At 44.1% G+C, this 144,179-nt stretch overlaps 1 protein-coding gene across 1 annotated transcript; it reads right to left on the bottom strand.

Moving 5' to 3' along the window:
• Window positions 1-23,356: 23,356 nt before the first annotated feature.
• Window positions 23,357-108,366, bottom strand: cip2a (cellular inhibitor of PP2A). Its single transcript, XM_070892984.1, has 22 exons — window positions 108,266-108,366; window positions 103,605-103,708; window positions 100,157-100,304; window positions 95,949-96,058; window positions 94,687-94,781; window positions 88,318-88,414; window positions 83,815-83,937; window positions 82,094-82,239; window positions 75,991-76,066; window positions 71,147-71,374; window positions 67,239-67,398; window positions 65,951-66,092; window positions 63,449-63,548; window positions 59,342-59,460; window positions 54,049-54,229; window positions 53,446-53,520; window positions 43,689-43,799; window positions 40,827-41,023; window positions 40,181-40,294; window positions 39,949-40,031; window positions 36,604-36,743; window positions 23,357-24,496 (listed from the first exon to the last, which is right to left on the bottom strand). The coding sequence occupies exons 2-22, from the start codon at window positions 103,704-103,706 to the stop codon at window positions 24,326-24,328; spliced, it is 2,718 nt and encodes a 905-aa protein (XP_070749085.1). The 5' UTR covers window positions 103,707-103,708; window positions 108,266-108,366; the 3' UTR covers window positions 23,357-24,325.
• Window positions 108,367-144,179: the final 35,813 nt, after the last annotated feature.

Here is a 144,179-nt window from a genome sequence, read left to right as displayed (position 1 = left end):
ATGTGGTGTATTTGGATTTCCAGAAGACATTCGATAAAGTGCCACATAAAATGTTGCTGCACAAGGTAAAAGCTCATGGGGTTGGGGTTAATATATTAGCATGGATAACTCAGACCTCAAACACTAGGGTTTAGAAATTGCATAGTGGCCCATTTGGGGCGATAGCTTTTGCAGGAGTGCAAAAGTATCGACGGGCACTACTCAATTCCAGCGGACACGAACATCCGGTTTAACGCTCCAGGATGGAAGTGGAGTGCTAATCAAGTGCTACCACTTCCCTTGGAGCGCCAAACGAGGCAAGAGGGATCATAGTGACAAAGCACTGCACAATGTCCCCTTAAAGGGAAGGGCCATTGCTGAGGGCACTGTAATGAACCAAATCAACTGCTCAGTACCTGCAATCTGCGATGATCAGGCCACTCTAACAGAGTGTAGGGCTGATCAATCACGCCAGTAGAAAAATTAAAAATCGAGCAGAGAGGGATGAGAATTTTCTTTTTGGCCTACCTGACCACCAATCCCTTTAAGTACCGCTCTCCAAGCAGCCGGCCGACCTCACAACGCTTCCTGCAGCTGCCGCTATTGATGCCCGGCGATGCTGCAGGGGGTGGAAGCAAATTTAGGATCCGGGGTGGTAACGGGGTGCTGCGCATCGGATGACGTCATGATCTCCGGAGCGCAGGAGATTGTGGTGTTAATTTGCAAGAGAAGTTTGCGGGCATTGGTACTTTTGACACGTCCAGTCGGAAAGCCGTTAGTGCCCCATTATCGCCCCACCCTGAGATGCTAACGGGAGGTGCAAAGGAGGCCAATTTCTACCCCCAGGGATCAGCCTCGTGACTCCTCTCTGCACTACCTCCAGTGTTTGAATGTGATTCACTGGACAGAACTAGTGACAGTGCTCAAAGAGTGGTTTAACCAGAGCACTAGACAGTTTGAGTGTGACTTCCTGTGACTTCTATTATACTGTTTTGGCTATTTAGTTTAGCATTCTATTTACTTTGATTGCTGTTCTGCATTGGTGGGATATGTTACACAGTAAATCTCTAAGAATCCCAGGTCCAATTTGACACCATGTTTAGCTATTTCAACATCATTCATGGAGTACATGACTCACCCTCTTTTCCTCTTTTAGAGTATTAATATAGCTGTCCTCAAAAAGGCAGTCACCTAAGCTGTGCGTGTCCAGCCATTTACCACTTTTTATTCCAGAATCTTTAGTTTTTTCTTTTTATTTAAATTCCCTAGTCATTGTGTTTCTTTAGTTTTGCAGACATACTGCATGTGTGAATTCTATGAAGTTTTCTAAAATGTACTCTGTTCAAATTTCAGACTCAGCACCACATGAGGAAAGCCAAAGACACCGATATTTTGGAATAATTATTGCAATACTTGCACTGTTCGTAATGATTACTGCTTGTATCGGTTATGTCTTGCATAGAGTCAGACTAGATACTGCAAGCTCAAAGTAAGGTGCGACAGCAGTCCTTTATTACAGATCTCAGAATGCCTCTCCAGCCTGTGAGGCCTCCTTATATACAGGTACTCCCAAGGGATTGTGGGATCTCTTGGGACTGCAGGGGATAAGCCCTCTGGTGGTTAGACATGGTATTTACAGGTTTACATACATAACAGTATCAGTGTACAAAAGGCAGAATTTTCACAAAAAAACCCATATTAGTAGCTAAATGGAGTTAAAGACATAATACCAATATCATTAGTGCACCTATCCTGCTAAACATGCCTGCTATATTATTGGGGCTGAAATTGCAGTCAGAGGCTTCCCGTATCTACAAGTTCTCATTGCTATTAATGAGAAAAAAAAACAAACACACCGAACACATAATAAAAAATAAAAAACACACCTCACATAATTAAAATTAAAGTTAATAAATATCTTAGGAAAAAAAATTCAGAGTTTTAAAAATTTTTTTTTAATTATGGTTAAAATTAAATGTAATGTAGTGGGCAGGGTTTTTAAAAATGTGTTTTTTTAAATTTAATTTTATTATATTTTTGTATGTTTTTAAACTCTTACTCTGTAAAACTAGGCTATACGCTTGCTTTTATCAGGCGCAAGAATTTTGAGGACATTTGCTGGGCAAGATATTGTTAAATCCCACAATCTTGCCTTTGCAAATGTCCTCGCACCTGATATACTGAGATCTGTCAAGTGCATGTGCATTGTGTACTGAAAACCGGCTTTTGCGATGCTTTCCCGGGTCCGTAAACACTCAGTACGGACCCGGGGAGGCCAGGATTTCCACGCCATCAATGATTAGTCATGGCCTTTTTTTAAACATACTATGTACATGGACGTACATTAAAAAGGGAAAAAGTCAAAGAATATTCCTAAAAATTAAAGAGAGATTAATAAATATATATAGGGCTCAATTTTCCCTGGTGATTTGCGCATTTCCAATGCTTGGACCATTCCGGAGGCTACTTGCTATACTCCCCTGAGATTGTCGGTCAGTTCACTGTTGTGTGCTGCATGCTGCTTAACATAGACATCATGAAGCAGCAGCAGCTGGTAGTAGAAGACCCACCTGAGGTGAGAGTGGTTGATGATAATGATGAGGAAGACGCAGATGACAATGAGGAGGAGGACAAGGACGAGGAAGCCATGTAACTACCTGAACACTGAGCACGATGGTGGAGGAGAGTGGGCCATCATGCCCCTTTAACGATTGCTCGAGCCTTGCGCCAGCAGCTCATCCATGAACGCTTTGCTGCCTGAAGGCTCAGTGGCAACTATTTCACATGGACCATGTTTACTGTTTGGAACTGTTCCATAATGTTGTGTTGTGTTAATGGAACAAATGATGGAAATAATTCTTGTTTACTTCAAAAGTTGTGTTAATAATGGAACAAATAATGGAAATGATTCAGTTATAATTTAAAATATATTTTATTCAAAAGTTTAACAAATATTTGATTGTACTTAACTTTAATAAACATATTCTTGTATCAAATTTTAAAGTTTTCACTTAAGATCACTTAAAAACTTTAAGTTTACTTACTAACTTTTAAACTTGTAAAATGACATAACTTACAAAAAACTTTAGATTTAAGAACAGTTACAACAGTAACAATAATAACAACAACAACTGCAGCAAATAAAGGCTGCACCCATCTCTCCTCCACCTTATTCGAAGACCGCCCGCCACGCTTGTTCTTGGTGACTCCACCACCCCTGCCTGCAGGCGGTAGCACAGTGTTTCTCGGGTTGGTACCAAGCTTATTCTTTCTAACATCTTGGGTAATATGCACCTGTTGATGGGGGGGTGGGGGGGTGGGGGCAGGTGGCAATTTGAAGGCCCGGCTTAGGGCTCTTCAGAGGCTGGTCTGGGCATTGGAGTAGGAGTGGCAGCTGATTCTGTCAATGGGCGCGGGGTCTTGGCGTGTTTTGGAGCTAACTCCAAAATTCTCTCCCTCATGTGCCCGACAGTGTCTCAACTACCTCCAACATTCCCTCCCTTATGTTCGCCGCCAGTGTCTCACCTACCTGTGACATGCCCTCCCTCATGTTGAGCAACAATGTGTCAACTACCTGCGACAGTCCCTTCCTCATGTTCACTGACAGCGCATCAGCTACCTACGACATTCCCTCCCTCATGTGCACCAATATGGTTTCAGTTTCAGAGAGTGTTGTTACTTCTCCCGACAGTCCCGATACCTCATCACCCATCCCACTGATGGTGTCCAGGAGTGATCGGGTAAGGTCAATCCTCTCCGCACTCATTGCCATCATCTGAACCTCGTCTGTTAGGTCCTGCACCTCAGGAGAGCGCAGTTGAGCTCTCCTTCCCCTCCTCACTCTGGGTGTGGCTCACAGCATCCCAGTGAGACCCGTAGCCTCAGATAGTGGCACCCTGGGTGTGCCTTGCTGCATCCCACTGGGACCCGCAGCCTCGGACTGTGGGGCCCTGGGTGTGGCTCGCTGCATCCCACTGGGACCCGCAGCCTCGGACTGTGGGGCCCTGGGTGTGGCTCGCTGCATCCCACTGGGACCCGCAGCCTCGGACTGTGGGGCCCTGGGTGTGCCTTGCTGCATCCCACTGGGATCCGCAGCCTCGGACGGTGGGAAACCATGGAATGTCCCAATAACACTCAAACCACAACTCAGGGAAGGGGCTAGCATCCCAATGGGCGGCACCTGAACCTCCTCCAAAGTGAGTACAACAGTGGGGACTTCATCCATCCCCTTTCCCCCACCCCCCATTCTCTTGGTCTGGAAGGTGGGATTGGAAGATGTTCTCTTCAAGCTCGTCCTCGTCTGAATCTTCTTCTGCATCGTCAGGGTTGGCCTCAAGTTCTGCAAAATATAACAGAACAGACAAATAATTAGCAGCAGAGGAGGGGGCAGGGTGGGTGGCATGAGTAGGCTCACACATAGCAGGTAGAAGGCTGATTTGCAGGACCATGATGAATGATAGCACATTGCATCAACCAAAGCATAGCTGATGGAAACATCCGCATGAACCGAAGCATGGCTAGCCCTCGCAGTATTTAACATTTAGCAAAGCCAGACTGTGGAATTTGCAGGACTTACCATCTCCCTCAAGTGTGGGTCCAGCTTGTGCAGTGGTGGTTGCTTTTCTCCAGGCAGGATCTATCAAAGCAGCGACCTTCTCTTCCAAGGGTGTCAGTAGGTGCAAATTTGCCCGGCCTCCTCCTGTTCGAGTTCTTTCTCGTTTGTTGTGTGTCACTTTCCTCTGCAAAGATGAAAATATAACTTTTGCGAGAGGGTGTGGGTTGGGGATTAAAGCCAGGGAAAATGACCGCGTTGGGAAGCCAGCTCAAACACGCTGACCTCTACATTTCACTTGAGGAGAGGCTGGTTGATAATTAACATCATAATAGGCAGTCCCTTGAAATTGAGGAAGACTTGCTTCCACTCTATACAGTCCAATATGGGAATTACAGTCTCTGTCACAGGTGGGACAGACAGTGGTTTAAGGAAAGTGTAGGTGGGGAGTCTGGTTTGCCGTATGCTCCTTCTGCTGTCTGCGCTTGTTTTCTGCATGCTCTCGGCAACGAGACTCGAGGTGCTCAGCCCCCTCCAGGATGCTCTTCCTCCACTTAGGGCGGTCTTTAGCCAGGGATTCCCAGGTGTGGGTGGGATGTTGCACTTTATCAAGGAGGCTTTGAGGGTGTCCTTGAAATGTTTCCTTTGCCCACCTGGGGATCGCCTGCCGTGCAGGAGTTCCGAGTAGAGCTCTTGGTTTGGGAGTCTCGTGTCGGGCATGCGGACAATGTGGCCCACCCAATGGAGCTGGTTGAGTGTGGTCAATACTTCAATGCTGGGGATGTTGGCCTGATGGAGGACACGGACGTTGGTGCATTTGTCCTCCCAGGGGCTTTGCAGGATCTTGCGGAGACATCGTTGGTGGTATTTCTCCAGTGATTTGAGGTGAGTACTGCATATGGTCCATGTCTCTGAGCCATACAGGAGGGCGGGTATCACTACAGCCCTGTAGACCAGAAGCTTGGTGCCAGATTTGAGGGCCTGATCTTCTAACACTCTCTTCCTCAGCCGACCAAAGACTGCGCTGGTGCACTGGAGGCAGTATTGGACCTCGTCGTCGATGTCTGCCCTTACTGTTAGTAGGCTACCGAGGTATGGAAAGTGGTCCATGTTGTCCAAGGCCACACCGTGGATTTTGATGACTGGGGGGGCAGTGCTGTGTGGCGGGGTCAGGTTGGTGGAGAACCTTTGTCTTACGGATGTTTAGTGTAAGGCCTATGCTTTCGTATACCTCGGGGAAGATGTTGACGATGTGCGCAGATGCAAGCATCGTCCGCATACTGTATTTCGACGACAGAGGATGGGATGGTCTTGAATCTAGCCTGGACAGGTTCCCGCTGGTTCTGTAGTTTAGTTCCAGTCCAGCGGGGAGCTTGTTGAGCGTGAGATGGAGCATTGTAGCGAGGAAGATCGAAAAGAGGATTGGCGCGATGATGCAGCCCTACTTGATCCCAGTCCGGATTTGGATTGGGTCTGTGGTGGATCCATTGGTCAGGATTACGGCTTGCATGTTGTCATACAGCAGGCAGAGGATGGTAACAAACTTTTTGGGGGAGCCGAAATGGAGGAGGACGCTCCATAGTCCCTCGCGGTTAACAGTGTCAAAGGCCTTTGTGTTATGTATGTAATAACGCAATAGACTGAATACTGTAAACTAACACAGGTACAAACCTGGCTCTGCTTTATTCGGGCCCAAAGTGATTACATTACATGATGGCTTGCCTTTTATACCTGGGCTGCACACACGTGCGTACAGCCCAATGACCTCCGACAGTCGCACAACCTGGTGGCTAATAACCCCGAGCATACATACATGACAATATCCCCTTTTAAGATATTAGTAACAGTCTTTTTACAAATTGAGATGCTCCGGGGCTTTCCGCTCCTGAGTTGATCGTCTCAGTTCAACTCCAGCCTTGGGCAAGTGTTTTGAGTCTGTTATGACTGGGGGCTGGGTAGCCGATCTGATGGGAGTGGCAATGACCATATCAGGGATTGAAAGTCCAGATTCATTTATGACATCGGAGTCCTCTGATGACTGAGGGTAGGTTGGTTGGTCACTGATTGTGTCTTCCTCAGACTGTTCCCATTCATCCATGTGCCACAGCTTTATCAACATCTGATCAACATGTTTCCTGCATGTCTGCCCATTCTTGAGGTTGATGATAAACACTTTGTTACCCTCCTTGGCCGTAACAGTACCGGCGATCCATTTGGGACCTTGACCATAATTTAGTACATGTACAGGATCGTTAACAGAAATGTCCCGTGACACAGCAGCACGATCATGATATCACTGCTGACTTTAACGTCTGTATTCAACATGATCGTTCAAGTCAGGGTGGACAAGAGAGAGCTTGGTCTTGAGACCTCTCTTCATCAATAGTTCAGCAGGGGGACCCCGGTAAGCGTGTGGGATCTTGTCCTGTAACTAAGCAATATGCATGACAGGCCAATTCCATCGGTACCGGCACACCGTTAATGATTAATGTGAAACTTATCAGTTGGCTCTTTGTTAGGAACGAATACAGTCCATACACTTCCTTCTCTGGTATCTCGAATTGCATACCCGGATCTGCGCTATACTGGTCATCATCCTCCACTTGGTGTGTCGCAGCACGCTTGTTCTGTTGCGGACACATGCGCTGGAGATGCCCCAGTCTCGAACAGCCTTTACAAATCTACTGTTTAAACCGACACTGATGAGGCCGATGATTGACCCCACAACGCCAACACGGTGAAATTGGATTCATTCCTGTTGGCAACTTTGGGCAGCCACAGGTTTCACATATGCAGTCGAGTAGGCCCTGCCATATGCACCTTTGCCAAACATGATACAATCTTGTTTACAGTACTTGCCAAGTTCCGATTTTCCGATGCTATCTGCTTTAAGTTTTTGTCCATCGTCATGCATGCCTGGGCAATTGTGATGGCCTTGCTCAAATCCAGCGTCTCCGCCACCAGTAGCTTACGCAGGATCAGCTCATGGTTAATGCCGATTACAAAGAAGTTCTGCGGCATGTCTCCCAACGTGTTTTCGAACTTACACGGTCCAGCTAGACGTCTTAGGTCGGCAATGAATTCCGGCACATCTTGGCCCTCAGAACGAACGTGCTAGTAGAATCGATATCGTAAGATGATGATGTCTTCTTCTGATTTGAGATGGTCACGTACCAGAGCGCACAATTCCTCATAGTCCTTGTCCGTTGGACTTGCAGGGGAGAGAAGATTCTTTGAGTCCATAGATTTTCAGACCGCAAACCGTGAGGAAGACCGCCCTCTGCCTAACTGCGTCAGTGGGTTCCTCCATTTTGTTGGCCACGAAGTACTGGTCCAGGCGAGCTACAAAATCTGCCCAGTTCTCTCCAGAATTCCAATTGTGCTCATTTTTGCATGCAAAGGTTCGTAAGTTACCTCGTCGCCAAATGTTATGTATGTAATAACTCGATAGACTGAATACTGTAAACTAACATGGGTACGAACCTGGCTCTGCTTTATTCAGGCCCAAAGTGATTACATTACATGATGGCTTGCTTTTTATACCTGGGCTGCACACGCGTGACCTCCGACAGTGGCGCCATGTGGTGGCTAGTAACCCCAAGCATACATACATGACACTTTGAGAGATCAAAGGTGGCCATGTACAAGGGTTGGTGCTGTTCCCTGCATTTCTCTTGCAGTTGTCGCGCTGTGAAGATCATGTCCATTGTACCCCGTAGTGGACGGAATCCACACTGTGATTCTGGGAGGAACTCCTCAGCCACAGCAGAAAATGGTTGAGGAGAATTCTAGTGATGACTTTCCCAGTGGCCAACAGCAGGGAGATTCCTCTGTAGTTACCACAGTTGGACTTGTCCCCCTTTTTACAGATGATTATGATAACGGCATCGCTGAGATCTCCAGGCATGCACTCCTCCTTCCAGATGAGAGAGATGAGGTCACGCATTCGCAACAATAGTGCCTCTCCACCATGCTTTAGTGCCTCAGCGGGGATTCCATCCGCTCCCGATGCATTATTGTTCTTGAGCTGATGGATGGCCTTTTCTACCTCATGCAGGTCTGTGGTTTTGCTGAGATGGTGGCGGGTAGCATGCTGCAAGATGGTGTCGAGGACACTTGTGTCAAAGGCAGAGTCTCGGTTAAGGAGATCTTCAAAGTGCTCCTTCCAGCGAGCCCTGACTGCTTCGGTGTCCTTGATGAAGGTCTCCCCATTCTTAGCCAGCAATGGGTTGGGGCCTTGGGCCATAGGTGGACTTGACTCCGGTGAAGAATCCTCGCACGGCATGGCTGAATCTCCTGTGCTTTCTCCATCCACCATCTATTCTTTAGGTCACGGGTTTTTTGTTGGACCGCGGCCTTCAGCCGTCTGTGAAGCTGCTTTGCTGCTCCAGAATTGGGTTGTTGCTTTAGGTTCAGAAATGCCTTGTGCTCACAGTTTATTAGCTCCTGGATCTCCTGGTCATTCTCATCAAACCAGCCTGCTGTTTCCGAGTTGAGTGAATGAGCATCTCTTTGCAGGCACTGGTTATGGTGGCCTGGAGGGCCGACCAAATGCTACAGGCACTCTACGTCTCGGGGTCATCAAGAGTCACCAGGTTGGCAGTGAGGCGCTGACTGCATAAGGCTCTGTTAACTGGGTCTTTGAGTGCCCTGGCATTGATTATTCAGCGGCATTGCTTCTGTTGCCGTCATCGGTTTGGGGCTATATTAATGTTGATGACGGAACGGATTAGGCAGTGGTCCATCCAGCAGTCATCGGCTCCTGTCATGGCAGTGATGCGCACATCCTTGCGACCCTTCGCTCGAACGATGACGTAGTCGAGCAGGTACCAGTGCTTCGAGTGAGGGTGTTGCCACGATGACTTGTATTTGTCCCTCTGGTGGAACAAGGTATTGATGATGACAAGGTTGTGTTCTAGGCATTTTGTCAGGAGCAGGGTACCGCTGGAGTTTGGTTTTCCCTACCCCCGTTCTGCCGATCACGCCTCCCCAGAGGTCTGTGTCCTTACTGACTCTGGCGCTGAAGTCGCCAAGAATCAGTTTGTCATCCATAGGGACGCAGGACAGGGATTGTTTGAGGCTGGAGTAGAATACCTCTTTGCCCTCATCTGTTGCGTCGAGTGTTGGGGCGTACGCATTGATAACTGTGGCGCCCGCACTGATAACTGTGGCGCACTGGTTCCGGGATAGGGTGAGTCGGAGAGTCATGATACGTTCGCTAATCTGGATCCAAGATGGCAAATAGGATAGCAGCTCCCTCAGGAGCTCTCCCAGAACAAACTTTAAACTGTCCATCTGCTGCCATCCTTCACCTCTCTCTCCTTCAGTCTCCATCCCCCCCCCCCCCCCCGCAACTGTTTATGCCCCCCTGGCCCTAACAGTGGGTGCACTTCGACAGAGCCCCAAAGTATTTTCCCACCTCTAAAAACCGTGCTGCAAGGGCCCACTGCTCATTCCCCATCCCTCAATCATGACTTACCTTCCAGATCGACCTCCCTGCTGCCAAGTTCCTCGAACTGGATTCTCTCGTCTCGCTCCCCACTGGCCGATTCGCTGCTCCAACCGATTCCCAGCGATCGCAACAGCGGTGAGCATCTGAACAGCTCCAACTACAGGTTTGGGCCATGCCTTCCTCTTACCGGCTAAGTCTTGGCCTTCCTTCCTCCAGCGACGTTCTGGCCTCCCCCCGGTCATTGGCCCGACTCAATGGTGGAGTCTCTGTCAAGCACGTGGTGTGCACAATGACTGTGGCCACTATGACCTGTCCTCCTTCCACAAAGTGGACCTCTGACCATCCCAATGCCTGCCCTCAGCCACGCCTCGGTTTTCTCACCACCTCACCGAAGGACGCTGCTCAGTGCCAAACTTACGACTCGCATCCTGCAGTAGGTAACTAGGCTCATATCATAGCAATGCCTGGTCTCCAGTCGTCTTGGACCCCCTTGCCACTAGACCTTGCACTGCCAAGCCCGTGTGGTAGCCGGTGTGCAATGGCCACCCCACGTTAAAAAAACTCACGCACAGACATCTTCCATCCTTCAAAATGAAGTTCAGGACCTGGAACATAGAAATATAGAAAATAGGTGCAGGAGTCGGCCATTTGGCCCTTTGAGCCTGAACCACCATTCAATAAGATCATGGCTGATCATTCATCTCAGTACCCCTTTCCTGCTTTCTCTCCATACCCCTTGATCCCTTTAGCCGTAAGGGTCATATCGAACTCCCTCTTGAATATATCCAATGAACTGGCATCAACAACTCTCTACGGTAGGGAATTCCACAGGTTAACAACTCTCTGAGTGAAGCAGTTTCTCCTCATCTCAGTCCTAAATGGCTTATCCCTTATCCTTAGACTGTGTCCCCTGGTACTGGACTTCCCAACATCGGGAACATTCTTCCAGCATCTAACCTGTCCAGTCCCGTCAGAATTTTATATGTTTCTATGAGATCCCCTCTCATCCTTCTAAACTCCAGTGAATACAAGCCCAGTCGATCCAGTCTCTCCTCATATGTCAGTCCTGCCACCCCGGGAATCAGTCTGGTGAACCTTCGCTGCACTCCCTCAATAGCAAGAACGTCCTTCCTTAGATTAGGAAACCAAAACTGAACACAATATTCCAGGTGAGGCCTCACCAAGGCCCTGTACAACTGCAGTAAGACCTCCCTGCTGCTATACTCAAATCCCCTAGCTATGAAGGCCAACATACCATTTGCCTTCTTCACCGCCTGCTGCACCTGCATGCCAACTTTCAATGACTGATGAAGCATGACACCCAGGTCTCATTGCACCTCCCCTTTTCCTAATCTGCCGCCATTCAGATAATATTCTGCCTTTGTGTTTTTGCCACCAAATTGGATAACCTCACATTTATCCACATTATACTGCATCTGCCATGCATTTGCCCACTCACCTAACCTGTCCAAGTCACCCTGTAGCCTCTTAGCGTCCTCCTCACAGCTCACACCGCCACCCAGCTTAATGTCATCTGCAAACTTGGAGATATTACACTCAATTCCTTCATCTAAATCATTGATGTATATTGTAAATAGCTGGGGTCCCAGCACTGAGCCCTGCGGCACCCCACTAGTCACGGCCTGCCATTCTGAATAGGACCCGTTTATTCCGACTTTCTGCTTCCTGTCTGCCAACCAGTTCTCTATCCACGTGAGTACATTACCCCCAATACCATGTGCTTTGATTTTGCACACCAATTTCTTGTGTGGGACCTTGTCAAAAGCCTTTTGAAAGTCCAAATACACCACATCCACTGGCTCTCCCTTGTCCACTCTACTAGTTACATCCTCAAAAAATTCTAGAAGATTTGTCAAGCATGATTTCCCTTTCAAAAATCCATGCTGACTTGGACCGATCCTGTCACTGCTTTCCAAATGCGCTGCTATTTCATCTTTAGTAATTGATTCCAACATTTTCCCCACTACTGATGTCAGGCTAACCAGTCTATAATTACCCGTTTTCTCTCGCCCTCCGTTTTTTAAAAAGTGGTGTTACATTAGCAAACCCTCCAGTCCATAGGAACTGATCCAGAGTCGATAGACTGTTGGAAAATGATCACCAATGCATCCACTATTTCTAGGGCCACTTCCTTAAGTACTCTGGGATGCAGACCATCAGCCCCCGGGGATTTATCGGCCTTCAATCCCATCAATTTCCCTAACACAATTTTACGCCTAATAAGGATTTCCTTCAGTTCCTCCTTCTCACTAGACCCTCCGTCCCCTAGAATTTCCAGAAGGTTATTTGTGTCTTCCTTCATGAAGACATTTCTTTGTTCCCCATTATAAATTCACCTGAATCTGACTGAAAGGGACCTACGTTTGTCCTCACTAATCTTTTTCTCTTTACATATCTATAGAAGCTTTTGCAGTCAGTTTTTATGTTCCCAGCAAGCTTCCCCTCATACTCTATTTTCCCACTCCTAATTAAACCCTTTGTCCTCTTCTGCTGAATTCTAAATTTCTCCCAGTCCTCAGATTTGCTGCTTTTTCTGGCCAATTTATATGCCTCTTCCTTGGATCTAACACTATCCTTAATTTCCCTTGTTAGCCACGGTTGAGCCATCTTCCACATTTTATTTTTACTCCAGACAGGGATGTATAGTTGTTGAAGTTCATCCATGTGATCTTTAATTGTTTGCCATTGCCTATCCACTGCCAACCCTTTAAGTATCATTCACCAGTCTATTCTAGCCAATTCACGTCTCATACCATCGAAGTTACCTTTCCTTAAGTTCAGGACCCTAGTCTCTGAATTAACTGTGTCACTCTCCATCTTCATAAAGAATTCTACCATATTATGGTCACTCTTTCCCCAAGGGACCTCGCACAAGATTGCTAATTAGTCCTTTCTCATTCCACATCACCCAGTCTAGGATGGCCAGCTCCCTAGTTGGTTCTTCAACATATTAGTCTAGAAAACCATCCTTAATACACTCCAGGAAATCCTCCTCCACCGCATTGCTACCAGTTTGGTTAGCCCAATCTATATGTAGATTAAAGTCGCCCATGATAACTGCTGTACCTTTATTGCACGCACCCCAATTTCTTGTTTGATGCTGTCCCCAACCTCACTACTACTGTTTGATGGTCTGTACACAACTCCCACTAGCGTTTTCTGCCCTTTGGTATTCCGTAGCTCCACCCATACCGATTCCACATCATCCAAGCTAATGTCCTTCCTTACTATTGCGTTAATTTCCTCTTTAACCATCAACGCTACCCCACCTCCTTTTCCTTTCTGTCTATCCTTTCTGAACATCAGGACCCTTGTAGGATTGCAAAATTCATGGGCAATCCCCCCCAGTGTTTGGATTCATTGGAAAATAAATTTAATTTGGAACTATCAACCAGAAAATTTGGGATCCTGAAGTGCACATGGAAGAAACTACAAGTTTTAATCCAATTTGGTATTTTTACAAGGCAGATTGGGTCCGTGTGGAAAGGGCTGAGTACTAAAGGATAACTATCCTTCAAAGAAACCAGTTTTGAGTATTGGAGCTGTCTGGGCTATTGAAGCTAAACAAATTGTCTGGGGAAATTGTGTAAACTCGAAAACCCTTCTCCCCGGGAGACATTAACATAGCAACAATCAACCCAGAGATAACCAGCCATCACTCTGAGCAGGAAACCCACCAGCGCATACATAATGATAATGGTCCATCCAGCACACATGGAAAACCCAGGCCTAGGCTGACATTGCAAATACCAAAGCTAATTTTTCTCGATCAAGAAACAAATTCAAAAGATCGACACATCTGAGACAGGTTACCATTAATGGGCCCGCCAAAATATGACGAGGAGATATCAAGCCTGCCAAAAATTAAACAAAGAATCGGGACTGATTTGGGGCGAAGATTAGAACGGCTCCCAAAGTATAACTGGGGTCCTGTTTCAACGAGGAATATGCATAGTATCATAGAGCATCAAGAAGGGAGAAAGGAGAGACACCACCACAGCAGTTTTAACAAGTCTCTCTAGCCTCGACGACACTCCTGGGCCACACTGCCCTGCTATTGATAAAGAAGGAAGAACATCACCATGGCAGAGAAAGCAGTCCCCAGTAACTTCGGACATTGCCATTGCGGCAGCAACCGACCACAGCCAATGTGGTAACAACCGACCACAGCCAATGTGGTAACATCGAAAACACTGCGATCGACCAATTCCAAAAACAAGACTCCTCAAGAAGAAACCGAAGTTTTGAAAGTTTCCACTCTACAATGTAGTCCTAGCTATCAACAGGTGAAACATTATCTAAAGAGACTTTTGAAACCTATTGCTGACGGAAGGAAGTGGGTACTCACCCCATAAGTCCAATACGCACCCTACCGCATCAGCGGACGCCACCCAACTAAAGACTACGCAATAAGAAGTCTTCCACGACGTTCGGGGTACGGCAAGCAGAACCTACAGTGTCCAGCGAACCCCGAAATCGTGAACCACCGACAGCTGACCATAAAGGATTGGCGAGCATAATCCCTGTCTGCCCTGGAGTTTAACCTAGTCAGAGCTAGGCATTGGGAGGTGGGTGGTGTAATATTTTCTGTAACCCCTTTGAATGTGTGATGAAGTGTTCTTTATTCGAGTGATTACAAGCTGCGACATTGTACTTTCTTGTCCTTAATAAAATCAAAGTTCTTTGCACCAAAACCAGTTGTATCTTGCACTTTCTCACATCGCCAAATAAATCCAAAGTCTAGAACCCAGGGAGTGGGAGCGATTCGAACCGCTCAGAAGGTCAGAAGTGAACCTGACCCCCGAGACCACCCCCTACACCCTCATATGACAGACCGGAATGCCACATCGCCATCATTGCCCGGGAACTTAGGTGCTTCGATGGCGACATCACCGCCCTAAGCGAGACCCGGCGGGCAAGGGAAGGACAGCTCAAAAAACAAGGTGGAGGTTACACCTTCTTCTGGAAAGGCAAACCAGGAAAAGAACATCGCCATCAAGAATAAGCTGGTCGACCACCTCAGAGACTCCCCCTGCTAATTAACATTATAACAGTGACTACACTTCAAAAATTCATCATAGGCAGTCCCTCGGAATTGAGGAAGACTTGCTTCCACTCTTAGAGTCCTTAGGTGGGTGAACAGTCCAATACGAGAGCCACAGTCCCTGCCACAGGTGGGACAAACAGTCGTTGAGGGTGAGGGAGGGTGGGACAGGTTTGCCGTGCATTCCTTCCGCTACCTGCACTTGTTTTCTGCATGCACTCGGCAATGAGACTCAAGGCGCTCAGCGCCTTCCCGGATGCACTTCCTCCACTTAGGTGCTCTTTGGCCAGGGACTCCCAGGTGTCGGTGGGGATGCCGCACTTTATCAGGGAGGCTTTGAGGTTGTCCTTGTAACGTTTCCTCTGCCCACGCTTGGCTCATTTACCATGAAGGAGTTCCGAGTAGAGCGCTTGCTTTGCGAGACTTTCTTTATCACGTCAGGATGTGTAGCACATTGACTGCCTTAGATAAGGACTCGGATGAGGAGCAACATGGCTAGCAGCAGCACCAGCAACCTGCTGGTCAGAGAACTGTTCTTCTTAGGCAGTCACTCGGAGTTCAGGATGACTTGCTACCACACTAAAAATTAGTTCTCATGTGGCTGATGAGTCCTGTGCGGGATCTACAGTCTCTGTCACAGGTGGGGCAGACGGCGGTTGAAGGGGTGGGGTGCTTGGGTTACCGTGCACTCCTTCCGCTGTTTGTGCTTGGCTTCAGCTTGTTCTTGGCATAGACTCTAGGTGTTCGGTGCCTTCCCGGATGCTTTTCCTCCACTTTGTGCGGTCTTGGGCCAGGGATTCCCAGGTGTCGGTGGGGATGTTGCACTTTTTCAAGGAGGCTTTGAGGGTGTCCTTGAAGCGTTTCCTCTACCCACCTGGAGCTCGCTTGCCATGTTGGAGCTCCGAGTAGAGTGCTTGTTTTGGGAGTCTCGTATTGGCATGTGGACAATGTGGCCCGCCCAACGGAGTTGATCGAATGTGGTCAGTGCTTCGATGCTGAGGATGGTGGCCTCAACGAGAACGCTGATATTGGTGCGCCTATATTGCCAATGGATTTGCAGGATCTTGCGGAGGCAGCATTGGTGGTACTTCTCCAGTGCTTTGAGGTGCCTGCTGTACATAGTCCATGGCTCTGAGGCATATAGGAGGGCGGGTATCACTAGTGCTCTGTAGACCATGAGATTGGTGCCAGGTTTGAGGTCCTGGTCTTCAACACACTCTTCCTCAGGTGACCGAAGGCTGCACTGGTACCCTGAAGGCGGTGTTGGACTTAGTCATTGACACAGACCCAATTCACGTTCGGACCGAGGTCAAGCAAGGGTGTCATTGCACCAACGCTCTTTTTGATCTTCCTTGCTGCAATGCTCCATCACACCTTCAGTTAGCTTTCCTCTGGAGTGGAGCTAACCTACAGAACAAACGGGAAACTGTTCAACCTCCATCGCCTCCAGACCAGATCCAATGACGTCCCATCCTCGGTCATTGAATTACAGTACGCAAATGACGCCTGTGTCTGCGCACACTCGGAAGCTAAACTCCAAGCCATCGTCAACACCTTCGCCGAAGCATACGAGAGCATGGACCTTACACTAAACATCCATAAGACAAAGGTCCTCTACCAACCTGCCCCCGCCGCACAGCACTGCTCCCCAATTATCAAAATCGACGACGAGGCCTTGGACAACGTGAACCATTTTCCATACCTTGGGAGCCTACTGTCAACAAGGGCAGACATAAAACTGTATCTGTACAGGAGGGCAACAGCAGAGGGATGCACTACCCATGAAACAGGGTCTACAGGCAGAGGCTCAGTTTCCTTGACATGTCTGAATAGCAGTGTCTCAGGTGGTGGCTGACATCTGCAGGCTCCTAGAAGACCTACCTGCTATGCCTGGTGGCCACGCTTCACCTGTGGCTGTCAAAGTCACCACCTCCCAACATTTTTGCCTTGGATCCTTCCAGGGCTCTGCTTGAGACATTTTTAGAATCTTCCAGTTGAGGGACCCACAAATGCATAAGACAGGTGACAGCATAAGATAGCTTGTTTGCCAGGGCCGGCAATTATGTCAACTTCACCTTCACTGACACCAGTGAGAATGATCAGGTGCTCGGTTTGCAGCTCTGGCTGGCTTCCCATAGGTACAGGGTCTGATCAACTGCACACACGTGGCAATCAGGCCACCCTGAGATCACCCAGGAGTATTCGTCAACTGCAAGGGCTTCCACTCCATCAAAATGCAGCTGTGGTGTGCAACTACAGAAAGATATTACTGCAGGTGTGTGCAAGGTTCCAAGGGAGCTGCCATGATGCTTTTGTCCTGCAGCAGGCCAAGCTCCCTGATGTTTTCGGACCTGGAAGCACACTTAAGGGGTAGCTGCTAGGAGACAAGTGATACCCAATTCAAACTTGGCTGATAACACCTTGTGAAACTCGACCAATGAAGCGCAACAGCGCTACAATGAATGTCATATGATCACCAGATGTATGATTGGACAAGCCATCAGCATGCCGAAGATGCGTTTAATGCCTAGACAGATCTGGAGCTGCCCTTCGGTACACACTAGCAAGGGACTCCAGAATAGTCATGTTTTGCTGCACTTTGCACAACATTACACAGCAATGAGGTTAGGAAGTGTAGGAGGAACAAGACAAAGAGGTCAAGATCCTCCTTTGACAATTCAGAGGGGAAGGAGACTGAGGAGCAGGGTGATGAGGGCAATGCACCACCAGCTGCTTACATTGTTGCCCAGGATGGCCTTATTAATGTAAGGCTCACTTAGGTTGCATCAGTGAATCCATGTTGCAAGCACATACAACAGCCCTATCTAAGAAAGGAGGGAGACAGAAAGCAGGAAACTATAGACCAGTTGGCCTAACATCTGTCATTAGGAAAATGTTGGAGTCCATTATTAAGGAAATCATAATGCAGTCAAGCAGAGTCAGCATGGTTTTATGAAAGGGAAATCATGTTTGACAAATTTGCTGGAGTTCTTTGAGGATGTAATGAGTAGGTGGACAAAGGGGAAAAAAGTAGATGATGTGTATTTGGATTTCGAGAAGGCATTCGATAAGGTGCCACATAAAAGGTTGCTGCACAATATAAGAGCTCACGGGGTTGAGGGCAATATATTAGCACGACTTGAGGATTAGCTAACTAACAGTAAACAGAGTCGAGATAAATGGGTCATTATCAGGTAGGCGAACTGTAACTAGTGGGGTGCCACAGGGATCAGTGCTGGGGCCTCAACTATTTACAATCTATGTTAATGACTTGGATGAAGGGACAGAGTGTAATGCAGCCAAATTTGCTGATGATACAAAGATAGGTGGGAAAGCAAGTTGTGAGGAGGATGCAAAGAATCTGCAAAGCCTATAGGTAGGCTAAGTGAGTGGGAAAAAATTTGGCAGATGGAGTATATTGTGGAAAAATGTGAGGTTATCCACTTTGGTAGGAAAAATAAAGCAGCAAATTATTATTTAAATGGGGAGAGATTACAAAATGCTGCAGTGCAGAGGGATCTGGGGATCCTTGTACATGAAACTTGAAATGTTAACATGTTGGTACAGCAAGTAATTAGGAAAGCAAATGGAATGTTGGCCTTTATTGCCAAGGGGAGTATAAAATAAGGTAGGCGTGCTACAACTGTGCTGGGCATTGGTAAGACCACATCTGGAATACTGGGTACTGGATTTATCTCCTTATTTAAGGAGGGATATACTTGCATTGGAGGCAGTTCAGAGAAAGTTCAGGAAGTTGATTCCTGAGATGAAGGGGTTGTTATATGAAGCAAGGTCGAGCAGGTTAGGCCTATACTCATTGGAGTTTAGAAGAATGAGAGGTGATCTTATTGAAACATATAAGATTCTGAGGGGGCTTGACAGGGTAGATGCAGAGTTGATGTTCCCTCTCGTGGGGGGGTCGCCTATTTAAAATGGAAAGGAGGAAGAATTTCTTCTCTCAGAAGATTGAGAATTTTTGGAGTTCTCTACCCCAGAGAGCTGTGGAGACTGGGTCATTGAATATATTTAAGATGGAGATAGACAGATTTTTGAAAAATAAGGGAGTCAAAAGTTATGGGGAGAGGGACAGGAAGTGGAGTGGAGGCCAAGATCAGATCAGCCATGATCTTATTTGAATGGTGGAGCAGGCTCAAATGGACCAGATGGCCTATTCCTGCTTCTATTTCTTGTTATGTTCTAAACAAGTTAAAAAGCAACTTGCTACCCAGCACCCAAGAATGGACAAGACTGAAAAGTGGTGCAAAAGAATATTTATATGATCTAAAATACAAAAACTGAACATTTTCTCATACACCCAGTGCAACTACAAAGCCTTACTCTTACTTTTCCTACATGGTGCAACCCGTGGCTGCAGCAGAGATAGAGGCAGGCTGCTCAGATCCCTGCTGAGATGCTCTTGACCAACATTCTCTGGGTTTTGGAGTCCGAGGGCCCCGCCAAAGACTGCTCCACCCCCACCTGTGCAGGGGCAGACTCTGCCATTGAGAGACGAGGCAGCATGTGGGCTACTGACTGGGGGGAGTGGGGGGAAAGAGAGGCAACGTGTGAGAAGTGGAAGCGCTTTGAGTAGAGTCCACACTTCCATTTCACCATCATCCCTCTCATGCCCAGTCCCATTTCACTGCTACCATTGTGCTGGAGAGCATTTTGGAGCAGATCAGTAAGGCCAAGGTATTAGTCCTCCTATTTAAGGTGGCAATCATGTTGGCATCCAGTCTACACAATCATGGTCAAAGCGTGCATAGAATCATTTGTTTGGAACGTTTGATGGTCCATGGTGACATCATGCTCGAGGTGGATTCCTCCATTCTCCGGGCAATTGTCGTGAGTGGGATTGGAAGGCCCATCAGTGCATCACACATTATCTGCTGCTGTTCAAATGATTCTCCTTTTCATCGACAGCCCCCGGATACAGCAACCGTGTCCAGTTGAACAGAGCTTGGAGGGCTGTGTCCTCTGATGCAGACTCTCCACTACTGTCGCTGCCACCACCATCTGCTCTTGCTCACTTGTAAAGTGAGTCACCAGGTGAAAACCCAACATGACATATCTCTCTAGGTTCCACCAAAGTGCGAGTATCAGAGCTGGTGCACAGTATGCACGAGTCCTGTAACAGTGCACCCTCAGAATTCAGCTCCGCTGAGGAATCGCTGTCCATGACTTCCAGCAACTTCTGCTGCACGTGTGAAGGCCTTGTCCAACATATTACTGAAAAGTTAAGAATATTGTAACTTACCATTATGAAGATGATCATGTTGAAATGAAGTCAACATGACTGAGTATTGTATGACATGTGGGTGGCCGATATTAATTGCATCACCAGGTAGCTGGAAGCTCTCCGTCTCATATGGTCAGGCCCGCCGAAACTCAACTGATCTCCAGTGCCTCCTCCGCTGCAGTTGTTAGTTGTGAGATGGCTAGAAGGCCACCTCCTGTTCTCTCCTTCGTGTTCTGTGCTCCTCTTGCAATGAGGAAAAGAGTAGACCTATGAGTGAATATAATGGCGTGTATTCAGCCGATGGATGGAGTTTGGAGTTCATTTGTTGAGGGAGAATATCAGAGAGAGGCATAAAATTGGAGAGAGATGAGGGTGAATGGATAAATGGGGATGAGAGGATGTGCCCAGGGAAGGATTGGAGCACCTTCAAGGTAAGTGGGTGAGTGGAGGAATATGATGGAGTATGCTTGAGAAGGCAGACCAAGGGGGTTGGGATGATGCACACAGCTGAATCTGCAACTGTACTCATTTTTCCTGACCAGCTCAGGTCATTAAATCGCTCCCTGCACTGTATCAAGGAGCATAGCACCACGCTCCTACTGCTCAACCACCAACCACGACTCCCTTGTTTCTGCCGCAGGTTTCTTCCTCCCATTTCTGGGGAATAGTGTGAACATCCGGCTCCTCACAGCTCCAACAGCACATCAAGGGAGCTATCAGTGAACTGGGACGCAGCCTTGAACATCACGACTCCATTCTTTAACTTCCTCTTCTCTTGTTTCCATTTCCAACTCCTCCAAATTTCACTCTTTAGATCGGCCCTTAAATACTGGAGTTGAGATCGCATCATGTGAGTCCACATCACACACGCTGCCACTGGACAGCAAACTTGAAAGTAAAATGATTACAAGGTGGCAGAGTTAAAAAGCCACTGACTGACATGCTGCATACTTCTGGGTTTCCCATGTGAGCTGTGAGGAGGACGCTAAAAGGCTGCAGGATGACTTGGACAGGTTAGGTGAGTGGGCAAACACGTGGCAGATGCAATATAATGTGGATAAATGTGAGATTATCCACTTTGATGGCAAAACCACAATGGCAGATTATCTGAATGGTAACAGATTAGGAAAAGGTCAGGTGCAACGAGACCTGGGTGTCATGGTACATCAGTCATTGAAAGCTGGCATGCAGGTACAGCAGGCGGTGAAGAAGGCAAATGGTATGTTGGCCTTCATAGCTAGGAGATTTGAGTATAGGAGCAGGGGGGATCTCATAGAAACATAACATTCTGACAGGACTGGACAGGTTAGATGCAGGAGGAATGTTCCCGACGTTGGGAAAGTCCAGAACCAGGGGACATAGTCTAATGATAAAGGACAAGCCATTTATAGGACTGAGATGAGGAGAAACTTCTTCACTCATGAGAGTTGTTAACCTGTGGAATTCTCTACTGCAGAGAGTTGTTGATGCCAGTTCATTGGATATATTCAAGAGTGAGTTAGATGTGACCCTTACGGCTAAAGGGATCAAGGTGTATGGAGAGAAAGCAGGAAAGGGTTACTGTCCACAAAAATCAGGACAAATCCAATCTGGCCAATTACCACCCAGTCTACTCTCAATCATCAGCAGTGATGGAAGATGTCGTCGACAGTGCCATCAAGCGGCACTTACTCACCAATAACCTGCGCACTGATGCTCAGTTTGGGTTCCGCCAGGACCACTCGGCTCCAGACCTCATTACAGCCTTGGTCCAAACATGGACAAAACAGCTTAACTCCAGAGGTGAGGCGAGAGTAACCTTCGATATCAAGACAGCACTTGACAGAGTGTGGCATCAAGGAGCCCTAGTAAAATCGAAGTCAATGGGAATCAGGAGGAAAACTCTCCACTGGCTGGAGTCATACCTAGAACAAAGGAAGATGGTTGAGGTTGTTCAAGTTCAATCATCCCAGCTGCCTTGTCAATGACCTTCCCTCCATCATAAGGTCAGAAGTGGGGATGTTCGCTGATGACTGCACAGTGTTCAGTTCCATTCGCAACATCTCAGAAAATGAAGCAGCCCATGCCTGCATGCAGCAAAACTTGGATGACATTCAGACTTGGGATGATAAGTGGAAATAACATTCATGTCACACAAATGTCAGGCAATGACCACCTCCAACAAGCAAGAGTCTAACCACCGCCCCATGATATTCAACGGCATTACCATCACTAAATCTCCCACCATCAACATCCTGGGGGGGTCACCATTGACCAGAAACTTAACTCGACCAGCCACATAAATACTGTGGCAACAACAGCAGGTCAGAAGCTGGGTATTCTGCAGCGAGTGTCTCATCTCCTGACTCCCCAAACCTTTTTCACCATCTACAAGGCACAAGTCAGGATTGAGATGGGATACTCTCCACTTGCCTGGATGAATGCAGCTCCAACAACACTCAAGCTTGACACCCTCCAGGACAAAGCTTGATTTTCACCCCATCTACCACCTTAAACATTCACTCCCTGCATCACCGACGCAACGTGACTGCAGTGTGTACCACTACAAGATGCGTGGCAGCAACTTGCCATGGCTTCTTTGGCAGCACCTCCCAACCCATGACCTCTACCACCTAGAAGGACAAGAGCAGCAGGCGCATGGGAACACCATCACCTGCAAGTCCAACACCATCCTGGACTTGGAAATATATTGCCATTCCAACATAGTCGCTGGATCAGAATCTTGGAACTCCCTCCCTAACAGTACTGTGGGACTACCTACACTACACAGACTTCAATGGTTCAAGAAAATGGCTCACCACTACGTTCTCAAGGGCAATTAGGGATGGGTAGTAAGTGCCACATCCCAGGAACAAATAAAAAAAAAAGTTGGTGCCACTCGCAGAAGCTTGAACAATACATTAGCAGCTTTACTTGGATTAGCCCAAATTTCACCAAAGATTTAAACACTGGCGTTATGTGTAAAAACAAAATATTCCTCTATTTTATGTGCAGTGTAAACCATAGTTTGCATTCAATGTTAAGCACATTTTTAATTTAAAAAAAAGTTTATTTCCTCAGTGGGAAGAAGGGAGAAAAAGTAAGGATGTACCGCAATTATTGTTTGGTAGTACACCACCAATTGAGAGAGACAGTACATATAAAGAAGACACCATAGATTCAAGACAGCATCAAAATTGATTGCAAAAGGTAAACAGGAATCAAACAAGTGACAGAAATAATTGACCATGCACACTTCTATGTATTTTTAGTAGAATACTGTTGGCTTCTTTAAAGCCAAAATCTGTATGCTGATTTTTCAATTTTTAGAGCAGTGCTTTTTTTCAATTTGGTCAGAGACATTTATAAAAACATTGAAAAGCATATAAAATTTGCATACATTTTTAATTGCACATAGGCTGATGAATAGCACGATTAAGATAATTTTACTCATTATAAATAATGCGATAAAGTAGATCGCTTCTAGAATAATTGCAGCTCTGATGTACTGGGTATCAGGATCCAGGATGGTACTCTTTAAAGACAGAAATACATCTAGTATTAATATAATTGGAGAATTCTAGTATTGTACTTTATCACTGAGGCAGAGTTGCTCAAGTATAAAACAGCCATCTCCCAATTCTAAAGTGACATCTACTCCATATATACAGTACTAGCCAAGTAGTACATGGTTTGACCTGAACTATCTATGCAGTTAGTCAATTTATGGTTAAAGGCAGTAATGTGCTACACGTTGAGTCTGAATGTGGTTTTGAATCACTACACTAAATTTAAGGACTGCAATGCCACTAAGTTCTTGCTAGTAGTGGTGTTCAAAACAGTATAATTTAGCACTACAGCAACATCAAACACTCACTTCTGAAGCAAACATTTTTTAAATACTTCTAATATTTAATGGTTACAAATTTTTAGTTAAAAATAATTTGTAGCTTTAATCCCATAGGGCGAATATCTAATCCATCAGCTGCGAGGAGTACAAGCCAATATCTGAGTCAATCCCTATTTCTCTCAATATTAAAATCACAAGGAGAAGCAAGGCTACAGGCTGAGATTTACAGTATTTGATTGAGGTTTGCTACTACTCAGACTGTGAATCATTGCTATCATCTGAGAGTGCTTGTTGAGTTCATCCTGTTGGGCTTGGACAAGGGCTTCTTTTTGCTGCAATCGTGCCTCTAACTGGGACTTCTGTACTTCTAGGGATGACAACTGCAGGGCAAGAGACAAATTAAATATACATATTAGGCAGGACTGTGAAACAAAGAATGTATTAATGTAAAACAAAACTAATTTCTAAATATTTCTTCCAGAATACAAATATTTCCATAATCCTATATTTAGAAAACATAAATAACCAAAATGGTACATAATGCCAGAGAATAGCTCCAAGTAAACAGAATTTGAAAATCCCAAAATACTTTTATCTAAACCTACTGCATCCATTTTTTAAAAACTGAACTATTTTCATCAAGTCCCTAGGGTAGAGTTTCTGATTTGGGCACAATCTGCAATCCGGGCATAAATTGCGCTAGTTTGCAGAAGTGATTTTTTTGTTCAAGTTTCCACTCAAACTCATTTGTATATCGGCAAATGTAAAATCTGCCATAAACCATCACAATCGGGCAGCATCAAAAAATATTCCTTGATATATTTTTTTTAAAGAGTGGTAACCTAGTGCAGTTTTATTAATACAGCTGAAAACCGGTTTCACAAAAAATAAGCATTTTTAATCAGTGCCTAATCCACCAGTGTAAGTAATCTGATTTAACATAACTGAAAATGACAATTAAAAAAAATTATACGGAACCATTTACTAGGTTCATTGGTGTACACGAGTCAGTTTCTTAAATATTACAAAATTGTATTTACTAAGAGCTATTAAGTGCCCTTGTTACTAAAAAACCTCAATTTTAAGAGCCTTCTCAAAGGCCCGCAAATAGGCGCAATTAGCAGAAACTCACAATGGTGATTAATTTGACCTGTGGACGTGGTCAGTTTTGTGAGTAGGGCAATGTTTTTTTTTAAAACTAGCGTAGAAAGATCGCAGAAACTCGATTTGCGCTGGACGCAATTTGCTCTTGAAATTCCTCAATCTATTGCGCTGATTTGGTCATTCTCAGGCGAATTGCACTGAAAAAACAGCACAACCTAACAAACTCCAGGCCAATATTTTTATTCAGATTTCAGCCCAAATCAGTCATGTGTTCCAGAATGCCACATCAAATTAAAACATTACAACAGAATGAAACATTACAACTAAAATAATGCAAGAAATTGCATAAAGTAACTTTCACAGAAGAACTCCTGTGTGTATGCAATATGTGAAAAAATGTTTTTTTTTAAATAAAGTTTAACAGAAACGAAGTGAAATTACAGTTTCAGACAACTCAATTCATTCATATGTAAATTATGGGAGTAATTAGTTCATTTTTTCTTTATTCAAAAAGAGCAAACTGACAGTTAAAAAGTCCTACTAAAAACCTGATGGGTGAACACTAGTACACTTACTTCCCACTATGATTTCAGCAAATTCCAAATATATACTGCTCGTTAGGTTCACCAAAAGAAATGAACCTTGGTGCTCATAAGGAAAAGTTTGACTACCTGGCAGTTTGGACACAGTCAATTAAATGTAAAGCTTCTTATACTTTGGATTAATCCTGAACTCAAGAAAATTCCCTATTGAATGAGCAATGAATTTCTCCATTTCCCACATCAGCCATATTTTGGCTTCTGAGTGTGAATGCCAATTTATGTATAATTATGGACAGCTTCTACCCGTGAATGTACTCCTACTTGGAAAGGGACTCCTATCCAAAACAGCAGAAAGACTTATCAAATTACTTGTCGAGGAGGAGCGGAAGGTCGGAGGGAAGCCTATAAAGGCCCAGCAGTCGGAGCGACGGGAGTTCGTCAAGGAGGTGCGGGAAGTCGGAGGGAGGCCTATAAAGGCCCAGCAGTTGGAGCGGCGGGAATACGTCAAGGAGGAGCCAGTTGGTGCAGGTGCAGGGAGAGAAGGCGAAAAAGTAGAAAGAAATCAAAGGGTGATGTCACAGCCAAGGGGATAAGTGATTGGCGAGTAGTTTTTCTTTTTCTTTTCCTTTATCAGTAGGTAACCTTTATCATTGTTGGTGCCAAATTAAGTTAATCTAGGGGTTAAGTCATGGGAGGAGAGCTCGGACACGTGTCATGCTCCTCCTGTGCTATGTGGGAGCTCAGGGATGCTTCCAATGTCCCTGACGACTACATGTGCGGGAAGTGCATCTTGCTGCAGCTCCTGACAGACCGCATTACGGCACTGGAGCTGCGGGTGGATTCACTCTGGAGCATTCGCGATGCTGAGGATGCCGTGAATAGCATGTTTAGGGAGTTGGTCATACCGCAGATAAAGGTTACACAGACAGTTAGGGAATGGGTGACCAACAGGAAGAGCAGTGGAAGGTAGTGCAAAGGTCCCCTGCGGTCACCCCCTCCAAAACAGATCTACCTTTTTGGGTACTGTTTTGGGGGGGGTGGGGGGGGGGGGGGGGGAGGGGGGAAATGACTCATCAGGGGAGGGCAGCAGCAGCCAAGTCCATGGCACCGTGGGTGGCTCTCTTGCACAGGAGGGCAGGAAAAAGAGTGGGAGAGCTATAGTGGTAGGGGGTTCGAGTGTAAGGGGAATAGATAAGACGTTTCTACAGCCGCAGTCAAGACTCCACGATGGTATGTTGCCTCCCTGGTGCAAGGGTCAAGGATGTCTTGGAGCGGCTGCAGGACATTTTGGAGGGGGAGGATGAACAGCCCGTTGTCGTGGTGCATATAGATACCAACGATATAGGTAAAAAAACAGGATGAGGTCCGACAAGCTGAATTTAGGGAGCTAGGAGTTAAATTAAAAAGTAGGACCTCAAAAAGGTAGTAATCTCAGGATTGCTACTAGTGCCACGTGCTAGTCAGATTAGGAATCGCAGGATAGCTCAGATGAATACGTGGCTTGAGGAGTGGTACAGAAGGGAGGGATTCAAATTCCTGGGACATTGGAACCAGTTCTGGGGGAGGTGGGACCAGTACAAACCGGACGGTCTGCACCTGGGCAGGACCGGAACCAATGTCCTAGGGGGAGCGTTTGCTAGCGCTGTTGGGGAGGGGTTAAACTAACATGGCAGAAGGATGGGAATCTATGCAGGGAGACAGAGGGAAGTAGAATGGGGGCAGGAGCAAAAGATAGAAAGAAGAAAAGTAAAAGTGGAGGGCAGAAAAACCCAAGGCAAAAATCAAAAAGGGCCACAATGTAGCAAAATTCTAAAGAGGCAAAGTGTGTTAAAAAGGCAAGCCTGAAGGCTCTGTGCATCAATGCGAGGAGTATTCGGAATAAGGTGGACGAATTAACTGCACAGGCAGAAATTAATGAATAAGATATAATTGGCATCATGGAGACATGGCTCCAGGGTGACCAAGGCTGGGAACTCAACATCCAGGGATATTCAACATTCAGGAAGGATAGACAGAAAGGAAAAGGAGGTGGGGTAGCGTTGCTGGTTAAAGAGGAAATTAACGCAATAGTAAGGAAGGACATTAGCTTGGATGATGTGGAATCTGTATGGGTAGAGCTGCGGAATACCAAAGGGCAGAAAACGCTAGTGGGAGTTGTGTACAGACCACCAAGCAGTAGTAGTGAGGTTGGGGACAGCATCAAACAAGAATTTAGGGATGCATGCAATAAAGGTACAGCAGTTATCATGGGCGACTTCAATCTACATATAGATTGGGTTAACCAAACTGGTAGCAATACGGTGGAGGAGGATTTCCTGGAGTATATTAGGGATGGTTTTCCAGACCAATATGTCGAGGAACCAACTAGAGGGCTGGCCATCCTCGACTGGGCGATGAGAAAGGACTAATTAGCAATCTTGTTGTGCGAGGCCCCTTGGGGAAGAGTGACCATAATATGGTAGAATTCTTTATTAAGATGGAGAATGACAGTGTTAATTCAGAGACTAGGGTCCTGAACTTAAGGAAAGGTAACTTCGATGGTATGAGATGTGAATTGGCTAGAATAGACTGACAAATGATACTTAAAGGGTTGACAGTGAACAGGCAACGGCAAACATGTAAAGATCACATGGATAAACTTCAACAATTGTACATCCCTGTCTGGAGTAAAAATAAAATGGGGAAGGTGGCTCAACCATGGCTAACAAGAGAAATTAAGGATAGTGCTAAATCCAAAGAAGAGGCATATAAATTAGCCAGAAAAGGCAGCAAACCTAAGGACTGGGAGAAATGTAGAATTCAGCAGAGGAGAACAAAGGAGGGGGAAAATAGAGTATGAGTGGAAGCTTGCTGGGAACATAAAAACTGACTGCAAAAGTTTCTATAGTTATGTGAAGAGAAAAAGATTAGTGAAGACAAACATAGGTCCCTTGCAGTCAGATTCAGGTGAATTTATAACTGGGAACAAAGAAATGGCAGAGCAGTTGAAAAAATGCTTTGGTTCTGTCTTCACGAAGGAAGACACAAATAACCTTCCGGAAATACTAGGGGACCGAGGGTCTAGCGAGAAGGAGGAACTGAAGGAAATCGTGTTAGGGAAATTGATGGCTGATAAATCCCTGGGGCCTGATAGTCTGCATGCCAGAGTACTTAAGGAAGTGGTCCAAGAAATAGTGGATGCATTGGTGATCTTCAACAGTCTTTCGACTCTGGATCAGTTCCTATGGACTGGAGGGTAGCTAATGTAACACCATTTTTTAAAAAAGGAGAGAGAAAACAATTAATTATAGACCGGTTAGCCTGATATCAGTAGTGGGGAAAATGTTGGAATCAATTATTAAAGATGAAATAGCAGTGCATTTGGAAAGCAGTGACAGGATCGGTCCAAGTCAGTATGCATTTATGAAAGGGAAATCATGCTCGACAAATCTTCTGAAATTTTTTGAGGATGTAACTAGTAGAGTGGACAAGGGAGAACCAGTGGATGTGGTGTATTTGGACTTTCAAAAGACTTTTGACAAGGTCCCACACAAGGGATTGGCGTGCAAAATTAAAGCACATGGTATTGGGGGTAATGTACAGACGTGGATAGAAAACTAGTTGGCAGACAGGAAGCAGAGAGTCGGGATAAACGGGTCTTATTCAGAATGGCAGGCAGTGACTAGTGGGGTGCCACAGGGCTCAGTGCTGGGACCCCAGCTATTTACAATATACATCAATGATTTAGATGAAGGAACTGAGTGCAATATCTCCAAGTTTGCAGATGACACTAAGCTGGGTGGCGGTGTGAGCTGTGAGGAGGACGCTAAGAGGCTGCAGGGTGACTTGGACAGGTTAGGTGAGTGGGCAAATTCATGGCAGATGCAGTATAATGTGGATAAATGTGAGGTTTTCCACTTTGGGGGCAAAAACACGAAGGCAGAATATTATCTGAATGGCAGCAGATTAGGAAAAGGGGAGGTGCAACGAGACCTGGGTGTCATGGTACAACAGTCATTGAAAGTGGGCATGCAGGTACAGCAGGCGGTGAAGGCAGCAAATGGTATGTTGGCCTTCATAGCTAGGGGATTTGAGTATAGGAGCAGGGAGGTCTTACTGCAGTTGTACAGGGCCTTGGTGAGGCCTCACCTGGAATATTGTGTTCAGTTTTGGTCTCCTAATCTGAGGAAGGACGTTCTTGTTATTGAGGGAGTGCAGCGAAGGTTCACCAGACTGATTCCCGGGATGGCAGGACTGACATATGAGGAGAGACTGGATCGACTGGGCCTGTATTCACTGGAGTTTAGAAGGATGAGAGGGGATCTCATAGAAACCTCTAAAATTCTGACGGGACTGGACAGGTTTGATGCAGGAAGAATGTTCCTGATATTGGGGAATTCCAGAACCAGGGGACGCAGTCTTAAGGATAAGGGGTAAGCCATTTAGGACTGAGTTGAGGAGAAACATCTTCACTCAAGTGCAATCAAGCAGACGCAACATGGATTCATGAAGGGGAAATCATGTTTAACTAATTTACTGGAATTCTTTGAGGATATAACGAGCATGGTGGATAGAGGTGTACCGATGGATGTGGTGTATTTAGATTTCCAAAAGGCATTCGATAAGGTGCCACACAAAAGGTTACTGCAGAAGATAAAGGTACGTGGAGTCAGAGGAAATGTATTAGCATGGATAGAGAATTGGCTGGCTAACAGAAAGCAGAGAGTCAGGATAAATGGGTCCTTTTCGGGTTGGAAATCGGTGGTTATTGGTGTGCCACAGGGATCGGTGCTGGGACCATAACTGTTTACAATATACATAGATGACTTGGAGGAGGGGACAGAGTGTAGTGTAGCAAAATTTGCAGATGACGCAAGGATTAGTGGGAAAGCGGGTAGTGCAGAGGACACAGAGAGGCTGCAAAGAGATTTAGATAGGTTAAGCGAATGGGCTAAGGTTTGGCAGATGGAATACAATGTCGGAAAGTGTGAGGTCAAGTGGGAAAAAAAAAAACAGTAAAATGGAATATTATTTGAATGGGGAGAAATTGCAACATGCTGCGGTGCAGAGGGACCTGGGGGTCCTTGTGCATGAATCCCAAAAAGTTAGTTTGCAGGTGCAGCAGGTAATCAGGAAGGCGAATGGAATGTTGGCCTTCATTGCAAGAGGGATGGAGTACAAAAGCAGGGATGTCCTGCTGCAACTGTATAGGGTATTGGTGACGCTGCACCTGGAGTACTGCGTGCAGTTTTGGTCACCTTACTCAAGGAAGGATATACTAGCTTTGGAGGGGGTACAGAGACGATTCACTAGGCTGATTCCAGAGATGAGGGGGTTACCTTATGATGATAGATTGAGTAGACTGGGTCTTTACTCGTTGGAGTTCAGAAGGATGATCTTATAGAAACATTTAAAATAATGAAAGGGATAGACAAGATAGAGGCAGAGAGGTTGTTTCCACTGGTTGGGGAGACTAGAACTAGAGGGCACAGCCTCAAAATATGGGGGAGCCAATTTAAAACTGAGTTGAGAAGGAATTTCTTCTCCCAGAGGGTTGTGAATCTGTGGAATTCTCTGCCCAAGGAAGCAGTTGAGGCTAGCTCATTGAATGTATTCAAGTCACAGATAGATAGATTTTTAACCAATAAGGGAATTAAGGGTTACGGAGAGCGGGCGGGTAAGTGGAGCTGAGTCCACAGCCAGATCAGCCATGATCTTGTTGAATGGTGGAGCAGGCTCGAGGGGCTAGATGGCCTACTGCTGTTCCGAATTCTTATGTTCTTATGTTATGTTCTCAGAGTTGTTAACCTGTGCAATTCCCTACCGCAGAGAGTTGTTGATGCAGCTCATTGGATAGATTCAAGAGGGAGTTAGATATGGCCCTTACAGCTAAGGGGATCAAGGGGTATGGAGAAAAAGCAGGGAAGGGGTACTGAGGTGAATGATCAGCCATGATGTTATAGAAACATAGAAAATAGGTGCAGGAGTAGGCCATTCGGCCCTTCGAGCCTGCACTGCCATTCAATGAGTTCATGGCTGAACATGCAACTTCAGTACCCCATTCCTGCTTTCTCGCCATACCCCTTGATCCCCCTAGTAGAAAGGACTTCATCTAACTCCCTTTTGAATATATTTAGTGAATTGGCCTCAACAACTTTCTGTGGTAGAGAATTCCACAGGTTCACCACTCTCTGGGTGAAGAACTTTCTCCTCATCTCGGTCCTAAATGGCTTACACCTTATCCTTAGACTGTGACCCCTGGTTCTGGACTTCCCCAACATTGGGAACATTCTTCCTGCATCTAACCTGTCTAAACCCGTCAGAATTATAAACGTTTCTATGAGGTCCCCTCTCATTCTTCTGAACTCCAGTGAACACAAGCCCAGTTGATCCAGTCTTTCTTGATATGTCAGTCCCACCATCCCTCGAATCAGTCTGGTGAACCTTCGCTGCACTCCCTCAATAGCAAGAATGTCCTTCCTCAAGTTCGGAGACCAAAACTGTACACAATACTCCAGGTGTGGCCTCACCAAGGCCCTGTACAATTCTAGCAACACCTCCCTGCCCTTGTACTCAAATCCCCTCACTATGAAGGCCAACATGCCATTTGCTTTCTTAACTGCCTGCTGTGCCTGCATGCCAACCTTCAATGACTGATGTACCATGACACCCAGGTCTCGTTGCACCTCCCCTTTTCCCAATCTGTCACCATTCAGATAATAGTCTGTCTCTGTTTTTACCACCAAAGTGGATAACCTCACATTTATCCACATTATATTTCGTCTGCCATGCATTTGCCCACTCACCTAACCTATCCAAGTCACTCTGCAGCCTCATAACATCCTCCTCGCAGCTCATACTGCCACCCAACTTAGTGTCATCCGCAAATTTGGAGATACTACATTTAATCCCCTCGTCTAAATCATTAATGTACAGTGTAAACAGCTGGGGCCCCAGCATAGAACCTTGCGGTACCCCACTAGTCACTGCCTGCCATTCTGAAAAGTACCCATTTACTCCTACTCTTTGCTTCCTGTCTGACAACCAGTTCTCAATCCACGTCAGCACACTACCCCCAATCCTATGTGCTTTAACTTTGCACATTAATCTCGTGTGGGATCTTGTCGAAAGCCTTCTGAAAGTCCAAATATACCACATCAACTGGTTCTCCCTTGTCCACTCTACTGGAAATATCCTCAAAAAATTCCAGAAGATTTATCAAGCATGATTTCCCTTTCACAAATCCATGCTGACTTAGACCTATCATGTCACCTCTTTCCAAATGCGTTGCTATGACATCCTTAACAATTGATTCCATCATTTTACCCACTACTGAGGTCAGGCTGACCGGTCTATCATTCCCTGTTTTCTCTCTCCCTCCTTTTTTAACAAGTGGGGTTACATTGGCTACCCTCCACTCCATAGGAACTGATCCAGAGTCAATGGAATGTTGGAAAATGACTGTCAATGCATCCGCTATTTCCAAGGCCACCTCCTTAAGTACTCTGGGATGCAGTCCTTCAGGCCCTGGGGATTTATCGGCCTTCAATCCCATCAATTTCCCCAACACAATTTCCCGACTAATAAAGATTTCCCTCAGTTCCTCCTCCTTACTAGACCCTCTGACCCCTTTTATATCCGGAAGGTTGTTTGTGTCCTCCTTAGTGAATACCGAACCAAAGTACTTGTTCAATTGGTCTGCCATTTCTTTGTTCCCAGTTATGACTTCCCCTGATTCTGACTGCAGGGGACCTACGTTTGTCTTTACTAACCTTTTTCTCTTTACATATCTATAGAAACTTTTGCAATCCTTCTTAATGTTCCCTGCAAGCTTCTTCTCGTACTCCATTTTCCCTGCCCAAATCAAACCCTTTGTCCTCCTCTGCTGAGTTCTAAATTTCTCCCAGTCCCCGGGTTCGCTGCTATTTCTGGCCAATTTGTATGCCACTTCCTTGGCTTTAATACTATCCCTGATTTCCCTTGATAGCCACGGTTGAGCCACCTTCCCTTTTTTATTTTTTACGCCAGACAGGAATGTACAATTGTTGTAATTCATCCATGCGGTCTCTAAATGTCTGCCATTGCCCATCCACAGTCAACCCCTTAAGTATCATTCGCCAATCTATCCTAGCCAATTCAAGCCTCATACCTTCAAAGTTACCCTTCTTTAAGTTCTGGACCATGGTCTCTGAATTAACTGTTTCATTCTCCATCCTAATGCAGAAATCCACCATATTATGGTCACTCTTCCCCAAGGGGACTCGCACAACGAGATTGCTAATTAATCCTCTCTCATTACACAACACCCAGTCTAAGATGGCCTCCCCCCTAGTTGGCTCCTCGACATATTGGTCTAGAAAACCATCCCTTATGCACTCCAGGAAATCCTCCTCCACCGTATTGCTTCCAGTTTGGCTAGTCCAATCTATGTGCATATTAAAGTCACCCATTATAACTGCTGCACCTTTATTGCATGCACCCCGAATTTCCTGTTTGATGCCCTCCCCATCACTACTACTGTTTGGAGGTCTGTACACAACTCCCACGAACGTTTTTTGCCCTTTGGTGTTCTGCAGCTCTACCCATATAGATTCCACATCATCCAAGCTAATGTCTTTCCTAACTATTGCATTAATCTCTTCTTTAACCAGCAATGCTACCCCACCTCCTTTTCCTTTTATTCTATCCTTCCTGAATGTTGAATACCCCTGGATGTTGAGTTCCCAGCCCTGATCATCCTGGAGCCATGTTTCCGTAATCCCAATTACATCATATTTGTTAACATTTATTTGCACAGTTAATTCATCCACCTTATTACGGATACTCCTTACATTAAAACACAAAGCCTTCAGGCTTGTTTTTTTAACACCCTTTGTCCTTTTATAATTTTGCTGTACAGTGGCCCTTTTTGTTCTTTTTCTTGGGTTTCTCTGCCCTCCACTTTTTCTCATCTCCTTTCTGTCTTTTGCTTTTGTCTTCTTTTTGTTTCCCTTTGTCTCCTTGCATTGGTTCCCATCCCCCTGCCATATTAGTTTAACTCCTCCCCAACAGCACGAGCAAACACTCCCCCTGGGACATTGGTTCCGGTCCTGCCCAGGTGCAGACTGTCCGGTTTGTACTGGTTCCACCTCCCCCAGAACCGGTTCCAATGCCCCAGGAATTTGAATCCCTTCCTGCTGCACCACTGCTCAAGCCACGTATTCATCTGCGCTATCCTGCGATTCCTACTCTGACTAGCACGTGGCTCTGGTAGCAATCCAGAGATTACTACTTTTGAGGTCCTACTTTTTAAATTTAGCTCCTCGCTCCTTAAATTCGTTTCGTAGGACCTCATCCCATTTTTTACCTATGTCGTTGGTACCAATGTGCACCACAACAACTAGCTGTTCTCCCTCCCTTTTTAGAATATCCTGCACCCACTCCGAGACATCCTTGACCCTTGCACCAGGGAGGCAACATACCATCCTGGAGTCTTGGTTGCGGCCGCAGAAATGCCTATCTATTCCCCTCACAATTGAATCCCCTATCACTATCGCTCTCCCACTCTTTTTCCTGCCCTCCTGTGCAACAGAGCCAGCCATGGTGCCATGAACTTGGCTGCTGCTGCCCTCCTCTGATGAGTCATCCCCCTCAACAGCACTCAAAGCAGTGTATCTGTTTTGCAGGGGGATGACCACAGGGGACCCCTGCACTACCTTCCTTGCACTGCTTTTCCTGCTGGTCTTCCATTCCCTAGCTGGCTGTGGATCCTGCTCCTGCGGTAAGACCAACTCGCTACACGTGCTACTCACGTCGTTCTCAGCATCGTGGATGCTCCAGAGTGAATCCACCCTCAGCTCCAATTCCGCAACGCGGACCGTCAGGAGCTGGAGGCGGATACACTTCCTGCAGATGTAGTCGTCAGGGACACCGGAAGCGTCCCTGAGTTCCCACATGGTACAGGAGGAGCATATCACGTGACCGAGCTCCCCTGCCATGACTTAACCCTTAGATACACTTAAATTGGCAACAACAATGTTAAAAGTTACTGAGTGATATAGAAGAGAAAAAAGAAAAACTACTCACCAATCCAGCCAATCACTTACCCCCTTGGCTGTGACGCCACCTTTCTGTTTCTTTCTACTTCTTTTTTGCCTTTTCCCTGTAGCTGCACCGGTACGCCTCTCCACGCACCTCCTCGACGCTGCTCCCGACTCAGCGACGCACCTCCACACGCTGCTCCCGACTGCCGCCGCGTTGGGCCTTTAGTCGGCCTCTCGCCGACCCTGGAACTCACGCCTCTCCATGCACCTCCTCGACGCTGCTCCAGATTCAGCGACGCACCTCCACACGCTGCTCGCTCCTCCACCATTATTGAATGGTGGTGCAGGCTCGAAGGGCCGAATGACCTACTCCTGCATCTATTTTCTAGATTTCTATCTTTCTACTCTGCTGGGTTCAAAGCAGAGGGTTAGGAAGCTGTCTTTCCTTTTGGATATATCCCAGTCTAGAGGGAAAGGGCAGCTTTTGTACCCACTGTTCTATGCAGTTGCTTCATTTCCCGAATTAGATTTGTATTACAAATGTCGAGTCTGCCCTATTTCCCAATTAGATTTATTTTACAAATGTCGTGTCTGCCTTCGATATTCTCTCAAGTTAGAATCAGTCACTGGTCTCTCTTGTAATTGGACCTGCATCCCTTGTGATCAGAAGTTTACTTTTGCTATCCAATATCTAGTAATACAATAGTATAACTCAAGGGAGGGGGTAGCAATGAAGTAGATATCAAGATTCTCACATATACCTTCACATGTGCTTCTGCAATCTTCTGAAAGGCAGACTTATTAACAATTTAATTAAACAATTTAAAATACATAATTTACCTTAATGCTGAGCTCTTTCCTTGCAAACTCAGTCTTGCTAAGCTCCTTTCGGAGAACGTCAATAGTTTCTTCCAAGTCCTCTTTCTCCTTCTCTGTCGTTTTTGATTTTTCTTGCTCTGCCTGAAGCTTTTGTTCCAAACCTGTCAACCATGTACAGAAAAAAAAAATTTAGTTAGTGGTTTGTGTGTGAAAACTGCAGATATCGGGGCAGAATTTTCTGCTGGGAATCTCCCCCCCACCCCCAGCTTCTATCATGTTCCAACATGGGACAGGGGATGTACAAGATGTCCACCCAAATGTAGATGGGCATATTATATCATGTAAATTACATCATACAACGTATTTCCCGTCATTTGCATCCTTGTGTCACCAAGAAAAGACTCGCAGAGACTACTGCCCACACTACAATGCATCAGGTACCCAAGGCTTCCTGCAGCAATTCTCTGCCTGCTCGGACAGGTTTTTCAAAAGTCCACCTAAAATATGCGTAACAGCATATCAGAAAATTGGCTAAGATCGGGTTGGGGTGGACAAAATCCCCGGCCAACCAAGATCAGGGTTCTGACAAAGTCGAAAGTAATCGGCTTGGAATATAAAATCAGGGCAAAGTACTTTGCTTTACAATACCACACAAACTGCTGTACTACTGCTCTATGTCATCCACAAAATGAATTCTGCAATTGTTGTAACTGATGTAGCTGCTACAATTTATTTGTTTTGAAGCAAGGAAGCAAGGAAAATCCACACCAAAAAAGTAGCACAATTCAAAACTCAATTAAATACTGTTGAGAGTAGGAGGTTTTGTCATCACTAATCTTTCCTACCATTCCCTCTCCCTTTAAGTTCAGAATAGCACCACACACAAATTTCGGAATCCGGAGAACAGTTGTCAGACTTATACCATGTTGTAACTGGCCACTGGAAAATATACTGGGGAAGAACATCACTGATTATGGCCTCAATTTTGGCTAGGAGTTGCTCCATTTTTTTTTGGAGTAACTTGCTTTTTCTGGCATAACTTAAAAATCCCCATTTTCCACAATCAATTTGCACCAGTGTAACTGAGTTGGTTACGATTTTCTTTAAGTTTATTTTTTTTCTCAAAAGAGGGCATTACCAGCCACCTACACCAGTTCTGCCCATTTAGGCAACTTTGGCCAGCTAATCTACTCCAAATCTACTTAGGCCAGCGTATGTGGCCACTTCAGAAAACCCTTGCGGAGAGTTAAAGAAATTGGCACAGGTAGCTACATCGGAGGCCATTCGGCCTGGGCTAGGGGCGGGAAGCGGAGAGGACCTGCCTGCACCTAAACCACCAAGCCTTACAAACCACTAAACCTTGCAAACAAAAAGTTATAAGAATTCAATAAGAAATAAAAAATTGAACTAAGTCCTAACTTCATCTTCAAACTCGGCCCAGGAAGGCAGGGGACTAGCTGGTGTGGGAGGTCACTTGGCCAGGGCTAGGGGCGGGCGGGAAGGAGAACTGATAGAAATCATCCTGGCAGGCCACTCGGCCAGGGCTAGGAGCGGGAGTGATTCCAGTGGCTGGCATTGGGTCCCACAGAGCGGCTGCAGCAAGACATGGAGAGGCTGGGGGCGAGGTAGCTACTGTGCATGTGCAGACGTCCCGGCATAGTTTTTGGCACAACCCCCGACTCGACAGGCCACGCTGCGCGCCCACAAGGAAGAGGCTGGACAACGTCCAAAGTGGAAAGGAAATTTTTCGGTGCACTTCTGAACGGAAAAGAGCGGCGCAATTCCGGTAAGTGCGCCGAAAAACGGGCTGGGCCAAAATTGAGACCAATATAACTGCCTCTTACTCCACACAAGATTAGCTATTTACAGCACAGAAAACCATATGAACGAAAGTGTCGTCACTTCATGGCATAGTATATAGGTATACTTCACTCTTCTGTTCAAACAACAACATTTTCATCCCCAAGGATCTATCCTTGGCCCCCTCCTATTTCTCATGTTGCCCCTTGGCGACATCATCCGAAAACACAGCGTCAGTTTCCACATGTACACTGATGACACCCACTACCTCATTACCACTTCTCGCGACCCCTCCATAGTCTCTAAATTGTCAGACTGCTTGTCCAACATCCAATTCTGGATGAGCAGAAATTTTCTCCAATTGAATATTGGGGAAACCCAAGCCATTGTTTTCAGTCCCCGCCACAAACTCTGTTCCCTAGCCACTGACTTCATCCCTCTCCCCAACATTTGGCTGAGGCTGAACCACACTGTTCACAACCTTGGTGTCATATTTGAGCCTGAAATGAGCCTTTAACCACATATCCACTGCACTCCTAAAGACCACCTATTTCCACCTCCATAACCTCATCCGTCTCCGCCCTTGCCTCAGCTCATCCGCTGCTGAAGCCCTCATCTATGCCTTTGTTACCTTTAGACTTGACTATTCCAACGCACTCCTGGCTGGTCTCCCACATTCTACCCGACATAAACTAGAGGTGGTCCAAAACTCATCTGCCCATGTCCTAACTCGCACCAATTCACACTCACTCATCACCCCTGTGCTCTCTCTCCAGTTAAGCAACGCCTCGATTTCAAAATTGTCATCCTTATTTTCAAATACCTCCATGGCCTCGCCCCTCCCTATCTGTGATCTCCTCCAACCCCACAACCACCCCCGCCCCCAAGATGTCTGCGCTTCTCTAATTTTGCCCTCGAGCATCCCTGATAATCGCTTAACCATTAGCGGCCATGCCTTCGATTGCCTAGGCTCCAAGCTCTGGAACTCCCTGCCTAAACCTCTCCATCTCTACCTCAATTTCCTCCTTCCAGACATTCCGTAAAACAAACCTCTTTGACCAAGCTTTTAGGCACCTGCGCTAATTTCTACTTATGTAGTTCGGTATCAAATTTTTCCTCTCATAATACTCCTGTAAAGCGCCATGGGAAATTTCACTACATTAAAGGCGCTATATAAATGCAAGTTCTTGCTGTGTGGATTGGAAGTAGAGGGTACAAAATATATCCAGTCTTACTATCTATATATAGTCCATTTTCTACAAGGCTAGAAACCCACCAGCGAAGATAATAGGAACAATTCCTCAGCCCATGTGGGGGTGGGGTAAGAGAGGTAGAAAGCGGAAAGTAAAGCTTCTAGTTGGCTTATTTCAGCGAATGAAACAAAACCATAAGTCTAAAATGCCACATCCCATCATTCTATGCCACCATATTTCTCATTTCCAATTTAAAAAAAAGAAAAAATAATATTTTAAGGTTTTAGCTCTCATGTGCTAGTGTTCAAATTGCTTTTTAATAAATGCTAAAGCAGGCAACGGCAAATAAGTGAGTCATAACTCAAAGACATACCCAATAATGTATTGTTCTTTTCCTGTAACTGAATGCACAAATCATTTTTTTGCCCTTCCAACTCTGCCAACTGTGCAAGGCATCTAAGATTCAAAAAAGGAAAAATCAAAGACAAGATATTTTGCGGTTTTAAAATAAAAAATTCCACTTGACAGATATGACTTCAAGCCATTGTGACTGAATTAGGATTTACAAATACCACATCTAATCATTGATCAGAAGATTGACTTACCTATCATTCTGTTGCTTAAGGGAGTCAATTTGCTTTTTGAACAATTCACCTTGTTTGCTTAAGGAGTTGTGCTCAATCTGAAGTTCTTTAAATTGCTTTTCGACAGTCTCAAGACTAAAAAGAAAGTTTATGTAAACATACAAATCTGGAACTGAATTTATGGATTGTAAATTCAAGGAGTTATTCAGTGAAAAATAAAATTTATGTAACTTATTAAAAAATTACATTAATACAATTATACTTGTGTGGGATGCTATAACTTTTGTGGTTTATTAGGCCCTCCCCCCATGAGGTACATTCTCTCCTTGCGTTTTCTTCCTCTCCTGCAATCCCCTCAATGCCCCAATTCATCCTTTCTGGCATGCTACTCCATGTACCCATTAATGCCACTTTGAAATAGGGTCCTAGAGTTGGACGACGGTGATTTGGGATAAATCCCCCTCCCATTTTCAATCCTTCTAGTCAAGTGCTTGGCCTCCACATGCAAGCATAGCATTGCTGTAACTACTACTCTATGCCATTCACAAAAATAAGTCTTTAATTGTTTTACATGTACCCTGATGCTGCTGCTACAATTTATTTTTTATTGAAAATGACAGCAAGGAAAATCCACACCAAAAAATTAGCAGAAAACACCAAACCTTACTTATGAGCAAGACTTTTCGAAGTAACTTTTAAGGATTCATGTTCTTCAGCAATGGCCTGTAATTTACAATTGTGCTGATAAAGCTCTTCAATATCCATCTTGGCACGGTCAGATTCCAGCAGTTGGGTCTTTAGCACTCCATCAAGTTCTTCATTTTTCCTCTCTGCATCCATCAGAAGTGAAGCCAACTGTCGTGCCTACAATTCAAAAAATGCCTAATTTATAAAATGCAACAATGCAGAATAAATGAACAAAATATTGCAGCTACATTACTACACAAATTTTGAAAACTTATTTGAAAATCCGATGCACGAGACATTGGTCCAGAATTTGCAGTTGCAATGCCAGCGCTTGCCGTCCTTTGTGTAAAACTGACAGCCACTTCTGGCATCCGCACATGCGCAGCTAAACGCGGAAATCCGGAAGTTGCCGTCAGTGATGCCCTAGTCTTCCACAAAGTGCGCTGTTGCAGTCTTCACAGATGCAAGCAACACTGTGATTTGATGTGAACTTCAACGTTTTACGCACTATACTTGCTGTAAAAACCATTGAAAAAGTTACGCCTTGTTGAATGAGGTACATGTAACTGAGTTTTTAAACAGCGTACTAAGTCATAATTACTGAACAATCTCTCTGGCCCTAAAAAACTACATTTTAAGAAGTGCGGAGTGTCATTTCTTCCATTCCATGATAAAAATGCCATAGATTTTTAAAATAATAAAAATTAATGATTTTTATTGTTTATATTTCAGCTAAAAGTAGGGAAGTCCTACCAATGGCGTCAGATTGAAACTGGTGTCGGAATAGGAGAAATCGACGCCACAAAGCCCGCTAAATCTTTTTGGGCAGCTTTCTTCGAGGTCAATGGCGAGTGCTGTCCCTTCGCTGCTGACCGCAAAATCCGGACCATAAAGAATGGTCAGGGAATACATCTGTTCCCCACTATCCACTAGATGTCATTGATGCACAAGTGCCTCAGTGACAAATGATGTTAGGTAGGCTATCAAACATTACTACAACAGTAGCTCTGGAGTCTATGATGGTGGTAAACAGGTAAGACTTCGCAAGCATCAGTGTACAATTAAAAGTTGACTCTATACTTGTAGGTGGTAGCTCTGAGGAGTAGCATGCAACGAATGAAGGGGATATTTTAATCCATTCTGTAAAACTGTTTATAAATAGCCAACCTTGGCATTCTGGTATGTCTAACAGATGAAGAAGTTACACATTCCAATATTGCCAATTAAAACGGGTACCAGCTTAAACTGGCTTAACCAAAACTCCAGACCAATAGACCGATTAAAATGCTAGTGTTTGTATAGTTAAAGTTAATTACTGGAACAGTGAACAACCATTGATGTTAAAGATCTGTCTCCTGATCAGAATTTCAACAGCAGCAAAATGTAAGAGAATGTTTTGATTTACTGTGGTTTTTAACATTCTTCCCAGCCAAACTGAATGGTTAACTCAAACAATTCTCTCACAAACACTATACAATTTTCTGTTTAATCACACACTAAAGTACTCACAAAAATATTTAACCATAATTTATTTTTGTCCCTCGTTTCCATAGAATTAAGAACAATTGTAGCTGCAAAATAGATTTTCATACTTTTGGCACTTCACATTTGATAACAGCCATTTTTACCTTACCCATAATAGACATTAGTATGGTGAAACCATCAAACTGTACCTTGCTCTGCTACATTTTTCAAATTCATACAGCTAGAACAGGGGTAGACAATTATTTGGGCTGGAGGGCCACTAAACAAGTTTTGGTGAGTTGTTGAGGGGCGCCCACTAATGTCCCCCCCCACCCCCCCCAAGCGCAATGGCTGCACGATCGCACAACAATCACATAGTCCCGATCCCCAGCTCCTGCCGCTGGTAGAGATATTGCGCACGCGTGGCTGCGTAGTGGCCGGCCGCGCAACAAATTTAAAGGGACTGTGCGCAAAAAAAAAGCAACATTTCATAAGCAAACATTGCATAAATATAAATCAGACAGTAGTCAGATGCTATCTTAAATACAGAACATATTAGATACTGCTTAGAAATGAATCAAAGATAAAAGTTTGAAAACGTTATAGTATCTTATGGTATCTGGTCTCTGTAAATCAGTGATGTGAAATAGAACTGTACCCTCTTTAGAGACTGTGTCAGCATCAATTCCCCACCTCAGTCATCCTTATGTCCCTCTGCAAAGATTACTAAATCTGACCCAATTGGTGCCAGATGAAAACTCCCCTGCCATCGTAATCTGGATATCGGGAGAGGAAAGATGCAACACCAGTCACTTTCTTTGGTAAAGGTGTTGTGGAGATGCACAGCCATGACTCCACTCTAAAATGGATAGGGCATATTAGAGTGCGCAGTGCATTCTGGGTACGGATGTCTGCCCTTGGGGCCTAGAATCACGGAACGGATCCTTTTAAGGTCGGGTCAGGGAGAATTGCTTTTGCAAATTATTAATTTGTATGAAGTATTATGATGATTTTTCCTTGGCTGCAGTTTTGAGTCTTTCTCTGACCCATGAGAAGTGAAAGTGGATAGACGAATGAATGTGCAGCTCGAGCTTCGGCTCGCGTTCTGTTTCTGTCCCATCCAGTGGACCGGATAGAATGACTTAGCGGGCCGGAAATGGCCCGCGGGCCGTATTTTTCCCACCACTGAATTGGAAACTTACAACCTAGGGAGTTCGCCTATCCCTGACAATTCAAAGTCAATTTTTCCCTAAAGAAATTGAATTATCTTATTTGAATTATGCAATGTAAATAACTCAGAAAATCAAAAGGTCATTTGAATTAAATGACTGAATTAAGATACTGTAGAGTTATTTATCTCATGATTTATTCAATATACCTCTGCTTCTGCATGGGCTCTTTGACAGCGGTACTGAGCAATCAAACGATCAGCCTGTGCTAGGGCCAGTGCCTTGGCTTCCAATAAGTCCTGTAAACGGTTTTCTTTGGACTAAACATAAAAAAAGTTATTCTTTAATTACAGTAATGTTCAACACTAATGTTAATATCAAAGCACATTTCAAAAAAAAGTATATGGTATTGTAAAATGTGGAAAGCTAATGCTCAGCATCATGAAGCAAGCCGCAGAGGGAGGTGCGTGAAGGAATGAAGGAATAAATGAGGGAGAGCCACCTCTACATGAACCTCGACAATTCCTAGTAACATGACAGCCACAGGAGACATTAGTGGCATCCTTCCATGCACCCGCCCTCTTATGTGCAAAAGCACCAGACTAAGCAAAATAAATAAATTACAGAAAAAAGCGAGAGCAGCCTTATCCAAAACTATAAACAAAGTTTGCCACGCCACACCAAAACAGCAAACTCAAACATAGGAAAGAAGTTTCACCACTATATTTCATATCTCTGAGCTGTGTAGATTCCAACTACGGAGGATGTGGTTTTAGATTTGAAACGTGTACGTAATAGAGGAAGGTAAAAAAAATATAATTTTAGGCTTGTGTGGAAAAAAAAACTTTCCTGCAAGAGACTTTATCATTTTATCTATCTAGCGACTTTATACAAATTGGTTGTTGGACTAAAAACAGTCCAAGCCAACACTTTAATAATCATTAATGCTTTCTAAATGATTTAGTAACAGAAAGCAATGACTTTCTCATCTTCCTTCTCTCTCTCTTCAAGTCTATCTGCATTGGTATCTTCTACCCAAGACCATTTCTTTATTATGGAGTTTCTTTCCAATTAAGTTACTAACTTTTCTTTTTCTGCACAATCCTTCTTCGTTTCCCCCAATCTTTTCTGAAATTGACTGCGACTGAAAATTTTGGTATACACCCCTACAGCTGTTTTGTAGAAACAGTTCCCTTGAGTTTGGATTGTTGAGGGGGTGATCTAATCGAGGTACAATCCTCACCACTTACATCGTCCTTGTTTATCCCGGACAGTAGTACATATGCAGAATAAACTCTCAAGAATAATTGTTACATTAATTAGCTACTTTTAAAAATGTCACCAGAAAATGCATCCATGCTACAATGGCAAGAGTACAGCAATAATAAATCATGGCAAACTAAAAATTGATGTTGTAGTAGCTGTGCACATCATCTGGTCTCCACTCTTCAGTTAACAGGCATTAAACAGTTAGAAAACAGCAGTTTTAAATCAAGATAATGAAAGAAAGATTCTCTTTTCCCTCACTTCTCCAAACCAATGTAACTATAAAATCTAATAGTATCATAGTCAATAGTAGCTCTGTCTAGGCCCCAAGCTCTAGAATGCCTTCTCTAAATCTCTTCGCCTCTCTATCCTCCTTTAAAACGCTCCTTAAAACCTACCGCTTTGACCAAGCTTTTGATCACTTGTCCTAATATCTCATGTGGCTCGGTGTTAAATTTTGTCTGATAACGTTTTTGTGAAGCGCATTAGGACGTTAAAGGCATTATATAAATGCAAGATGTTCAAAAATGTATTGAGATACACAAAAAGCATGTTTACAAGAAAGGAAAGACTTTTACGAGCAAAGATTACTATTCCATACAGTTTTTCCACACAATTAAAAAGCTCTTTACAACTTGTATGCAATTTGTTTTTCACACTCGTGAAAGAACACTAAATCATCAGACTAACAACAGGCAATACTCAAATACCACAGAAAGCATAGGAGTGCAGAAAGTGCAGAGGTGAAATTAAAAAGGAAATTAGGAAAGCAAAGAGAGCATGAAAAAGGTAGTCAAGTAAAATCAAGGAAAACCCAAAGATTTTATAAATACATATACATAAACTGTATAAAGAGCAAGAGGATAACCAAGGAAAAAGTAGAGCTTATTAAAGACCAAAAAGGTAACCAGTGTGTGGAGGCAGAAGACGTGGGTATGATTCTTAATAAATACTTTGCGTTTGTCTTCACAATGCAGACACTTTGTTAAGAAGGAGGTGAAATATTAGATGAGATAAACATAGTGAGAGGGGAAATATTAAGGGGTTCAGCTACTTTGAAAGTAGATAAATCGCCAGGCCCAGATGAAATGTATCCCAGGCTGTTATGAGAAGGGAGGAAATAGCAGAGGCTCTGACCATCATGCTTCCATCCTCTCTGGCTACAGGCGTGGTGCTAGAGGACTGGTAATGTTGTATCGTTGTTCAAAAAGGGAGAAAGGGATAGACAGAGTAATTACAGGCCAGTCAGTCTAACTTCGGTGTTGGGAAAATTATTGGAAAAAATTCTGAGGGACAGTATATTAATCGTCACTTAGAAAGGCCCAGATTAATCTAGGACAGTCAGCATGGATTTGTTAAGGAACGGTTGTGTCCAATTTTTTGATTGAATTTTTTGAGAAGATAACAAGGAGGGTTGATGAGGGTAGTGCATTTGATGTAGTCTACATGGATTTTAGTAAGATTTTTGACAAGGTCCTACATGGAAGACTGGTCAGAAAAGTAAAAGCCGTGGGATCGAAGGGAAAGTGGCAAGTTGGTTCCAAAATTGGTTCAATGCAGGAAGCAAAGGGTAATGGTCGACTGGTGTTTTTGTGACTTAAAGGCTGTTTCCAGTGGGGTTCCACAGAACTCAGTCCTAGGCCCCTTGCTTTTTGTGCTATACATCAATGATTTTTTTGTGCTATACATCAATGATTTAGATTTCAATGTAGGGGGTATGATTAAGAAGTCCAAAGATGATACAGTGGTTGATGGTGAGGAGAAAAGCTGTAGACTGCAGTAAGGCATCGATGGACTGGTCAGGTGGGTAGAAAAGTGGCAAATGGAATTCAATCCAGAGAAGTGAGGGGTAATGCATTTGTGGAGGTCTAACAAGGCAAGGGAATACACAATAAATGGTAGGATACTGAGAAGTGTAGAGGAACAGAGGGATCTTGGGAGTGCTTGTCCACAGATCCTTGAAGGTAGCAGGGCACGTAGATAAGGTGGGTAAGATATTAGCTGAGACACAGAATATACGAGCAGGGAGGTTATGCTTGAACTGTATAAAACACTAGAAAGGCCACAGCTAGAGTACTGCATACAGTTCTGGTCATTACATTACAGAAAAAATGTGATTGCACTAGAGGGTAGAGAGGAGATTTACGAGGATGTTGTCAGGACTGGAGAATTTTAGCTATGAGGAAAGATTGGATAGGCTAGGGTTGTTTTCTTTGGAACAGAGGAGAGATTTAATTGAGGTGTATAAAATTATGAGGTGCCTCGATAGAGTTGATAGGAAGGACCTATTTCCCTTAGTAGAGAGGTCAATAACCAAGGAGCATAGATTTAATTAATTAGTAGAAGGATTAGGGGGAAGTTGGAGTATTTTTTTCAGCCAGAAGATGGTGGGGGTTTGGAATTCACTGCCTGAACAGGTGAGAGACACAGAAACCCTCATCGCATTTAAAAAGGACTTGGATATGCACTTGAAGTGCCGTAAACTACAAAGCTATGGATTAGGGTGTATGGCTCTTTTCCGGCCGCCATGGATACAATGGGCCGATTGGCCTCCTACTGTGCCGTAAACTTGTATGATTCTAAGCTATATGGGCAGTGAGGTAGATTGTTTGGTAAATTTTAAAATGCTCCATCATCACATTAAGAACATAGAAACATAGAAACATAGAAAATAGGTGCAGGAGCAGGCCATTCAGCCCTTCTAGCCTGCACCGCCATTCAATGAGTTCATGGCTGAACATGAAACTTCAGTACCCACTTCCTGCTTTCTCGCCATAACCCTTGATCCCCCGAGTAGTAAGGACTTCATCTAACTCCCTTTTGAATATATTTAGTGAATTGGCCTCAACTACTTTCTGTGGTAGAGAATTCCACAGGTTCACCACTCTCTGGGTGAAGAAGTTTCTCCTCATCTCGGTCCTAAATGGCTTACCCCTTATCCTCAGACTGTGACCCCTGGTTCTGGACTTCCCCAACAGTGGGAACATTCTTCCTGCATCTAACCTGTCTAAACCCGTCAGAATTTTAAACGTTTCTATGAGGTCCCCTCTCATTCTTCTGAACTCCAGTGAATACAAGCCCAGTTGATCCAGTCTTTCTTGATAGGTCAGTCCCACCATCCCGGGAATCAGTCTGGTGAATCTTCGCTGCACTCCCTCAATAGCAAGAATGTCCTTCCTCAAGTTAGGAGACCAAAACTGTACACAATACTCCAGGTGTGGCCTCACCAAGGCCCTGTACAACTGTAGCAACACCTCCCTGCCCCTGTATTCAAATCCCCTCGCTATGAAGGCCAACATGCCATTTGCTTTCTTAACCGCCTGCTGTACCTGCATGCTAACCTTCAATGACTGATGTATCATGACACCCAGGTCTCGTTGCACCTTCCCTTTTCCTAATCTGTCACCATTCAGATAATAGTCTGTCTCTCTGTTTTTACCACCAAAGTGGATAACCTCACATTTATCCACATTATACTTCATCTGCCATGCATTTGCCCACTCACCTAACCTATCCAAGTCACTCTGCAGCCTAATAGCATCCTCCTCGCAGCTCACACTGCCACCCAACTTAGTGTCATCCGCAAATTTGGAGATACTGCATTTAATCCCCTCGTCTAAATCATTAATGTACAATGTAAACAGCTGGGGCCCCAGCACAGAACCTTGTGGCACCCCACTAGTCACTGCCTGCCATTCTGAAAAGTACCCGTTTACTCCTACTCTTTGCTTCCTGTCTGACAACCAGTTCTCAATCCACGTCAGCACACTACCCCCAATCCCATGTGCTTTAACTTTGCACATTAATCTCTTGTGTGGGACCTTGTCGAAAGCCTTCTGAAAGTCCAAATATACCACATCAACTGGTTCTCCTTTGTCCACTTTACTGGAAACATCCTCAAAAAATTCCAGAAGATTTGTCAAGCATGATTTCCCTTTCACAAATCCATGCTGACTTGGACCTATCATGTCACCATTTTCCAGATGCACTGCTATGACATCCTTAATAATTGATTCCATCATTTTACCCACTACTGAGGTCAGACTGACCGGTCTATAATTCCATGTTTTCTCTCTCCCTCCTTTTTTAAAAAGTGGGGTTACATTGGCTACCCTCCACTCCATAGGAACTGATTCAGAGTCAATGCATCCGCTATTTCCAAGGCCACCTCCTTAAGTACTCTGGGATGCAGTCCATCAGGCCCTGGGGATTTATCGGCCTTCAATCCCATCAATTTCCCCAACACAATTTCCCGACTAATTAAGATTTCCCTCAGTTCCCCCTCCTTACTAGACCCTCTGACCCCTTTTATATCCGGAAGGTTGTTTGTATCCTCCTTAGTGAATACCGAACCAAAGTACTTGTTCAATTGGTCTGCCATTTCTTTGTTCCCCGTTATGACTTCCCCTGATTCTGACTGCAGGGGACCTACGTTTGTCTTTACTAACCTTTTTCTCTTTACATACCTATAGAAACTTTTGCAATCCACCTTAATGTTCCCTGCAAGCTTCTTCTCGTACTCCATTTTCCCTGCCCTAATCAAACCCTTTGTCCTCCTCTGCTGAGTTCTAAATTTCTCCCAGTCCCCAGGTTCGCTGCTATTTCTGGCCAATTTGTATGACACTTCCTTGGCTTTAATACTATCCCTGATTTCCCTTGATAGCCACGGTTGAGCCACCTTCCCTTTTTTATTTTTACGCCAGACAGGAATGTACAATTGTTGTAATTCAGCCATGCGGTCTCTAAATGTCTGCCATTGCCCATCCATAGTCAACCCCCTAAGTATCATTCGCCAATCTATCCTAGCCAATTCATGCCTCATACCTTCAAAGTTACACTTCTTTAAGTTCTGGACCATGGTCTCTGAATTTACTGTTTCATTCTCCATCCTAATGCAGAAATCCACCATATTATGGTCACTCTTCCCCAAGGGGCCTCGCACAATGAGATTGCTAATTAATCCTCTCTCATTACACAACACCCAGTCTAAGATGGCCTCCCCCCTAGTTGGTTCCTCAACATATTGGTCTAGAAAACCATCCCTTATGCACTCCAGGAAATCCTCCTCCACCATATTGCTTCCAGTTTGGCTAGCCCCATCTATGTGCATATTAAAGTCACCCATTATAACTGCTACACCTTTATTGCATGCACCCCTAATTTCCTGTTTGATGCCCTCCCCAACATCCCTATTACTGTTTGGAGGTCTGTACACAACTCCTACTAACGTTTTTTGCCCTTTGGTGTTCTGCAGCTCTACCCATATAGATTCCACATCATCCAAGCTAATGTCTTTCCTAACTATTGCATTAATCTCCTCTTTAACCAACAATGCTACCCCACCTCCCTTTCCTTTTATTCTATCCTTCCTGAATGTTGAATACCCCTGAATGTTGAGTTCCCAGCCCTGATCATCCTGGAGCCACGTCTCCGTAATCCCAATCACATCATATTTATTAACATCTATTTGCACAATTAATTCATCCACCTTATTACGGATACTCCTTGCATTAAGACACAAAGCCTTCAGGCTTGTTTTTTTAAACACCTTTTGTCCTTTTAGAATTTTGCTGTACAGTGGCCCTTTTTGTTCTTTGCCTTGGGTTTCTCCGCCCTCCACTTTTCCTCATCTCCTTTCTGTCTTTTGCTTTTGCCTCCTTTTTGTTTCCCTCTGTCTCCCTGCATTGGTTCCCATCCCCCTGCCATATTAGTTTAAATCCTCCCCAACAGCACTAGCAAACACTCCCCCTAGGACATTGGTTCCGGTCCTGCCCAGGTGCAGACCGTCCGGTTTGTACTGGTCCCACCTCCCCCAGAACCGGTCCCAATGCCCCAGGAATTTGAATCCCTCCCTGCTGCACCACTGCTCAAGCCACGTATTCATCTGCGCTATCCTGCGATTCCTACTCTGACTAGCACGTGGCACTGGTAGCAATCCCGAGATTACTACTTTTGAGGTCCTACTTTTTAATTTAGCTCCTAGCTCCTTAAATTCGTTTCGTAGGACCTCATCCCTTTTTTTTACCTATGTCGTTGGTACCACTGTGCACCACGACAACTGGCTGTTCTCCCTCCCTTTTCAGAATGTCCTGCACCCGCTCCGAGACATCCTTGACCCTTGCACCAGGGAGGCAACATACCATCCTGGAGTCTCGGTCGCGGCCGCAGAAACGCCTATCTATTCCCCTCACCATTGAATCCCCTATCACTATTGCTGTCCCACTCTTTTTCTTGCCCTCCTGTGCAGCAGAGCCAGCCACGGTGCCATGAACTTGGCTGCTGCTGCAGTATTGTGTACAGTTTTGGTCTCCTAACTTGAGGAAGGACATTCTTGCTATTGAGGGAGTGCAGCGAAGGTTCACCAGACTGATTCCCGGGATGGCGGGACTGACCTATCAAGAAAGATTGGATCAATTGGGCTTGTATTCACTGGAGTTCAGAAGAATGAGAGGGGACCTCATAGAAACGTTTAAAATTCTGACGGGTTTAGACAGGTTAGATGCAGAAAGAATGTTCCCAATGTTGGGGAAGTCCATAACCAGGGGTCACAGTCTGAGGATAAGGGGTAAGCCATTTAGGACCGAGATGAGGAGAAACTTCTTCACCCAGAGAGTGGTGAACCTGTGGAATTCTCTACCACAGAAAGTAGTTGAGGCCAATTCACTAAATATATTCAAAAGGGAGTTAGATGAAGTCCTTACTACTCGGGGGATCAAGGGTTATGGCGAGAAAGCAGGAAGGGGGTACTGAAGTTTCATGTTCAGCCATGAACTCATTGAATGGCGGTGCAGGCTAGAAGGGCTGAATGGCCTGCTCCTGCACCTATTTTCTATGTTTCTATGTTTCTAAAACAGTGTATCTGTTTTGCAGGGGGATGACCACAGGGGACCCCTGCACTACCTTCCTTGCACTACTCTTCCTGCTGGTCTTCCATTCCCTAGCTGGCTGTGGACCCTTTCCCTGCGGTAAGACCAACTCACTACATGTGATACTCACGTCATTCTCAGCATCGTGGATGCTCCAGAGCGAATCCACCCTCAGCTCCAACTCCGCAACGCGGTCAGTCAGGAGCTTGAGGTGGACACACTTCCCGCACACGTAGTCGTCAGTGACCTGCCTGGGCTCGAAGGTGCTCCGGAATCATCTTCAGTAATTCTCCGGTCCTCCTGGAGCGTGGCGTGGCGCAGCGTAGTCTCCCTGTGGCGATGCAAGTCGATCGCAGTCTGCAGGGGGGCGGGGCTAGGGATCATGCCTTCTCGTCAGTGCTGGCAGCATTGCGCAGGCGCGTTGGAGCATGCGCGCCTGCGCAATGGCTCAGGGGAGCGTGGGTACTGGGGCGGGGGGGAATGGAAGGGAGCGTGGCTACCGGAGAGGGGAGGGAAGAGGGAGGGAGGGGTGAGGGGGGGGGGAAAGAGCGTGGCTACCGGGATGGAGGGGGAGCGTGGCTACCGGGATGGGGAGGGGGGCCGTGGCAACAGGGATGGGGGAGCGTGGGTTGGGGGCACTTGAAATGATCGAAGGGCCAGAGGAGAGAGCAGGGGTGCCTCCTTCCAGCCTCGCGCCCCCCCTCCCCGCTTCACACCCCCCCCCCCCACACACACACCACCGCCCACCCCCCCCACACACACACCACCGCCCACCCCCCCACACACCCCCTCCCACCCTCCCACCCACCCCCCCCCCCACACACACACACCCACCCTCCCACACACCCACCCCCCCTCCACCCCTCACTATCAGATAGAGAGATAGAGATAGAGATAGAGAGAGAGAGAGAGAGAGAGAGAGAGAGAGAGAGAGAGAAAGAGAGACTACAGAGAGAGACACCTTCCCTTCACATAAGGGTAGGACTTCTATTTTTTATTGATTGATTGCTTATTACTTTGGTCTTGGTGCTTTAGGTGCAGGGTTTCTTCTATTTTTTATTAATTAATTGCTTATTACTTTTTGTGCTTTGTTTAGTGCTTGGTGCTTTAAATGTACTGCTTTGTTTAGTGCTTAGTGCTTTAAATGTTCTTTGCTTCTTTAATGTTGTTGTTAAGGTGTTTATGGAAAATCCTCTAACTTCCCTCCCCCCTGCCCCCCTGTTGTGATGTTGATGTGTCCTTTGTGTTTAATGCTTCCCACCCCCCATCTCTGGCTGTGCCTGAACTAAACTTAACTCTAGGTAAGGTTTTTCAGAACTTACAAAAGTGGACACTTACTCCATTCTAAGTTAGTTTGTAGTAAGTTTTCACTGCCGAAACTTGCAAAACAGGCCTGAGTGGCTGGACACACCCCCTTTTGGAAAAAAAATACCTTACCTAAAGCCAACCTAAACTAACTCACTAGAACTGGAGCAAACTAATATCCGAGAATTGCAATTTCTAACATACTCCAAACTAAACTAGTTGCTTCAAAAAACTAGGAGCAACTCCACCCGAAACTTGGGCCCCTAATCACTAAACATTCTGCAAAAGACACATCACATTATTTACACTCAGCTGCAAAAGAAATCTCACTGAAACCAATTGAGAGAAAATCTTAAAACGTGCCCAAGATTTCTTTATCACTTCTGCATTTTAAAAACAGCATCAATGATGTAATAGGGTATGATATCTATTTATATAAACTTTGTGGTATTTGGAATATTGGTTTTACCAATTTTTCCCCAATTTTACTTTAAAAAAAATTTTACAATAATTTTCAAGAAGCACTTACTGCAAGAGATGAAAGCTTCTGCTCATATACATCCATCACATCTGAAAGCCTCACATCCTTGACTTGTTCCTTCAGCTGTGAAAAGATAAAATCATGTTGTTAAATGTATTTTTAAAAGAGCTAAATAAAAACAAATCCAATTCATGAAAACTAAAAACATTTTACATATATTCTTTACTTAACATAATACAGCAGACAACAAAACTGTCCCTTGGACACAAACTTATGACCACATGGCAGATAAAAGTACCTAAACACTTTTGCCAGCCAGCTTTCAAGATGTACAATTTCAGGAAACTGTTACAATTAAAATAAACCCCCACTTTTCCCACACAAGTCTGACAGCTAAGCTTCTTAAATGAAACTCAGTAATCAATATAAATATAGCATTTTATACTGCTCCACTTTCCTCAATTAAATGATTAACTGATAACTTAATTCAAACAGATTAATAAGATACATTGTGGCTCAATAATATTCGTAGAGCCTCCTAAAAAAAGGGTCAATATCAACCAGAAATAGGAGTGCAATATTAAATACATACTATAATATATAATCATATAAACAAATAACCTGTAAACTCAACCAACATGCAGTACAAACCTCCATTCCTAATTGCAATTTATCAATCAACTCATGAATATTGGATCTGGTAGCACTGGCTGTACTTGAACAGTTTGATGTTACAAGGCTTGTTGAATGCTGCTGGACTGGAATTTTTTTCATTACATGGTCACTGTTCTGTTGTTTACAGGCATTATTGGCAGCAATGCTTTCTCCAAGCCTGAAAAGAACAAAGAAGCATTAAGATAAAAGTTCCCCCCCCCCCTCTGCCCTATGTTCAGGACAGTACATACCCAAGCAGAATGAGAATATATTAGAGAATTGACACCACATAATTATTTGTGAAATTAATATGATTTGCTACATAAAAGTATCAACACCTAAAATCTACTAAAAGTGTTATTCATTCATGGGATGTGGGCGTCAATGGCAAGGCCAATCTTTTGGAATGCTTATGATCTATGGGGATTGTGGTGGGCTTGTGATTCAAAAATCAGAATGGATACTGGAGGGGCTCAATTTAAAATGTCCATTTGATGTTACTGCAACATAGTGCACACACTTTGTAGCTAAATTACATTTTCTGCATGTAATTTGTGCATTACAAGATGAATCAGAATTTTGTCCATATGTTTTGTAATACAATGCAGTTCTTATAAATTACTCAAAAATTAAGCTACCAGTTACTCATTTGATAGTAAGAAGACAGCAACACCAACAGCAAAAGTTACAGATCGTCAAAATCATCATAATCTTCTTAGGCAGTCCCCCGGAGTCGAGGATGACCTTCTTCCACACTAAAATGAGTTCCAAGATGACTGATGACTGAGACCAATACGGGATCTACAGTCTCTGTCACAGGTGGGGCAGACAGTGGTTGGAGGGACGGGTGGGTGGAGTGCTTGATTTGTCGTACGCTCCTTCCACTTTTTGTGCTTAGCTTCCACGTGCTCCCGGCAAAGAGACTCGAAGTGTTCGGTGCCTTCTTGGATGCTCCTCTTCCACTTTGAGCGGTCTTGGGCCAAGGATTCCCAAGAGTCTGTGGGGATGTTGCATTTTTTTCAAGGAGGCTTTAAGGATGTCCTTCAAGCGTTTTCTCAGCCCTCCTGGGGCTCGCCTGCCGGGATGTAGCTCGAAGTAGAGTGCTTGTTTCTGGAGTCTAGCATTGGGCATGCGGACAATGTGGCTCGCCCATCGGAGTTGATCGAGCGTGGTCAATGCCGCGATGCTGGGGATGTTGGCCTGAGAGAGAACGCTGACGTTGGTGCAGCTATCCTGCCAATGAATTTGCAGGATTTTACAAAGGCAACATTGGGGTACTTCCCCAGTGCTTTGAGGTGCCTACTGTACATAGTCCCATGTCTCTGAAGCATATAGGAAGGCGGGTACCACTACTGCTCTGTAGACCATGAGCTTGGTGCCGGGTTTGAGATCTTGGTCTTTGAACACTCTTCTCCTCAGGCGGCCAAAGGCTGCACTGGCACACTGAAGGCGGTGTTGGACTTCATCAATGTCTGCCCTTGTAGAAAGTAGGCTCCAAAGTAGTATGGGAAGTGGTTCACATTGTGGATCTTGATAACCGGGGAGCAGTACTGTGTGGCGGAGGCAGGTTGGTAGAGGACCTTTGTCTCACTGATGTCTAATGTGAGGCCCAGACTCGAGCACGCTTCAATGAAGGCGTCAATGATGGTTTGGAGTTCGGACTCCAAGGTGTGCACAAACGCAAGAGTCATCTGCATATTGTAATTCAATGACAGAGGTTGGAGCAACCTTGGATCTGGACTGGAGACATCGGACGTTGAACAATTTCCCGCTTGGCCTGTAGGTTAACTCCACTACAGCGGGAAACTTGTAATGGGCGAGATGAAGCATTGCAGCGAGGAAGATTGAGAAGAGCATTAGTGCGATGACACAGCCTTGCTTGACCCTGGTCTGCACTTGTATTGGTGGATTCATTGGTTAGAATCACGGCTTGCATGTCATTGCAAAGCAGATGGAGGATGGTGACAAATCTTTGTGTGCCCCTTAGTGGGCGGAATCTGCATTGCGACTCTGGGAGGAGCTCTTCAGCCACTGGGAGAAAACGATTGAGGAGGATTCTTGCGATGATTTGCCCTGCCGCAGACAGCAGGGAAACTCCTCTATAATTACCGCAGTCGGACTTGTCCTCTTTCTTGAAGATGGTCACGATTACGGCGTCTCAGATCCCCTGGCGTGCTTTCCTCCTTCCGGATCAGAGAGATGAGGTCATGGATTCGCGCCAAGAGTACTTCTCCACCATGCTTCAGTACTTTGGCAGGCATTCCATCTGTTTCTGAGGCCTTGTTGTTTTTCAGTTGTCGGCTGGTCTTTTCAATCTCATGCCAGGCTGGGATTGTGCCGAGGTGGTGACAGGTAGCATGCTGTGGGATGGAGTCAAGGACACTCGCTTCAAAGACAGAGCCTTGGTTGAAAAGATCCTCAAAGTGCTCCTTCCAGCGGGCACTGACTGCCTCTCTGTCCTTGATGAACACCTCTCATTCTTGGCTCTCAGTGGAATAGGACCTCGAGTGCTTGGGCTGTAAGGGATCTTGACTGCGCAAAAATATCCACGCATGTCGTGATTGTCGGCTAGATACTGGATCTCCTGCGCTTTTTCGACCCACCATTTGTTCTTTAGGTCACGTGTTTTTCGTTGGACCTCAGCCTTCAGTTGTCTGCAGGTGTGCTTTCTTTCACTCGAGTTGTGGAGTTGTTTCCAATTCAGAAATGCCTTGCGTTTGTGGTTTATTAACTCCTGGATCTCCTGGTTGTTAAGGGTTGACGGTGGATAAGCGATGGCAAACATTTAAATATCACATTTAAACATTTAAAGCAAACATTTAAAGTTCAGCAATTGTACATCCCTGTCTGGAGTAAAAATAAAAACAGGGAAAGTGGCTCAACCATGGCTAACAAGGGAAATTAAGGATAGTGTTAAATCCAAGGAAGAGGCATATAATTTGGCTAGAAAAAGTAGCAAACCTGCGGACTGGGAGAAATTTAGAATTCAACAGAGGAAGACTAAGGGTTTAATTAAGAGGGGGAAAATAGAGTACGAGAGGAAGCTTGCCGGGAACATAAAAACTGACTGCAAAAGCCTCTATAAATATGTGAAGAGAAAAAGATTAGTGAAGACAAACGTAGGTCCCTTGCAGTCGGATTCAGGTGAATTTATAATGGGGAACAAAGAAATGGCAGACCAATTGAACAAATACTTTGGTTCTATCTTCACGAAGGAAGACACAAATAACCTTCCGATTGTACTAGGGGACAGTAGGTCTAGTAAGAAGGAGGAACTGAAGGATTGTGTTAGGGAAATTGATGGGATTGAAGGCCGATAAATCCCCGGGGCCTGAAAGTCTGCATCCCAGAGTACTTGAGGAAGTGGCCCTAGAAATAGTGGATGCATTGGTGATCATTTTCCAACAGTCTATCGACTCTAGATCAGTTCCTATGGACTGGAGGGTAGCTAATGTCGCACCACTGTTTAAAAAAGGAAGGAGAGAGAAAACGGGTAATTATAGACCGGTTAGCCTGACATCAGTAATGGGGAATATGTTGGAATCAATCACCAAGGATGAAATAGCAGTGCATTTGGAAAGCAGTGACAGGATTGGTCCAAGTCAGCATGGATTTATGAAAGGGAAATCATGCTTGACAAATCTTCTGGAATTTTTTGAGGATGTAACTAGTAGAGTGGACAAGGGAGAACCAGTGGATGTGGTGTATTTGGACTTTCAAAAGGCTTTTGACAAGGTCCCACACAAGAGATTGGTGTGCAAAATCAAAGCGCATGGTATTGGGAGTAATGTACTGACATGGATAGAGAACGGGTTGGCAGACAGGAAGCAGAGTCGGGGTAAACGGGTCCTTTTCAGAATGGCAGACAGTGACTAGTGGAGTGCTGCAGGGTTCAGTGCTGGGACCCCAGCTATTTACAATATACATTAACGATTTAGATGAAGGAATTGAGTGCAATATCTCCAAGTTTGCGGATTACACTAAACTGGGTGGCGGTGTGAGCTGTGAGGAGGAAGCCAAAAGGCTGCAGGGTTACTTGGACAGGTTAGGTGAGTGGGCAAATGCATGGCAGATGCAGTATAATGTGGATAAATGTGAGGTTATCCATTTTGGGGGCAAAAACACGAAGGCAGAATATTATCTGGATGGCGGCAGATTAGGAAAAGGGGAGGTGCAACGAGACCTGGGTGTCATGGCTCATCAGTCACTGAAAGTGGGCATGCAGGTACAGCAGGCGGTGAAGGCGGCAAATGGTATGTTGGCCTTCATAGCTAGGGAATTTGAATATAGGAGCAGGGAGGTCTTACTGCAGTTGTAAGGGCCTTAGTGAGGCCTCACCTGGAATATTGTGTACAGTTTTGGTCTCTTAATCCGAGGAAGGATGTTCTTGTTATTGAGGGAGTGCAGCGAAGGTTCACCAGACTGATTCCAGGGATGGCTGGACTGTTATATGAGGAGAGACTGGATCAACTGGGCCTTTATTCATTGGAGTTTAGAAGGATGAGAGGGGATCTCATATAAACGTATAAGATTCTGACGGGATTGGACAGGTTAGATGCAGGAAGAATGTTCCCGATGTTGGGGAAGTCCAGAACCAGGGGACATAGTCTTAGGATAAGGGGTAGGCCATTTAGGACTGAGATGAGGAGAAACTTCTTCACTCAGAGTTGTTAACCTATGGAATTCCCTGCCACAGAGAGTTGTTGATGCCAGTTCATTGGATATATTCAAGAGGGAGTTAGATATGGCCCTTACGGCTAAGGGGATCAAGGGGTATGGAGAGAAAGCAGGAAAGGGGTACTGAGGGAATGATCAGCCATGATCTTATTGAATGGCGGTGCAGGCTCGAAGGGCTGAATGGCCTATTCCTGCACCTATTTTCTATTTTTCTAATCGAACCAGTCTTGATGTTTTCTGGTAGAGTAACCAAAAGTCTCTTCACAGGTGCTAATTATGGTGGACTTGAGGGCAGACCATGCACTATGGGCACTCTGCGGCTCCAGTTCATTGGAGGTCATCAAGCTGTCTGTGAGGCATTGGCTGAGTAGGGCTTTCTTTGCCTGGTCTTTGAGTGCTTCTGCGTTGATCTTTTTGCGGCAGTATTTCTGTTGCCCCCGCCATTTTGAGGCTACGTTGATGGAGATACCAGAGCGGATTAGCCAGTGGACAGATCGTCAACATATAAGCATGATAAGTACATCATTCCTCTGTCCACTATTTTAGCTGAGCTGTTATTCTGCACAATGCAATTAATAACAGAAAAAGCAAACAAGTCACTTTTAACACTTACATTATAGCTGGAAAATCAGGCAAAGGTGCCGCCTCAAACAGAATCTTTAATGAAAACATTACATGTTCTCTGTGTTCCGATGTCAAAGCAAATGACAAAGGTGAAGTGAGTCGATGGTCCTAGGGGAAATATTAAAAATCTGTAAAAAAACAATAAACCCAGTACTTTGCAACATAATTTAATTGTATATATTTTAATTCATCCTTTCCCTCCAGAAGGGAGCCAGAGAAGGAGATGGCGGAGATTCAAGATGATGAAAACTAAACATAATAGACAATTTATGCAGACTTTCTTTCCAAAGTGATCAACATGTGAAATAGGTTACCGCAGCAGATTTCTGGGACGAGAGGGCTATCCTATGAGGATAGATTGAGTAGAATGGGCCTATATTATCTGGAGTTTAAAACATAAAAAAATAGGAGCAGGAGTAGACCATCTGGCCCCTGTGCCTGCTCCGCCATTTAATGATCATAGCTGATCTGATCATGGACTCAGCTCCACTTCCCTGCCCGCACCCCATAACCCTTTATTCCCTTATCGCTCAAAAATCTGTCTATCTCCACCTTAAATATATTCAATGACACAGCCTCCACAGCTCTCGGGGGCAGAGAATTGCATAGATTTACAACCCTCAGAGAAGAAATTTCTCCTCATCTCAGTTTTAAACGGGCGGCCCCTTAATCTGAGACTATGTTCCCTAGTTTTAGTTTCCCCTATGACTGGAAATATCCTCTCTGCATCCACCTTGTCTAGCCCCCTCATTATCGTATATGTTTCAGTAAGATCACCTCATTCTTCTGAACTCCAGTGAGTATAGGCCCATCCCACTCAACCTATCTTCATAAGTCAATCCCCTCATCTCCAGAATCAACCGAGTGAACCTTCGCTCAACAGCATCCAATGCAAGTATATCCTTCCTTAAATACGGAGACCAAAACTGTATGCAGTACTCTAGGTGTGGCCTCACCAATACCTTGTACAGTTGTAGCAGGATTTCTCTGCTCTTATACTCTATATCCCTTGCAATAAAAGGCCAACATTCCATTTGCTTTCTTGATTATTTGCTGTACCTGCATACTAACTTTGTGTTTCAGTCCCTCTGTACTGCAGCACTTTGCAATTTTTCTCCATTTAAATTATAATTTGCTTTTCTATTTTTCCTGCCAAAGTGGATAACCTCACATTTTCCCACATTATTCTCCATCTGCCAAATTTTTGCCCATTCATTTAGCCTGTCTATATTCCTTTGCAGATTTTTTGTGTCCTCACAATTTGTTAGAAGAAGGAGGTGATCTCATTGAAACATAAAAGATTCTTAGAGGGCTTGACAAGATAGATGCAGAGAGGCTGTTTCCTCTGGCTGGAGAGTCTAGAACTCGGGGTCATAGTCTCAGGATAAAGGGTCGGTCATTTAGGACTGAGATGAGAAGAAATTTCTTCACTCAGAGGGTTGTAAATCTTTGGAATTCTCTACCCAGAGGGCTATGGATGCTCAGTCAATTAGTATATAGAAATATAGAAAATAGGTGCAGGAGTAGGCCATTCAGCCCTTCGAGCCTGCACTGCCATTCAATGAGTTCATGGCTGAACATGCAACTCCAGTACCCCATTCCTGCTTTCTCGCCATACCCCTTGATCCCCCTAGTAGTGACTACATCTAACTCCTTTTTGAATATATTTAGTGAATTGGCCTCAACAACAACTCTCTGGGTGAAGAAGTTTCTCCTCATCTCGGTCCTAAATGGCTGACCCCTTATCCTTATCCTGTGACCCCTGGTTCTGGACATCCCCAACATTGGGAACATTCTTCCTGCAAGTAACCTGTCTAAACCCGTCAGAATTTTAAACGTTTCTATGAGATCCCCTCTCATTCTTCTGAACTCCAGTGAATACAAGCCCAGTTGATCCAGTCTTTCTTGATAGGTCAGTCCCACCATCCCGGGAATCAGTCTGGTGAACCTTCGCTGTACTCCCTCAATAGCAAGAATGTCCTTCCTCAAGTTAGGAGACCAAAACTGTACACAATACTCCAGGTGTGGCCTCACCAAGGCCCTGTACAACTGTAGTAACACCTCCCTGCCTCTGTACTCAAATTCCCTCGCTATGAAGGCCAACATGCCATTTGCTTTCTTAAGCGCCTGCTGTACCTGCATGCCAATCTTCAATGACTGATGTACCATGACACCCAGGTCTCGTTGCACCTCCCCTTTTCCTAATCGGTCACCATTCAGATAATAGTCTGTCTCTCTGTTTTTACCACCAAAGTGGATAACCTCACATTTATCCACATTATACTTCATCTGCCATGCATTTGCCCACTCACCTAACCTATCCAAGTCACTCTGCAGCCTCATAGCATCCTCCTCGCAGCTCACACTGCCACCCAACTTATTGTCATCCGCAAATTTGGAGATACTACATTTAATCCCCTCGTCTAAATCATTAATGTACAGTGTAAACAGCTGGGGCCCCAGCACAGAACCTTGCGGTACCCCACTAGTCACTGCCTGCCATTCTGAAAAGTCCCCATTTACTCCTACTCTTTGCTTCCTGTCTGACAACCAGTTCTCAATCCCATGTGCTTTAACTTTACACATTAATCTCTTGTGTGGGACCTTGTCGAAAGCCTTCTGAAAGTCCAAATACACCACATCAACTGGTTCGCCCTTGTCCACTCTACTGGAAACATCCTCAAAAAATTCCAGAAGATTTGTCAAGCATGATTTCACAAATCCATGCTGACTTGGACCTATCATGTCACCTCTTTCCAAATGCGCTGCTATGACATCCTTAATAATTGATTCCATCATTTTACCCACGATTGATGTCAGGCTGACCGGTCTATAGTTCCCTGTTTTCTCTCTCCCTCCTTTTTTAAAAAGTGGGGTTACATTGGCTACCCTCCACTCCATAGGAACTGATCCAGAGTCTATGGAATGTTGGAAAATGACTGTCAATGCATCCGCTATTTCCAAGGCCACCTCCTTAAGTACTCTGGGATGCAGACCATCAGGCCCTGGGGATTTATCGGCCTTCAATCCCATCAATTTCCCCAACACAATTTCCCGACTAATAAGGATTTCCCTCAGTTCCTCCTTCTTACTAAACCCTCTGGCCCCTTTTATATCCGGTTTGTGTCCTCCTTAGTGAATACCGAACCAAAGTACTTGTTCAATTGGTCTGCCATTTCTTTGTTCCCCGTTATGACTTCCCCTGATTCTGACTGCAGGGAACCTACGTTTGTCTTTACTAACCTTTTACTCTTTACATATCTATATTCAAGACTGAGATCGATAGATTTTGGGCAGTGAAGGGAATCAAGGGATATGGTGATAGGGCAGGAAAGTGAGTTGAGGTCAAAGTTCAGCCATGATCTTATTGAATGATTGAGCAGGCTCACAGGGCTATAGGGCTAGCCTGCTCCTATTTCTTATGTTCGCACACCCACTAAACGTGCCAGAAAGAGTTAGGGCTTGTCCATTAAAATACAAGTGAATTTTTAATAGCATAAGTCTTAATTACTGCCAAACCACCTCTCTGGCCCTGAATATTTACTTTTACAAAAGTGTGGAGTCTCATTCCTGCAGATTTTAATTATTGTTGGTGATTTTTTAAAAAATTATTTAATAAAAAACTTTTTCTTGCCTCTTCATCCCATCTTGCTTTCTGTCTGTTTATTTTGCTTCATGTACATGATTTTACTTTGAATTAAATATTATAACTTACACTTCCTGGTTTAGACTCGACGCTGACTGGTTAAGGAGATATGCTGATGCTTTCCCCATTCACACTGGTCACAATCCTCTGTAGAGGACACTGCACTGTATCGGACTACCGATGGTCGTAAGCTGCTTCACAAAAGCCCACAAACAAGTGTGTGGGCAGTTGTAAGCACAATGAACGGCAAGCACTGTTCGTTCTCCGCTGACTACAAAATCCAGGCCAATATCTTTTCCCCGTGCTACCTAATCTCAACATTTTTCTACACAGCTCAAGAATCAACATGTTAAAAGCAATACCTTATTTTTATTTCTAGTTTTGGTTAATAAAGTAATAGGAAAAAGACATCTCAAAAAAGTTGGTTTCAAAACCAGTTGTAAATTTTACCTGCAAAATCTTATAAAAGCTTGCTTCCATGTTTGGCACCAACTGTTTGAGTCTGTTCATAAGGCTAAGAGTCTTCAAGACAATATCTGCACCTATTTTACTGTCAACATGCAACATGAGGAGATAAAACACAAGTTTAGAAAGGTGCCAATTACAAGCTAATTTTAGACTTGATGCTTATTATAATTTGGCCTCTCCTTGATAAGCATTATCAGCCCTCCATGAAGCAATTTAGAAAGAATCTAGAAATTTGAGCTTCACAAATGCAATTCCCCTACCTATAACAAAATGAAACTCGTCAGCAGCAGTTCACATCTCTATCAGCTTAAAAGAAAGCATGCATATTGAGCAACAACCCTCTTACTACAGAAGCATTAGCAGATAACATAAGAATACGTTTAATAGTTCTAGCAATTTATTTTTAGAACTTAATTATCTAACAACTTCCATTGCATAAAATAATACAGCACAGAAGGAAGCCATTCGGCCCACCATGCCCGTGCCAGATCTTTGGTAGAGCTATCCAATTAATCCGACTCCCCTGCTCTTTTCCCATAGCCCTGTAAATTTTTCCCCTTCAAGTATATATCCAATCCTCTTTTGAATGTTACTATTGAATCTGCTTCTACCACCTTTTTTAGGCAGTGCATTCCAGATCACAACAACTTGCTGTGTAAAAATATGTTTCTGAATTTTGCCTCTAGTTCTTCTGCAAATCACTTTAAATCTGTGTCCTCTAGTTATCAACCCTTCTGCCACTGGAAACAGTTTCTCCTTATTTATTCTATTAAAATAATTCCTGACTTTGAATATCTCTTAACTCTCCTCTGGGCCATCTCTGCTCTAGGGAGAACATTTACATAGCACTTAAGTAAAAAAAAGTATCCCAAAGGTGCTTCATAGAATAAACTCAGGGAAAATGGATGGTGAGTTAGAGAAACAAATATAAAGAGTGAAGACCAAAAGCTTGGCTGAAGACATGGTTTTGAAGAAGCTTTTAAAAGAAGTGAGGAGGAAGAAGGTTTAGGCAGGGAATTCCAAATATTAGGAACCAGGTAGCTGAAGGCCATCAATGATGAAATGGGTTCTGTGGATTTGTGGGCAGGAGGGGGATATAAGAGTGGCCAGAACAAGTGCAATACTGTTTTAATGGGAAATATAGGGTTGGAAAAGTTTGTGGAGATAGAGTGTGGTAAAGTCATGAGGCAATGCAGTGAGGATGAGGATTTTACATTTAACCACTGCACTCTCTTCCATTTACATACATATCATTCCCACTTACATGGGTGGTGTTTTTGGACTGATACAGGAGACATGGACAGCAGTGTAGGAAATGGTGCGTCTATCCTCCCAGTGGATGGCGGGGGCAGCGTTGGTGGTACTTCTCCAGCGCTTTGAGATGTCTGGTGTATATGGTCCACATCTCAGCCATACAAGAGGGCAGGTTTCACTGTTGCCCTGTAGACCATAAGCTTGGTGCCAGATTTGAGATCCTGGTCTCCAAACACTCTCTTCCTCAGGCGACTGAAGGTTGTGCTGGCACACTGGAGGCAATGTTGGACCTCTTCATCGATGTCTGCCTTTGCTGATAGTAGGCTCCCAAGGACTGGGATGGGGGGGGAGGGGGGGTGCAGTGCTGTGTGGCGGGGTCAGGTTGGTAGAGGACCTTTGTCTTATGGATGTTACCAACATCAATGTTCTCGCTCAGGCCAACATCCAAGCACTGACCATGCTCGACCGGCTCCATTGGGCGGGCCACATCGTCTGCATGCCCGGCACAAGACTCCCTGAGCATGCGCTCTACTCGGAACTCCTACATGGCAAACGAGCTCCAGATGGGTAGAGGAAACATTTCAAGGACAACCTCAAAGCCTCCTTGATAAAGTGCAACATCCCCACCGGCGCCTGGGAATCCCTGGCCCAAGACCACCCAAAGAGGAGGAAGAGCATTTGAAAGGGCGCTGAGCACTTGTCGCCGAGAGCATGCAGAAATCAAGCACAGACAGCGGAAGGAACGTGCTGCAAACCAGCCTCCCCACCTACCCTTTCCTTCAACCACTGTCCGCCCCACCCGAGAGAGACTATAATTCCCGCATTGGACTGTACAACCACTTGAGAACTCACTTTCAGAGTGGAAGCAAGTCTTTCTCGATTTCGAAAGACTGCCTATGATGATGATGATGTAGAAAATGGAATATCTTTCCACTTTGTATCAGAATCAAGCACTCCTGTGATCATCAGGCCTCACTCCAATCACTTCTGCAAATTTGCTCAATTAGTGCCAGTTAGTGAAGCTCTGATCAATTATGACATGAACCCATAGCAACTGTACATCAGATAGACTGCCCAAAACAATTTCTCAGTAAAGTGGTGATTATCTCAGCATTAGGTCATTGAAGAACTTGTTCCTCAAGTATTTATTCAAAAAAATAATTTCCATTTCATATTTTTAAAATTTTGCCTTATTTTTCTTTAACTTTGCACGACAATTCCATAGCTTACCATAGCTCCACATCTGCTATATTGCTCCTGTAGCCAATTTCCATCCTATTATATGTGAACTGATATTCCAGAATTGAGACACAGTTTCTGGCAGTGAGAACCTTAGCAACCTGCGACTTCATTGTATCATCTCCACAAAGCAGTAAGATAAAGTTAAGGAAAAAGACAAAGCTTTTGTTCATGTCCTCTTTCATCAGCATCACATTCTCCAATCTTAATAGCCTGAGATTGGTTCTCATGCCATTAGGTTGTCCTATAGTCAGGTAAAAATATGGAATTGTAAGGACCTAAAAATATTGCCAATTCTTAGTATTTATCCAAATTATACCATAGTTTTAGCGCCAGGGAATGATGTTGTCACTCAACCTCAAACTAAACTTGATTACTCTCCACACAAGGTGCTTCACCAGCTCTTAGCGAAGTGCTAGAAGGAACAGCTTGATGACATGGACAACTGATTATTAAGTTTGACTGTTATTCCAAGTCAAAGGGAGTCACAATAACACAACATAACTGCTACAAAGGAGTCAAAAAAACAATGAATTTGTGGTTGGAGGCTTCCCGCGGGAAAATGCCTTCGATCCGCAAATAAAATGCCCGCGTACCTGGTGGTCTGGAGACTTGCTATCCTGGGCCTCTCCACGGGTAGAGGCCCAGAGAGGCCCATGTAGTTCACAAGTACCCCCATGGATCACGTGGGCCAGCCCAACCAATAAAAGAAGGGAATCCCCATTCATGGTTATGGGGATTTCATATGTACGGAACCCCCATAAACATGAATGGAAAAAGCCCAAAAAATACATCTACACTTCAAATAAATAAAAACATATTTAAAATGAAAGTAGCATTTAATTAAATATTTAAAACAAAAATTTAACTTTTTGAAAAATAAATGTACATGTTTTAACGGGGCTAAAAATAAACTTACTTTATGACACAGGATTTTTAATGTATACATGATTGATAAAATATTGTTAGGCTTTTTTAAACTCTGGTAAAAGCAGGCCATACACATGCTTTTAACAGGGGTAAGAATTTCAGATATTCGCAGGGCAGAAGTTGGGCAAATAGCTCAACTCTCCGCCCGCGGATGCCCTTTTCCCGGGATGCGTTGGATCCGTCAACAGTTTGAACTATAATATAAATTCAATTAACAAGGGAAAATTTCAATTACCAGAAATGAATATAACAAATGATTAGAAATAGTTTGGAATTTTAAATTCCCCCACTACTTGTATTTATTTAACTGCTTATACTTTAGACAGCTGTATTTAATCAAAAAGGATATCTAATAGGACATCAAGAGCCTTTGCAATTCGATCATATTTCTTTTTCACCAGTGTGTCCTCTTGAGCATGGTCTGGAGTCTGTAACTGCTCCAAGATAACTGGAAAAAGCAGCTCCATAAATGGCTCAACTGTAGTCCAAAGGGTACAGTCTATTGTTTCCTGGACAGTGTTACAGAAAATAAGGTTTAGTCACAGAATAAAACCAAGTCTGGGATAAATTATTTTATTACATTTCTCATTATCCCAGGATCATTCTGGAAGACATAGATAATCCCTGGTTTATTTTCTCCACTACCAACCGTCTCCTTAAATCCCTCGCCCCTACCCCCTCCAGCCTCACCTCCAACAAGTGCAAGGAGCTCACTAAGATTGAAGCCATTTGTTTAACTGCATCTGTTGCATCTTCTCTTCCCCATCAAGTCAAATTTGCCAAAAAAGTTAAAGAATAAAAAGTATGAGTGGATGAGCAGAATTAAAGTGTTGAAATTAGAATTAAATTGAATTTAAGTAATTATTTTACTAGTTTAGGATTATTACAGTAATAAAGGCATTCAATATTTAACAGCATTATTTTATTACATTAGCATTCGTTTCATCATTAAAGTATGCAAGCTGAAAATATAAACAATCATCTTGTCCAGTGAAACATTTTGTTTCTTATTGCTGCTGACAGCGCAAGAGTTTTTAAAAAAAATGTATACTATAGAATGATACAGCACAGAAGTAGGTCATTTGGCCCATTGTGGCTGTGCCGGCTCTCAAAGAACTATCCAATTCATCCCATTCTCTCACTCATCCCCATAGCCCTGCAATTTTTTTCCTTTTCTAGTATTCATTTCCCATTTTAAAGTTACTATTGAATCTGCTTCCACCACCTCTTTCAGGCAGTGCATTCCAGATCACAACTCAGAACAATTTCTTCTCCTCTCCCCAATAGTTCTCGAGATGGAGGGGGTGAGGCCATGGAGGGATTTGAACACAATTTTTAATTTGAGGTGTTGGTGGACAAGCACAGGGGTAATGGGACTAGAGGCAAGTTAGGATATGTGCAGCAGAGTCTATAGCAGTTATGGGATCTTGCTGGACGATATATACGCTGGGTGTGATACAGATCAGTAAAGGGATAGTGCTGCTCGGTCAGAATCTACTTTCTACAGGCTTATTCTAATTTTTTTAGCCAAATGTTCTTCCTCCCCCCACTTCAATTCCAGCTACAACATTTGAACAGTCAATACTGAGTTAAGTTCAGCAGTTACTTAGACCATTAAAAGAACTAGAAATGATCTGAGGTCTGACACATAGACACAATGACCAACGTCTACACTGCTGACTAACAGAGATAGGGGATTTCTCAGAATTATTTTTGTCAAGTTAACGCTGATTTCACAAGAGCTGTTTGGAAAATTATTTGGGGAAAGTAAAAGCACCCAGCAACTAGTTTCATGATTACAAGTCAAAACCCACTAACAATAATTTTTCTCTGAAATTACTCCTGTTCCCCGGCATAACTCCAGCAGGAGGTGGAAAATCGGGCAGGATGCCATTCAGTCAGCTTCTTGTCAACCAGGATTTGTTTTGTCAGAAATTACAATGGATGTTCAATATGATCCCCAAGGTACGGATGGGTGCATTGAAATTATAACAGAAACCTGCATTTATAGAGCACCTTTAACGTAGTAAAACGTCCTAAGGCGCTTCACCGGAACGTCACCTGACAAAATGGGGTGCCACATAAGATATTAGAACAGGTGACTAAAAGCTTGGTCAAAGACAATATTTATCTCTCAACCAACATCACTAAAAACAGATTATCTTGTCATAATCTCATTGATGTTTTTGGGACTTTGCTGAGCACAATTTGGCTGTCATGTTTCCTACATTACAAGAGTGACTGCACTTCAATCTTATTGGCTGTAAAGCACTGGGACTTCCTGAGGTCGTGAAAGGCGTTATATAAATGCAAGTCTTGCAGCACTGAACTTTTTTTCCTTGGGACCAGATTGAAGACATGAGCAATATCAGTCAATCAACAACCCACACATATTTTGTTTCCTTGCTAGCAGGACGCAATGGAATTAATAGATATTTTCCAAACATTAGACATGCTTCGTAACAACGGAAAATTTCATACAATAATCCAGAAAAATGGGAAGTGGATGGGAAACACGATGTGCACATGCCTACATTTAAAAAGGGATGACTAAAGTGTGACTCTTCAAAACTACACGCATACTTGAAAGTCTGTGCCGTAAATTTCTAGGATTCTCATCATCATAGGCAGTCCCTCAGAATCGAGGAAGACTTGCTTCCACTCTTAAAATGAGTCCTTAGGTGCCTGAACAGTCCAATACGAGAACCACAATCCCCGTCACAGGTGGGACAGATAGTCGTTGAGAGAAAGGGTGGGTGGAACAGGTTTGCCACACGCTCTTTCCGCTTTCTGCGCTTGGTTTCTGCATGCTCTTGGCATTGAGACTCGAGGTGCTCAGTGCCCTCCCGGATGCACTTCCTCCACTTAGGGCGGTCTTTGGCCAGGATCTCCCAGGTGTCAGTGGGGATGTTGCATTTTATCAGGGAGGCTTTGAGGGTGTCCTCGTAACATTTCCGCTGCCTACCTTTGGCTTGTTTGCCATGAAGGAGTTCCGAGTAGAGCGCTTGCTTTGGGAGTCTCGGATCTGGCATGCGGACAAGGTGGCCTGCCCAGCGGAGCTGATCAAGTGTGGTCAGTGCTTCAATGTTGAGGATGTTGGCCTGGTCGAGGACGCTAATGTTGGTGCGTCTGTCCTCCCAGGGGATTTGTAGTATCTTGCAGAGACATCGTTGTTGGTATTTCTCCAGCGACTTGAGGTGTCTCCTGTACATGGTCCATGTCTCTGAGCCATACAGGAGGGCGGGTATTACTACACCCTGTAGACCATGAGCTTGGTGACAGATTTGAGGACCTGGTCTTCGAACACTCTTCCTCAGGCGGCCGAAGGCTGCACTGGAGGCGCTGTTGAAGCTCGTCGTCAATGTCCGCTCTTGTTGATAAGAGGCTCCTGAGGTATGGGAAATGGTCCACATTGTCCAGGGCCGCGCCGTGGATCTTGATGACTGGGGGGCAGTGCTGTGCGGCGAGGACAGGCTGGTGGAGGACCTTTGTCTTATGGATGTTTAGCATAAGGCCCTTGTTTTCGTATGCCTCAGTAAATACGTCGACTATGTCCTGGAGTTCAGCCTCCGTATGTGCGCAGACGCAGGCGTCATCAATGTACTGTAGCTCCACGGCAGAGGTTGGGGTGGTCTTGGACCTGGCCTGGAGATGGCGAAGGCTGAACAGGTTCCCACTGGCTCTGTAGTTTAGTTCCACTCCAGCGGGGAGCTTGTTGACTGTGAGGTGAAGAATTGCAGCGAGGAAGGTTGAGAAGAGGGTTAGGGCAATGGAGCAGCCCTGTTTGATCCCAGTCCTATGATAACGGCAACAGCACTAGCCTCATGCTATCAACACTGATAATTCACTAGCTCAGCGTCAAATGGGCTCATTTAACTAGCCAGACACTGTTTACAGCAGATTTAGAGGTCCATATGTCAAAGTAAAGTTGGATGTTTGTTCTTGTTTTCCTCTCCCCCTACAGTTTACTTTTAAACGTTAGGAAAGAATGCTTGTTGAACTTTCCTAATCTACTCTGTTGTAACTTGTTGGAAGTATAGATTTGGTCCAGTACTGAAGTGGGGCCTTATAATGTGTGATTGCTAAACTTTATTCTGCAGAACTACAACTTCTAGACAGAGTGCATGCCTAAGTCACACTGCTCTAACTGGCCAATACAGCTAAAGGTGTGATATTTTACAGGCATCTTAAATGCATTTAAATAGCTCTTCCTTCCCCCTTCAATTATTCATTTTGGAGTACTGAAAAACTGTGTACCTCAAACAGCTCCTTTAGAAGAACCAAAGCCAGCAATGAACACCTCTCGGGGTTCTCTAGTGGTTGGCTTGACCAGTGGATAAGAGTAACAATTGGCTCTGAAGGTTTAACTTGTGATTTGAGCCTAGCTGCTGTAACTCGTTGCTCAGAGGAAGTTCCAAACATGGCATGACACAATATTCTCCTGAGATTGCTCACTGAACAGAAAGCAACAAGTAATTCAAGAATCTGTGGGGGAGAAAAACATAAATTTTAATACAGGCTTGAATCATGAGATAATGATTTAGTGTAGTGCCAGTCTAACTTTAGCCTCCATTTTTCTGTATCCATCAGTACACTATTAGAAAAACAACTTGTATTTATATAGCGCCTTTAACGTAGTAAAACATCCCAAGGCACTTCACAGGATTATAACAAGACGAAACAAATAAATCTGACACCGAGCCACATAAGAGATTATGGCAGATTACCAAAACCTTGGTCAAAGAGGTAGGTTTTAAGGAGTGTCTTCTTAAGAGATAGAGAGGCGGTGCGGTTTAGGGAGGAAGTTCCAGAGCTTGTGGCCTACCTAGGAGCTGAAGGCACGGCCAACAACAGTTATAATCAGGAGGGTAAAATTTGAGGAGCTTAGACATCTTGGGAGATTGAGGCTGAAGGAGATTGCAGATATAGGGAGGGGTGAGGTCATGGAGGGATTTGTAAACAAGGATGAGAATTTTGAAATTGAGGCATTGCTTAACCAGGAGCCAGGGGCAATGGATGAGTGGGACTTGGTGCGAGTTAGGACACAGACTGTCGAATTTTGGATGATCTCAAGTTTACATAGGGTAGAATGTGGGAGGAGTGCTTTGGAGTAGTCAAGTCTAGAGAGTTAACAAAGGCATGGATGAGGGTTTCAGCAGCAAATAAACTGAGGCAGGGCGGTGATGGGCAATATTACGGAGGTGTAAACAGGTGGTTTTAGTTATGTCGTGGATGTGGCGGGAAGCTAATTTCAGCGTCAAGTATGACACCTAAGTTGCGAACAGTCTGGTTCAGCCTCAGACAGATGCTAGGGAGATGAATGGAGTCGGTGGCTAGGGAACGCAGTTTGTGGTGGGGACCAAAGACAATGGCTTCGGTCCTCCCAATATTTAATTGGAGAAAATTTCTGATCATCCAGTACTGCATGTTAGACAAGCAGTCTGACAATTTAGAGACCATGGAGGGGTCGAGGGAAGTGGTGGTGAGGTAGAGCTGGGTGTCGTCAACGTACATCTGGAAACTGACGGCATGTTTTCAGATGATGTCGCCAAGGGGCAACATATAGATGAAAAATAGGAGGGGGCCAAGGATAGATCCTTGGGGGACACCAGAGGTAACGATGTGGGAGTGGGAAGAGAAGCCATTGCAAGTGATTTTCTGGCAATGATTGGATAGATAAGAGTGGAACCAGTGCAGTCCCACCCAGGTGGACGGTGGTAGAGAGATATTGGAGGAGAATGGAGTGGTCAACTGTGTCAAAGGCTGCAGACAAGTTAAGAAAGACAAGGAGGGATAGTTTAACTTTGTCACAGTCACAGTCACAAAGGTACTGTGGCAGGAGCTGAAACCAGATCGAAGGGATTCAAATATGGAGTTATGGGAAAGCTGGGCACAGATTTGGGAGGTGACAACACGTTCAAGGACTTGAGAAGAAAGGGAGGTTGGAGTTGGGGCAGTAGCATGCAGGCACAGTGGGGTTCAGGGTTGTTTTTATTTTGAGGAGAGGGGTGGTGACGGCAGATCACTGAAGACCATCAAACGGTTTATGGCTGCCTTCCATTACAGCTGTGCTTCAAGTTTTAAATTTGATTGATTATAGCAGAAAATGGTCAATATTTTCTCTACTACACCTTCTGTTAATGCTGTTACTTGGGCCTGCAGCTTACTGAAATATCAAATTGGTTCCACTCATACTAAAACAAGTAAAAGGAATTGTTTCACTCCATTTGTTGTAAGTTCTGAATATAAAAGAGATGCAAGAGAGAAGTTTCATCAAAATCTTTTAAATATCAGGTTCAAGAGATAAACCCTCCACTAGGGGTTCAATTTTCCCCAGTGATTTGCGCCATTTTTTGGGCATGCGCTGCTTTTTTTGGCCCAAGTTTAAAAAATACAAGTTTCCTCAATCAATGTGCGCCAGCATAATTTAGTTAGGATTTTTTATTTTTTATTTTGTGAGTCATAGGGGGCATAACCTGCCACCCACACCAATTCTGGCCATTTAGACAAGTTCGGCCAGCTCCGATTTACTCCAATTCTTCTTAGGCCGGTGTATGTAGCCTCAGTAGAAAAACCTTCTGGTGAGTTAAGAAAATCGGCGCAGGTAAGTTAATCAGTGCAGCAGATGCCCAAACAGCAGCAGTAGGATAGGCAAGAGAGGGTGGGGGTGGGGGGGGAGCCTTTCAGGCATAGTTACGAGCGGGGACCAGGAGGGAAGAGGCCGTTCGGCCAGGGATAGGTGCGGGGATCGGCACTGGGAAGCCATTTGGCCAGGGATAGGTGCAGGGACCGTGAGGCCATTCGGCCTGGGATAGGAGTGGGGATTGGCATCGGGAGGCCATTCAGCCAGGAATAGGTGCGGGGACCAGGAGACCATTCGGCCGGGGTAGGAGCAGGGACTGGGAAGGGGACTTTAATAATTTAATGGGGATAAGTTGCTGCAATGTTTAATGTGCTTGGTAAATTGCTGCAATGTGTAATGCGCTTGTGCAGGTTGCTGTGAGCTGGATGTTTCACTTTCCAGCCTCAGCCTGCATTGTATCCCTGGTTACCATGGCAACCCAATCTTTTTGGCGCAGATCTTGGGCTCCACCCCCCAAAACTAAACAGGCTAGGCGCTGCCAAAATGAAGAATTCAAATGGGGACACTTGGATGATTTTTTTTATTGGCGTACTTGGGCCCCCAAAAAACGGACATAACCCTTCAAGTACACCAAAAAACAGCTTTGGGGAAAATTGAGCCCTAGGTTTATTGCTGAAATTTGGAACTTGCTTCCCAAAAGGCTACGGATGTTGGATTATTAAAAATTTTCAAGACTGAAATCGATACATTTTTGTTGGACAAGATATTAAGGGATATCAAGTAAAGAGTAACTGGAGTTTCGGTACGGATCAGCCATGATCTTTATAGAATGGAGGCCAGGCTTGAGGGGCTGAATGACCTGCATCTGTTCCTACCTCAGTGTAACAATATTTTTGAAATAAAAGAACACAATGAGAAAAATGCATAAAAATTAAAGCATGCTCATAAACCAACTTTTATAGACGGACAGGACACCCATTTTGAGCAACAATTCACCATAGCCGATTCAAAAATAACAGTAGTTCAGTTATGGTAGCGGTTGGTCACTTTGACCCCCTCTCCGAGTTTAATCGGCAAAATCCAGTGAAAGCTCACTGGCTTCTTCTGGGACAAAGGAAGCACTATGCCTGTCCTGCTGTTACAAATCACCTGTATCCAGGTTGCAAATTTCGACCTACAAATCCTGTACATAGTGGATCCTACCAAATGGTGTGACCTGGTGACGTTCTTGCCACCAGATGCAGGCTGAACTATGACAGGCAGCTCTTTTTCATAAAGTTACATAGAATACTTGGGTCCTTGCAGCAGCTGCCTGTCTTTTATCAGGACCTGATCAGAGTCTGGAATATGGCTGCCTCTGGCAGGAGCTCTTCAGTCAGAGGTAGCGGCCATTCTGATGGAGCCGCTGCTTCGAAATCCATATTTCCGCATGGTCGGATTTGGTGACACGTGGCTGAAAGAGAGGAAGGCCCTGGCTATGAAGGAAAGCAGAGTCAGGGACGCACTGAATGGTGGTGGAACAGGCTGGATTTCGCCAGGACTATTAGCAGCCAAGTGTACTGGCGCAACATCAAGCCTGCGGCCAACCAGGCGCAGAATATCACACTTGGTCCCGACTCCAAGTGTCCCGAGGAGGATCAAGGGTGTGGAGCAATTCCGTTGCGAGAAATTATCAGTATGAGGCCCTGAAACCGCCCTCAGAAACCTCTGTCTCATAACTTGAGCAGTCTCTCTAAAATTCCATCCATGTCATACCACACTTCATGGAGGGATTTTCTGTATAGACTACTCCTGACCACACTCCACTTCCTTGCTCCTGTCTACTGCCCGGGCATGTCCTGGTGTTCCATCCTGCCGTCAGACAAAAGTCCCCCAATGTAAAGCTCTCTCTGTGAGGATCCTTCCCTACACAACTGGGAATCTGGAGTAGAGAGTATTGCATATCACAATCAATGGTAGTGCAGAGGAAGTGGAGGATAAGAAATAACCTGGTTACAGAGAAATAGAAGATTGCTGAGGTAGTGTGGGAATGGCTATGAAGATTTGAAAGAGGTGATTGGGACCATGAAGTCAATCTATAGGAGCTACTGAAGCTTGGAAGAATTAAGGCAACAGAAGTGCAGATAAGAACACAGATTGCAGCATTCTGGATAGGCTGCAGATTGTGCAGGCTGGGTAGGAGAGCATTAGAGAAGTTGAACCTCGAGATGAAACACCTTCAGCATAACAGCACTACATGTAGAGAGAAAATCACAAGATGGAAAGGGAAAAAGTAAGATCATATACATTCCTTCCTTTGAGTAGGATAGAAAATGTCTTCAAGATTTGAGCAAGTTGTTCAGTTAAGTTATGTAAATTACACCATGCTGTAACAAGACTAATATGAGCAAAACCACTTTCAAAGATAATATTCCAGAGGACACTGCAACCCTAGACTTCAAAACTCTTGCTAAATTAAATAAAAATGAAACATTTATGGTTATATTTGTGATTTACCCAAGAATTAAATATCACATACCTTGGCTGCCGAATCAGAGTCCTTACCACTCAGAAGACCGAGTACTTGACACAGGCATGATTTAAAGTGTTCATACCTAAAATGAGAGAAAAAAGCTTGAACAGTCACTTTTTCAACATCCACCATTTCTTAAATTGTTGCTACCAACATGTACATCAAAAGTCTTCATAACTTCTCTTTTTTTTTATTGCTTTGAATTATGATGACAATACAATCACTAGGAGGTTTAACAAATTGAAATGTAGGAAAGCAGTAATTACAGGCACATACACCCAACAGAATAAACTTTTACTTATTTCATTGTAGATTTGAGCAAAGAGGGTCATGTTATTTTAGGAAGTAGTGAATCCCTCTTGTTCAAAGTTAATTTTATATTTAAATAGGAAAGTCTTGTCCTAACTTCAGCTATACCTCTTTTAGCTAGTAGGGCAATTAAGCAGGTGTTTGGTGTTGGTGCCACCTTCAAAGAACTTACATAGAGAAACCAAAATTCTCATCAATTTTTCAAAAAAAGCCTACCCAAACGACTACATTTATCACTTTTTAAAAAGAGTAAAGTATAGTTAGGGGAAATTCAAGTCTAAACTTCAGATCAGCATATCTAATTTTAGATTTCCAAAAGGAAAACCAAGTTTAGAAAGAAAGAATTTGCATTTATATAGCACCTTTCACAACCTCAGGACGATCAAAAGAATTTTACAGCCAATGATGTACCTCTGATGTGTAGTCGCTATTGTAATGCAGGAAACAAGGCATAAGAACATAAGAACATAAGAACATAAGAATTAGGAACAGGAGTAGGCCATCTAGCCCCTCGAGCCTGCTCCGCCATTCAAAAAGATCATGGCTAATCTAGCCGTGGACTCAGCTCCACTTACCCGCCCGTTCCCCATAACCCTTAATTCCCTTATTGGTTAAAAATCTATCTGTGATTTGAATACATTCAATGAGCTAGCCTCAACTGCTTCCTTGGGCAGAGAATTCCACAGATTCACAACCCTCTGGGAGAAGAAATTCCTTCTCAACTCGGTTTTAAATTGGCTCCCCCGTATTTTGAGGCTGTGCCCCCTAGTTCTAGTCTCCCCGACCAGTGGAAACAATCTCTGCCTCCATCTTGTCTATCCCTTTCATTATTTTAAATGTTTCTATAAGATCACCCCCTCATCCTTCTGAACTCCAACGAGTAAAGACCCAGTCTACTCAATCTATCATCATAAGGTAACCCCCCTCATCCCCGGAATCAGCCTAGTGAATCATCTCTGTACCCCCTCCAAGGCTAGTATATCCTTCCTTAAGTAAGGTGACCAAAACTGCACGCAGTACTCCAGGTGCGGCCTCACCAATACTCTGTACAGTTGCAGCAGGACCTCCCTGCTTTTGTACTCCATCCCTCTCACAATGAAGGCCAAAATTCCATTTGCCTTCCTGATTACCTGCTGCACCTGCGAACTAACTTTTTGGGGCCTCGTGGCCTAATGGTTAAGGCGTCTGACTACGGTTATAACCACGCAGTTAGCAGAAGATTGCAGTTTCGAGTCCTGCCACGGTCCATTAGCTCGCTGCCTGAAATTTTATCCAAAAGAGTTTCATGCACAAGGACCCCCAGGTCCCGCTGCACCGCAGCATGTTGTAATTTCTCCCCATTCAAATAATATTCCCTTTTACTGTTTTTTTTTTCCCTCCCCGCCAAGGTGGATGACCTCACATTTTCCAACATTGTATTCCATCTGCCAAACCTTAGCCCATTCGCTTAACCTATCTAAATCTCTTTGCAGCCTTTCTGTGTCCTCTACACAACCCGCTTTCCCACTAATCTTTGTGTCATCTGTAAATTTTGTTACACTACACTCTGTCCCCTCTTCCAGGTCATCTATGTAGGCAGCCAGTTTGCACACAGCAGGTCCCACAAACAGCATTGAGATAATGACCAGATAATCTGTCTTTGTGATGTTGGTTGAGGGATAAACATTGGCCAGGACACCGGGGAGAACACCTCTGCTCTTATTTCAATAGTGCCATGGGATCTTTTACATCCACCTGAGAGGGCAGACAAGGCCTAGGTTTAACTATCTAGATTATGTGATCAAAGTCTCTGGAGTGCTACCTTCTGACTCAGAGGCGAGAGTGCTACCACTAAGCCAAGGTTATTTAGGTTCCACAATAGTTTTTTCTTAATATTTTGACAGTTCCACAGTAAATACTAATATTGTAAAATGCAAATTTAAACATAATTAAGCCTCCCAATTAATTTGCATAATTGCAATCAAATACAAAATTGCATATATATAGCGCTTTCCACATCACCAGGACATACAATCATAGAAAATCACAGCATCGTGTCTGTGCTGGCCAACAAAGAACTATCTTGGATATGCACTTGAAGTGCCGTAAACTACAAGTACTTTTTAAATGCTGAGGGTTTCTGCCGCTACCATCCTTTCAGGCAGTAAGTTCCAGACCACCACCACCCACTGCATGAAAACAAATTTTCCTCAAATCCCCTCTAAACCTCCTACCAATTACTTTAAATCTATAACCCCTGGTTATTGAATCCTCTGCTAAGGGAAATAGGTCCTTCCTATTCTCTGGTTGGCAACCAGTAACTAGTGGGGTGCCGCAGGGATCAATGCGGGACCCCAACTATTTACAATCTATATTAGTGACTTGGAAGAAGGGACTGAGTGTAACATAGCCAAGTTTGCTGACAATACAAAGATGGGAGGAAAAGCAATGTGTGAGGACACAAAAAATCTGCAAAAGGACATAGACAGGCTAAGTGAATGGGCAAAAATTTGGCAGATGGAGTATAATGTTGGAAAGTGTGAGGTCATGCACTTTGGCAGAAAAAAAATCAAAGAGCAAGTTATTATTTAAATAGAGAAAGATTGCAAAGTGCCACAGTACAGCGGGACCTGGGGGTACTTGAGCATGAAACACAAAAGGATAGTATGCAGGTACAGCAAGGGATCAGGAAGGCCAATGGTATCGGCCTTTATTGCAAAGGGGATGGAGTATAAAAGCAGGGAAGTCTTGCTACAGCTATACAGGGTATTGGTGAGGCCATACCTGGAATACTGCGTGCAGTTTTGGTTTCCATTTTTACGAAAGGATATACTTACTTTGGAGGCAGTTCAGAGAAGGTTCACTGGGTTGATTCGGGCGATGAGGGGGTTGACTTATAAGGAAAGGTTGAATAGATTGGGCCTCTACTCATTGGAATTCAGAAGAATGAGAGGTGATCTTATCGAAACGTATAAGATTATGAGGGGGCTTGACAAGGTGGATGTTTCCACTGATAGGGAAGACTAGAACTCGAGGGCACGATCTTAGAATAAGGGGCCACCCATTTAAAAACAGAGATGAGGAGAAATTTGAGATGAGGGTTGCAAATCTATGGAATTCGCTGCCTCAGAGAGCTGTGGATGCTGGGACATTGAATAAATTTAAGACAGAAATAACAGTTTCTTAAATGATAAGGGAATAAGGGGTTATGGGGAGCGGGCGGGGAAATGGAGCCGAGTCCATGATCAGATCAGCCATGATCATATTGAATGGCGAGGGGCCGTATGGCCTACTCCTGCTCCTATTTCTTATGTTCTTATCCACTCTATCTAGGCCCCTCATAATTTTATACACCTCAATTAGGTTTCCCCTTAGCCTCCTCTGTTCCAAAGAATACAACCCCAGCCTGTCCAATCTTTCCTCATAGCTAAAATTCTCCAGTCCTGGCAACATCCTCATGAATCTCCTCTGTACCCTTTCTAGTGTAATCACAGTGTGACCACTCTAAAACTAGTGTTTTATCAAGTTCAAGCATAATCTGCCTGCTCTTATATTTTATGCCTCGGCTAATAGTCAGGTATCCTGTATGCCTTCTTAACCAGCTTATCTACCTGTCCTATCTTCAGGGATCTATGGATATAAACTCTAAAGTCCCTCTGTTCCTCTACATACCTCAGTGTCCTACCATTTATTGTGTATTCCCTTGCCTTGATCGCCCTCCCCAAATGTATTACCTCACACTTCTCTGGATTGAATTCCATCTGCCCACCTGACCAGTCCATTGATATCTTCCTGCAGTCTACAGCTTTCTTCATTATCAACCACGTGACCAATTTTTGTATCTTCTGCAAACTTCTTAATCATACACCCTACATTCAAGTCTAAATCATTGATATATATACACACCACAAAAAGCAAGGGACCTAGTACTGAGCCCTGCGGAATCCCACTGGAAACAGCCTTCAAGTCACAAAAATACCCGTCGACGATTACCTTTTGCTTCCTGCCTCAGCCAATTTTGGATCCAACTTGCCATTTTGCCTTTGATTCCATGGGCTTTTACTTTCGTGGCCAGTCTGCCACGTGGAACCTTGTCAAAAGCCTTGCTAAAATCCATATACACTACATCAAACGCACTACCCTCATCGACCCTCCTTGCTACCTCCTCAAAAAGTTCAATCAAGTTAGTCAGACACGACCTTCCCTTCACTGACCTCAATTAATCCGTATCTTTCTAAATAAAGATTTATCCTGTCCCTCAGAATTTTTTCCAATCATTTTTCCACCACCGAGGTTAGGATGATTGGCCTGTAATTACTCGGTCTATCACTTTCTTGCTTTTTAAACAATGGTACAACTTTAGCAGTCCTCTTGCACTACATCTGTAACCAGAAAGGATTAGAAAATAATGGTCAGAGTCTCTGCTATTTCCTCTCTTGCTTCTCTTAACAGCCTGGGATACATTTCATCCAGGCCTGGGGATTTATGTACTTTCAAAGATGCTAAACCCCTTCCTCTCTCACAATGTTTATTTCATCTACTATTTCACAATCTGCAAGACATCAAAGCTGACAATGCAGTCGCCCTCAGTACAGCATCGGAATATCAGTCTAGCTTATGCACTCAATTCTGGAGTAAGATTCAAACCTTAAACCTTCTGATTCTGAGGGAATAAAGATATAAAAGCTGAAAAGACTACCAACTGGGTAGTGCTGTACACAGTGATCAAGCAGCTCTGGATCTATCTGAAGTGCTCCTCTTCAGTATTCCTACATTACAACAATGACTACGTTTCAAAAAGTACTTCATTGGCTGTAAGGTGCATTGGGACGTCCAGTGGTCGTAAAAGGCACTATATAAATGCCAAGTTCTATTTTTAAGTTTGCGGGTGACACCAAATTGGGGGGGGAACGGGTGGAGGGGGGGGGGGGGGGAGGCGGGGGGAAAGATAGTCAACACTCAAGAGGATTACAACAAATTACAAGAAGACATTAATAAACTTGCAGGCTGGGCATATAATTGGCAAATGAATTTCAATACAGATAAATGTGAGGTAATATATTTTGGTAAGAAAAATATGGAGGTCATGTGTTACTTGGAAAATAAGAATCCAAATGAAGTAGAAGAACAAACAGATCTCCAAATACAAATACACAAATCACAAAGTAGCAATGTAGGTTAATAAGGCCATAAAATAGCATGGTTTATTTTTAGAGGGATAGAATTGAAAAGTAGAAAAGTTATGCTAAACTTGTATCGAACCTTGGTTAGACCACACTTGCATTACTGTGTGCAATTCTGGTCACATTATAAACAGGATATAGAGGCACTGGAGAGGGTGCAAAAAGTTTCACAGGGATGGAACCAGAAATGCAAGGTTAAACCCATCAGGAAAGGGTGGAAAGGCTGGGTCTCTTTTCTTGGGTGACCAAATAGAGGTCTTTAAAATTATGAAAAGCTTTGATAGAGTAGACACAGAGAATGTTTCAACTTGTGGAGAAGAGGAAAACTAGAGACCATCAATACAAGATAGTCACCAAGAAATCGGAAGAAATCTGAAATAGCTGATCTATATGAATTTAAAAAAAAAAATTTTAAGCTTGTGGCACATTTTTACTATTTTGCATAAAAAGATTAGGTTGGCATTTTGAACAGACAGTACCCTCCCTAGACTTTCCTTCCAGCTTAGGAATTGTAGACCTGCAGCTATTATGAGAAATGTAGATCCACAGCTAATGGTTCAAAAAAAAACAGTATGGAGCTTCCTGACCAGAAGTTCACACGTGCAATTCTCCTACAACAAAGCCAGCAAATACTTCACCTTTGGAGGAAATCTGCAATCTTAGGATTCTTAATGAGATCCACCAGCAGATCTACAGTATATTTTCTGGTCAGTGTCCCATCTCCATTGACAAGAATATTAAATATAAGCTGAAAGGTCTGATGGATATTCCTGGCATGAAACAGCTGTGTTTAAAAACAAAGAGAACATTTAAGGGAGAACATCAAAATGAGAGAATGAACACCTTGGTATCTCAGTCCATTGACAAACACTTTACCTACAATAATTTGAATAGGTCACATTGCTTCTAACACGCAACACCTCTCAAAGCATTTGGGGTAGTTCTGTAAACTAGCAGGTCAATCGGGATTTACCTCCACTACAATGCTTTTAATCCAGCCCCCCTCCCCACAACCCCCCCTCCACCCCCCACCCACACCCCCCTCCCACACCCCCCTCCACCCCACCCATACCCCCCTCCACCCCACCCATACCCCCCTCCACCCCCCACCCCACCCATCAGCCAGATGTTTACCATTCACAGAAACCCATCACCACATTCAGTAGGCTCCAAACAGCTACTAAGAAACTCGCGCAGGTAGAATTTTGTTGCGCAATACGGTGCACAAGCACTCATTATAGGAGCATTTTCCACTTGCCCATGTCCAGACAGCTTAAGTGCAGATTAGCAATGCTAAGGCCTATGGATCCAGGTGTGCACAGTGTTCTGCTCGAGTTTAACCAGCAACTACAAGCCTACCCATCTCCCTCCATATAAACTCTCCTACCCAGAAAGTTCTGACGAAGGGTCATTGTTTCTCTCTCCACAGATACTGCCTGACCTGCTGAGTATTTACAGCATTTTCTGCTTTTATTCCAATTAACATTCACCTATGCTCACTGACCTACATTGGCTCCCAGACCACCAACATCTGAATTAAAAAATTCTCATCCTTGTGTTCAAACCCCTTACATGGCCTAGCCCCTTCCTATCTCTAACTTCCTCCGGCCTTATAAACCTCCAGGAACTCTGCGGTCATTCAACTCTAGCCTCCTGTGCTTCCCACACTTACTTTGCTTGACTATGCCTTCAACCATCTAAGCCTTAAAGCTCTGGAATTAACTCCCTAAAATTCTCCGCCTCTCTTCTCCTTTAAGCCGCTCCTTAAAACCTGCCACTTTGACCAAGATCTGTCCTCATGTCTCAGTCAGTGTCTATTTTCTTCTGATTACCTTCCTGTGACGTGCCTTGGGATGTTTTACTACCTTAAAAGGCGCTATATAAATGTAGGTTTATATTTTCCTCATTTAATTTACGCAATTATACTTTCAAAAAGGCACACAAAAAATGTCCATGCCCACTGTAAGTGGAACTGAAAGAGATACTAATTGATCACCAGAACAGCTGAAATACATGATACCTTACTTCTGCTAAGCCAGTATGATTGAGCAGTAAAGATGAACAAGGATCGAGAAAAGAAAATGACCAAATCCAAGTTCAGTTTTAAAAAACAAAGCTGATGCTTTCAAAAAGGACTGAGTAGACCTACAGTTCATCTTTGATCTTGACATTTAATATGTTCATGAACTCATCCACCAAAAAATGCAAACAAGCCTAAGAAAATATATAGTCATGCAATATTACTCAATTAGTCCCTAAAATGTTATGCATCAACAGTTAGCAGTACAATGTATAGTAGTATAGACTTTTATGACAAAAGTTCAAGAACTAGATCAATAAAAGTAATTTCAGATCTTACCTTCTCTCCTACCTCTTCATTGAGTGTTAGGCTTGCCAGTATAGAAAGTGCAAAAACCACCACAGTCAAACTACTGTGAGCTAAGAATTTAATAAGAGACCGATAAAATCCCTTTATGTAGTTCTGTGGAAATGACAACATAAAAGTGAGAAAATTCAACTAAATATTTATTCAGTTGCTAATCAAGCACCACAAAATCTATTACTGCAGTCTACTCTTAACATAATTCAAACTAAAAACTTCCAGTTATTTCAAACTGAAAATGCAAAAGCATTCCTTGATTCAAATTCCCTCCCCAAATGGGTTTGGTAAAATCTGCTGCTTACTTCAAATTTAACAGTGATAAATATCAGGCCTCTAGGTATGGCAGCCCTCCCCACTAAGTGTACTGAACCACTGAGTGGAGACTGTAATTTCGGGAGCAAGATCAAGCACATGGCTAGTCAAAGTACAAAAGCTCTGCCATTCAAGACAAATAAAAGATCAAATATATGGAAGAACATCCTGGGGAAATGAAAGGCATAGCACAGAAAGTGAACATCATACCACAATCCTCTCAACTTATTGGAAAATGCACACGAACATAAGAAACAGGAGGAGTAGGCCATTTGGCCCCTTCAGCCAGCTCCGCCATTCAATAAGATCATGACTGATCTGATCATGGGCTCAGCTCCACTTCCCTGCCCACTCCCCATAACCCTTATCGCTCAAAAATCTGTCTGTCTCCGCCTGAAATATATTCAATGACCCAGCCTTCACAGCTCTCTGGGGTAGAGAATTGCATAGATTTACAACCCTCAGAAGAAATTCCGAGACTATGCCCCCTAGTTTGAGATTCCCCCACGAGTGGAAATAACCTCTCTGCATCTACCTTGTCGAGCCCCCTCATTATCTTATGTCTCAATAAGATCACCTCTCATTCTTCTTCTGAACTCCAATGAGTACAGGCCCAACCTGCTCAACCTTTCTTCATAAGTCAACCCCTTCATCTCAGGAATCAACCGAGTAAACCTTCTCTGAACTGCCTCCAATGCAAGTATATCCCTGCTAAAATAAGGAAACCAAAACTGCACGCAGTACTCTAGATGTGGCCTCACCAGTACCCTGTAACATTGTAGCAGGACTTCTCTGCTTTTATACTCCTCCCCCCTTGTAATAAAGGCCAACATTCCATTTGCCTTCTTGATTACGTGCTGTACCTGCATACTAGCTTTTTGTGTTTCATGCACAAGGGCCTCCAGCATTTTGTAATTTTTCTCCATTTAAATAATTTGCTTTTTTATTTTTTTTGCCCAAGTGGATAACCTCACACTTCCCTACATTATACTTCATGTGCCAAATTTTTGCCCACTCACTTAGCCTGTCTATATCCCTTTGCAGAGTTTTTGTGCCCTCCTCACAATTTGCTTTCCCATCCATCTTTGCATAATCAGCAAACTTGGCTGCATTATGTAGAAACATACAAAATAGGTGCAGGAGTAGGTCATTCGGCCCTTCGAGCCTGCACCACCATTCAATATGATCATGGCTGATCATGCAACTTCAGTACACCATTCCTGCTTTCTCTCCATACCCCTTGATCCCTTTAGCCATAAGGGCTACAACTCCCTTTTGAATATATCTAATGAACTGGCCTCAACAACTTTCTGTGGTAGAGAATTCCACATGCTCACAACTCTGAGTGAAGAAGTTTCTCCTCATCTCAGTCCTAAATAGCTTACCCTTTATCCTTAGACTGTGACCCCTGGTTCTGGAATTCCCCAACATCGGGAACATTCTTCCTGCATCTAACCAGTCCAATCCCGTCAGAATTTTATATGTTTCTATGAGATCCCCGCACATTCTTCTAAATTCCATTGAATATAAGCCGAATCGATCCAGTCTTTCTTCATACGTCATTCCTGTCATCCCGGGAATCAGTCTGGTGAACCTTCACTGCACTCCCTCAATAGCAAGAATGTCCTTCCTCAGATTAGGGGACCAAAACTGTACACAATATTCCAAGTGTGGCCTCACCAAGGCCCTGTACAACTGCAGTAAGACCTCCCGGCTCCTATATTCAAATCCTCTCGCTATGAAGGCCAACATGCCATTTGCCTTCTTCACCGCCTGCTGTACATCTATGCCAACTTTCAATGACACCTACGTCTCATTGTACCTGTCCTTTTACTAATCTGTCACCACTCAGATAATAATCTGCCTTCCTGCTTTTACCACCAAAGTGGATAACCTCACATTTATCTACATTATACTGCATCTGCCGTGTATTTGCCCACTCACCTAACCTGCCCAAGTCACCCTGCAGCCTCTTAGCATCCTCCTCACAGCTCACACTGCCACCCATCTGCAAACTTGGAGATATTACATTCAATTCCTTTGTCTAAATCATTAATGTATATTGCAAATAGCTGCACTGAGCCCTGCAGCACCCCACTACTCACTGCCCGCCATTCTGAAAAGGATCAGTTTATCCCGACTCTCTGCTTCCTGTCTGCCAACCAGTTCTCTATCCACGTCAGTACATTACCCCCAATACCATGTGCTTTAATTTTGCACACCAATCTCTTGTGTGGGACCTTGTCAAAAGCCGTTTGAAAGCCCAAATACACCACACCCACTGGTTCTCCCTTGTCCACTCTACTCGTTACATCCTTAAAAAATTCTAGAAGATTCGTCAAACATGATTTCCCTTTCATAAATCCATGCTGACTTGGACCGATCCCGTCACTGCTTTCCAAATGCACTGCTATTTCATCTTTAACAATTGATTCCAACATTTTCCCCACTACTGATGTCAAGCTAACCAGTCTATAATTACCAGTTTTCTCTCTCCCTCCTTTCTTAAAAAGTGGTGTTACATTAGCTACCCTCCAGTCCATAGGAACTGATCCAGAGTCAATAGACTGTTGGAAAATGATCACCAATGCATCCACTATTTCTAGGGCCACTTCCTTAAGTACTCTGGGATGCAGACTAACAGCCTTCAATCCCATCAATTTCCCCAATAAGAATTTCCTTCAGTTCCTCCTTTTCACTGGACCCTCGGTCCCCTAGTATTTCCGGAAGGTTATTTGTGTCTTCCTTCGTGAAGACAGAACCAAAGTATTTATTCAACTGGTCCGCCATTTCTTTGTTCCCCATTATAAATTCACCTGAATCTGACTGCAAGGGACCTACATTTGTCTTCACTAATCTTTTTCTCTTCACATATCTATAGAAGTTTTTGCAGTCAATTTTATGTTCCCAGCAAGCTTCCTCTCATACTCCATTTTCCCCCTCCTAATTAAACCCTTTGTCCTCCTCTGCTGAATTCTAAAATTCTCCCAGTCCTCAGGTGTGCTGCTTTTTCTGGCCAATTTATATGTCTCTTCCTTGGATTTAACACTATCCTTAATTTCCTTTGTTAGCCACGGTTGAGCCACCTTCTCTGTTTTATTTTTACTCCAGACAGGGATGTACAATTGTTGAAGTTCATCCATGTGATCTTTAAATGTTTGCTATTGCCTATCCACCATCAACTCTTTAAGTATCGTTCGCCAGTCTATCCTAGCCAATTCACATCTCATACCATCGAAGTTACCTTTCCTTAGGTTCAGGACCCCAGTCTCTGAATTAACTGCATCACTCTCCGTCTTAATAAAAAATTCTACCATATTATGGTCACTCTTCCCCAAGGGGCCTCGCACAAGAAGATTGCTAATTAGTCCTTTCTAATTACACATTACCCTGTCTAGGATGGCCAGCCCTCTAGTTGGTTCCTCGACATATTGGTCTAGAAAACCATCCCGAATATACTCCAGGAAATCCTCCTCCACCACATTGCTACCAGTTTGGTTAGCCCAATCAATATGTAGATTAAAGTCGCCCATGATAACTGCTGTACCTTTATTGCACGCATCCCTAATTTCTTGTTTGATGCTGTCCCCAACCTCTACTACTGTTTGGTGGTCTGTACACAATAACTATTAGCATTTTCTGCCCTTTGGTATTCCATAGCTCCACTCATCATCCAAGCTAATGTCCTTCCTTACTATTGCGTTAATTTCCTCTTTAACCAGCAACGCCACCTCACCCCTCACCTCTTTTTCCTTTCTGTCTATCCTTCCTGAATGTTGAATACCCCTGGATGTTGAGTTCCCAGCCTTGGTCACCCTGGAGCCATGTCTCCGTGATGTCAATTACATCATATCCGTTAACAGCTATCAGCGCCGTTAATTTGTCCACCTTATTACGAATACTCCTTGCATTAAGGCACGTTCTGATTACATGCATTTCAATTGTTGGTTTGGTGTTCAACGGCTAAAAAAAAAATTAGTGTCCCTGTACTGTTTCATTAAAATTACTCAATTCAAAGTACTGGATAATTTGATTCTTTTTGAGCAGAGCAGAACTTACTATTAATAGGAATAGATTCTACAATCAGATTCTACTCCAGTCATAATTTCAGTTAAGTATATTCCAAACAGAAAAAATATTACATTAATGTAGAAATAAATTTCTTACCAAAGACTTTAGATAGACTTGAACAGAAAGGTTGTGACGACACAGGTTTGCCATCAACCCTAGACATGGCATAGTTAGCTCATCTTCTGGAGTTTGACTATATTAGAACAGAATTTATAAATTTACATTAATTAGTTCATCTGGAATTAATCCATTAAAGATATTAAAGTGGCATCTTTCTATCTGCAATAAGGTGCTTAATATGAAGCCTGCAAATAAAATCAATGTCAACAACAATGTAAATAACACAACAGGCTGCAGCAGCAGCAACTGGGGGGGGTGCGGGGGGCGGGTGGGGAGGAGAAAAGAGAAAGCCTGAACTGCGGCAACTCAGACCTAGAGGAGCAAATACTTCACCTTATAAGCCCGCAGGTGGCCATCCCCGTGGCTGTGGGGACTGCCGAGCCCACTGCGGTCATCATTGGTAAATGAAACCCTTCCTCTCATCCCACCTTCCACTTCAAGCAGAAGGCCTCATCATTTAGCTGCTCCACATTCTGACCATCTTTCTTCCTGCATGCCTGTTCCCCTGACCTCAGCTTAACGCCACTCTTGTGCCATTTAGACACTGCCCCAGCCCAGCCTGTGCCTGAGCACCCCCCCACCCTAGTCTGCAGGGAGAAGAAATGGGGGAGGAGGATGATGATGCAAGCACCGCGTCACTGCTTCTCACACTCGCACGCACCAGCTCAGATAATGGGAGTATGCGGTCGTTACAGTTGAGCTTAGGAGAGGAGCCTACACTGGGTGATGCAACGGGGCCCAGCGGGCTGCAACATGGTCAAGGGGTAAGGCAAGCACAGGAGCCAGCTCCCCGGAGGGTGAGTTTGCACGTGAGTTCTGCTCTATAGGATATCATTGGAGAAGCATTTGAACAAAGGGTGATGGGCCTTGCACTCAGACATGATAGAAGCAAGGATAAGGGTGCCAAAGAGCCTGTCACAAGTGGTAAGAAGCGTGGAGGAATCCACCTCCCGCATTGTTAACAGCTCTGCGCACACCATGGAACCCATCATTGCCAGTGTGCAGACGATAATGGACTCCCAGACAGACCCAGACCTCATTGAGATGTCTCATGGGCGATGTGGCAGCTTCTATTTAGGCACAGGCAGAAGCAATGCAACATCTTGCTGCTGCAATAGTCAATGGCTGCTCGCATGGATGCTCAGACTGCTCTCGTTCAGTCTCAGCATGATGCCTCGCAACATCTTGGTGATGTCATGCAGTCTGAACTGCATGCCACGTAAGCCCCGAGTGCTGCCATCACCGCTGGGTCCATCACGGATCACACGGCGCCACAGCAAACCAGCAATCTGTGCTCCATCAGATTGCTGCGGACACTGAGGTGCTGCCTCGGGGGAGTGGCACTGGCTCAGTGGAGCGGCACTGGCTCAGTGCAGCAGGAACCTGCTGTCCTCTCAGGACGACAGCATTTCTGATCCCACCACTGCCACTCCGTCATTGCAACTATCCACGGTTGTCGGCCAGCCAGAGGTGCTTCAGTCTGCAGCCAGGCCTTCCAGGTCCAAAGCTGGTCAAGGGCGTCCTAGAAGGCCATCTGTAGTCACTGGCCCGGAAAAACAGCAGCCTTCCACCAGCCTTGCTGCAGCCATAGAGGAGACACTTGGGCATAGTAGGTTTACATAAAATGGTATATAAGATGTACAAGGGTGAATTATATAAGTTATGTTAATGTAGTGCTTTTTACACAGAAATATTGATTTTCATCTTTACTGTTTGGTCTTGTATCTCATTTCATTGTTGGGCATGTGGTCAGGATGGAAAGGCTCATTGATGTGTTTATGGGGAGGCACAATGGAAGTGTTAAACGGTGAGGATCTTATTAGAACCGAGATCTTATGAATTGTCTCGGACCTCCCTTGCAGTATCGGAACGCTGTTGGTGCTTCCTGCCTGCTGGCTGTGCCTCCTCCTGATCCTGCAGCTCCTCCTCCTCCTCCTCCTCGTCCTGAAGTGCAACGGCTATGTCTTCAGCCAATGGCTGTGCCCTCATGATTGTCAGGTTGTGAAGCTTGCAGCAGACGACGACAAATAGGGGCACCCGGTCAGGCGAGTACTGCAGGACTTCTCCTGAGCGGTCAAGGCAGCGGAACCATTGCTTCAGCACTCCGATGGTCTGCTCAATGATGCTCCTGGGGGTGGAATGATTGCCATTGTAAGAGTGCTGGGCAGGGGTGGTGGTGTTGCAGGGGGGTGTCATGAACCAGGTGCATAGCCCTTGTCTCCGAGGTGCCAGCCAGAGCTGAAACAGAGCTGACGCAGGATGAAGGCATTGTGGCTGCTACCAGAATAGCAGGTATTAACAGCCTTTATTGTGCATGTATGGTCACACACCAACTGGACAGTGAGCGAGTGGTATCCTTTTTGGTTTCAAAAGATTTCAGGATTGCGGTGCGGAGCCCTCAAGGCAGTGTGTGTGCAGTCTATGGCACCCTGCACCATGGGGAAGCCAGCTGCTTCTGTCTAGTTATGGGAAGAGAGATGTATTCCATCCTCCTTCTGTACAGAGCATCTGTGACATCACAAATAGTGCAATGGCAGCAAACTGTGATATCCTGGTGATGTCTGCTGTGGCTCCCTGGAAAGATCCATTGGCATAGAACTGGAGGGCGATGGTGCCCTTCACCGCCACAGAGAGAGCAACTCAAACTTGGAGGCTTGTAAGAAAGGTACAGCAATAATCATTGGTGATTATAATCTTCATATTGATTGGGCAAATCAAATTGGCAAAGATAGCCTTGAGGAAGAGTTCATGGAGTGTATTCGGGATGGTTTCTTAGAACAACATGTTGTGGAAACAACCAGGGAGCAGACTATTTTAGATCTGGTAATATGTAATGAGACTGGAGTGATTAATGATCTCATAATAAAGGATCCTCTTGGGAAGAGTGATCGTAGCATGGTAGAATTTCAAATTCAGTTTGAGGGTGAGAAAGCTAGGTCTCAAAGTAGTGTCCTGAATGTAAATAAAGGCAATTACAAAGGTATGAAGGCAGAATAGGCTAAAGTGAACTGGGAAAATATATTAAAGGGTAAGACGGTAATAAGCAGTGGCAGACATTTAAGGAGATATTTCATAACTCTCAGCAAAGATATATTCTAGTGAGAAAGAAAGACTTTAAGAGAAGGATGAACCATCCGTGGTTAGCCATGGAAGTAAAGGATGGCATCAAAATGAAACCAAAGGCATACAATGTTGCGAAGAATAGTGGAAGGCCAGAGGATTGGGAAATTTTTTGAAACCAGCAAAGTAAGACTAAAAAAAATGAGAGAAGATAGTTTGAGAGAGTAAACTAGCAAGAAATATAAAAACAGACAGCAAGAGCTTCCTCAGGTAAATAAAAAGGAAGAGAATAGCTAAAGAAAATGTTGGTCCCTTAGAGGATGAGACTGAGGAATTAATAATGGGAAACAGGGAAATAGCAGACTCTGAACAAATATTTTGTATCGGTCTTCATGGTAGAAGACATTAAAAGCACCCAATAATTGATAATCAAGGGCTATTGGGAGGGGGGAAAACTTAAAACAATCATCACTAAAGAAAAAGTACTAGGCAAACTAATAGGACTAAAGGTGGACAAGTCCCTTGGACCTAATGGCCTGCATCCTTGGGTCTTAAAAGAAGTGGCTGCAGAGGTTGTAATCTACCAAAATTGCCTGGATTCTGGAGTGGTCCCAGTGGATTGGAAAACTGCAAATGCAACACCCCTATTTAAGAAAGGAGAGAGACAGAAAGCAGAAAGCTATAGGCCAGTGAGTCCAACATCTGTCATTGGGAAATTGCTGACGTCCATTATTAAAAGAAGTAGTAGCAGAACATTAAGAATAGCATAATACAATCAAGCAGAGTCAGCATGGTTTTATGAAAGGGAAATCATGTTCAACAAACTTGCTAGAGTTCTTTGAGGATGTAACAAGCAGGGTGGATAAAGGGGAACCAGTAGATGTCGGGTATTTAAATTTTCAGAAGGCATTCGATAAGGTGCCACATAAAAGGTTACTGCACATGCTAAGAGCTCACAGGGTTGGGGGTAACATATTAGCATGGATAGAAGATTGGCTAACTAATAGAAAACAGAGAGTCGGGATAAATGGATCATTTTCAGGTTGGCAAACTGTAATTAGTGGAGTGCCACAATGATCAGTGCTGGGGCCTCAACTATTTACAGTCTATATTAATGACTTGGATGAAGGAACAGAATATAATGTAGCCAAATTTGCTAATGATACAAAGATAGTTGGGAAAGCAAGTTATGAGGAGGACGCAAAACATCTGTAAAGGGATATAGATAGACTAAGTGAATGGGCAAAAATTTGAGAGATGGAGTATAATGTAGAAAAATGTGAGGTTATCCACTTCGGTAGGAAAAACATTTTTTTTTATTTAAATGGGGAGAGATTACAAAATGTACAGAGGGATCTGGGGGTCCTTGTACATGAAACACAAAAAGTTAGCTTGCAGGTACAGCAAGTAATTAGGAAGGCAGATGGAATGTTGGCCTTTATTACAAGGGGGATGGAGTATAAAAGTACGGAAGTCCTGCTACAACTGTACAGGGCGTTGGTGAGACCACACCTGGAGTACTGTGTACAGTTTTGGTCTCCTTATTTAAGGAGGGATATACTTGCATCAGAGGCAGTTCAGAGAAGGGGCGCAAGGTTGATTCCGGCGATGAAGGAATTGTCTTATGAAGAAAGATTGAGCAGGCTGGGCCTATACTCATTGGAGTTTAGAAGAATGAGAGGTGATCTTAATGAAACGTATAAGATTCAGAGAGGAAGTTTCCCCTTGTGGGGGAATTTAGAACTAGAGGGCATAGTTTCAGATTAAGGGGTCACCCATTTAAAACAGAAATGAGGAGGAATATCTTCCCTCAGAGGATCGTGAATCTTTCGAATTTTCTACTCCAGAGCGCTGTGGAGACAGGGTCATTGAATATATTTAAGGTGGAGATAGACAGATTATTGAATGATAAAGGAGTTAAGGGTTATGCGGGCAGGGAAGTGGAGTTGAGGCCAAGATCAGATCAACCAGGAACTTATTGAATGGCGGAGCAGGCTCGAGGAGCCAAATGGTCTACTCCTGCTCCTATTTCTTATGCTCTTATGTTCATGTTTATGCTCAAGGTCTGGCTGCAGCAGACAGCACAGCTCCGTCACTATGTCTTTTGTAAATCGCAGCCTTCAGACACACTGCTCCTCAAGTGAAGTGAACATATGAGAACTGTTTCTGAAACACCCTGGGTGCATACGGACTTTTATTGGCACGTCTGTGTAAGCGTCTTCCTCTGCCCACATCCTCATGGTTCTGCTGTTGCTGACTCTCTGCATCCTTCTGCTGCGCCTCTGCTCTTGTTCCCTTTCCATCTGCTTGTGTCTGTCCCTCTGCCTGAACATCGGTGCATGGGTCTCTCCATGAGCATCTCCCACAGGGAGCCTTTCTCTTTCCCCCTCCTGATGCCTCTGCCTGGCTAAATCACGGTACCGTTGTCTTCTGCGAACCATCCTCTGGTGAAGTTGAAGGAGGCGGTACACTGCCAACACTGAGCCCATGATTAGCAAAGAATGCTATTGTCTCCAAATGGAGCTGACTAAAGCAGGTGGAATAATGGAAGCCAAAGTGGGGGGGCAGGATAATTTAACCTTCCGGGGTGGTCACGAAGCAATGCACACAGTGATGACCTAATCATCGCCGTGCGCAGAGGAGTGTCACAAGCGAAGCCGAAGCAGTGCGCAAAACCGTCTCGCCATCGGTGAAGAGGTGGGCAATTCAGCACGAGTCAATGTGGCCGCCATGCCTGCGCACTAACTCATTACCGCTCCGTTAGTGCCAGGCAGAGGCGCTAACTGGTCACGCGCAAGGGGGCAATTTCGGCCCCAAGATTTTCTCAGCAACTTTGACCAGAGTCGTCTTAGTGCTTTAGGTAGATTGGAAATCAGATTAGAAGAAATTGAACAGAATTCGTGAAGGAGGTGAGGATGTAGTTGTGCAACTATAACATATTAAAAGATGTTAAAAAGGCTCAGTTGAAGGTTGATGGAGGATTTCAAGAAGGATGATAATAATTTTGAAAGGGTTGAAGACAATGATGTGACAGGGAGAGGTTGATTATACCAGCCAAGCAAGGCAAGTTGGACAGACAGCAGTTTGGCTGTTGAGGGGAAGGGAGGTGGGGTGGGGGTGGGTCGATTGCGAAGAGGGGGACTGAGAAACCAGGTAACGGGTATCAAGGGGCCAGTTATATGGAAGTAATTGGAAATGGCAAGTAAGAATTTCAATAAGGTGGCAATATCAAAGCTGCATAATTCATGAGAGTTGTTCAAAGCAATAAAGTTATTACAAACTTACATATGTTTCGCCAGAAATGCAATCAGTTGATCAATATTCGCACTACAATAAAAAACTCTAGCATTGTAAGTCGTTTTCTGTAGAAGCTGCAGGCTCTGTTGGAAAACAAAGTTGGAAAACAAAATTTTGTTAAAATTCAAAACTGTGCAATCAATACAGACCTTAAAAGTAATTAAATATAAATCGTTAGCGTTGAAAGTAACTATTTGAACATTTTAAGAGCAAGAAATATGAGGTCACAGATCTGTTTGCTCGAAAACGCTTCATTATATTTACCTGACTCTTGTTTTCAGAAATATTCTTTAACAGCTAATAAATAAACTTCTCAACTGGTGAAGTAACACCTTTGTTAAGCAGGTTGATTTTTTTTTTAAATCAGAAAATCCAAAACTCTACTCTGCTTTACACTAATTTAATAGAACAAAAGGATACAACAATAGTTATGCTGGTTTGACGTCCTGTTTAACCCTTAAATACCATAGTTGAAAAACAGATTTTGGTCTGATATAGAAGGTAGTTTTACAAATTCTCCTCCAAATTGCTTATAATTAAACAGTTAGGGCTGGAAATTCAGCGATTTTGCGACCGGGTTTTTGGTGTTATTTCCAATTTTTTTGGCTGTAAACCCGGTCGGCGGAAAATTCACTGACATTTTGCGGCAACTGTTTTCAAATACTGCTGGAAGCCGCCGTGCAAGACTCAAAATTTCGGTTTTACCAAAAATTTGGCTCAGCGCACACCCGTATTTTGCACGAAAAATACCAACAGGGAAAAACCTGTCATAGCAGGCCTGCCAGCAGTGGTAAGTATGAAGACCTGCAAAAAGGTAAGTTAAAGTTTTTATTTTTTAATTCTTTTGCAACGATTCAAGATAAGTGTCTTGTGAATGTTTTGTGAATTTTTTGTTTGTTTGTTTTTGTTTTTTCCAATTTATTTTATTTTTTTTTTTAAAAAGGTGTTTTTCCACCCTCCCGAGGCCCAACTAGCAGCGGTATCGGCCACAGACTAAAGTTGGCGACGATTGCGGTTTGCACCACGAATCCTCGTACAACGCCGACTTTTACCACTGCGCAAATTCAAGCTTGAATTTCAGGCCAGATAGCAAAAATGGTCATTTTGGCAAAGGAATACTGTTGTCGTTGAGAACCGAATTTCCAGCCTTTATTTTTTTTAATCCACCCTGGAATCCTCTCCTCTCCTCTCCTCTCGGCACATAACTCCAAAACTACAAAGGTAGATTGTCAATTATATTGGATTCATACCTGCAGTACAACCTGCTCATTGGGAGTTGTACTGTTATGTTGAACCACTGCTGCAAGTGCACTGATAAGGTTGTATGTGTGCAAAGCCTCCCTGCTCTCACTGTCTGATGCTGAAATAGAAACAAAAGAAAACATTGAAAAAAGGGAACTGATCTAAAAGGTACAACAAGGAGAAATAGTCCCATGTCAAAAATATCCACACCTGCAATTATCTGCACAATGAGATAGTTCATAGCTTAGTTCAGTTTAGTTCATATTAAATTGGAAGGAAAAGTCTCATTTGATATTTGCACTGTGACTGGCGTTAAACTGAAAGTCACAAAAACAACTCTGTATTCAGAAATTTTAAAGAATATTCAAAAAGTCAGGGAGTGATCATTTTTAATTTAAGAACTCGCTCCAGAAACACAGAAATGTCTTATATCTTTGGGTTTTCTACTCTACAGCATTCGCAATTTAGATTATTCACATAGGTGTCCCAACTCCCTACAACTTCAAAAGTATCTCCAGTAGTCTTGATAGCCGAGTAGTTCTAAATAACCTATTCAGGATAAAACACACCACAACTTTTTAATTGCTTTAACTGCTATAAGTAATCCTATACCTCCAAGATTCTTCTATAAGCAGTAGGGTATCACATACTCAGATCTTGTTTTCAGTTTAAAGGGTTAACCAAATTTATTAAACAAACCAAGAACAACCAACTACATAATAGCAATACAATACATATATATTTGCAGCAAAATAATAAATATTTTATAACTATTCAAAGGAAAAACAATGAAAGGTAGCAATGCTACTGTTGCAATCAATATGCTATTCTTTTGTAGAATATTTAGTTTCTAATATTTCTTAGCACTGTGGGAGTTTATCTGAAATAAATCTTTTGCAAGTTCCAAATGGTGTCTGAATTTTCCGTGACAGTGGCGGGCGCGAGCGGGTCGGCTGGGAAAGTTGTTTTTTTTTTGGACAGTGGGTCAGAAACCCGCTGTCAACTCACTCCCATGCGCCTTTCCCACAGGCACATCGGTCAGCGTGGAGCTGACCCAACCTGCAGTGGCGGGGGACCCAATTGAAATCATTATGAAGTACTGTACAGGCATTCAAGAGCCTTTTCCCCCTACTTTTTAAATTTCCCTGCATGGCCACAAGATTCAGAGGTCGGAAACCATGTCTGTCAACCTGAAGCGTGAGTTCCATGGCCATTGCTCCAGCTAATTACTTGACAGCATGGAAAGCAAACCAAAATAAAAACATGTTGATTACATCAGCTAAGAGATTGATGGAGATTCTGTACTATTTGAAAAGCTACTGGTAAATGTTAATTTTTCGCTGGCCATTCTCAGCTGTTGCGTTGCAACTGAACAGTAATTGCAGTGAATTGATCTGCACTATAAAAAATGACATATACCATTTAAATAAATTTGTTTGGTGTTTCTGGTCAGATTTTTCTCAGTATATTGAGATTGTCCAGTTACACATTAAGTCAAGTCATCAACCGTAGCAATTTTATGCTCATCACTCATTACACACCCATCTCCCCATCTCTCCTTTCCTGTTCAGTTTTGTGGCATATAAAATGTGAAGCGCTATTAAGTTTTATCTCTATTTCTTGGCTAAGAAATGGGGCACGGCTTATATAATTGATGATTGAATATCTTAAGTGGAACATTTGTTAAGGTCAATGATTCTAAATTAGAAATGGCTACAAACAAGAACAGGAAGTGAACATATTGGACAGCATTATCCAACATCAGGAAAATTGGATCTTTTTAACTTTTCACTTTTTGTATTGAAAAACAAACAGATAGAAGTATGTTATTTATAACATGAATTTAAAAGAAAATTGTGCTGCTGACTAAGGATAGAGTATTTTTGGTTTTAGACACCAGATAATCAAGCTCCCAACAGACTGTCTTTTAAGACAATCAGATGGAATGGGCTTAATAGGCCCCATTATGGCAAGTTTATTCTGTACAGCGAGATGGGGACCCGCCATGGACACCGGCCGCCAAGGTAAGGAAAATTCCAGTCAACGTCTCTTAACTCAACTGGCTCCTTAAATACCACCGGGCTTGTTGTATTGAATAACTGCCTAACACATTCAAAAAATAACCAGCTACCATCCACATAACTGAACAAACCTAAGTTTATATATAAATGATTTCGATGAGGGAACCAAATGTAATATTTCCAAGTTTGCTGACGACACAAAACTAGGTGGGATTGTGAGTTGTGAGGAGGATACAAAGACGCTGCAAGGCAATTTAGATAGGTTGAGTGAGTGGGCAAACACATGGCAGATGCAATATGACGTGGATAAATGTGAAGTTATCCACTTTGGTAGGAAAAACATAAGGACAAAGTATTATTTAAATGGGAAGTGTCGATGTACAGAGGGACCAGTCATTAAAAGTAAACATGCAGGTGCAGCAAGTAGTTAGGAAGGCAAATGTCATGTTGGCCTTCATTGCAAGAGGATTTGAGTACAGGAGCAAGGATGTCTTACTACAGTTATACAAGGCCTTGGTGAGACCGCACCTGGAGTATTTATTGTGTGCAGTTTTGGTCTCCTTACCTAAGAAAGGATATACTTGCCATAGAGGGAGTGCAGCGAAGGTTCACCTGACTGATTCCTGAGATGGCAGGACTGTCGTATGAGGAGAGATTGGGTCGACTAGGCCTGTATTCACTAGAGTTTAGAAGAATGAGAGGGGATCTCATTGAAACGTATAAAATTCTGTCTGGGTTGGATCGACTGGATGTGGGAAGGATGTTTCCCCTGGCTGGGAAGTCTAGAACAAGGGGTCACAGTCTCAGGATACAGGGTAGAAAATTTAGGACCGAGATGAGGAGAAATCTTTTCACTCAGAGGGTGGTGAACCTATGGAATTCTCTACCACAGAAGGCTGTGGAGGCCAAGTCACTGAATATATGTAAGAGGAAGATAGACAGATTTCTAGAAACAAAAGGCATCAAGAGGTATGGGGAAAAAACAGGAATATGGTGTTGAGACAGTGGATCAACCATGATCATATTGAATGGCGGTGCAGACTCGAAGGGCTGAATGACCTAATACTGCTCCTACTTTCTATGTTTCTATTTATTTGAATGTAGCTGGGATATGAATTTTAACTGTAGCAGGCTACAGATCATTTGTCTGACAAACCTGGCATCATCCAACTGTCACTGATGTAAACAGGAATGATCCTTCCCTGTCCTGGATACCAATTGTGGAAACAGAAAACAGAATTTCCTCCCCACCCTTTTTTTTTCAGGGGAGAATAAATGACATGTCTCTTCCACCCACTCCTTGTACACCATTCCCTTAAAATAATAGATATTGCTGTTTGTTTGTTTGTTCACTCATTTAATTAATTAATTAATTTGATTTTTTTTTTTCTGAAGCGATGTTCACCTTCATTCAGCAAAACATATAAACTAGTAGTTCTCAAACCTTTTCCAGGCCAAGGCCCTGGCAAAAATTCTCATATCGCCCTTTGCTCCACTAAACTTATTTTATACTAAGTACTCCTGTTCTGGTTTTATTTTGGTATTTTGCTATTATCCTCTTTTTGAGGTTTATTTCCTTCAGATTTCTACTTTCAAAGTCCTGGTTAATTTTTGAATTTCTCTGCAATTATTCCCCTTCCTTTTCCTTCACATTCCACTAATACAGTCAGTTTGATTCTGATTGTGGTTCATCACCCCATCACACCTGGATACATATTGCAACCCACCAGTAGATGCACCTCACAGTTTGTGAACCAATGGTATAAATTATTCTCTGAAAGGAGACCCAGAAGTGATAACATTTGGCATTATACACCCCTTCAACACAGTAACACAGAAACCCAAAAGAAGTGATTTAATTTATAAAGTTGTTTTATTTTTAACCAAAAATGTATAGTGTTTCCATGTTGGGTTTTGGTAATTTTTTTTTAAAAAGTGTTTTTGGAGAAGGTTAAAATATTATAAGTACACTTGGTTTCTCTTTCTTTACCTTTTACAGATCTGTACAAGTACATGGCTGAAATTATACTTGTACACATGCATAAGTTGTCAAGACCAATATTAATATTACAGTATAAATTCTGCAATGGTGCTGTATTAATTTCTGTGAAAATAAAACAAATCATAAAAAGAAAATAAAAATGGCTGTAATTGAACCAGAGCATTCAACTTAACCTAGCCAAACAAAATCATACCTAACTGTGTGAGTAATCCAATAATTTTCAGAGTCAGTGTCACTTTTATGTTAGGATCACCAACAAGTTCCACAAGGCTGTTCAGACATTCACTTGGTAAACTTTGATTTGTTGCAAACACCATTACTGCTTTCATTCCACTAATTACCTAGAAAGATAAGAAAGAATATTTCAAAATTTGTTTCCCAGATATTTCTAGACTAGAAAAGATATAATTTTATATAAAGAATAGTGCAATGAACATAGTCTGGGGTTGTTCTCCTTCGAGCAGAGAAGATTGAGAGGAGATTTGATAGACGTGTTCAAAATCATGGACAGAGTAGATAGAGAGAAACTATTCCCATTGGCAGGAAGGTCAAGAACCAGAGAACACAGATTTAAGGTGATTGGCAAAAGAACCAAAGGCAAAGAAAGAAAAACTTTTTTACACAGCGAGTGGTTAAGATCTGGAATGCACTACCTGAGAGAGTGGTGGAGGCAGACTCAATTTTTTTTCAAAAGGGAGTTGGATAAGTATCTAAAAGAAAAAACATTGCAGGGCTACAGGAAAGGACAGGGGAGTGGTACTAGCCGAGAGTTGGCACGGGCTCAATGGGCCGAATGGCCTTCTTCCATGCTGTAACCATTCTATGATTATCCTTGCCCCTTCCAATCTGCTTATCCAGGAGCTCTTAATTTCTATTTCAGCTATTATTCTCCATTATTCTACTGTTCATAAGAATATGAATACAAATTATAGTATTTTAAACTGTCTATTAAACAAGATCAGGTTTTAACCATCCTGAAGGTTGGACCCCTGCAGTGAACATTGATGCACAACTGCATGTACTGCATTCCTCCAATGACTTCACAAAAGCAATGTTATATACTTTGCGATCATTGGAATTTTTAATCAGCGTTAATACATTGCTTATAGTGTTGGAAAATATTGTTTTATAACAATAGGGATGTTTAAGCCATGTAAGAGATAACATCAGGGCCACTAAGACTATCATATCAAATGGTACTCTGGAATTTCTGCTGGTGTTTTGGGGATCAAAACTCCATGACTCCATTATCCTGTGAAAACCATAAATCAGTTGTCTTTATTTTATATAAATTTCTTTACTTATGTATCTAATTTTTATCCTTTACCTGTTTTAAAGCAATACAGTATGCAAGGTGTACCAGTTACAGCTAGACAACTGGGCCCTGGAGCTGGAGGGGTTACAAGTCCCATTTGCACTGGGAGTGTGACCTGGGTGACATCCCGGTTGCGCGGAGATTCTGCTCTCTTGACCAGAATTTGAAATTCCAGTTGGGATCCGTGGCCACCCGATGACATGTCAAAGAGACAGGTCGGGGAGTTCCCAGGAAGTTCCTCCCTTGAAATTACATCAGTCACGATTTGGCATTAGTTCCTGTGAAGTCTTTTGAAGGCCTAAAACCTTCTCGCAACAGATCAGTGACCTTTTCTAAATGGAATGGCTCCACTGGTAGCCAAGGAGTTAAAATAATATTTCCCCCCTTTAGGCCCATTTGGAGCCATGTGTATTGTACTCGGCCTTAGAAGATTGGCTGGCATGGTCCAGGGTGGCTGCTGCTGATTTGTACTTGCAGGCATCTGCAGTCTGCCCTGGCTACGTAAATGACTCCGGTCTTGAGCGAGCGTTCCACTCTGAACACTTGCGTCGATGGAGTGGGCTCCCTGGAATTTCCAGGCCTAGTATTTATTAGTACTGGGTAAGGCAGGGGGGCGGGGGGGGTTTAGCTGCACTAGGGCCAGTACTACATTTAAGCACTTTAAGACGCTCGGAGGTCATGAAATGCACTATATAAATCCAAGTTTTTCTTTCTTTTTAAGAATGGCCATGAGCTTTGGAAAACCTAGGTGGGTCACTGCAGGAGGCTGCTGAGGGTTTTCAGCATTGGAGGAATCTGTTGGTCTATCATCACTGTGGAGGGGTACATGAGATTTAACAGAGTTGTGGAGGGAGAGCATGAAGTTTGCCAGGACTGGAAGAGTCCTGGTGGCCAAATACAGAGCTTGGCTCAATAGTGGATTCCTGCAGTGAGAGGAAGAAGACATGTCCCCAAAAGTGCTCTGTAACTGGCTTGTAACTTTCTAAGAGATCTCTGCAAACATTATTAAAAAGATAACCAGTAGTCTACCATTTTACTCCATTGTGGGGTGGCCCTGCCACATCATGAGTTGCAGGAGCGGATAAACCACTCCTGCTATACAAGACTAACCATCTTATCGGCTGGTATAATGATTGCTACGACCATAGAAGTACCGTTTATATTGCGGCCTGTTAATCAGCCTAAGAATCCTTTCACTACTTCACACTATTCTCTAAGGGAAGACGGAGAGATAAGAAAACAGCAACATTTTCCCCCACTCACTCACAGGCACCCGCTCTATTTTAAAATAAACACAATATAAATGTTATCTGAATAAAGCTTTTAAAATTGGTTCTTTAGGTTTTCTTTAAATAAGTTTGAAAAAAAATAATATTTTATTTGAGACGGAGAAAAAAGCATTACATCATTTAGCTAGCTCATTTGCTACTAATGCATTATGGAAAATTATTCATACTGTACATATTCAATCTGCAGAATCTGCCTTCATTTAAAACAGTCACTACTTCAGTGCAAAAATGTGCAATCTAAGCTCAAACTTTTGGGAGAGCTCAAGGCCTTCAAGCAAAAACTTTAATGAAGGTATTAAAAAGCTCAAAACAATTCAGGTGGTAAATTGTATTTTTTTTTCAATGTTTTATTTTGTTTATATCCATATTTTGGATATTGGACATTTCAGTTCGAGCAAAAAAGGCAAAGATTTTTTTTAAAGAAGCCATGTTTTAGTTACATTAAATGCTTAACGTACTTAAACTGCCATTCATTGAATCATACAGCATAGAAAGAGGTAATTTGTCCCATTGTGTTTGTGCCGGTTCTTTGCACGAGCCATCCAGTTAGTTTCACTCCCAGTATATAGTTGGTAATTACAATACATACACTAAAATTGCTTTAAAAAACTAAATGGTATTGTAGCTGAGCTTCAAAAATATTATCAGCCCCCCCAAACATAACCACATTCTAAGCTATCACGCAAGAGTTCCATACCCTACCCCTCAAATCATTCTAGACCCTAAAACCCTTCTCAAGCACAGCTGTCCAATTATAAAAAGTTCACACATTGAGACAAGGGTTTACTTATTCTAAATGTTAACATAGGAAGATTCCATTATAAATGTTGACAAAATGTTAGAGCCAAACTGTGTGCTATGCCAAAAGAGAGAGAAGGAAGGAGTGAGAAGAGGAGGGCAAGGGAGAGAGAGAGAGAGAGAAAATGGGAGTGGGAGACAAAAGAACAAATGAATCAGCATTTTATAGTGCCAAAAGCACTCCACATCCAATTAATTGATTAGAGATAGATATTTTATACAGTAGGTGCTGTACTTACATCCAATTGCCTTTGGACTTGTAAAGCATTGTTTTCAGATTTGGCATTTTTATACTGGGTGATAGCCAATAACAGAGATTTCATGGAAGAAGTTAGATCCATTTCTAGGCAAAAAAAATGGAATTTAAGGCAGATTAATAGATTTCATCATTTTAACAGCATTACCATCAAAGAACCTTTCAGCCCTATCTTCTCAACAGTGTAAATATAAAAACTGTACATTCTGAAAGGGGTTCCATATCAAATGGCACGTTAGCTATAATGTAGCTACACACAAATTGCAATTGACCAGGAGACTGTAGACTTCAATCTGCTCTTTCTATACATACTTTAATCACCTCCATTTCATATTCCAGTCAGAAATTTTTATCTTGAGATGCTAGTCAAAGCAAGTTCCTGTGCAAAATACTACCCATTCAATTACTCATTTAAAAAAATAGGCATATGAGGAACTTTATCTGAAGTTCATCTAAAGACCCAACATTGCTGATTCTATGGAGCTGTGTACTAACATACTAACCATCGACATCAATTGTGGATCTGTTTGGAGTCTGTCAAAATTAAAGTATCAGGCACCCTCCCGCAAGGAAATCCAAAGGCAGATTTCAATTACAAGGTCAAAGACATTTAAAATGACTTTGGAATATTCATAAAATTCTCTCCTTTAGTTGGGGAGAGGAAAAAAAGCGCTTTAGGTCACATTGACAACAATGACATAAAAATTGTAATATAAAATGCAGAACAATACACATTTTGTCTAACTTGACAATCAAACTAATTCTATTAAAGAGAAAGGCAAGTGCGAGGCACGGGAAAATAATAGAAGGTGAGGCAAACAGTTTCCCTCCCTGTTTGGACACATAATGACACAGCTGGCACACATCCTTGTATATTCTGGAAAAACTTCGTTATAAACAGTAGTGGCTGAAATTTCGACCAGCCTGAGATGCAGAAAACTTTAAGCCCTCATCAGTAACATGGATTTTCCAGCAGCTTGGGACCTGCGTTCAGTGTCAGCTGTGGCTCAAGTCAAGGTTGTGGGTTCAAGTCCCACTCCAGTGACTTGAGCACAAAATATAGAAACGTAGAAATTAGGTGCAGGAGTAGGCCATTCAGCCCTTCGAGCCTGCACCGCCATTCAATAAGATCACGGCTGATGATTCAACCTCAGTACCCCTTTCTTGCTTTCTCTTCATACCCCTTGATCCCTTTGGCCGTAAGGGCCATATCTAACTCCCTTTTGAATATATCTAACGAACTGGCCTCAGCAACTCTCTGCGGTAGGGAATTCCACAGGTTAACAACTCTGAGTGAAGAAGTTTCTCCTCATCTCAGTCCTAAATGGCTTACCCCTTATTCTTAGACTGTGACCCCTGGTTCTGGGACTCCCCAGCAACGGGAACATTCTTAATGCCTCTAACCTGTCCAATCCCGTCAGAATTTTATATGTTTCTGTGAGATCCCCTCTCATTCGTCTAAACTCCAGTGGATACAAGCCCAGTTGATCCAGTCTATCCTCCTATGTCAGTCCTGCCATCATGGGAATCAGTCTGGTGAACCTTTCCTGTACTCTGTCAATAGCAAGAACGTCCTCCCTCAGATTAGGAGACCAAAACTGAACACAATATTCCAGGTGTAGCCTCACCAAGGCCCTGTACAACTGCTGCAAGACCTCCCTGCTCCTATACTCAAATCCTCTAGCTATGAAGGCCAACATGCCATTTGCCTTCTTCACCACCTGCTGTATCTGTATGCCAACCTTCAATGACTGATGTACCATGACACCCAGGTTTCGTTGCACCTCCCATTTTCCTAATCTGTCACCATTCAGATAATATTCTGTCTTCCTGTTTTTGCCACCAAAATGGATAACCTCACATTTATCCACATTATACTGCATCTGCCATGCATTTGCCCACTCACCGAACATGTCCCAAGTCACCCTGCAACCTCTTAGCATCTTCCTCACAGCCAACACCGCCACCCAGCTTAGTGTTATCTGAAAACTTGGAGATATTTCATTCAATTCCTTCATCTAAATCATTGATGTATATTGTAAATAGCTGGGGTCCCAGCAATGAGCCCTGCGGCACCCCACTGGTCACTGCCTGCCTTTCTGAAAATGACCCATTTATTCCGACTCTCTGGTTCCTGTCTGCCAACCAGTTCTCTATCCACGTCTATACATTACCCCCAATACCACGTGCTTTAATTTTGCACTGATCTCTTGTGTGGGACCTTGTAAAAAGCCTTTTGAAAGTCCAGATACACCACATACACTGGTTCTCCCTTGTCCACTCTACAAGTTACATCCACAAAAAATTCTAGAAGACTTGTCAAGCATGATTTCCCTTTCATAAATCCATGCTGACTTATCACTGCTTTCCAAATGCGCTGCTATTTCATCCTTAATAATTGATTCCAACATTTTCCCCACCATCGATGTCAGGCTAACCGGTCTATAATTCCCTGTTTTCTCTCTCCCACCTTTTTTTTTTAAAAAGTGGTGTTACATTAGCTACCCTCCAGTTCATAGGAACTGATCCAGAATCAATAGAATGTTGTAAAATCACCACCAATGCATCCACTATTTCTAGGGCCACTTCCTTAAGTACTCTGGGATGCAGCCTATCAGGCCCTGGGGATTTATCAGCCCTCAATCCCATCAATTTCCCCAACACAATTTCCTGACTAATAAGGATTTCCTTCAGTTCCTCCTTTTCGCGAGACCCTCGAACCCCTAGTATTTTCGGAAGGTTATTTGTGTCTTCCTTAGTGAAGACAGATCCAAAGTATTTGTTCAATTGGTCTGCCATTTCTTTCTTTCCCATTATAAATTCACCTGATTCTGACTGCAAGGGACCTATGTTGGTCTTCACTAATCTTTTTCTCTTCATATATCTATAGAAGCTTTTGCAGTCAGTTTTTATGTTCCCTGCAAGCTTCCTCTCATCTCTATTTTCCCCCTCCTAATTAGATCCTTTGTCCTCCTCTGCTGAATTCTAAATTTCTCCCAGTCCTCAGGTTTACTGCTTTTTCTGGCCAATTTATATGCCTCTTCCTTGGATTTAACACTATCCTTAATTTCCCTTGTTAGCCATAGTTGAGCTACTTTCCCGGTTTTATTTTTACTCCAGACAGGGATGTACAATTGTTGAAGTTCATCCATGTAATCTATAAATGTCTGCCATTGCCTATCGACTGTCAACCCTTTAAGTATCATTTGCCAGTTTATCCTAGCCAATTCATGTCTCATACCATCGAAGTTACCTTTCCTTAAGTTCATGACCCTAGTCTCTGAATTAACACTGTCACTCTCCATCTTAATAAAGAATTCTACCATATTATGGTCACTCTTCCCCAGGGGGCCTCACACAACAAGATTGCTAATTAGTCCTCTCTCATTACATATCACCCAGTCTAGGATGGCCAGCCCTCTAGTTGGTTCCTCGACATATTGGTCTAGAAAACCATCCCTAATACACTCCAGGAAATCCTCCTCCACCGTACTTCTACCAGTTTAGTTAGCCCAATCTACGCGTAGATTAAAGTCGCTTATGATAACTGCTGTACCTTTATTGCACGCATCCCTAATTTCTTGTTTGATGCCATCCCCAACCTCACTGCTACGGTTTGGTGGTCTGTACACAACTCCCACTAGCGTTTTCTGCCCTTTGGTATTCCGCAGTTCTACCCATACAGATGGCACATCATCCAGGCTGACACTCCAGTGCAGTGCTGTGGGAGTGCTGTATTGTCGGAAGTGCTATCTTTCAGATGGGACGTTGATTGAGGGATAAATATTGGCCAGGACACTGAGGATAACTCCCCTGCTCTCTCCGGTGGTAGTAAAATATCCCATGGCACTATTTCAAGAAGAGCAGGGGAGTTATCCTCAGTGTCCTGGCCAATATTTATCCCTCAATCAACATCATTATCACATTGCTGTTTGTGGGAGCTTGCTTGTGTGCAAATTGGCTGACTCCAAAAGTACTTCATTGGCTGTAAAGCGCTTTGGAACGTCCTGAGGCTGGGAAAGGTGCTATATAAATGCAAGTCTTTCTTTCTGATACCAGACCACAATCACAGGTGTGGTTTTTTTTAAACTGAAGGCAGTCCCCGTCAATTACATCATAGGGCTGCCCAGTGTGTCTCGCAATGGATAAGACATTAACATTTGTTTAAAAAAAAGTCAAGAAATACTGCAAGTCGCTCTTTGCCATAAAGAGGAGGGAGCTGCCTCTCGCACCATCAATGACTCACAATGATCGCATCGCGCGCCTTGCAGCCATCGCGCGCTCCCAGTTTAAATCGCCGGCACTTACCACTGCGGCGCCGGGGGGGGGGGAAGAAAGAGAGAAGAATTATAGCAAGCCGATCCCCTAAAATACTAATCCACAACCAGAGCTGCTGTAACTATTGACACTGTTGTTATCAATGCTCTAAAAATTCACTTTTTTATAATCAACAAAGTTGGTAAACATGGTGGGCGTTTCCGAACTCACCACTACCCACCCCCCACACACAATTTAGACGATCCAACGGTTTAAACTTCCCAACAATAAGACTTCCGACAACTGGCGAGTTTTGGCAGCTTGTATCATTGGAATTGAGTGCCTCACTGCAATCAGCTTTAAAAGGAGTGTAGTTGGATTTCTGACCTCTTTGTTGCTCGAAAAGCTGTGCACGGCCGGCAGGAAATGTACCGCGAGCTGACCAGTCGCTGCCTCTTACATTACAGGCTCCACCAGCTTCAAGCGGGTTTGCCATTCGACGCATGCGCAGTACATTGTGGTGGAGTAACGAACAAGTTCCCTGACGTCACAATGTGTCGATTTCTGAACTGCCGCTGGTACTGACAACAATAACTACAACTTGCAATTATTTATATAGCCCCTTTAATGTACGAAAAAGTCCCAAGGCGCTTCATAGGAGTGTTATAAAACAAAATTTGACATCTTGAGCCACATAAGGAGATATTAGAAAGAAAGACTTGCATTTCTACAGCACCTTTCACGACTACCAGACGTCCTAAAGTTTTTATTTACAGCCAAAGAAGTACTTTAGTCACTGTTGTAATGTAGGAAACGCAGCAGCCAATTTGCACTTAGCAAGCTCCCACAAACAGCAATCTGATAATGACTAGATCATCGGTTTTTGTTTCCCACACTACAACAGTGACTACACTCCAAAATAAACACTTCATTGGCTGAAAAGCACTTTGACACGCCCAGTAGTCGTGAAAGGCGCTATATAAACCCAAATCTTTTATGTTGATTGAGGGCTAAATAATGGCCAGGACACCACCGCTCCTCCTCTTCAAAATAGTGCCATGGGATCCACTACTACCAATTGAGAGAGCGGACAGGGCCTTGCTTTAACGTCTCATCTAAAAGACAGCACCTCCAACAGTGCAGCGAAACGTTGGAATGTACTGCACTGGAAAGTCAGTCTAGATTTCTGTGCTCAAGTCTCTGGAGTGGGACTTTGAAGCCACAACCTTCTGACTCCGAGGCGAAGGTGATACCAACTGAGCCACTGGCTGACGGGCAAATGACCAAAAGTTTGGCCAAATAGGTAGGTTTTAAGGAGCGTCTTAAAGGAGGATATAGAGACGGAGAGGTTTAGGGACGGAATTCCAGAGCTTAAGATCTTGGCAGCTGAAGGCACAGCCACCAATGGTGAAGCAATTGAAATCAGGGATCCTCAAGGAGTCAGAATTAGAGGAGCACATTTAGCTCAGGGGCTGGAGGAGATTACAGAGATAAGGAGGGACAAGGCCATGGAGGGACTTGAAAACAAGAATGAGAATTTCTAAATCGAAGTGTTGCTTAACCGGAAGCCAGTGTAGGTCAGCGAGCACAGGGGTGATGATGATGATGATGATGGATGAACAGGACTTGGTCAAAGAATCAATCATAGAATGGTTACAACACGGAAGAAGGCCATTTGGCCCATCGAGCACATGCCGGCTGTCTGCAAGAGCACTTCAGCTACTGCCACTCGCCCCCCATCCCCCATTTCCCCGTAGCCCTGCAATTGTTTTCTTTCAGGTACTTATCCAACTCCCTTTTGAAAGTTGTGATTGAGTCTGCCTCCACCACTCTTTCAGGCAGTCATTCCAGATCCTAACCACTCGCTGTGTATAAAAGTTATTTTTCTTCTGTCGCTTTTGGTCCTTTTGCCAATCACCTTCAATCTGTGTCTTGGTTCTCGCCCTTCTGCCAATGGGAACAGTTTCTTCCCGTCTACTCTGTCTGGACCACTCATGATTTTGAACACCTCTATCAAATCTCCTCTCAATCTTCCCTGCTTGAAGGAGAACAGCCCCAGCTTCTCCAGTCTATTCACGTAATTGAAATCCCACATCCCTGAAAGCATTCTCATTAATCTTTTCTGCACCCTCTCTAAGACCTACACATCCTTCCTAAAGTGGGTGCCCAGAATTGGACACAATACACCAATTGAGGCCGAACCAGTGTTTTATACAGGTTCATCAGAATTTCAACGCTTTTATACTCTACTCATGAAACCCTGGATCCTATAAGCTTTTTTAGCCACTTTCTCAACCTGTCCTGCCATCTTCAGTGATTTGTGCACATATCCCCCTAGGTCTCTCTGTTCATGCACCCACTTTAGGATTATACTTCCTCTCCTCATTCTTTCTATCAAAATGGAGCACTTCACACTTTTCTGTGTTTAATTCATCTGCCATGTGTCCATTCAACCAGCCTGTCTATGTCCCCTTGAAGTCTATCACTATCCTCCTCACTGTTCGCTATACTTTCAAGTTTTGTGTCATCTGCAAATTTTGAAATTGTACCCTGTAAAACCACATCAAAGTCATTAATGTATATCAAGAAAAGCAGTGGTCCGATTAGAACCGACCCCTGGAGAACAGCACTGTATACCTCCTTCCAGTCCACAAACAACCATTCACCACTACTCTCTGTTTCCTGTCACTTAGCCAATTTTGTATCCAATGCTACCACTGTCCCTTTTATTCCATAGGCTTCAACTTTGCTGGCAAGCCTATGATGTGGCACTTTATTGAACGCCTTTTGGAAATCCATATACACCACGTCAACCGCACTGCCCTCATGTTACCTCATCAAAAAACTCAATCAAGTTGGTTAAAAACTATTTGCCTTTAACAAATCCGTGCTGGTTTTCCTTAATTAATCCTCACCTGTCCAAGTGATTGTTAATTTTGTTCCTGATTATTGTTTCTAAAAGCTTTTCCACTGCCGAGGTAAAATTGACCGGCCTATAGTTGCTGGATTTATCTTTACACCCTTTTTGAACAACGGTGTAACATGCACAATTCTCCAGTCCTCTGGTACCACTCCCATTTCTAAGGAAGATTGGAAGGTTATGGCCAGTACATCCGCGATTTCTTCCTTCACTTCTCTCAGCATCCTAGGATGCATCCCCTGGTGACTTATCTACTTTAAGTACAGCTAGCCTTTCTAGTACCTCATCTTTATCAATTCTTATCCTGTCCAGCATCACTTCTACCTCCTCCTTTACAATGTCTATGACAGCATCTTCTTCCTTGGTGAAGACAGATGCAAAGTACTCATTTAGTACCTCAGCCATACCCTCTGCCTCCATGCATAGGTTTCCTTTTTGGTCCCCAATCAGCCCCACCCCTCCTCTTACTACCCGTTTACTATTTATATGCCTATAGAAGACTTTTGGATTACCTTTTAGGTTAGCTGCCATTCTATTCTCATACACTTTCTTTGCCCCTCTTATTTTCTTTTTCACTTCTTCTCTGAACTTTCTATATTTAGCCTGATTCTCAGATGTATTCTCAACCTGACATCTGTCATACACACACTTTTTCTGCTTCATCTTACTCTCTATCCCTTTCGTCATCCACTTTTTGCCCTACCTTTCCCCCTAGTGAGAATGTACCTTGATTGTACCCGAACTGTTTTCTCTTTAAAGGCAGCCCATTGTTCCCCTACAGTTTTGCTTGCCAATTTTTGATTCCAATTTACCCGGGCCAGGTCCATTCTCATCCCACTGAAATTTGGCTTTCTCCAAATAAATATTTTTACTCTCGATTGCTCCCTGTCCTTTTCCATAGCTAACCTAACCTTTTGATACTATGATTACTATTCCCTAAATGACACTTGCTCCACTTGACCTACCTCATTCCCCAGAACCAGATCCAGCACCTCCAGAAAAGTACTAATCAAGAAAGTTCTCCTGAACACATCAGAAATTCTTCCCCCTCTCTACCCTTTACACTACTATCATCCCAGTCTATATTAGGATAGTTGAAGTATCAATTATCATTGCTCTATAGTTCTTGCCTCTCTCTGTAATTTCTCTGCAAATTTGCTCCTCCATAATTTTCCCCACTAGTTGGTGGCCTATATAATTTACCTATTAGTGTAATGGTACCTATATTATTTCTTAACTCTAGCCATATAGATTCTATCCTTGGCCCCTACAGGACATCCTCTCTCTCCAGCACTGTAACATTTCCATTAACCAATACTGCCACATCAACTCCTATCTTTCCTGAACACCCTATATCCAGGATTATTTAATACCCAACCCTGCACTTTTTTGAGCCAAGTCTCCATTATTGCCACGATATTATATTCCATGTGGCTATTTGTGCCCGCAGCTCACCAACCTTGTTTACTATGCTTCGTGCCTTCACATACATATGCTTTAAACCTATCTTAGACCATCATGTGTTCTCTCTTAGTCTGACCCCACCTAATGCCTTACTATTTCTTGCCTTAATGCAATCTGTCTCTCCCAATCCTAAATTGGGCTTGTCTGGGATTTGAATCCGGAACCTCTTGCACTCGAAATGAGAATCATACCCCGAGTCCAACGAGCCAGCTTGGTTCGAGTTAGGACAAGGGAAGCCGAGTTTTGGATGGCCTCAAGTTTATATAGGGTAGAGCGTAGGAGGCCAGCCAGCTGTGCGTTAGAATAGTCAATTCTAGAGGTGACAAAGACATGGATGAAGGTTTCAGCAGCAGATAAGCTGAGGCAGGGGCGTAGACAGGCGATGTTATGGTGCTAGAAATAAGCGGTATTAGTTATGCTGCAGATATGTGGTCGGAAGCTCATTTCCGGGTCAAATATGACACCGAGGTTACAAATAGTGTGATTCAGCCTCAGATAGATATTGGGGAGAGGGATGGAGTCAGTGGCTAGGGATGGAGTTTTTGGAGGGGACTGATGACAATGGCTTCAGTCTTCCCAATATTTAATTGGAGAAAATTTCTGCTCATCCAGTACTGGATGTCAGACAAGCAGTCTGACAATTTAGAGACAGTGGAGGGGTTTAGAGAAGTGGTGGTGAGGTAGAGCTGGGTGTTGTCAGCAGACATGTCATCGTCAAACTGACGCTGTGTTTTTGGATGATGTCGCTGAGAGGCAGTATGTCTCTCAGAATCATGGAATCATAAAAGTTTACAGCATGGAAGGAGGCCATTTTGGCCCATCGTGTCCGTGCCGGCCAACAATTTCCCCTCAAGTCCCCTCTAAATCTTCTACCAATTACTTTAAATTTATGTCCCCTAAATGTTGACCCCTCTACTAACGGAAATAGGCCCTTTCTATCCACTATATCTAGGCCCCTCATAATTTTATACACCTCAATGAGGTCTCTCCTCAGCCTCCTCTGTTCCAAGGAAAACAAACCCAACCTATTCAATCTGTCCTCATAGCTAAGATTCTCCACTTACGGTAACATCCTCATAAATCTCCTCTGTACCCTCTCCAGTGCAATCACGTCCTTCCTGTAATGCGGTGACCAGAACTGCACGCAGTACTCCAGCTGTGGCCTAACCAGTGTTTTATACAGTTCAAGCATACCCCCCTGCACTTGTATTCCTGACTCGGCTAATAAAGGCAAGTATTCCGAATGCCTTCTTAACCACCTTATCTACCTGGCCTGCTACCTTCAGGGATCAGTGGACATGCACTCCAATATCCCTTTGTTCCTCTACACTTCTCAGTTTCCTACCTTTTAATGTGTATTCCCTTTCCTTGTTAGCCCTCCCCAAATGCATTACCTCACACTTCTCTGGATTAAATTTCATTTGCCACTGTTCTGCCCACCTGACCAGTTGATTGATATCTTCCTGCAGTCTGCAGCTTTCTTCGTCATTATCAACCACACAGCCAATTTTAGTATCATCTGCAAACTTCTTAATCATACCCCCTATATTCAAGTCTAAATAATTGATGTATACCACAAAAAGCAAGGGATCTAGTACGGAGCCCTGTGGAACCCCACTGGAAACATCCTTCCAGTCACAAAAACACCCATCAACCAGTACCCTTTGCTTCCTGCCGCTAAGCCAATTTTGGATCCAACTTGCCACTTTGCCCTGGATACCGTGAGAATTACTTTCATGACTAGTCTGCCATGTGGGACCTTATCAAAAGCTTTGCTAAAATCCATATACACTACAGCAATACACACTGCCCTCATCGACCCTTCTGGTTACCTCCTTGAAAAATTCTATCAAGTTATTCAGGCACAACCTTCCCTTAACAAATCCATGCTGACTGTCCTTGATTAATCCATGTATTTCTAAATGAAGATTTATCCTGTCCTCTAGAGGGGCAGATATGTCAGCTCAAAATTTCTGGTTACAGGATTTTCAGACGGGATGGAGAGGGGGTAAAAAGGGAGAAAGGGGGTCACGGTATTGATTAAAGAAGATATTACAGCTGTGAGGAGGGATGATATGTTAGAGGGATTTTTTTTTTTATTTATTTTTTTTAATTTTTCGTTGCCAATCTTTCCAATTCTTTGTCAAATCACAAACGCCAGAGGTCACCTTGCACACATCAAGGATCACTCTGCACCAATGCTCTTAGCCAAAAGGCCGAGAGCCACTGCACCGTTCCTGGAAGTACTGCAATACCAGGTTCGTGCCATGGAGGTGGATGGGTCAGGCTCCCCACACACCTCCATGGAGGTGGATGGGTCAAGCCACCCCACCCACCTCCTATTTCCAAAAAGCATAGGAGAACCACCTTCCTGATCCAGGGAGAACCACTTTGGGGTCATGGTTACTCCCCTGTCAGGTCAGTTACGCATGATCTTAGCCAAATATGAGGGATCATCAAAGGAGGCCATATGGGTCGAACTGAAAAACAAAAAAGGGGCGACCACACTGCTGGGCATGTACTATAGACCCCCAAACAGTGAGGGAGATAGAAGAGCAAATATGTAGGCAAATTTCTGAGAAGTGCAAAAACTATAGGACAGTAATAATAGGGGATTTCAACCATCCTAATATTAACTGGGACAGAATTATTGTGAAGGTACAGAGGGTGCAGAATTCCTAAAATGCATTCAAGAGAACTTTTTTAGCCAGTATGTAGCAAGCCCAATGTGGGAGGAGACAGCTCTGGATTTAGTTTTAGCGAATGAAGCTGGGCAAGTAGAAGGGGTATCAGTAGGAGAGCATTTAGGTACCAGTGATCATAATTTAGTCAGATTTAAGGTAGTTATGGTGTGGAAGAAAGAATCTATGAATCTATGGCTTATGGTAAAGGGAAGGGTTAAATTCTGTTTTGCTATATTTGAAGAAATAATAGGACTAGAACAACACCCACACTTTTTAGCCTTGAAACTTAGAAATGTAATTAAATGACTATCCGGTATTAAAAGGGAGTCTCCTGATATTCTGCTTATCAGACTGTGAACAGGGAGAAACTATGCAAGGACAGATAGAGTGTGTGCCTCCTGAGACGACCTTTGTACTCACGGAACTAATGGATAAGATTCCTTTTCTATTTCTGTATTCTATTTCTGTATAAAGATAGGGACAATTTACTTGTACAGGAGAGTTTTCTGCCTTGGTACGGTCCAAGCAGGCTCTCCGAGATATCTCGCTTTTTAAAATAAAATTCTCTCGAAGCACGACTCTGAAAGCCTCCACCTGAGTTAATTTAAGCTAAATATTTCCTCGACAGATTCAAAAGGCCAAGGAGACCAGGAATAAAAGTTCTAAATTGGGGAAAAGCCAACTTTGCTAAGCTGTAAGGTGATTTAACCTTAGTGGACTGGAGACAGCTAATTGAAGGTAAATCAGTGTTAGAGCAATGGGAGGCATTCAAAGAGAAGATCCGGAGGGTTCAGGCCAAATATGTACCTTTAAACAAAAAGAGTGAGACTAGCAAATCTAGAGCCCCCTGGATGTCAAGGGACATACAGGGTAGGATAAAGAAAAAAAAGGGAGGCTTGTGACAGATACCCAGGGCTTAATACTGCAGAATCTCTAGAGGAGTATAGAAAGTCCAGGAGGGGAATTAAAAAGGATATTAGGAAAGCAAAGAGCATGAAAAATTCTTGACAAGTAAAATCAAGGAAAACCCAAAAATGTTTTTTCAATATATTAAGAGCAAGAAAATAACTAGAGAGGGTAGGGCCTATTAGAGACCATGAGGATAATCTGTACGTGGAGGTGGAAGATGTGGGTATGGTTCTTAATGAATACTTTGTGTCTGTTTTCACAAAAGAGAGGGGCGATGCAGACACTGGTATTGAGGAGGAGTGTGAAATATTAGATGAAATAAACATAGTGAGAGAGGAGGTGAAGGGGGGGTGCAAAATTCACGAGAACCCTCCCAGTGTTTGGGCTCATTCGAAAGGAAATTTAATTTGGGACTATCTACCGAAAGGTTTGGAGCCCTAAAGTGCTTATGGAAGAAACTACGAACTTTAATAGAATTTTGAACTTTAAAAAGACAAATTCAAGGCTGTGGGTGGGCCTAAAAGGACTAACAGGAGACAGTCTGATTAAGTGAGGCTACCTGGGTGTGAGGACTAACGTAACCTGTCTGGAGAAATGGGTATGCGAGAATCCTTCTCCACAAGAGACATTAACATCACAAAATCACCCAGAGATAGCTACCCATCAACATGGGTCTGGAAAACCATTTCAGCATATACATCACAAAGAGGCCCAATCCAGCCTGTATGTGGAAAAACTAAGCACAAAAGCAATTACCAAACTAAAATTCCCACATGAAACAGTTTTCAAACATCAACCCACCCTAACATATCAACTTTTAACGAGTCCGCCAAAAATATTACAAAGAAGAACCAAGCCCGCCAAATTTAAACAAAGAATTCTGAACAGATTTGGCGCCAAGATTAGAACCACTGAAATTGTATAACTAGCCCCTGTTTTCAAGAGGTTAGGTTGCTAGGTAGCTACAAGGCTGTTACTACCTCAGATGACATACTTGGATATACAACCGAGACCACGCTTCTGTCATCAAGACAAGGAGAGAAACCAACGCGACAGTTGTAAACTAACTTCTCCAGCACTGAAGTCCTGAAGGAAGGAAGAACATCACCATCATGGCAGCAACCGACCACAGTCAACGTGGTATCAACGGAAAACCACCGTGATCGACCAAACTCGAACAAAACTCCAATGGGGAAAAAAGCGAAGAATCAAAAAGTTTCCACTCTACAATCTAATCCTGACCTACTAATGGGTAAAACATTACCTAACAGACTGTAGAAACCTATTTCTAGCCAAAGAAAACAGGTACTTACTCCACAGATCCAAAATGCACCTTACCGCATCAGCGGACTCAACCCAACTGAAGATTGCGCAGCTAGAAGTCTTCTCCAGTGTTTGGGGTACGGCAAGTAGACCCATCGCATCCAGCGAACCCTGAAACCACGATCTATGTTAACTGTCAAAAGGATTGGTAAGTATAGTCCCTGCCTGCCCTGGAGTTCAACCTAGCTAGAATTAGGTATTGGGAGGTGGGAGGTATAATTTTACTGTAACCCCTTTTGAATATGTAGTGTATGGTTCTTCATTAGAGTGATTATAAGTTTGACCTTGTACCTTTCCTTGTATTGTCCTTTATTAGAACGATTGTAAGTTTGGCCTTGTATTCTCTTATTAGAGTAATAAGCTTGTAATTTCTTGACTGTAATAAAATCAAAGCTCTTTTGCATCAAACCAGTGTCCTTTGCACTTTGTCACATGCCCCACCCCCAAATAGATCCAGAGTCTAGAACCCAAGGGAGTGGGAGCGATTCGAACCGCTCAAGTTGGTCAGAAGGGAACCTGACCCCCTCATAGAGACCACCCCCTTACAGAGGTATTAAGGGGTTTAGCAGCTTTGAAAGTGGATAAGTCTCCAGGACCGGATGAAATGTATCCCAGGCTGTTAAGTGAAGCAAAAGAGGAAATAGAAGAGGCTTTGACCATCATTTTTCAATCCTCTGGCTTCAGGTGTGGTGCCAGAGGACTGGAGGACTACTAATGTGGTACCTTTGTTTAAGAAGGGAAAAAGGGATAGACAGTAATTACAGGCCAGTCAACCTAATCTCAGTGGTGGGAAAATAATGTAGATGAGAAATAGAAGGAGGCCACCAGAAGTAATGACGCGGGAGTGGGAAGAGAAGCCATTGCAGGAGATTCTCTGGCTACGATTAGATAGATAAGAATGGAACCAGACAAGTGCAGTCCCACCCAGCTGGACGATTGTAGAAAGGCGTTGGAGGAGGATAGAGTAGTCAACCATGTCAAAGGCTGCAGACATGTCGAGAAGGACAAAGAGAGACAGTTTACCTTTGTCACAGTCAGAAAGGCTGTCATTTGTGGCTTTGATGAGAGCCGTTTTGGCACTGTGACGGGCGGAAACCTCATTGGAGGGATTCAAACATGGAGTTCCAGGAAAGATGGTCACGGATTTGGGAGTCAACAACACATTCAAAGACTTTGGAGTGGAAAGGGATGTTGGAGATGTCGGTAGTTTGTAAGGATGGTGGGGTCAAGGATCGTTTTTTTGAGGAGAGGGGTGATGACGGCAGATTTGAGGTAGAGGGGGACAGTACCTGAGGAGAGAAAACCGTTAGCAATATCAGGTAACGTGGGAGCCAGAAAAGGAAGTTGGGTGGTCAGCAGTTTAGTGGGAATAGGATCGAGGGAGCAGGAAGTGGGTCTCATGGACAAGATGAGTGTGGAGAGGCCATGAGGGGAGATAGGAGAGAAATTGGAGGAAGATGCGATTTCAGGGCTAGGGCAGGGGAGAACCTAAGAGGAAGTTTGATTCAGTGGCTTAGTGGAAGGAAGGGAAGAGGCAGAGTAAGCTGATCGGATGGCCTCAGTCTTAGAGACAAAGAGTCAATGACCTCCTCGCACTTGTTGTCGGAAGTGAGGGTGGAGGAGATAGGGGAGAGAGTTTAAGAAGACGGTTAGCAGTAAAAAAAATAACAGGGGTTATCTTTGCATTCCAGTATGATCCTGGAATAGTGAGCAGTTTTGAAAGACAAGAGCAGGACCCGATAGTGCTTTAGTGGTGCAGCCAGATTTGGCAGTGAATGGCTAAACCAATTTTCCACCATATCCATGGAAGTCTGCATTCTTTGGACTTAAGTGAGCGAAGACGAGGGCCGTACCAGGGCGAATGGGCAGAGTGAGAGAGAGTAACGGTTTTAGTAGGGACTAGGCATCAAAGGTGGTGGTGAGGGTGTGGTTGAACAGATCGGTAGCTGGAGACGGTGGAGATGGACAGGTTGGCTGTCTTTAATAGAGTCTTCAGCTTTCTTCTAAGAAATAAACATGACATTAAAAAAAAAAACAGCAAATGCTGGATATATGAAATTAAAACATAAAATGCTGGAAAAGCACAGCAAGTGACCAAGGTTTTTGGTCACCTCCTAATATTTGTTTCTTTGGCTCAGTATCATTAGATGTCTGTAAACTGCCATTCTACATTAAAGGTGCTTATAACTGCAAGTTTTTGTTTATACCTTCAACTTCTCTCTCTAGAGGTTTCTTTCACACATTGATCACTCTTTGTGTGAAAAAGAATTTCCTGCCATGTCCTAAAATTACTTTTTAATTGTTTGACCCTGTGTCCCCTAGTTCTACTTGCACAATTTAATTTAAAGTAATATTCCAGGTTAACTTTTTCTATATCCTTAACTATCCATAAAATCATCTCTCAGACCCCTCCTCAGGCTGAAAACCCAAGTCTCTTCAGTCTTTTGTCATAAATGAGGCCCCTTGCACTGGGGATCAGTCATTAGCATCAGCTCCACCTCTTACAAGTCTCTCTTTCTTGGTGAATGGAACTTTATACAGAAATCAAGGTGCAGTCTGACTATAGGTGCACTATACAATTTGATTATAGAAACATAGAAACATAGAAAATAGGTGCAGAAGTAGGCCATTCGGCCCTTCGAGCCTGCACCACCATTCAATATGATCATGGCTGATCTTGCAACCTCAGTACCCCATTCCTGCTTTTTCTCCATATCCCTTGATTCCTTTAGCCGTAAGGGCCACATCGAACTCCCTTTTGAATATATCTAATGAACTGGCCTCAACAACTTTCTGTGGCAGAGAATTCCACAGGTTCACAATTCTCTGAGTGAAGAAGTTTCTCCTCATCTCGGTCCTAAATGGCTTACCCCTTATCCTTAGACTGTGACCCCTGATTCTGGACTTCCCCAACATTGGGAACATTCTTCCTGCATCTAACCTGTCCAATCCTGTCAAAATTTTATGTGTTTCTATGAGATCCCCTCTCATTCTTCTAAATTCCAGTTTAAGCCTAGTCGATCCAGTCTTTCTTCATATGTCAGTCCTGCCACCCCGGGAATCAGTCTGGTGAACCTTCGCTGTACTCCCTCAATAGCAAGAATGACATTCCTCAGATTAGGAGACCAAAACTGCACACAATACTCAAGGTTGGTCTCGCCAAAGCCCTGTACGACTGCAGTAAGACCTCCCTGCTCCTATACTCAAATCCTCTCACTATGAATTTGTTTTTTTACTGCCTGCTGTACCTGCATGTCTACCTTCAATGACTGATGTACCATGACACCCAGGTCTCACTGCACCTCCCCTTTTACTAATCTGTCACCATTCAGATAATAATCTGCCTTCCTGTTTTTGCCACCAAAGTGGATAACCTCACATTTATCCACATTATACTGCATTTGCCATGCATTTGCCCATTTATTTCCTCTGATTTATAGGGGAGAAAGTGAACATCATTGCACCCATTTTTGGGGGTAAAAAGGACCAATTTTGCAGCTCTATGTTCTGCGCCCAAGGATGCGTGAAATCCTTGGACCCCCATAATGGGCCAGATGATTTTTCAGGTATCCCTGTTCTAGATGAGGCAGCTGGCCTAAATTGGAGGGCACCAAAGCAGGGAGCTGCCACTGGAGGTGTAACAGACGCCAGCAGTTTGGCCGAATTGTTAAGAGGAGGCTCAAGGATCAATTTTGGGTGGTCCTTTGGCTAGCTTCTTCTGGCACTTGCAGCATACACATCACCCGATTTGGGCACAAATGAATTCATCCCGCATAGTCTCTTTTGGTTAGGTAGTTCAATATGGCTCGTTTCCTGTGAAGGAGTTCCAAGTAGAGCGCTTGCTTTGGGAGTCTCGTGTCTGGCATGCGAACTATGTGGCCTGCCCAGCGGAGCTGATCAAGTGTGGTCAGTGCTTCAATGCTGGGGATCATGGCCTATGATGATGATGATGATGAGCTTTGTTGATTACTACTCTGCACTGGTTGCACAAGTTTAGCATTGAGTCGAGTAAGACTCCTAGGGCTAGACTTTCCCGAGAGCCCCTCAACGCCCGATTGCCCACTCAGAAAAACTGCCAACCTTTTGTAAGTAACACTTGCGAAAATTTCCACTTTTAAGTTGAAAATAATCTCCGACGAGAAAATGGATCTTGCACCATTATTCTCGGCGGTTTTCTTGGCGGTTAAGGGGAAACTAAGTAAAACGGGCGTTTTAAAAAAAATTTAGTCCGAGGCTGCAGTTGGGCCTCGGGAGGGGAGAAAACATTTTTAAAAATTGCACTAAATAAAAAGTTAAAAAACATTTCCAAGACATTTTTACACCTAATCGCCATTTTACAATTTTAAACAAATAAATAAAGAACCTTTAACTTTCCTTTCTTTGCAGAGTACTCACCTACTCACCATGATCATATTAAATGGTGGTGTAGGCTCGAAGGGCCGAATCACCTGCTCCTGCACCTATTTTCTATGTTTCTATGTTTCTACCACACTGTTTAAGCAGTTTTCACAGGACGGTTCCCTCGGCGATCTGGACGGGCTTTCGTTAAGGCCAAACTTCCGCCCTGGCGATTTTCTCAGTGGTGCACGTCGGCGGTTTGGTCCCGGCGGGCGTTCTGAGATTTGGGCGAGACCATTGAAAAACTAAGGGGAAACTTTCGCCGGGTGGAAAAACAGCCGTACCACCGAGAAAAGCACCGAAAAACCGCCAAAAATGAAAGGAGAGTTTAGCCCCTAGATCTCTTTCAGTTTCATCCTTAGCGATTTCAATGTAATGAATGTTATCTATCTTCCTTCTTTTGTGTAGCACTTTGCACTTCCCTGTAGTATATTTCTTCTGCCATTAATCTGCCAACTTACATATTTTTTCAACTCATTCTGTAATTTCTAAGATGCCTCTTCTGATTCCACTGTCTTCTAGTTTGGTATCGTCTGCAAATTTGACCACTCTGAATTGAGTTTCTGAATCCAGATCTAATTTGAATGTAGTGTTCCATGTAAATTAGAAACAGTAGTGATCCTGGCACTGAGCCCTGAGTTATGTCATTCAATTCCCCCATTCCTCCTACTATGACATCTGTTACATATGTGAACTTGTATTTACTCTGCACAGCCAACAGAAGGCTCATTCCCTGGAGTCCCAAGTGATCACATAATCCCTTGGGAGCACAGGTATTTAAGGAGGCCTCACAGGTTGGAGAGGCACTCTGGAGACCTGCAATAAAAGACTAAGGTCACACTTTACTTTGAGCTCAGTGTTCACAGTCTGACTCTTTCTCCATACATAACAACTGGCAACGAGATACAGATAGCGAACCCAAAGATGCAGAGAACAGTGGGCATCCTGGAGAAATTCTCGGAGGGAGATGATTGGGAAACTTTTGTGGAGCGACTCAACCAATACTTCATGGCCAATGAGCGAGATGGTGAAGAGAATGCTGCCAAACGAAGGACGATCCTCTTCACCGTCTGTGGGGCTCCAACGTATGGCCTCATGATGAATCTGCTCACTCCAGCGAAACCCACGGAGAAATCGTACGACGATTTGTGCACACTGGTCCAAGAGCATTTGAACCCGAAGGAAAGCGTTCTGATGGCGAGGTACCGGTTCTATACCTACAAAAGGTCTGAAGGCCAGGAAGTGGCGAGTTATGTCGCCGAGCTAAGGGGCCTTGAAGGACATTGCGAATTTGAAGGACATTTGGAGCACATGCTCAGAGACTTTTTCGTACTTGGTATTGGCCACGAAACCATACTTCCCAAACCTTTGACTGTAGAGGCCCCAACCTTGAGTAAGGCCATAGCGATAGCCCAGGCGTTCATTGCCACCAGTGACAATACAAAGCAAATCTCTCAGCACATAAGTGCGGCTACAAGTACTGGGAACAAAGTGATGTTGTTTTCAAATCGTAATGTACAAGGCAGGTCACACATACCTGCAGCTACACGTCCGCAGATGTCTCAGAGTCCACCATCAAGGGTGATGAATGCAAGGCCATTAACACCTTGTTGGCGCTGCGGGGGTGATCATCGTTTCCATTCATGCCGATTCAAAGGGTATGTTTGCAAGGGCTGTGGAACAATGGGACATCTCCAACGAGTGTGCAGGCGAGCTGCTAATCCAGTTAAACCTGCAAACCACCATGTTGCAGAGGAGGACAGATCCACGGAGGATCACGACGAACCAGAGCCTCAGACCGAGGAGGCAGAGGTACATGGGGTGCACACATTCATCACGACTTGTCCCCCGATAATGCTGAATGTTGAATTAAATGGACACCTGGTGTCAATGGAGTTGGACACGGACAGCCAGTCCATCATGGGCAAAAAGACTTTTGAAAGATTGTGGTGCAACAAGGCCTCAAGGCCAGTCTTAATTCCAGTTCGCACGAAACTAAGAACTTACACGAAAAAACTGATTCCTGTAATCGGCAGTGCTACCGTAAAGGTCTCCTACGATGGAGCGGTGTACAAGCTACCACTCTGGGTGGTACCGGGCGATGGTCACACGCTGCTCGGTCGGAGCTGGCTGGGAAAGATATGCTGGAACTGGAACAACGTCCGAGCTCTATTGCCTGCTGACGACACTTCGTGTGCCCAGGTCTTAAACAAATTTCCTTCGCTGTTCGAACCAGGCAAAGGGAAATTCCAAGGAGCAAAAGTGCAGATCCACCTAATTCCGGGGGCGCGACCCATCCATCACAAGGCGAGAGCAGTACCGTACATGATGAAAGAAAGGGTAGAGATCGTGCTAGACCGGCTGCAAAGAGAGGGCATCATTTTACCGATCGAGTTCAGTAAGTGGGCCAGTCCAATCGTCCCAGTCCTCAAGGGAGACGGCACCATCAGAATCTGTGGCGATTACAAAGTAACTATTAATCGTTTCTCCCTGCAGGACCAATACCCACTACCATAGGCCAACGACCTCTTTGCAATGCTGGCGGGAGGAAAGATGTTCACGAAGCTGGATCTGACTTCAGCTTACATGACGCAGGAGCTGGAGGAATCATCGAAGGCCCTCACCTGCATCAACATGCACAATGGTTTTTTTGTTTATAACAGATGCCTGTTTGGAATTCGATCAGCGGCGGCGATATTCCAGAGAAACATGGAAAGCTTACTGAAGTTGGTCCCCCACACTGTGGTCTTCCAGGACGATATCTTGGTCACAGGTCGGAACACAGTCGAGCATCTGCAGAACCTGGAGAAGGTTCTTCGTCGACTCAACCGCGTGGGGCTCAGGTTAAAACGCTCGAAGTGCGTTTTCCTGGTGCCTGAAGTGGAGTTCTTGGGAAGGAGGATTGTGGCGGACAGCATCAGGCCCTCCAACGTGAAGACGGAGGCAATTGAGAACACACCGAGGCCACAGAACATGACGGAGGTGCGGTCATTTCTGGGACGCCTGAACTACTTTGGTAACTTCTTTCCGGGTCTCAGCACACTGTTAGAACCACTGCATGTCTTACTATAAAAAGGTGATGAATGGGTTTGGGGAAAAAGCCAAGAAAATGCCTTTGTAAAAGCGAGAAAATTGTTATGCTCAAACAAATTGCTTGTGTTGTATGATCCATGTAAGTGTTTGATACTAGCATGTGATGCGTCGTCATATGGCATCAGGTGTGTATTGCAACAAGCTAATGATTTCGGGAAACTGCAACCGGTTGCTTATGCATCCAGGAGTCTGTCTAAGGCTGAGCGAGTCTACAGCATGATTGAGAAAGAAATGTTAGCGTGTGTCTATGGGGTAAAGAAAATGCATCAATACCTGTTTGGGCTAAAATTCGAATTGGAAACTGACCATAAGCCACTTATATCCCTGTTTTCTGAGAGAAAAGGGATAAATACCAACGCATCAGCCCGCATCCAGAGATGGGGGCTCACGTTGTCTGGATACAACTACACCATCCACCACAGGCCAGGCACAGAAAACTGCGCCGACGCTCTCAGTAGGCTGCCATTGCCCACCACGGGGGTGGAAATGGCGCAGCCCGCAGATCTAGCCATGGATATAGAAGTATTTAGAGTGACCAACGCCCGTCACTGCCCAGCAGATCAAAACCTGGACAAGCCAGGACCCTTTATTATCTCTAGTCAAAAGCTGTGTGTTTCACAGGAGCTGGTCCAGTATCCCAGTGGAAATGCAGGAAGAGATAAAGCCGTTCCAACGGCGCAAAGATGAGATGTCGATACAAGCAGACTGCCTTCTGTGGGGCAAATCAAGTAGTGGTCCCCAAGAAGGGCAGAGACACCTTCATCAATGACCTCCATAGTACCTACCCAGGGTACTGATGAAAGCGATAGCCAGATCCCACGTGTGGTGGCCCAGTATAAATGCGGACTTAGAGTCCTGCGCTCACAGATATAGTACATGCTCACAGTTAAGCAATGTACCCAGGGAGGCGCCGCTAAGTTTATCGTCTTGGCCCTCCAAACCATGGTCTAAGGTACACGTCGACTATGCAGGCCCGTTCTTGGGTAAAATGTTCCTTGTGGTTGTAGACACTTATTCCAAGTGGATTGAATGTGAGATTATGTTGGCTAGTACGTCCGCTGCCACTACTGAAAGCCTGCGGCCATGTTTGCCACTCACGGCTTACCCGATGTCCTGGTGAACGACAACAGGCCATGTTTTACCAGTGTTAAGTTCAAAGAATTCATGACCCGTAACGGGATTAAACATGTCACATCTGCCCCATTTAAACCAGCGTCCAATGGTCAGGCAGAGAGAGCAGTGCAAACCATCAAGCAAGGCTTGAAGAGGGTAACTGAAGGCTCACTGCAGACTCTCCTATCCCGAGTCCTGCTTAGCTGCCGCACGAGACCCCACTCGCTCACTGGGATCCCACCTGCTGAACTGCTCATGGAAAGAGCACTTAAGTCAAAGCTCTCGTTAGTTCACCCTGATCTACATGAACAGGTAGAGAGCAGGCGGCTTCAACAAAGTGTATACCATGATAGTGCAAATGTGTCACGCGAGATTGAAATCAATGATCCTGTATTTGTATTGGATTATGGACAAGGTACCAAGTGGCTTCCCGGCACTGTCGTGGCCAAAGAGGGGAGCAGGGTGTTTCAGGTCAAACTTTCAAATGGACTCATTCACTGGAAACACTTGGACCAAATCAAACTCAGATTCACCAGCTGCAAGACCAGCTGCACAACAGCCCAGCGAGGGCCCAACAAATGATTCAACAATACCAGCTTTCACACCGAGACGATCAACCAGGGCAAGAAGGGCCCCAGATCGACTCACATTGTAAATAGTTACGCTATTGACTTTGCGGGGGACTGTTGTTATATATATGTTAACTTGTATTTACTCCATACAGCCACCAGAGGGCTCATCCCCTGGAGTCCCAAGGGATCCCATAATCCCTTCGTAGCACAGGTATTTAAGGAGGCCTCACAGGTTGGAGAGGCACTCTGGAGACCTGCAATAAAAGACTAAGGTCACACTTTACTTTGAGCTCACAGTGTTCAGTCTGATTCTTTCTCCATACATAACAACATCCATCCTCTAACCCTTGCCATTTGAACAGATTGCCTTTGTGGCCCCTACCTTTGGGATTGTCTCCCTCTTTCTAATGACTAATTTTAACTAAATAATGGAGGGATGGGGAGTGCAAAATGAACACTGGGGGTGCTCAATCCTTCTGCATGCAATTTTATTACCCAATGCCTGAAGCTATTTTCTGTTGTACTCTCTATTAGAATCATAGAAATTACCAGCACCTAAGGAGGCCATTTTGGCCCATTGTCAACAAAGAGCTATCCAATTTAATCCCACTTTCCAGCTCTTGGTCCATAACCCTGTAGGTTACGGCACTTCAAGTGCACATCCAAATACTTTTAAAATGTGGTAAGGGTTTCTGCCTCCAGCGTTCTTTCAGGCAGTGAGTTCCTGACCCCCACCACTCTTTGGGTGAAGACATTCCCCTCAGCCTCCTCTGTTCCAAAGAAAACAAACGCATCCTATTCAATCTTTCCTCATAGCTAAAACTCTCCAGTCCAGGCAACATCTTTGTAAATTTCCTCTGCACCTTCTCTAGTCTAAATCACATCTTTCCTGTAACGTGGTTACCTTTATGATCTCTAATAGGCTCTACCCTTTCTTTAGTTATTGTCCTGCTCTTAATGTATTTCTAAAACATCTTTGGGTTTCCCTTGATTTTACTTGCCAACATTTTTTCATGTTCTCTCTTTGGCTTTCCTAATTTCCTTTTTAATTGCAGCCCTGCACTTTCTATACTACTCTAGAGTTTCTGCAATATTGAGCCCTCAGTATCTGTCATAAGCCTCCCTTTTTTTTTTAACCTATCCTGTAGGTCCCTTGATATCCAGGGGGCTCTAGATTTGTTAGTTCCACCCTTTCCTGCTTAGCCGCACAACTGTGCAGTCATCTGCAAGTTACTGCATAGGCCGCTCACCAGTTTTTACATTGTAGATATCACGCATGTGCAAAAATTTGAATGGGCCGCACATTGGGAGGGGGTGGGGTGAGGGGGTCAGGCCGCACAGAGGTAGTGCAGCTTACAGAGGATGTTGATCATCACCCCTGTACTCGCTGACCTACATTGGCTTCTGGTTAAGCCACACCTCGATTTTAAAATTCTCATCCTTGGTTTCAAATTCTTTCATGGCCACACCCGTCCTTATCCCTAATCTCCTCCAGCCCTACAACCCTCCTTGTCATCTGTGTTCCTTCAATTCTGGCCTCTTGCGCATCCCCGATTTTAATCGCTCCTCTATTGATGGCCGTACCTTCAGCTACCAAGGCCCTAATCTCTGGAATTCTCTCCCTAAACCTCTCCACCTCTCTACCTCTCTTTCCACCTTTAAGATGCTCCTTAAAACCTACTTCTTCTGCCCTAATATATCCTTATGTGGCTCGGTATCAAATTTTGTTTGATAACACTTCTGTGAAGCACCTTGGGACATTTTGCTCTGTCAAAGGCGCTATATAAATACAAGTTGCTACGTTATCACAATTTATTTGTGATCTATACAATTTGGTTCATTAATGATCACTTTATTATAATTTCCCCATTGTCAAAAGACAATTGCATTAGTCAGAACATCTTTTGTCTACATAATTTAACGTATCAGCAGGTAATGACATTACTAACGTAAGGCTCCAGGTACCTTCTGTCTGCCTAAAAAAGGCTCTAACCTACAATTGTCAGTTGTCCAACAAACAACTGTGACTATCACCTTGGCTGGGGAAAGTGGGGACTCTTGAGCTGATGTAAACTCTCTGGACTTAGGTATGCATGTTCGGTGCCTCTATATGAACTTTACCTGAAATAAAAACAGAAAATGCTGGAAATACTCCATAGGTCAGGCAGCATCTGTGCAGAGAGAAACAAGGTTAACGTTTCAGGTCACTCACCTTTTGTCAGAACTGGAAAAGGTTAAGGCCGCAAAATTGGGAGATGTAGCCCTGGCCATTAAAGCCGGTTTTGCTGAAAAAATGGCAGCGCCCTTGCTTCTAGCACGGAACGCGCGACTGCCATTTTAGGGAGGTCAGCAGCGCTGCCTTGCCTGCGCTCACCACTCACATTTAAATGATCCAGATTGTGACATCAATTGGCGTGCAATGCTTGAATTGATGCACAACTGTGATTTTGGATGTTGCAGCTCTTGATACTGCCCTCTCCAGCCACGCACGGAAGATCGTGCGTACAGCAGTCCTACAGAGATGCTGCCAGCGCTTCTTAAAGGGATATACCTATCTTTCAGGTAAGTTTAGATTTTTGCTTTTGAACTTTAAAAAAATATTTTATTAGAGCAGTGGCTTGGTGCTATACATTAAAAAAAAGTTGTTAACATGTGCAGGGAGTGCTCCTGGACATTTCCAGGGCTTTGGCTGTTAAAGGAAGGCCTCTGAGAACTCCACTTGCTCGCAATCCTGAGAGCTCTAGTTGCAGAGGAGGAAGTGGAAGAGGAGGAGGCGGAACGAAGGAGGCAACCCAGGCAGCCCCTTTCTGGCCGGGATATCCAGAATCGAATCATGCGGTACCAGTGAATACAACCCCAATTGCCCTTGCAACAGTAGTCCCACACCTTACCTTCCCTCTGCTACTGACCATCACAGCATCCTCTTGGCACAATGCTGAAATAAAAGCCACCACAAAGCAAACCTTCCAATCTAAATGTATCCATATATGCATCCAATATTACATTAAAAAATCAACTAGTCAACCTTGTGCATCCCCTTAGTGACTGTCTTGCATCTGCCTTTGCCTTTGATACGCAGTGCTACCCCAGTTGCTGCAGCATGGCTGTTGGAAGGCTGCTGACTTTCAGTGGGGTCGCTGCAGATGACCTTGCTGGTCAACTTTGAGGAGCGGGTGCCTGCGAGTGTAAAATCGAATGGCAGTGTTTCTTCTTCATTCTCCCTTCGCTCTTCTTGGTCATCCACTAGCTGGGTAGGCTGGATTTCATGGCTGTGTGAAATGAGGGTTGTGGTGAGAGGAGGGGCTGAAGCAAGAGGTGTATGCTTACACCACGTGCAGCTTGTAAATCAGAAGATATTGTTGGATGAGTGGGATGTGAGAAGGAGGATAATGTATAAAGATACCAGCATCATGTATTCTTTCAGCCCAGCCGCTGGCTAAGGGCTCAGTCATGCCCCTGCCAAAAATGGCCTGCACCATCTCCTCCAAGGGGGTGAGGTGATGCTAGGGAATGTGAGGTGTGCCTCGTGTTTGGTAGAGATTGTTGCTAGCTGAGTGTTGGGGGGTGGGGGTGGGGCATGCATTGATCAGTGTGTGAGGCTAGTGATGTAGTTTGTCATGTATGTAACCTCTATGTAACACCACTGCAATATTGTATATACTTAAGCAATGCACACCTTCACCACAGGGGGTGAACTTGTGGGAGACACTCCTTACCTGGTCATCCAGGTATATAAAGGGAGGTCCCACGCAGGGTCATCACTTCTTGGTCCTGTGAATAAAGGTTCAGGTCATAGAGTGACCTTGTCCATAGAATGTGCCTCGTGTGGGTTTTGTGCCATTGAGTAAGAACATTACATAGTTTGTAGGCGACAGCTTTTGAAGATGCATTCATTGACCGTGACCACTAGTCTGAGGTCTGGAAACCGCTTTATGCACTGGAGCCAGGTTCTGGGGGGCCACATTGTTGGCAGTGACAGCCTCAGCGATCTGGTCCCACATCCTTCTTTCTGGAGGGTCCTGGCACCCTACGGGTAGAGGACCTCTCTTCCAATCATGGAGTGCTGCGTCTGACACCCTGGGTGCCCTTTCCCTGTCCTACTGCACCATTTGTATTAGTGCTGAAGCACTTTTAGCATGTTTTATCTGCAGAAGGCAGTTCAGATTTCAGAGCTGCAGACTGCCTAGTTCTGGAGGATTAAAAAAAAGAAATTTCAGAGCGAAGTTCAGCTTTAAAAGCTAGAGACTGCCTTGAAACGGAACAGGCTAGCTTTAAGTAAAGGTAGCCTCGGTCCAGTGATGTAAACTTGGGCACTTGACCCTGAACTTGACCATGTTGAGCACGATCAGCAGTGCATTTGTCGCTAGGCTGTGTGCTACAATCATTTAAATTAGCAGGCAGCACCAAATTGACGTACTGCCTGCACTTTCTGAATGGGCGCGGGCATATCTCGCATCACAGAGCCTGCGCCCGTTTTGGGGCCTTATCGAATTTCATCTCCTCGAGATGTAACAGGTTTTAAGCAAGTACAGAGGCAGGGAACAGGGGAAAGGGGATGAAAGAACAAAAGGGAAGGTCTGTGATAGGGTGGAAGGCAGAAGAGATTAAATGATAAAAGGGATGATAGTGCAAGGCAAAAGGAGATGGTAATCGGACAAGAAAAGAAAGCAGTCTCGAGGAGGTGTAAATGGGAATATCAGAATCATCAGCAACAGCTACTGTCCGAAAAAATGGGGCAGAGGTTATGATCTGAAATTGTTAAATTCAATGTTGAGTCCGGAAGGCTGTAAAGTGCCTATTTGAAAGATAAGACGCTGTTCCTAGAGCTTCCATTGAGCTTCATTGGAACAGTATAAGAGGCCAAGGCCAGAGAAGTCAGAGTGAGAGTGGTCCGGAGAATTAAAATGACAGGGGACTGGAAGCTCAGGTCCTTGTGGACTCAACAGAGGTGTTCCGCAAAGCGGTTACCCAATCTGCGTTTGGTCTCCCCAGTGTAGAGGATACCGCATTGTAAGCAGTGAATACAGTATACTAAATTGCAAGAAGTACAAGTAAATCATTGCATCACCTGGAAGGAATGTTTAGGGCCCTGGACGTTGGGAAGGGAGGAGATAAAAGGACAGGTGTCGCATTTCTTGTGCTTGCATGGGAAGGTGGCGTGGGAAGGGGAATGGTTGTTGGGGGTATTTGAGGAGTGGACCAGGGTGTCACAGAGAGAATAATCCCTTTGGAATGCTGAAAGGGGATGGGAGGGGAAGATGTGCTTGGTGGTGGGATCACATTGGAGATGGTGGAGGATGATTCGTTGAATGTGAAGGCTGGTGGGGTGGAAGGTGAGGACAAGGGGAACCATATCGTAGCTCTGAGCGAGACTCTACCTGTATGGACTTCTTAATAGCTTGGTTTGGAGATTTTTAAACATGGTGATGGGTTTCTGAGCACATCTAGCGCATACTGACAAAACATTGACAGCTCCAAAAATCCACAGGACCACTCTGCCAGAGTAAGTGACAGGGAATGCCCACTGGTGACTTCTGCTCCTGACCCTGGTAAATCATCTGCAGTCAGGAGGAAGTTATCATTATTTTAATAATCAAGGTAAGTTCCCACACAACCATAGGTGCATTTTAGATATCTGCCATTTGAGGTGAGGGTGGAAAATGCAGTATTGGGCAGTCTAAGAACATTGGGTCCAGACAAATATGTCCTTAACCCTGTCACTTAACTCCTCACAAAGAAACTGTATCAGATCATTCACTTCTAGAACACCCAGCTTAGGTCTAGAAGTGAATGATGACTAAGTGGCACACCAAACATCACCTAGTTTGGATTGAGTTTGAGTTCACCATACAAAACCTCAATTAGGATACCCACATTGTTACTAAGTGAATAGAAACATAGAAACATAGAAACATAGAAAATAGGTGCAGGAGTAGGCCATTCGGCCCTTCTAGCCTGCACCGCCATTCAATGAGTTCATGGCTGAACATGCAACTTCAGTACCCCATTCCTGCTTTCTCGCCATACCCCTTGATCCCCCGAGTAGTAAGGACTACATCTAACTCCTTTTTGAATATATTTAGTGAATTGGCCTCAACAACTTTCTGTGGTAGAGAATTCCACAGGTTCACCACTCTCTGGGTGAAGAAGTTCCTCCTCATCTCGGTCCTAAATGGCTTAAATTAACCCTTTCTCGCCAAATTATCAAAGAAGAAGTCAGACTACAAGTCATGCACAAACAATTGTATTTTGACTACAAGATCCTAATTATCACTATTTAAACTTGAACATTAAGTATACAAACAATTAGTAGATAGAAATAGTTGCAGACAGAGTCACTTAGTAGTTTGAGTAACAAATAATTAACAAAGTTATTTTACAAAATGAATAATGAAAGTTATGAAGGTTGTTCAGTAGTTTAGTTCGTTTCACTTCTACAGCCATTTCACAGCATTTAGTTTAACCACTGGCTTTATTTGTATGAACTTTTGACTCCACTGTGCTTGCAAGCTACTGCTCCAGCCCCAAGTTCCCTTTCCCATGAGATGTCTATGTTCCTCAAATTCTGACCTCTTGAGCATCCCTGTGTCACGTATCTCACATTACTGTATATAACTGTATCTTACCATGCTATACATGATTGTAACTGAATATGACCTGTAACAATAAGCATACTTTACCATCAGGGGTGCACTTGCAGGAGACACTCCATACCTGTCCCACTGAGGTATATAAAAGGAGGTCTCAGGCAAGTGCAGCACTGCAGAGCTGGAATTAAAGGTGCAGGTCCTGAGTGACCTTGACTTCAGCATGTGTCTCATGTAAGTCAGTACATTAGAGTCAGGACTTAACAGTGGCGACGAGTTACAGGATCACAGAATCCACAGAATGGCTACCAACAGCTCAGATGAGAAATACAATGCTGGAGACAATTGGGATGACTTTATAGAAAGGCTCCAGCAAAGCTTTGTGACCAAAGACTGGCTGGGCGACGATAAGGCAGACAAGAGAAGAGCCCATCTCTTGACCAACTGTGGCTCGAAAACATATGCTTTAATGAAAGACCTGCTGGCACCCGAGAAACCAGCAAGCAAGTCGTTTGAGGAGTTGAGCACACTGGTGAGAGACCACCTGAAGCCAGCGAGCAGCCTACACATGGCCAGACACAGGTTCTACAACTACAGACGCTGTGTGGGCCAAAGCATACCCGACTTTGTGGCGGAACTTCGGAGGCTGGCTAGTTCATGTGAGTTCCCCGATGAACTAAGGAGAGAAGTACTGGGAGACTTTTTTATTGAAGGAATATGCCACGCAGGCATATTCCGAAAGATTATAGAAACTAAGAACTTGACTCAAGAGGCAGCAGCACTGGTCGCACAGACGTTCTTGGCAGGCGAAGAAGAAACGAGGCTGATCTATACTTCAGGTACGACAACCAACGAGACATCGGAACAAGGGGTTCACATTGTGAAACAAACCACTACCCCCACACACAGACAAAGGCAGGAGAGCAGGCCTTCAACAGCAGACAGTGGCGCCAGAAGCCATCAAAACCAAGGGCCACATGAGCGGCCGATCACATCTCATCAACCCACAATGCGAGCAATCAACAACAGATTAAGAGAAGCTCAAGGGAGATCAGCCAGACGCAGCTCATCCTTCAGAAACAATGGAAACGGTCTGTGTTGGAGATGTGGGGGAAGGCACTCAACCAGGGTGTGACAATTTCAGCATGCCATTTGCAGAAACTGCAACTACACAGGGCATCTGGCTTGCATGTGCAGAAAAACAGCAGCTCGGCTGGTATACGAATCGAAGGGGTCGGAAAACGGACCAGAAGACGGTTGGAACAGTGCACGGGATGCCGAGGTACAACGGGTTAACACGATCAATGTCCACTGTTCTTACACCAAGACGCCTCCAATTATGATGAGGGTTCTACTCAGCAGGATACCCGTCAACATGGAACTGGACACGGGGGCCAGTCAATCCCTCATGAGCGTTCAACAATTTGAACAGCTGTTGCCGCACAAAAGCAACAGACCAAAACTCACAAAGATCGACACCAACTAAGGACCTATACGAAAGAAATCGTCCCAGTCCTTGGTAGCGCCATGCTCTCAGTCACACACAAAGGGTTGGTGAACCGACTTTCCCTGTGGATTGTACCCGAGGATCTCCCAGCCCTGTTGGGGAGAACAACTTAATTGGAAATGGAATGATGTTCACGCCATGTCGTCAGAGGAACGGACCTCCTGCTCAACAGTTCTAAGCCGTTTTGAACATCTCTTTCAGCCAGGTGTGGGCACCTTCAAAGGGGCTAAAGTTAGAATCTACATCACACAGAATGCCAGACCAGTCCATCACAAGGCTAGAGCTGTGCCTTATGTGATGAGGGAAAAGATTGAAAACGAACTGGACCGGCTTCTGCGGGAAGGCATAATTTCTCCCGTGGAATTCAGCAACTGGGCAAGCCCCATCATCCCCGTCATGAAGCCTGATGGATCCGTGCAAATCTGTGGGGATTACAATGTCTACCATAAATAGAGTTTCCCTACAGGACCAATACCTGCTGCCTAGAGTGGAGGACCTATTTGCCACGTTGGCTGGAGGAAAACTTTTCTCGAAACTTGAACTCACATCTGCGTATATGACGCAAGAACTGACCGAAGAGTCTAAGCTACTCACCACCATCAACACACATCGAGGCCTTTTTGTGTACAATCGATGCCCATTCGGCATCAGGTCGGCAGCTGCTATATTCCAGCGCAACATGGAGAGTCTGCTTAAGTCCATCCCGGGGACGGTTGTGTTTCAAGATGACATACTCATCACGGGCAGGGACACCGACTCTCATCTCCGCAATCTTGCGGAAGTACTAAGTCGATTGGATTGGGTAGGCCTAAGAGTTAAGAGATCCAAGTGTCTGTTTCTCGCGCCTGAGGTTGAATTTTTGGGCAGAAGGATTGCCGCTGATGGAATCTGCCCAACAGAGTCCAAAACCGAAGCGATTCGCCGAGCACTCAGGCCCCGGAATGTCTCGGAACTGCGCACCTTTCTCGGGCTACTCAATTACTTTGGGAACTTTGGGAGTGTTTTAGCCTTTTTTGACCCAGGTAAAAAGTTAGTCCTTACGTGTGATGTGTCAGCGTACGGGGTCGGGTGCGTTTTACAGCACGTCAATGATGCGGGTAAATTGCAGCTCGTTGCTTATGTCTCCAGGTCACTTTCACGGGCAGAGCGCGGGTAAGATATGGTTGAAAAGGAGGCACTCCCGTGCGTGTACGGTGTCAAAAAGATGCACTAATACCTTTTCGGGGCTAAGTTTGCGTTAGAAACCAACCACAAACCCCTCACGTTCCTACTATCCGAGTGCAAGGCAATAAACGCCAACGCCTCGGCACGCATTCAGCGGTGGGCACTCATGCTGGCGGATTACGACTATACGATAAGGCACAGACCAGGCACAGACAACTGTGCCGACGCGCTTAGCAGGCTACCCCTGGCGACCACAGAAGGGTCCGACGAACAGGACGTGAGATGGTCATGGCAATCAATGCCTTTGAATCCACAGGTTCGCCCAAGACGGCTCGCCAAATCAGAGCCTGGACGATCAGCGACCCCACGTTATCTCTAGTTAAAAGATGCGTTTTAACCGGTGACTGGGCAGAGGCTCGCGATGCATGCCCCGAGGAGGTCAAATCCTTCCATAGGCGCATGCATGAACTCTCACTACAGGCAGACTGCCTGATGTGGGGCAGCCGAGTAGTTATGCCCTTACGAGGCAGGGAGGCGTTTGTCCGGGAGCTCCATCGCAAGCACCCGGGGATCGTCCTTATGAAGGCCATAGCCAGATCTCTTGTCTGGTGGCCTGGCATTGACGCGGACTTGGAGCTCTGCGTCCGTCGATGCACCATTTGTGCCCAACTCAGTAATGCCCCCAGGGAGGCCCCCCTAAGCCCCTGGCCCTGGCCCACCAAACCGTGGTCGCGGGTGCATGTAGACTATGCAGGCCCATTCATGGGCAAAATGTTCCTCGTAGTTGTTGATGCATTTTCAAAATGGATCGAGTGCACCATTTTAAACTCGAGCACCACCTCCACCACTGTGGAGAGTCTTAGAACCATGTTTGCAATGCACGGCATTCCTGACATATTGGTCAGTGATAATGGTCCGTGCTTCAGCAGCGCAGAATTTCAAGATTTTATAGTTGACCACGGTATAAATCACGTTAAGATGGCACCTTTCGAGCCGGACTCCAATGACCAGGCGGAGCGAGCAGTGCAGATCATTAAACAAGGCATGCTCAGAATCCAAGGTCCCACGCTGCAGAGCCGCCTGTCGCGACTGCTGCTGGCATACAGATCTCGTTGACTGGGGTTCCCCCCATGCAATTATTGATGAAATGAACCTTAAAGACCAGGCTCTCGTTAATCCTCCCAGACATGCATGAAATTATTGAGGCTAAGTGTCAAAAGCTAACTGAGTACCATGACCGAAATTCGAGGGAGAGGTGGAATGAGATAGGGGACAAAGTGTTTGTGCGAAACTATGGCCGGGGTCCAAAATGGCTTACAGGGACAGTAACAGACAAAGAGGGAAACAGGCTACTGGTTGTACAAATGGACAATGGCCAAACCTGCCGGAGGCATGTAGACCAAGTAAAAAGTAGATTCACTGATAACACTGAAGAACCAGAGGCAGACGACAATGTGGAACTCACACCACACCTGGTGGACAGACAGATGGAACAACCTGAGGAAAGGGCAGTCTCAACAGACAGCCCAGGCGAGATACCAGCAATCACACCGAACGAAACAGACAGCCCAGGTGAGATACCAGCAATCACACCGAACGAAAAACAGGTACCAAGGCAAACAACTGAACCACAACTAGACGCTCCACGCGAGAGCGCAGACCATCTGAGAGACTGAATCTATAAAGGCAATAAGACCTTGAGGGAGGGTGATGTCATGTATCTCACATTATTGTATATAACTGTATCTTACCATGCTATACATGATTGTAACTGAATATGACCTGTAACAGTAAGCATACCTTACCACCAGGGGTGCACTTGCAGGAGACACTCCATACCTGTCCCACTGAGGTATATAAAGGGAGGTCTCAGGTAAGTGCAGCACTGGAGAGCTGGAATTAAAGGTGCAGGTCCTGAGTGACCTTGACTTCAGCATGTGTCTCGTGTAAGTCAGTACATTAGAGTCAGGATTTAACACCCTGATTATAACAGCTCAACCATCGGTGGCTGTACCTTCAGCTGCTTGGGTCCAAAGCACTGGAACTCCCTCCCTAAACCTCTCCACCTCTCTACCTCTCTTTCCTCCTTTAAGACCTTTCTTAAAATCTACCTCTTTAATCAAGCTTTTGGTCATCTGCCATAATTTCTTCTTATGTGGCTCGGTGTCAAATTTATCTGTTTTATCTTATAACTCTGCTGTGAAGCACCTTGGGACCTTTTACTACGTTAAAGGCGCTATATAAATAAAAGTTGATGTTGTTATTGTTGAACGTGTTGTCGCCTCCCAAATCCGTGCCCATCTTTCCTGGAACTCCATGTTTGAATCCCTTCAATCTGATTTCTGCCCCTGCCACAGTACCGAAACAGCTCTCATCAAAGTCACAAATCACATCCTTTCTGACTGTGACAAAGGTAAACTATCCCTCCTCATCCTTCTCGACCTGTGTGCAGCCTTTGACATGGTTGACCACTCCATCTTCCTCCAACACCTCTCCACCATCGTCCAGTTGGGTAGGACTTCACTCACCTTGTTTCATTCTTATCTATTTAATCGTAGCCAGAAAATCACCTGCATGGCTTCTCTTCCCACTCCCTTATCGTTACCTCTGGTGTTCCCCAATGATCTATCCTTGGCCCCCCTCCTATTTCTCATCTATATGCTGTAACTTGGTAATGTCATCCAAAATCACAACACCAGTTTCCACGTGTACGCTAAAGACACCCAGCTCTACCTCACCACCACTTCTCTCAACCCCTGCTTGGTCTCTAAGTTGTCAGATTGCTTGTCCGACATCCAGTACTGGATGAGCAGAAATTTTATCCAATTAAATATTGGGAAGACCGAAGCCATTGTCTTTGGTCCCCGCCACAAACTGCCTTCCCGAACCACTGACTCCATCCCTCTCCATAGCAACTGTCTGAGGCTGAACCAGACTGTTTGCAACGTAGGTGTCATATTTTACCCTGAAATGAGCTTCCGGCCGCATAAATAAAACCGCCTATTTCCACCTCAGTAATATTGCCCGTCTTCCATCCCCCCCCCCCCCCCCCCCGCTTCAGCTCATCTTCTGCTGAAACCCTCATCCATGCCTTTGTTACCTCTAGATTTGACTACTCCACACACTCCTGGTTGACCCCTCACATTCTACCCTACGTAAACCTGAGGTCATCCAAAACTCAGCAGCCCGTGCCTGAACTTGCACCAAATCCTGCTCACCCATCACCCCTGTGCTCGCTGACCTACATTGGCTCCCGGTTAAGCAACGCCTCGATTTCAAAATTCTCATCCTTGTTTACAAATCCCTTCATGGCCTCACCCCTCCCTATCTCTGTAATCTCCTTTAGCCTCACAATCCCCCAAAATGTCCGTGCTCCTCAAATTCTGCCCTCTTAGCATCCCTGATTATAACTGCTCAGCCATCGGTGGCCATGCCTTCAGCTGCCTGGGCCTTAAGCTCTGGAACTCCCTGCCTAAATCTTGGTGCCTCTCTACCTCTCTTTCCCCCTTCAAGACACTCCTTAAAACCTACCTTTTGATTATCTGCCATAATTTGCTTCTTATCATATCGGTGGCAAATTAATTTTTTTGTCTTTTAACACTCCTGTGAAATGCCTTAGGATGTTTTACTACATTAAAGACGCTATATAAATACAAGTTGTTGTTGTTGGATGCCTTTAAACTAAAATAGCATTTTGAGAACATACTTTAGGAAAGTTACAGGACATTTTCCCGACAGCATCTGTTCAAGCAGCTCCAGCATAACCGGCGGATTGGATATTTTTGAATGAGTCAATCAGCCCCTTTACAAGAACGCTCACTTCAAAGAACAACTGGCAAATTTGTTTTGAATGTTGAAGCTTAGATGAGCCTCACTTATGCTACTACAAGTGCTGCTATGCATGGTTAATCCTGGTATTCCCACCGCACAACAGAAAGCAGGCTGGGTACGAACAAAATTCCAGTATGAGAAATACATCCATTGACCATGTCCCAATTGCATTTGGGTCCATTTTGCAATGCACGCAGGTTCTGCTCCAAACAGGCTCCTCCAGAAACTGAAAGTGAAGGCCAAAAGATAGTATATCTTAGTTCCGGCCAATTTTCCACCCCAAGCATTGCACTTCCAGCCAACGTAAACAAAGAGTGCACCAAAAAAGGCCTGTAGATTTTTGGGCCCATGAGACTAACGGTTTGTTCATTGGCATAAACTAGTTAACTGAAAAGGATCCTATGAATTATTCAACGAGTGCCCGCTGAGCAGTGCTGCTTAGCACTCACCAGCACTTCAAATTGCTGAGCAGTGCTCTACTCAATGCTGGTTTTGGTTAAAGAATAAATTAAAAAGCACTAACATTCTTATAGCACTAACATTCCAAACAGCATATCAGAATGAGAGGTTGAACAACTATTTAATCAGCTGGTAAAGTGTCAGTGCTACTCAGCAAACATCATACGCCATCGATCATGAGATCAGTAGTACACATTGGGAATCCTTTCAATATACTAATCAATCAGTTGCAATGATCATTTTGTGCTCCTGAACAAATCGATCACTATAACAGAATTGTACTGTCATTTCAAATCATCATCATCATCATAGGCAGTCCCTTGGAATCGAGGTAGACTTGCTTCCACTCTTAAAATGATTCCTTAGGTGGCTGAACAGTCCCTGTCACAGGTGGGACACATAGTCGTTGAGGGAAAGGGAGGGTGGGACAGATTTGCTGCACGCTCTTTCCGCTGCCTGCGCTTGATTTCTGCATGCTCTCGGCGATGAGACTCGAGGTGCTCAGTGCCCTCCCGGATGCACTTCCTCCACTTAGGGTGGTCTTTGGCCAAGGACTCCCAGGTGTCAGTGGGGATGTTGCCCTTTATCAGGGAGGCTTTGAGGGTGTCCTTGTAACGTTTCCTCTGCCCACCTTTGGCTCGTTTGCCGTGAAGGAGTTCCGAGTAGAGCGTTTGCTTTGGGAATCTCGTGTCTGGCATGCGGACAATGTGGCCTGCCCAGTGGAGCTGATCAAGTGTGGTCAGTGCTTTAATGCTGAGGATGTTGGCCTGGTCAAGGACGCTAATGTTGGTGCGTCTGTCCTCCCAAGGGATTTGTAGGATCTTGCGAAGACATTGTTGGTGGTATTTCTCCAGCAACCTGAGGCGTCTACTGTACATGGCCCATGTCTCTGATCTATACAGGAGGGCGGGTATTACTACAGCCCTGTAGACCATGAGCTTGGTGGTAGATTTGAGGGCTTGGTCTTCAAACACTCTTTTCCTCAGGCGGCCGAAGGCTGCACTGGCACACTGGAGGCGATGTTGAATCTCGTCATCAATGTCTGCTCTTGTTGATAAGAGGCATTCGAGGGATGGGAAATGGTCCACGTTGTCCAGGGCCGCGCCGTGGATCTTGATGACTGAGGGGCAGTGCTGTGCCTCGAGGACAGGCTGGTGGAGGACCTTTGTCTTACGGATGTTTAGCATAAGGCCCATGCTTTCGTACGCCTCAGTAAATACGTTGATTATATGGAGGTGGGGAATGCAGAAAAATAAGGAACTGATTTAGGCAAAAGAATGGATTGTTACACAGTTGATTGGATCATCAGGTTAAAATGTGTCATATGATAACATTGGTAATTGACCACTTCTTGTTTTACTATGATTTTTTTAAACTTCCTGTGTGACAGTACTGCTGTTTTAGATACTCCGAAAGGCACTGTATGTACAAATTTGTTACCAAGAAAGTTTACTTCTGCTAACAGGGCACTGCTTTTGATGATTGTGAGAAAAAAATCAGCAAGTTTACTTCTACCATTAAAGTAAGGCAAGTATCTCTCTTGAACAGTAAAGTAATGTATTAGAAAACATTTAAAATTACTGTAATAATTCCTAAAGTAAAAAGAAATTGATGCACTGTTTCGTGAAATGTCTTTATTTTGTACAGATGTTTTAACTGTGTTAATTTTGGGGGCTAAAATTGTGTGTGTTTTATATTTGATATATATGATGAATACACTTTAGATTTCCTAGAACAAGATTAAGCATAATAATTATTTTTTTCCCAAAAAGACAACTTACTACAGAAATTCTGTTAATTGATAATGGGGCAACTGCAAAATACTGTTTTTAACAATATGTAAAGATGATTATGAGTGGCATTCACAGTACGGTTCAACGAATCGTCACTCCCACTCACTTATGTCTCTTAGCAAATATGCTGCTAAGTGTGTCTCTGGGTCTCTGTTATCCTGCTGGTTCTGAAATGTTACTAGGGTCAGGCTTCAGTAACAGAAGGGAGGCTTTGTATTGTGGTTCCCAATAAGTTAGTGAGCAGTCATGACAGTACATTTTGAGGACCCAGTGTAATGAGAATTCTCCAATAACAAAGTCATGGGTGAGTCGTGATCATTATATAAATCTTATTGTATGTCTCATTATCAAATGTTTATTGGATACTAATAATTACTAACAGAGTACTAATATTAAAATAACTTAGATGTAAACATTAGTCTTAATTACAATCTCTGTTGATGCTTCCATGTGCATCAGTTCCAGTGAAATTACTAAAATGATTATTTTCACAATGTTGTTTCAATGAAGTGAGAGAATATTTAATGAATTTACATCATCACATGTACGTATAGAAATTTGAGGATGTGATAAAGATGCCTCCCAGCTCTATTTCGGATTAAGTCATCTTGAGGCATGGAAAGTACTCTAAAGCATTCTCACTGTTACAAACGGAAGATGAATTGAAATTTGTGTCTTATTATTTTTGTTTTCCACTTGGGCGATGTATAATTTATCTGAGCAACAATTTTTTTCTGTCTATATGATAACTATACAAATCTGACCAGTAGAATTACAGCAAATATCAGTTTAATGTATAGATCATCCACGGAAGATGATAATCAGGAATGGTGAACATCCCAAAGAAAACTTTGTTTATGCTGAATATGAATCAGATCTATTTTATTGCTTTTTCACTAACTTATACCTGCTTTCAGTGTCTCATCCTCATTCTTTTATTCACCTTTTGGCAGTGACCTACGCTGGAGAATAAAGAAAATTATATAGATGGATATAAAGTCAGCTGCAAAGTTTCTGCCATTTTATCATGGGAGTATCAGCCATGAGACTGCTGCAGAATTGCTAACAGGAGAGCTACAGGATGGAACTTATTTATTGCGAGACAGTAGGACGGCCCCTGGAGCTTTGTGTCTTTGTGTACTGTAAGTACCCACACAGGTCAGAAATTTGAGAGTGGGAAATAGCAGAGACACAGTTACAAGAAGATAGAGAGACAATTCTTTTGCATTTCTGTCAATGAGCAATCTCACAGAAGATCAACTATTAACAGTAACATGCCTCAAAGTTTCCTTGAAGTTAAAATTAAGCCAATGGTAACTGTTTAAAGATCATTTTGCATAGCACAACCAATTTCAGGTATTGTGCAAAGTTATTTATTATCATGCCCAGTTTGGCAACAAATAATTTAGAGTAGAAATGCAATTAATAATTCAATTAAAGAAAATAAAAGCTATGACAAGAAACAAATATGCTATAATGACAGTAAAACAAAGAATTGAGACAGGGACTGTCCAAACAGCTATGCTGGGAAACAATAGTAGTGGTGAGTATGTGATATATCAACCTTGTATTAATTGTTCCCAGATCAGATACTGCCAGACTTGTGTCCAGAGGAGGTAGTAGGATTGACTTCTGTGTAAGTACATAGAGATGCCCCAAGACATGTCCATAACCTACATCATCTGAGCAGTTTTAGGTTCCAGTGAAAATCCAAATTATCATGTCTACTCATCCTATCCCTTTTCCTTCTTGTCCCCTTCCTCCCAAACCCTAACCTTTCACCTCCTCCCCCTTCTTCCTCTACTTCCCTCCTAGAGTAATGTTATTAAACTATTCCTCAACCAAATTTTATCAAGAGATTTTTGGAAGAGATGGCCACACTACATGAATGAAACAACCTGGGACTGACAATTCACGGCCTTTCTGTGCACTTTTATCGCAAGTACAAGAGAAAGGCTGGCAATTAGGCCAGGACCTGGATACGTCAGGTTCACCAATCCATCATCTCAATTCAAACTGATACCCTGCCAGTTTCTGCAGGGCCTTCTTTGGGAAAAACTTTCATTTACCCAAATAAAGAGCTAGAATGGCCAGGGAAGGGGACTGCAGGCTGGCAGTTTCCTCACCTCAGGCATGATGGAACAGCAGCACATTGAAAGAAGGTGCACCAGAACCCTGGTCAGAACCCCAAAGATTTTTTTTTTACTCAGTGAATTTGTCTCGGCCCCCATGTTGGATGTTTCTGAATGGCGGGGTGTGGGGACCTCTACACAACACCATCTCAGAGCAGGCCACCTTCCTGCACTAGCCCAAACCCAAGAATCACCCCATGTGGCGTAGGCACCTGCCAGGATTATTTAAATTAAGGAACTATCCTTCCTGACCCAGGATTCTTTGTCAGGGTCAGCAGCAGAGAACCCTGGCTAACTGAACCCAGCACTTACACCTCTAGGATCAAAAGCCAATAAGTTTTTGCATCCTCCA

This window comes from Pristiophorus japonicus, chromosome 11 (genome assembly GCF_044704955.1).
Source record: "Pristiophorus japonicus isolate sPriJap1 chromosome 11, sPriJap1.hap1, whole genome shotgun sequence".
NCBI classification, from domain to species: domain Eukaryota; kingdom Metazoa; phylum Chordata; class Chondrichthyes; family Pristiophoridae; genus Pristiophorus; species Pristiophorus japonicus.
The sequence above is the reverse complement of the archived record's forward strand: the minus strand, read 5'-3'. Positions and strand labels throughout refer to the sequence as shown.

Excerpts from the sequence above, each read along its gene's own strand:
- cip2a (XM_070892984.1), bottom strand. The coding sequence starts at position 103,706 with ATGGATCTAACTTCTTCCATGAAATCTCTGTTATTGGCTATCACCCAG. Across the intron at positions 96,059-100,156 it reads TGGATTACTCACACAGTTAG|CATCAGACAGTGAGAGCAGG; the intron begins GTATGATTTTGT and ends TTTCTATTTCAG. Across the intron at positions 82,240-83,814 it reads ATGAAGAGGTAGGAGAGAAG|CTGTTTCATGCCAGGAATAT; the intron begins GTAAGATCTGAA and ends TTTTAAACACAG.